Below are 125847 nucleotides of genomic sequence, written 5' to 3'. Positions count from 1 at the left end.
TTCACCAAAACCTAATCCCCTTTCACTTATTTTTCATCAATTTTTTTAAAGTTAAGACAAATGAGTTTTCTTTGTTTTTAAGACTTAATAAAAATGAGATAAGTTTTCAGTCATTTAATATTAGGCCTAAATAAGTTATCTTGCTACTACACTAATTAGGAAAAAAAATATGTTTTCAATTCAAATTGTCAAAATATTAAAAAAAATTCCAATCTGTAAACTACAATAAAATGTTAAACTAAATTATAGTATACATGATCACAAGTATGAAATACAAACCCGTGCTTTTTAACCGCGGATCAAAATCTAATTTATAATTAAAAAGCATCTCAGATTACAGTACATATCAAGATCTCAAAAGTTTTTATATTTTTTGAGACCCAATCAAATTTTATTCTTTTTTAAATGTATTTCTGTTGTATTGTCTGTATAACGTAATATTTTCTAGTCCGTTAAATCCCAAAATCAAAGATCCAAGATACAAATGGAAAGAAAAAGGGAAGCAACTGTTGCATTACTATATGAACTCAGATCAAGGCTCGTGGACAGTGTTTAATACAACGTTTTTTTTTGGGTAAAATGTTAAGCTTATTCAATACAACGTTGGTAGCAGTTATTGTGAGGTCGACGAGCAACATCACAGTTCCTAAAACACAAAGCCCGTTTATCAATTTTGCTCGTACCTGAAAATTATAACAATCATTTAACGTTTAGACTGTCTAACTCAGACAATAAAAACATAGAACAATCGAGATCTCATATAACAATTACAGGGTAGATAATAAGTCTTAGCGTTTACAGACCATCAAACTAAATAGCAGATATTGTAATTTTGGGTATATGGATCGTGTCAAGATCTCTAAAACAATAGGTAAAATAACTAAAACGACTAATATTATTTTAAAAAGAATTATATTACATAACAAATAATATTACTTTTTTTTTTGGTCTAAATGTCAAAATAATATTACTTCTATTTTCACCAACATTTTAGAGCATACAATATTTGTTAAAGTATATAATTTGTGATTTTTTAGATATACACATATATATATAATATTTACAAATATTATATGTATATTTTTAAAAAGCTATCAAAACAAATATGAACAAGAAAACTGGATCGGATTTCTAATCGGATAATATTTTACAGTCTACATCAAACTCAATGTTGATATGAAAGTAAATTAGTATTAGAGAAAAGGAGAGTCTGAATACTTAGAGGGTAGGCGCATTGAAGGAGACAATCACCACATGCAACACTTCTGTAGAAGAGGTCACATTGATTTTGGCACCCTGTCGTTCTTTTACACTCGTCAATAGACATTGCATTCACACCGATCACTAACAGAGCCATACTCATCATTATCTTCATGATACTCGCCATCTCTCTTTACTATATAGATTTTTGAAATTTTGATTCAATACAGTTTTGTTTTTGCAAAGAAAAGGAGACAATAGATTATTTCTTGTTTGATGTTTTCTTTGGTGTATCATTAGTGCTTATTTATATACTTATTAAAAATTATTATTTTTATTAGTCATCGTACTAAATCTATAAGGTTTGACTGTAGTATTAATTACATAATAACTAGATTTTGATCTGTCCTTAAAAGGACGAATATATTTTAAATTTTGTTTAAAAAATAATTTTTATATTTAAATATATTTCAAAAGTAAATTTGGATTATATATATGTTAAATATTATTAGTTATTTATTAAAAATGTGGGTTGTAAATAATTGGACTAACCATTTATCAATTGGACGTGACGTGGTTTTAATAAAATAAATATTATTATTTTTGTAGAATAACATATCAATTTAAAACATAATCTAAATTGAAAGTTTAGATTTCAAAAAATTCATGCTTGATTAGTTATTTCTATATAATTTCGTATTGAAACTTATAAACCATTAATAATTATATTCTTGAAAAGCTAGATTCAAATTAATTATGCTTGGTTGTAGGGAAGGAAATTAAAAAAAAAATCATCAAACGGTAATTAGGAAATTAAAAAGGTTAAGTTTAGAAGAAAATCATGTTTTATTATACGAAAATCTCAAAATTTGATTAATATATATTGGGAGATCGTCTATATATGGAAAACTTTTGAAAAATCAATTATAGTAAATGTTCAATAATCACATGATTTATTATGAATAATTAGGATTATTATATCATTAGTTTCTAATTGGTTAGTAATATTGTATTTAAATAATAATAATATTTAGAAAGACCATATTGTAATCTAGGTGTAAACCGTACTAACCGGTTTAGAGTCAAATAGTTGTAGTTTTATATTCGTTAATTTTAAAAATCAACAGAAAAAAATTAATGATTATTTTTTAATTTTTGGTATAATATTATATTAATGGTTTGACTCACTAACATTTCAGAAAAATGTCGAAGGCTATTGCCACCATAATTTGATTTAGTATATTAAACCGGGAAGATTCAATCACATTTGGATGGCTTTGAGTCTTGATAAAGTTTAATTCAAATGATTATTGTATAAGATATTAAAATCTTGATAAGAATGTACGTATATCTATAATATTATTTGAAAAGTTAATTTCCTATGTGTCATAATGGTTGATTATATGTATACCTTTAATAAATTAAAATTATTACAGTTAAATATTTTTATTGATTTTTTAATTCAGTTTCTTTTAAAAAAAATTCCAAATAACCTATATGATAAAAATGAAACATTTGTAAAATTTAAAAGCTAATTTAAAAAACGAAAAATATATGTCTATATAATATGATTTCATTAAAAAGAAAAGTTCACATAATAATAATATTTCATTTAAAAAATAACATAAAATATAATTTTAAGTAATAAAATATTCTATTTCTATCTATATTCAAATTACACTATACATGTGCATTAATATATTCTAAAGAGTTTCATGGTATATGGACATCATTCTAATTTTTTAACATTTATTTTAGTAAAACTTCATATGTTACTTCGATTAGTTGACTAATATAATATAATGGAATATCATTAATAAATATTGTAACATAATAATTATTCCCATCACCAATATAAATTCGGTTTTATTGTAAACCAAACCGGTTTATTGATTACACACTGATAACAAATCTATTTCTTTCACGTATTCACGGTAATATGATAACGAGACTACTTTTTCACGTATTGGGGGCCATCTTGGAAACGAGGATGTGGGCAAAAAATATATATATATATAAATGTTAGAGAAATGAAAGTCACAAAACTTTTTCTTTTCAACGAGTCAACAGAACTTTTTTTTTTTTTTTTGAACTTTAAGTCAACAGAACTTTTATAACTAAGAAAGTGAACAAGACATAATGTCAAGGTGATACTGGTTTGTTTAATGTTTTTCAAAGAACTGATCAATAGCTAGGTGAAACTATTTTCATTTCGTAGTGTGGAATACGTCATCCAGGATTGTCTGGTCGAGAAATATGCACTGAAAAATAAATAAATCATGCAATGGCTTTGTGATATTTGGTTGTTAGGAGTGTTCTTGCCATTTGTTTAACGCCCAAGTTAGTTTGATCATCATATGTAGTATGAAGCTCTTATATTGATTCGTTGTTTCGCCAATGTATATTAATCGTAACAAATGGATCTTCCAATTCTAATATGATACTGGTACGACTGACCGGTTCTGTTATTGAAATTTGTTCGCCAAATATCAAGAAATAAATCTACGACTCAGTGTGATGAATGAAATAAATATTATGATCTTTTATATACAGAACTTTCATTTAATTTGAGAACTTGCAAAGTGGGATTTTCTTAACGTGGCAATTGTACACTTAATGATGGATATTTTTTGACAGCCAGTCTATGTAGGCTAAGTTGCTTTGCATCTTTGATTTAGAAGCTAAACGACATCAGCTTTCTGTTTAATGGTGGGAGAATAAAAATTTGCTGAAGTTTTGTTCAATAGCATATGATTTTTTAAGGTGTATAACGACGATGTCCTAAGATTAAGTCTTGTCTTATCCTAAGAACGACAAAATATTATCAAACACAATGTCGATCTCAAAGCTATATCTTATACCCGACTTGGGTTAAGATCCTTGACCCGAAATGTGAGAGAATACGCCAAAAAGAAGGAAGCAGAAGGCCACTCTCGCAACTGTTAATTCCATTGGCATAACAGCTAATACAATATTTTTCTTTCACAAACATATTTGTGCATCTGTATCCTTCTTCTATTTTTTTCTTATTCATCTTCTACATTGATCTCCCCCAATGGTTCTAGCAGCCGAAAACCCCCACCCCCTCCGAAAATCTCAGACAAAAATAAATATATATGGAAAACTAAAACATCGATGATGATGATGATTGATTGATTGATTTACCTCTCAAAAAACAAAGTCAAGAGAAGAGGCAATTCTTTTGTTGTAGTCTTCCTGTGAAAGAAAAGATGTACTTTTTTAGGTGTGGTGGCTAAACCAAGGCCTGACGGAACCGTTCACATGTCCGCTGGAGTGACCCCCTGAACCATTAGGAAGAATCTGAGGTGGTAAACCGATTGGCGTAGGAGGAAGCTGAGGTGGTGTAGTCGGGTAAAGTGTATGACCGTGAGGGAGACCATGTGGCAAACCATTTCCTTTGCGTTGTTGAAGGGCATGGATCTGTCTAAGCCCTTCCTCATGGATCCGAGCTATTGTATCTAGTTCCTTCATCGTTAGAGACTCTAAATTGGCACCGTATAGAGGTGCATGTCTTGAAATCTCGTCTCGAAGCGAGGATTCGAGTGTGTTGATGTATTGCTGTTAAAATAAATCACGTAAGAGGAGTTTGATGAGGCTCAAAACAAAGAAGAACAAGTAAGGAAAAATAAATAAAAAAGAAATGTGTTAGTCTCTGCAAACCTGGCAAGCTTGGAGTTTGGCTTCCATTCCATCAATGTAAGCTTCACACCGAGAAATCTGATCTTCTTTCTCACGTTTCTCTTCTTGCGTTTGCCCTACTGTCTGTGTCAGTCGCCTGATTTCATCCTCAAGCGACTTGCGGAGTTCTTCACGAGTTACATTCTCTGTGGCATACCGTTTCAGCTCTTCTTCAAATCTTTTCCGGGCTGCCTCTGTTACCTTTAGCTTCTCCGTTAGAGCAGTTTTCTCTTTCCCTACCTTCTGTTTTTTTTTTTCACAAAGAAAATGACATCTTGTTAAGTGAACAATACAATCTGGAGTCTTGGACAAATATAAAGCAAGAAGGCTCATCTTATTACAAGTCCGTACCTTAAGTTCATCATGCTTTCGGGTTTTAAGCAAAGAAAGTTGCGTCTCTGCCTCATGAAGGCGATTCAGAAGGCTTTTCTTATCAGACGAGAGCTTAGCTATCTCATCTTCACGTTCTGACCGAACCCACTCCAGTTGACTCTCCACATCCCGAAACTGTTCTACCAGATCCTTCTTTTCCCGAGCAAACCGGTCTGTCTCGGCTTTCATTTCAGACTGCCATATAATAGAGTGACAATAAGATGTATATTCACACTCTTGCGGCACAAAAAAATGAACGTAATCACAAATACCTTAAGACGGGTGTTTGCAGCCTCAGATTCACTTAATTTTTGTGTGATGGCAGATTTCTCTTTTGCCAGAATTTGAATCTCTGTCTTCTTTTCTTCCTTCAACCTGACAAGCTCTTCCTTGTTTGCGCGCAGTTGGTGCCACAGAGCCGCCCTGTCAATATTTGCATGTTCCACAACCTTTTTCAGCATGGCCAAAACGGGTCTCGCAACCTCTTGTTCCTGAAAAATCAGAATAGCAAGAACCTCCAACTCTAGGTCTAACTCATTGCTACCACTCGCACGGCTGGTGAATCTATCTACAAGTCTTGACAATATTTGAACTCTAAAGGGCTGATCAGGAAACCATTTGAATAATATTGTGTAAAGCATTTTAACAAATCCCCTCACTTGAGGATCTCCAGAATGAGCTAATGTCTCCGCAAGATTAAGGATTGCCCTGAACTCAATCCCTTCAGCGGCGAGTTCATCACTGGCTTCTCCCTCCAATACAGGATCCCCACTTGTCGCACTCAGATTTGGGCCCTGAACACGTCGTTTTTCAAGAACCATACCAACAGACTGAGCAACAATGGCTCCACGAGCAACAGCTCTTTCGAATGTTTGAGATGCCTCCAAAGCTAAGCACGATATGGACAACATTTCCAGCAGAATGTAGACATCACAAAATTGTCTGTTTGCATAGAATTCATGCTCATCCATCAAATCCGCCATTTCGGAGGTAGTTTCATTTTCACCAATCAGAAAAGGCCCGCAGGGTAATGTCACAAAACTGCCACCTAGACTGTCGTCACAGTTGATGTCCTTAAGTATTATTTCGGCAATTTCAGCCCAACTGTGTACAGTCTTACTCAAATATTCAAGGACGCAAGCAGACACATCAGCACCCAGAACTTTAAGCCGCTCACGGACGGACCTTACCTGCATAATATTTAGTTTAGAAACATAGAATTGCAACAGAGTACAAAAACCGAGACACAGAAGGCTTACGGCTTCAGGTAGGTGTTGGCACTGGGAGGCAGTTTTAAATATGAAATGAATGGCGGCCACAAGACTTTCCCCATTTGAGTTACTCAGAAGCTCAAATGACTGAAGTAGAATGTGCTCCCACACTTCACTATCACAATCTAACTGGCTAAGAGCATTGAATACCTGTGCCACAGAAAAACATCAGTTGTTTCAAAAAGCATTGTATAATCTTTAGTTTATAAAATAAACTGACACTTTTTCAGGCACTCTATGCCCCAAACTCACAAGAAAAGACTTGAACAAAGGAAGAAAAGGCTAAGAGATCACTTACTGGTTCACGCAATGCTGGTTCAGCTTCAGGCGTTTGAAGCCGTTCAATAAGTGCATAGGCAGCTAGTGGGTGCTCCGAATGCTCAACCAGCTTAGGAATCAAACTAACTAAATCAGGTTGCAAATGTTTGGGCGCTCTGTTTAAAACAAGAGCAATCTTTTGAGCTGAGTGAGGTCGTCGTCTAGGCTCAGGGCAACCTTGTGGAACAGCCGAATCAAGGGTTTTCAGTGAGTTAACAATTAGTCCCAATAGCTCCTCAGATTGTTCTGGCCACTTTGTCTGAAGACCAAAATTTTACCCATTGTCAGAAAAACAAAGTTGCAAAAATAAAAGCTGCTAAATAGGTTTCAACAGTCTGATAACCCCCACCTTTGACTGGACTGGAGCATCAGAAGACTGCCTAGCATATGTTTCAGGGGGAGAAACAGGCTCTATTGCAAGGGCTTTCTCAAGCATATCAATCCCATTCATCCCAGAGCTTTGCACAGCTGAGGTACTGAGGGTAGTAGCATCTGCATCAGATTTAAATCTCTCGTCAACAAGATATTGTGAAGGTTCTGCTGCTCCATTTTCCCTTGTTGACTCCAAAGAAGATGACACCACGCAGCTATCTGTCTTTGCATCCATTAAAGAAGGCTCCGGATGAGAGCCTTCCTCCTCAGAAGGTTGGCAACACTCGACCATGATATCTAGAAGTAAATCAATAATTGCTTGCTGTAGAACTTTAACACCCATCAGCAAATTCATCAGGCTGGGTGAAGATTCATCATTCTTTGTTAGCTTGCTTCTATCATTACAAGATATTTTCGTGGGAAGAAGTAACCGCTTTACTTTAGTAGGGTCGTCAAGATAAACACGCAAACCAGTAAGAAATCCAGCAATTGCACCCGCATCCATTAGCAGCTTCTCTCGAAGTGTAACCTGGGGCTGTGAAGGATTCTCACCAAACGTGAGATGGAATCCAGCTTGGGAAAGAAAATCTTGGAAGGTATCTTCCTCGTCTCCACTTATGCCCTCACTCTCCTCAGAATCAATAATTTCATCAGGATCGGTGGTTAATGCATCTTGGTCATCATCTGAAGCCAAGACCTGGCAAAACATAAAATGCGTAATGCAAGATTGAATGGTCTCCAAGTCTGCATTGAAGAAGGAAAAACTACATGCTGCAGAAGATAAATATACAACAAAGAACAACTATTATGTTGTTTAAGGAATAAATGGGGCACAAACTAACCTCTAAGTCTGAAAACTCAAACCACGGACAGCAATCCAATATATCACACACAAAAACAACAGTGTCACGCACAAGAAACCCTGCATCAGCCTCCAACATGTCAGACACCTTCATGAACTGTAGGACGGAGTTATTCCATGTCTTGGTACATATTGATGACTCCTTCCATACACTTTTGGCCGGATTCTTTTGGTTTAGAATACCCATCTTGTACTTAACCCAGAAGTTATTGTCCACATCTGTACCCGCAGATTGATCACTCTCTAAATATATGCATATGGTGTCAAAGGACTCATATACACCTGTATTATACAAGTCATAGATGAAGCAAATGAAGTTTCATAAACATCAATAATCAAACATAGGCGATGATGCGGAAAAAAAAACACTCACCAATTCGGAGTTCACATCCACCAGCCTGAAAGAACTTGCTAAAAATCTTTCGTGTTTCCATTATTTCCTTGAATGCCAGGAAATTCTCAACTTTCCACGTAAAAGAACTTCTTTTCACGCTGCTATCAATCTGTGAAGCTGAATTAGCTGATTCTGCCTCCACATAGTCTTTTGTAACAGATGTCTCTTTCAAGATAAGAACCTCAGCGGAGAACACAACGGTATCCTGAACAAGAAATCCAGAGTCTTGATCAAACAAACTAGTAAGTGTCACAAACTCGCGCCAACCCCAATCTTTTGCAGCTTTCGAGTAGCGATTCTGAGATTCCTTTGTCACCGACTTCTCCTCCAATCTCTGGTTCACAACTGATAGTCTGTGGCTTACAAAACAGCTCCAATCAGTAGAACTTCTTGAATCTGTCACTTCGAGAAATACTGAAAGATGACATGGTGGCTGGGACTGCCCTGAGGCCATTAAGAGTAAGACAATCAGTTCAGACATTGAACTCTGAAATGTAGCAACCAGACAGCTCAAAACAAAGAAAAAACATACGCTTTTTTAAGCCGGGGCAAATGATTTCATGTCTACTCTATAAAACAAAATATCATAAAAACGTTGTGAATCTAGTCCACTTACATACCTCGGGGATAAACAATAAGTCGACAATCCCGGTTCCCAATTTGAAACCTTCTACTTTTAATGCAAAGACCTGTTATCTTCCTCTTCTTGAGAAGATCCTTCAACCTCGTGAAATTCTCAATTCTCCAAGTGAATCTTCCCATATGCGCATCTGATTTCCTAGCTCCATTCCCGTTATTTCTCCCCACGACCAACCCTCCATTCTTAGTAAAGCTACTGAACTCTTTGATAACATGAAACGAGGTACTAAACACAGCCGTGTCATCCAGCAAAAAACCTGACTCCGGGTTCACAAACTCAGACATCTTCATGTAATCGTTCCATCCCAAGCTGGTGTTATCACCGTTCTTATTATCAGCAGCAAACCTCCCATACGAATCCCTATGCATGTGAGCGCACCCAGGCTTCTGATTCAAAGCCGACATCCTAAACAAACACCAACAGCTCCTATCCGAAACCATGGTCTTATCCGTCTCTTTACTCTCCAAACACATCGAAATGTACTCCTGCGAGTTAACCACGCTCTGGTACACACTAATCCTCAAGTTACACTCCCCAGCCGGGAACACAGGGCTCATAATCTTCTGCGTCTTGATCATCTCCTTAAACAAGCTAAAATTATTTACTCTCCAAGTGAACTTCCCACTCAACACATCCGGCATTGGCCCAGCAGGCTCCTTGAACAACGACGACCCCGAATCGTTCCCGCCACTATCGCGGCTAAAACTGACAGACTCATTGAGAATCAAGATATCAGCAGTGATAAGCAAGGACTCGTTATTAAACAAAAACCCCATCTTCGGATCCAACACACTCGAGCTAAGCGTGAAATCGCACCACCCGTGCGATTTCTTCTTGCTCGAGAACCTATGCCACGAGTCCTTATGGATCGTGAGGGACTCGTCCACGTGGTTGACGATTGAGAGGCGGTAGCTGGCGAAACAGTCCCAGCGAGACGACGACGTTCCGCGGGGGTCCATGATCTGGAGGTAGATGCTGATGTAGCCAGGGAGGGCCTGGGAGTCGCCTCTAGGGTAAACGAGGAGGCGGCAATCGTAGCCTCCCACGTCGAAGTACTTGCTCCACAGTGCCTTGGCTTTGACACGTGTGAAGTGCTCCACCGTCCATCGGCACACGGCGGTGTACTCTCCTCGCCGATCGATGGCCACGATCTCCTGCGCGCCTCCGCTCCCGTCTCGGGACGATCCGACCGGGTGGTCTTCAGCCGGGGAAATCGAGGACGAGCAGAGGGGCTTCTCCGATGAGGAGGATGGCGGGTGGGATAGGTCGATGGGTGATGAAGACGATGAGACTGCATCAGATGAGCTCTGCTTCATCATTTCTATGGAGGTTTTTTTCTTTCTTCTCTCTCTCTCTCTTTCTCTGTTTTATTTTTTTTTTTGCTATCTAGGTTGTTCAATTTTGTTTTTTTTTTTTTGGGTTGCTAGAGAGAAAGGGCAAAGACAGGAGTTATCGTGCGCTTTAGATGGTAACATGCGCGTCCTCGACTTCTCTCCCCTCTCCCATGGCTTTTTGCTTCATTTTCTTTACACCAATTTTTTTTATTATTGCTTTTGTTTTTCCTCTTTTTTTAATATTTTTTTGTTTGTAAATCTATGTAAGTATATATTTTCTATAAATGAAAAAATCATATGATTAATTACAAAATAAAAGAATTCTTCTACTAGTTGTAAAATGATATAATTTTAAATAATGTTTAGTAGAAAGCACCTACATATATATATTAATGAGACTAAGAGGGTCTTATTGAATCAAAAATTTGAGATGATTTCATTTTTTTCAAATCTCCTTTTATTGTATCTAACATTTAGATTAGTCATTTGTTAATGTCGTTGTAATTCGAAAGTGTGAGATGTGATATTCATCGTAAATAGAAAATACGGAGTTTTGTAAATTTATGACGATTTTACAAAAAAACAATTATGTATATACATGGACCATTTTTGGGTATTCAAATTAGGTTCTTTCAGGTAATGAATTTTTGGGTATTTAAATTAGGTTCTACTCAAGTATTACAAACTTTTTTGGTGGGATACAATTCAGATCCTTCCAAATTCGAGTGGGTTCGATTCTTATGTGTAGAAACCTACAACTGAACAAAAACTTATATATTAAAAAATTTCATTAAATAATTTATAAAAAATAATATGTGCGAGCAAATGGATCTAGCTTATCTTATTGAAGTACAAAACATAACTAACTATATTTTCAACAGATTTATTAAATATTTTATTTCCTTATTTCCACTCATCTTAACTATTTTATTAATTGACACCATTTATTATAGAAGTATAAAACAAATACTTATCATAAATCTTTAACATTCTTTTTCCCACTTCTTAATTAATTTATTAATTTTATTTACCATAATGATGTCATTTATTTTACATATTAATCATAATAATTTCACATGTTTGGATAAATTTTCTCCATCGGTAGTCAGAATTCAAGAAACTTTTATTAGTTTACATAATCAGTTAGGTATGCAAGTATCCGATCGGGCAGATTGATTCTTTTGGATATCAAGTTTTTGGGTTTTGAAATTAGTCTTTGTTCGGATATTAAATTTTTGAGTGGTGTTTGAGTCGGATCATTCCAAGTCCGGGTGGGGTTAGTTCTCATGTGTCGAAACATAAAAATGAATAAAACCTTATGTATTTAGAAATATCATTAAACAATTTATCTCACATGAAAACAAGGTGGGAAAAACAAGAGCATGGAGATGAGTATTTTCACGGTGATGGTGATAAGCACCGCACATCAAAAAGGTTAATGAAATAAACAAATGGTCAGGGCCCAATGTCAAAATATAGGGAGAAGGTAAAAACATCTTAGAAAAATAATGTTCAAAAATGTCAGAAAATAAAATACAATTTTGACGCAAAAACCGTTAATTTTAGAATCAACAAATGTTTAAATGCAATAATCAGAGCATGATTGTCTATAGTTTTTGTTTTTGTTTTTTTTTGTTTTTCAAAACCATTTTTTGCCAATCAAGTTTTAGCTTTTAGCTTTTAATTTTGTAAAACTTAGGGAAACTAGTTTTTCAAAAATTTCAATCAATTTGTGAAGAAAAAACAAAAACTAACTTTTATAGGTTTTCAATATAAAAAACTAATGTTGTTTATTTTGTATAAATTATTATATTTTAAATAACTTATAACTAAATAAATAATATTTTTATAAAGATAAAGTTTCCATATAGTTTTTATCATTTAAACATTAATATAAATTAATTTATATAGTTTTTATCATTTAAATATTTGTATATAATGTTATTTTATAAAATCAAAATTCACACAGATAACCTTGATATTAGAAAAAGAAATATTATTTATTTAAAAACATAATTTTAAACAAAACAAAAGTATATTTTCAAAGTAACAGAAGTATTTTTTATATACCTATTTTTCTGTGATGATTACATAAAATAATTAAGTAACGTAAATTATTGATATATGTTTAATTGATTAAAATAGTTTATAATTAGTATTGAAATGTTCTATTTATTTTTCATATATTTAGTTGACTATTTTATCTTTCATTGCAGAAAAAAATATCTATAAATTATATTTTACTTATATAATATGATTTCTAAAATACAATCACAATATTTTTACTGCTTATTTTAAGAGAATAAAAACTAAAAATAAACATCTTTTGATCAAATAATTACAACATATTTAAAATAATATAACACTATGTACTTTAACGAGGTATATATGTTATATTTTATCATTATTAAGATTATTTAGTTTCTTAAAACTACATTTTGTTTAAATTTTGTTTTAATTTTTGTGGAACTTAATATAACCATAATCAAAATACCAAAATATATCTGAATTCTCTGATTATTTAAAATAAATTTCAGCTTACAATTCAGTAAATCTAAGGCATAATTAATTATTATAAATATTGATATGTGTTCATTAGCTTCCAAAAATCTATTAGTTATTTATGTTGTAATTTCCTATTGATCATCGTTTATTTTCTAATATTTCTTTAACAATCATTTTATAATTTGATAAATATTATGAAAATAAAAGCACATTTAAACGATAAATAAAACTAATTTGATCTAACTTAAATATAATAAAAATAATTATACTTCAGTTTAAATTTGAAAAATTATATGTAACTCAATATACTCAAAACATGAGTGACTCACCTAATCCAAATTATATATATAAAGTCATAAATTTAACTGTAATAAGATTATATAATTTTATAATAACAATAATTTATTTTTAAATATGAATTATAGGATAACTCAAAACATATTAACAAATGGAAAAAAATATTAACCAACTGTTATAATTTAGTTCTTTTGTAAAAATTTATATATATGCATGAGACTGCAAAATATGTATAAGTACAATATATCTTAAGTTATATATAATATTCTTAAAATATATTTATATATCTATGACAACAAGAAACCAAAATACAAATAAAAAAATAAAAAAAATTAATATATTTAGAATAAAAATATTATAGTTGAATTTACAGAGATATATGCAGTCCAATATATCCAAATGATAATTAAATCAACTTTAAAAACAACAAAATCAACTAAATATAACATATCTAAAATCATACGTCTAATTAAATTAATATAATATTATTAATATAAATTATGCATAAAATTAGAAACTAATAAAATTAAAAGTAAATAGCAATCAACTTTCATAATATATTTACTTTATAAATATTTATGGAAAATCGCCTAGTGATATAATAATGGGAATGTAAAATCTATAGAAAATCAACCGTCACTAACCAAGAACGGTTACAATTACGAAAGGAATTTTTTCGGCAAGTATAACGAGCAATTAAAGAGAATTTATTCTCAAACTTCTCAAACACGCCTTACTAGTAATCCCTATATAAACAGATTTATTTCACGACTAAACTCCATACCTGAAACAGTCATGGAAGAATCACACAGATCAGACTCGATTTCTAAAAGACAGCGTCTTGATTCTTCCATAGCCGGAGATATCACAAACCCTAAAGGCGAGGGCTCTTCTAAGATCGTCCAGTTTGCTGGCAATGTCGTCTACAGGTTGTACTTCAAAGGTTTGGTGAGTGACGAGGTGGTGGCTGAGAGTGGAGAAAGGACCGTGACGGCTGGATTCGGAGTTGCGATTTGCGACGTGGCGGATAACTTGTTGTATGAGATGAAGGAATCACTGAGTGACGGCGACGTTAAGCGCAGAGGAGTGGAGATTAGGGCACTGGTTCATGGCTTAAGTGAAGCCTTCAACATGGGGATCAGACATGTCAGGATTCATTGCGATGATTATCCCATTTTTCAATTCGTAAGTTGTTTATATTCTTTTGTTATAGTTTTGATTAGTTTTATTCTTATTTATTCGACATGTTACATCCAGTCTCTAGGACATTTGAAATACATTAGAAGAGTTTTGTGATATGGTCTCTTGTTCGGTTTGATGCGAATAGATCTGATTTTCAATGTAGATAAATGGTGGAGATAAGCCTACGCAGAACAAAATGCGTCAGCTAGTGAACGAAGTTTGTCGCCTGAAAGAAAAAATGGACTCTTGTGAACCTCTTATGGTTGCACGGAACGATGTCAAGTTCGCTTTTAAGCTGGCTAGGGAGGCCATAGTTTCTCACAGCAAGGCAGCACAGGGAGAAACATGTGCCATCTGTCTTGAAGACACAAATGTTGACCGGATGATGTTCTTGACTGACGAATGCCGTCACCGTCATTGCTTTTCTTGTGTGAAACAGTACGTGGAAGTGAAGCTGCTTAGCGGAGTCGTGCCCACGTGCCTTGGTGAAGGATGCAAGTTAGAGCTCACCCTTGAAAGCTGCAGCAAGATTTTGACGCCTAGGGTGATTGAGATGTGGAAAAGAAAGATGAAAGAGGATTTGATCCCAGCTGATGAGAGAATCTATTGCCCATATCCAAACTGTGCAATGTTGATGTCCAAATCTGATCTTTCGAGCCATGCTGACCAATCGAAAGTTCAAGAATGTGTCAAATGCCGTGGACACTTTTGTATTGATTGCAAAGTACCATCGCATACCGATATGTCGTGTGATGATTACAAGAAACTACACCCTGACCCTTTAGTTGATGACATGAAGCTAAAGTCTCTGGCAAACGACAATAGCTGGCGTCAATGTGTCAAGTGTAGGCACATGATTGAACTTTCTCATGGTTGCAACCACATGACTTGCAGGTATATATATATATATATATATATATATATATTCATATTAAGTGCCATTTTAAAAACTTGAATTTTATTTACCAAAAATGTAGTTTTTTTCAACCTCAATGAATTTTTTTTAACAATGTTCCACAACAGATTTTACTTCCATATAAAAAAATCATATTATATAATGGCATTGTGCTTTGTGAGTTTGTGTAGATGTGGATATGAGTTTTGCTACAAATGTGGGGTAGAGTGGGAGAAGAACCAAAACTCATGCCCTTCGGGTTGTCTACTCACTGGCCATCGTGATTATGATGATGAAGATGATGATGATGATGATGATGATGATGACTCAGAACATACTTGTGAAGAGGATATGTGTGAATGCTATTATGATGATGATGGTGTTCGTTGGCGCGACTGGGAAGACTTTGTGGATCATCAACCTCGTGTGTAAGTTTCTGCTCTTTTCTAGGTCCTTTCATTCATTAATCCACTAAATTTGGTTCTTGCAGCTATGACCTGTCGCCGCTTCCTCCGGGTATGGATGTGGCGCCGCAGGGGTATGAAGATTTTCACAATGAAGTAGGCAATGATGATGAATATGATGATTACAACAATTACGGTGGCTTAACGGAATCTGACGATGACGGGGGGTTTGAGGACTTCTACAGGGAGTATTATTCGCTTTAATCTATCTTTTTTTATCAAAAGAGAGATTAGAGTTGTTTTGGAATACTTTTCCATATTTTCTTTGTTTCTTCCTCCGTTATGTTTAAATAACAATGAAAATTTTACTTGATAAATTAAAGACAGTATTTAAGTAACATTCTGCAAAAAGAGAGAAGCTTGCTCTTGGGTTGTTTATTTCTTTTTTATATTTAAGAAAATATTTTTATTGAAATTTCTAGTTTACAATTATCTTTCATATGTTTATTTATTGTTAGTTTTTTTATTAGTTAACTATTAAAAAAACTCGTACAATGGTGTAAACAAGTTACCTTTTTACTTCATAAATAAGTAAACCATTTTAAGTCTTTAGTAACAAGCCAATTTGATAGTTTAATAAAGTAATTAAATAATTCTAAAGTTCAAAATGTAAATGAATATCAATTTGAAAGATATGTTGTGATTTATCGAAAAATTATCTAGTATAGCTTGGATTTGTTCGGTTGTTTCCTAATAATCCAGATAGTTTAAAATATTTAGATTTAAAAAAGGGAATTTGCACTAGATGGTAAAATTTCTACACGATATTAGGTAGATGGTAAAGCGACCGTAGCATTTGTGGTAGGGGTGGGCATTTTACCCGATACCCGAACCCGTACCCGAACCCGACCGAAAAAACCCAAACCGAAACCGAACCGAAGTAGCAAAATACCCGAATGGGTATTGAATTAGGAGAGATTGGATATCCGAACCCGAACGGGTAATACCCGAACCCGAATGGATATCCGAAGATAACCGAACATATGTATACTTAGGTCTATATTCCTAGTTTACTTCTTTAATTTTATTCAAAATATTTATTTTTATTATGCACATACTTCAAAATTAGATAATTTACATATAATTGGAAAAAAGGTGAATTTTTACTCACTTAAAATGTATGTCAAGATTTTTATTTCATGCATTAACAAAAGTTACATCCAAAATTTAAAAATAATAATCAATTTATTATCTTTTATTTGAAAAATGTTATCTTCAAATTTATCAATCATTCAGTTATTAGAAAATAAAAGATAGTTAAGTGAAATTTATATTTTTTAAATACAAAAAAACTTGAGAAATGAAAAATTTAATATTTTTTTTCAAAATCTAAATATCCGAAAACCCGACCCGAAATACCCGAATCCGAACTAAAAATACCCGAACCCGACCCGAAATAAAGAAATACCCGAATGGATATTACACTCCTATACCGAAATACCCGAAAATCCGAAATACCCGATCCGAACCCGAACGGGTACCCGAACGCCCACCCCTAATTTGTGGTAATACCAATACTATCTCTGATTTGGTAAGGAAATCATAGCAAAAAGACCTATCAATTAGCTGACGTCACAGCAGGTCGAGAAGGTAGAACACGCAAAATGATAATTATGCAAAGAACACAAAGTGTTCAATATCTCTTTTGTTTAAAAGTGTAAAAACTCCTAGAATTTTTCCTTTTAACTTTGGATTTCCAACATATGTGGTTTTTGAAACAAAATCTCAAATCTCAGGTGTTATTAATCTTTGCAAAATCTGTTTTCTCCAATTATCGTTTTTATACGTTTCTGCAAAATATGTTATCTCTTACAACCGTCGGTTGACCACAAAAACCGGCAGTAATACCCTAAAAAACCAGTTATTTTGAATCTCATACAAAACAATTTTTTTTTGCACCTCCCACACAGATCTTGATTCGAAAACTTTAGCTTATAATCATGGAGATAGAGAAAGACGATACGGTGGTTGAGTAACGAGTCGAGTCAGATACCGACGATGCTCTAGCGCCAAGCTCCGCCAATCCTTCGCAAGCTCGCCGTGACTCCTCACCATCTCCTCCATCCTTTTTTTTTCACCACCATTTCCAGCGACTCGGATCACTACCATCACCACCATCTCCTCCATCCTTTTTTTTTCTCCTCCATCCTTTTTTTTTCACCACCATCACTACCATCACTACCACCATCTCCTCCATCCCTCCTCCTCCGCCGTCGTCATATACCGACGACGCTCCGGCGCCAAGCTCCGTCTATCCTTCGCAAGCTCGCCGTGGCTCCTCACCATCTCCTCCATCCCTTTTTTTTCACCACCATCTGCAACAAAATCTTCTCAACTCTTTTTTAAAAATATCTTATCACATCCGAAAATATCTTCTCCTCTTCTAAAATATTTTATCCTCATCAAAATATCTTCTTCTCTTATCTTCACTTGACATCTCGAAAATAACCGGTTTTAAAAGCATGTTTACCTTCTCAATAGCCAAAAAAAACCTGATACAACGTCAAAATCTCAGGTTTTATTATTGTCTGCAAAATCTGTTTTCTCTTGGTATCGTTCTTATTCTTGTCTGCAAAATCTGTTTTCTCTTAGAATCGAAATGGTTGCTTCAAGAATTGTCGATTATCCAAAATATATAGTGGAAGAAACCAATGTCGATTTACCTCAGATGGTGTTTGCGGAGGGTGAGGATGATCGCAAATGTTTTGGAAAATCTCAGCCATTATTCATACGAAAAGCAAAACACAGTATATGTTACACGTCAGATGTGATTACTTGAAACAGGCGGTTGTACACAAAAAGTGTCAATAATGCAAAGAATCAGGACTTTCTTTCTCTTTTGTGCAAAAAATCAATCTCTTTCTCCCACTATTTTACAAAACGATCGCTCACCACACTTCATAGATGAGTCGGTGAGACTCCGAACGAGACAAACCTCATCCTCAGAGAATAATATGACCGATGATGTATCGTCGGGTGAAGATGGGACTGATGACCCTCTTACCTCTGACTCAAAGACCGAGTCAAACTGGAGTTCTGACTCCTCCACAACCTCGACGGGACTGTAGGCGGTCATACGAGTCTTGTCCGATTCTCTTCTGAGAACGGGACTGGCGAGATGGAGATGATCAAGGTTGGCAAATCTCAACCATTACTCATCTCCGCCCGGATCACCTAACGAAGTCCCTGTAAGTCGACAAAAATAGTACTCACGCAATTATACTCGTAGCCGGTTTTTATACCTTGTATGCGGTTTTTATGTATATACTCGAATCTGGTTTCTATACCTTGTATCCGGTTTTTATGTATAGTCAACTATGGTTTATGTACCTTGTACCCGGTTTATGATGTTTACATATTTGAACTTCCAGGTTTAGGACGCCCATGTGATTGAAGAAACTTCCAGGTTTTTTAACTAACAATTCTATTTATAATTAATGACATTGATTGTTCGGCTAATTGTTCTTATTGGTCGGATTGTAGATATAATACAGGAAAAATTATCTTCGGGGAATAGGGAGTGTAAGGGATAAGGATTTAGTTTGTTACATTGTGGTTTGGGTTGATTGTTTTAGGAAGGGTTTAGGGTTTAGTGTTGAACACGGGGTTTGGATTGACTATTTGACAATGGGTTTAGGGTTTAGTGTTGACCACGGAGTTTGGGTTGATTGTTTGAGGAAATGTTTAGGGTATAGTGTTGAACACGGAGTTTGGGTTGATTATTTGACAATGGGTTTAGGGTATAGTGTTGACCATGGAATTTGGGTTGATTGTTTGAGGAAAGGTTTAGGGTATAGTGTTGAACACTGGGTTTGGATTGATTAATTTAAAATGGGTTTAGGGTACAATGATGACCACAGGGTTTTGGTTGATTATTTGTTCATGGGTTTAGGGTATAGTATTGAATACGAGGTTTGGGTTGATTATTTGACAATGGGTTTAGGGTATAGTGTTGAATACGGGGTTAGGGTTGATAAATTTACAATGTGTTAAGGGTATAGTGTTGAACACAGGGGTTAGGGTTCTTTATTAGAAAATGTATATAGGGTATAGTGTTGATTGTAAACCCATTGTAAAACCCATTAATTACGACTACACCTAAACCCTATGTTCAACTCTATACCCAAAACCCATTGTAAAACAATGAACCCAAACGCTATGTATACGAATAATTAACCGGTATATTTATATTCTCAATTCCGGTGTCCAACTAATGTTAGCCAGTTAACAATTTCGATGGTCTGTAATTATTAGATTAATCGGTTAATAATTTGGCCCAGAAATTGAACAAAATCTACGAAACTCCTTGTCATAAATATCTTATCCCACCCGAAAATATTTTCTCTTCTTCAAACATTTTGTATGCTCATCAAAATATCTTCTTCTCTCTCTTCATTTCACATCACGAAAATAACCGGTTTTCAATCCGTGTTGACTTTCTCAATAACCTGTTAAATCGTCAAAACTGCCGGTTGCAGGTTACTCAAATTTTCCATTTCACGTGATTTCTCAAGGACAGAATCGTGAAGCCGTACGTTAAGTTACATGGTTCCCCAATTAATAAAAAATTTGCACACTTCTGCAATTACCATCCAAAATTTTGATATTGAGCTAAATAGCCCTTTAAAAAAAAGTCTGGAACGTCGTTGATTATCGATCTCAACACTTTAGTATTCAATCGAAGGAATGAAAGTAATACTTTCTGCTTCTACAAAATTAACTCAAAGTATATTTTTAGTTTTAGCTTCTTCTTTTTTGAAACACAATGTCTTAACTACATTTTAAAAAGGTAGACATAATTCACACAAAAAAAAACATAATTCTCCACACAGAAAAATAACATATCAATTAGGCAAATAACAATTTACCTTCCGACAGGCATACAGCTGACAGCTTCTGACAGTTCCGATAATAATAAAAGAAATCGCATATATCTCCAGATCAAAGTCTCCATTATACCCACGTCATCACGCACTCCAATTCCCGTCTTAAATTCATATCTTTCTCTTCCTCTTCAGACACCACCACCTTTGTCGACACCCTTCGTCGAATCTCACACCGCCAAATTTCGTCTTCTAAATCTTCTTCCTCCTCTTCTTTTACAGATCTAAAGCTCCCGTGAACCAAAATAGTCAAATATCCAAACAATCCGACACCGTTTCCGACGTCTGACACACGAAGAATCTTCCTCCGTAGATCTAGCGAAGAAAAAAATCTCCCAACGGTATTTTCCAGAAATAGCTTTTAGAAAATAAAACTCGATACAAAGCAAAAAGAAAAAAAAAAACAATTTCATTTATTCAAATGTTTTTTCCCGTTAAATTCAAATATGTGAAGAAAGAAAAAAAACTTAACCGAATTTGAATGCAAATATAGGAGATGGCGCCGAGTATTCGAAAAGCCATCGGAGCGGTCAAGGACCAGACGAGCATCGGGATCGCGAAAGTATCGAGCAACACGGCACCAGACCTCGAAGTAGCCATCGTGAAAGCCACGAGCCACGACGACGACCGTCCCGCGAGCGAGAAGCACATCCGCCAGATCCTAAACCTGACATCCCTCTCCCGCGGCTACGTCCTCGCCTGCGTCGCCTCCGTCTCTCGGCGTCTGGGCAAAACGCGCGACTGGGTCGTCGCTCTCAAGGCCCTCACGCTCCTCCACCGCCTCCTCAGCGAAGGAGACCCTCTTTTTCAAGAAGAGATTCTCCACCACTCGACGAGACGGCGAGGAGGTGCGAGGATGCTCAACATGTCTGGTTTCCGCGACGAGGCGCATTCCAGCTCGTGGGATCACTCGGCTTTCGTCAGGACTTATGCTTGTTACTTGGACCAGAAGCTTGAGCTGGCTTTGTTCGAGAGGAAGAGTAATAGTAGTAGCCATCATAGCAATGGTAGAGGAAGAAAAGACGACTTTGACTTTCGATCTCCGCCTCAGAGATCTTATGATTATGAAAACGGTGGTGTGTCTAGGAGAACTAGGTCTTACGGAGATGTCACTGAGATGAGAGGAGGAGGAAGAGCTGCTACTCCGTTGCCTGAAATGACGCAGGAGAGGATTTTCGGGAAGATGGGACATTTACAGAGGCTGCTGGATCGGTTCTTGAACCTGAGACCTACTGGTTTAGCTAAGAACAGTAGGATGGTGTTGATCGCCTTGTACCCAGTCGTGAGGGAGAGTTTTAAGCTTTACGCCGATATCTGCGAGGTTCTAGCTGTTTTGCTCGATAAGTTTTTCGATATGGAGTATACGGATTGTGTCAAGGCCTTTGATGCTTACGCGAGTGCGGCCAAACAGATCGATGAGCTCATCGCGTTTTATGATTGGTGTAAGGAGACTGGCGTGGGGAGATCTTCGGAGTATCCGGAAGTTCAGAGGATTACGAGTAAGTTGTTGGAGACGTTGGAAGAGTTTGTGAGAGATAGAGCAAAGAGAGGGAAGAGTCCTGAGAGGAAAGAGATTGAACCTCCTCCTCCTCCTCCTCCGCCGGTAGCTCAAGAAGAGGAGCCTAATATGAATGAGATCAAAGCGCTTCCTCCTCCTGAGAATTACACTCCTCCTCCTCCACCTGAGGCTGAGCCGGAAAACCCGCAATACACTGAGGATTTGGTTGATCTAAGGGAAGATGAAGTCACTGGTGATGATGACCAAGGGAACAAGTTCGCGCTTGCTCTCTTCGCCGGTCCACCGGGAAGTAAAGCTTTCCCTTCGGATGGAGTGACTTCAGCTTGGCAGAATCCTGCGGCTGAGCCAGGGAAAGCTGATTGGGAACTGGCACTGGTGGAAACAGCTAGCAACTTAGAGAAACAGACAGCGGCTTTAGGTGGTGGGTTTGATTCGTTGCTACTCAACGGAATGTACGATCAGGGAGTGGTTAGACAACACGTGAGCACTTCTCAGTTAACTGGTGGAAGTGCGAGCAGCGTGGCTTTACCTTTACCGGGTAAAACCAACACTCAAGTACTGGCCTTACCTGCACCGGATGGAACCGTGGAGAAAGTGAATCAAGACCCGTTCGCGGCTTCACTGACCATTCCACCTCCTTCTTACGTGCAAATGGCGGAGATGGAGAAGAAGCAGTATCTGTTGAGTCAAGAGCAGCAGCTATGGCAGCAATACCAGCGTGAAGGGATGAGAGGTCAAGCTAGTTTGGCGAAGATGAACACCGGTCAGGTTCCAGGTGGAATGCCTTATGGAATGCAACCTGTTCACGGAATGGGACCGCCACCAACGGGGTATTACTACAACAATCTTTACTGATGGTTCATTCTTTTTTTTTGTTTGTTATTTTACTCTCTCAGTGTCATATATGGTAGATTGACTCGTCTTTCACCTTCGATCTCGTGTGTTTTTTTTTATTGCATTCAAACGATGCAATCTCTGTGTTTTGCTCGAGTTTGAATTTATAGTTGCATTGTACACTTTATTAATAATCTTGATTCCATCTTGTATTTTTTTTTCAACTGATTCCATCTTGTATTAAACATTTTGATATCTTATTTGATGTTTTTCACTTGTTAAAGAAACATTTATGTTGGTTTGAGAGTTACAGTTTGACTTGCAAAACAATATAGGACTTGTTTGTGTCTTGGGTTGTGTGTTGTCCTAACTGTTTTGAAGTCTGAGGCCATTGGTTCAAATATTGTAATTATTAGGTGAAATAGATTTGTTGGTTTCTTATGAATTACGAGAGGCATATGGAAGTCTCTGTTAGACCAAAAAGTAGGTGACCCAATGAGTTTATTATATATTGACAGCTAGGATGTGACCCTTTTGCATAAACGATCAGTCGTTTAAATTATGGCTAAAGCTAAGCTGGATCTCTTCATGCCCAACTCACGTCAGGGTGTCTCATTTTTATATAACCAGGTCACTTTCTGGATAAACGAATATCACCGCCCGACAATCATGTGATACGTACTATATAATATGCTTGGTTAATTTGGGGAAGGATTGGGCTCCTTCAGTTGTCCATCTTGTTTATGAACACCAGAATTTGATTGCGATAAAAAATTTAGTTTACAAGACAATATTATTTTCCTCCTTTCATCAAGGTATGTTATAGAAAATATAATTGCCAAAATAACATCATTTTATTTTATGCTGACCAAAATTAAAATTATGCAGAGTCGGGCATGATATATTTAGGCCCTGAAGTAAAAAAAGTTTTTTGGTCCACTATTTTACAAAAACCATGAAAATATTAAAAACTAAACTTTTGAAATTTGAACCTCCTCAGGTGTTCTGTATTATTTCTTCACCACTAAAGCTATAGAATCAGGTACCCCAAACAATATTTAGTGTTGGTCTGCCCTGAAACACATGCGTCATCAGCTTCTATTGAGGGTCGGTCCTAATTCGTTAATTTTGATTCGATTTGTTATTTGTTTTGATTCGAAAAATTTAGATATTCATAAGTCTTCGAAACAAAACAAAGATTAAAAATTAATATTCGTTAAAAAATAAACAAATCACAACTATTAAAAAATTATAGTCGGATATCCGATCCGCTCTGTTTTTTATATAAATATATGAATGTATGTACAATTAAATATAGAAGTTTAAATGAATAATTTTATATAACTATGATTTAAACATATAAATTTATTAGTTTTATTTATAAAATTACTCCTAACTCAACAAATCAACTACACCACATATCACCAATCAAAGTCTTTACGTTTCTCGCACGTGGATTTATGTGAAATAAGGCAGTTGGAACTTTTTTTTTTTGATAACCGTGAGGATCTCAGGCTTCGTCCAGACTAATCCCACGAGGCCGACGACAATCCACGTATTCTTGCGATTTAATGCTAGCCCCAGTAGCCACCGCATGTGGAACCTATGACGCTTTTTCTTTGGCGCTTACCACTAAACCAGCATGTAGTGGTTAGGCAGTTGGAACTTGGAAGTAAGAATTGCCAAAAATGAGTAATACCCCATGCATGGAGAGCCAGTCACGCATCACTAACCAGAATATGAAGGTCTGGCGTGGAACTGATTGTCCAAACGATACCAGCTTAAGCCTTGTTCATGAATTTGCTCCCATGTATTTTTGATGAGAAGTCATTATAGTCATCCAGTCCATGCTTTAACAAGATAACATCATTACGTGGATCTTTATTTGGCACGGTAGAATAGACAATCATTTCCAGCATCCCTCGTAGGTGAGATCCGCTGCATCTTCAGCAAATGGACTGGTATCCCATCTAAGAAAGACCCTTTCTTCTATCCTATACTGGAGGCCATACAACTAACATGTAAATCCATTATCAGGTAATACGAACAAAAAGCAACCTAACCAGAAGTTAGGTGAAGGAAGGGTCTCAAATAGCTTTAACACTTCCTGCTAATGAGTAATAGGGACTCTTAGTCAAGTAGTAAATCCCCTGGCGAGAGCGGTTAAAATCGGAACTAAACTACACTTTGTTTTGCTTTTCATCCCAAAATCCTTTCTCTGTTCTACCTTCCATTACTCAAAACAAGACAAAAAAGTAGAAACCATGTTTGGATTCTAATACCAACACCAAAGACAACTGGAAACTTCTTATTGTTTTTTTCCCCCAACACATTGGCTGCTTAAGCTGAGAATTATAACGAACCATATGCACAAAATACTCTCTCTAATCTAACAATCCTAACAATTTCTACACTAAACAAATCTCTAGTCACCAATCAACATAATATGATGCAAATCAATCTGAAGTTTCTCATGAAGAAGAGAAACATCAACCACATCCCCTTTCTCTTCTTTCGCCGCCAACTCCGCCACCGGAATCGCCGCAAGAAACCTCTTTATATACTCTCTGCAACACTCTTTACCTTTACAAACCAATTTCTCCTCCTCCGAGGATGACGCTCCCCCCTCTTTCTCATACATCAAACTCGAATCATCAAACTTTAGAATATACGCCTGCTTGCACCCTTCGAACAGTCTCTCCCCTAACGAATCAATCACACAGTACCCATCTAAACCTGCCTTCACCACAAAGAAATGATCGTTCCAGCTCACGACATAAACCCTAGATTCCCCGATCTCCGACGCAACCGCCACCTCTTTCTCCACCTCGTCCCAGATCTGATCAAACGACATTAAACCCCCCAACGAAGCGAACCTCTCCGGGCTGAAAAACCCGGTAAACGATTTATCCGTGCAAACCCTAACCGGCCTCAGTTCCGCGGACACGATCGTCTCCAGATCGAAATGTCTGTCCGGGAACAGCGTCAGGTAAGACTCTTCGTCGGAGAGGGATTGCCACAAGGAAGATCCTTGCGTGATCAGGGAGTCGAACTCTGTTCCCGAAGGACTGATCAGCCGAGGATTCGCCTGGAACCAATGAGCCACCACCACCGCGACCGCCGCGCAAGCCGCTTCTCCGCCGGCTTGTTCGCTTCTCTGATCGATCGACGCCGTGTAGACCTCCGATCTCAGCTTCGATTTTCCGTCGCGGCTCGCGAGATCCTTCGCCACCCATTTGTTCGGCTCGATGGATAGTTCCGTCGCCGGCTTCTCTGACTCCGTCGACGTCACCGGCGGTATCTTTGTTGTGCTTTCCTCCTCTCTCTGCAAGAAATAAACCGGTTCCGGTTAGGATTTAAAATCGGATTAGGTTTTGGAAGTTTGCTGAACCGGGATGGTTACCGGTTCTCTTCTCCAGGTCATGGAAAAGCTTAACCGTCGTCTCTTCCACCAGTTAAACCCGGCTTTATGACCCGGTTCGGACTGGTTCTCCGGGCTTGAATTCGACGCCGTTCCTAAAATTGGGCTGACTGCGCCGGAATTTGAAGCGGTGGCCGGTGAGGAAGAAGAATCGAAATCCATGCCGCCGCCGCGACGACTTGGCATATTTGTCGTGATCGCTGAGTCAACCGTTACCGGACCGAGTTGTGTAAAGTCGTCTGGTTCGGTTCTTACTTCGGAAAAAGTCACGTTGACCTGATTTAAAGAAACACCCGCGTGTCTTTAATTAATTAAGGATTAAGATTACCTTTACTAATTTATTTCTTCTTTTGAATAAAAAGGAATTGACTAATTAAATGTAAGCTTTCCCTGGTGTTTCCGAGATTATATCCAATGAGAACAGAGAACAAAGAACAGTTCAAACTGGTAATGGCTTTTTAATTAGTTTTTTTTTTTTGTCATCGGCTTTTTAATTAGTTTTAAAATGTGATTAAGATTTTAAATTGACCAGCTTACCACAAGGGTTGCTTCCTTCCAAAGTAAACCCTTTGACCTAATCGGAAGCGTTCTCTCCACCGTTGATTCGAGTTTCGAAGCCAACTCCGCCAAATCCAACGACGCTTTTCCGACAATAGCCTTTTTGTTTTTTGCATCTGTAGTCTCCCCCTAATAACCAAGATAGTAGACCATGTTTCGGCCAGGAAAATAAATTACGGTCATGAAAAAAAAAACTAATTGAATGAAAACGTTCATTAGATTGATTATTAATTATGCTCAAAGATAATTAAGAAAACTCACGTAAAAGACAGTGAAGGAAAGGTTCCACGGGCCAACAATGCAACAAACCCGTTCGAACTCCTCCTCCCATTCCACATGGCTTGCGCCCAAAGCAATCGGTTTAGAGGTCGTGTGGTTGACGGGTCGGTTTGACCGATAGAAAGGGACGAGCCCCAATCCGAAACCAGAGACCGGTCCTTTCCATTTCAACTCCACCATCGCAGAAACATTCTTTGCTGCCGTTTCGCCTCCGAGAACAACCGGTAAACCGTGGAGCCTCATCTGCTTCACCGATACGTGAAGCTTTCTCACTTTCTTGGCCATTGATGATGATTTGAGAATTTGTTCCTCTTCTTTGCAGGTTTTCTCTTTATTTGGGGTTCTCCTTTTGTTGTTTTTAGTTTTTTTTTAATCGAATCTCTCCTTTTTGTTTCTTTTAGGTATTGATAATGTGTGAAGCAGGCGATATTTCTTCTTTTATATACGGAATTTTGTATATGTGTATGTAGAGGCGTATGTATTCTAAAAATAAGCTATATGAAACGTAGAGAATATTGAAAAGGTATCAAAGACAGCAAAGAGAGAAATCCTCCATGAAAAAAGAAAATAAAAATAAAAAATAAGGGCGTAGAAAAGCGACTCGGTCGTATCTATGCGGCAAACGGAGCAAACCCGCGTTTTGAAGAAATGAGAACGAAGGAACAACAAACATCACGTGTGACTCATATCTTGCTTTCGTGGGATAAAGCTGACGTGGGTTTATTTAATTGGATTGATGACTTACGTACCTTAGTTTAGTTCAATACAACAGAAACTCGGTCTCTTTCAATACAAACTTTTGGAAGAGCACTTAGATTCGGACTGGTCCATCTTATTCCTTTTATCATTTATAACTTTTCTTCGAATTGTTGAATGAAATTGTTAATCGTTTAACTTAAATATTCAGAACCATAAATTTCCACCTAACTAATTAACTTTAGTATTTTGTTGGTGTTCGATTTAATTGAAAAATACACGATTTACTACTTATGCAGTTCTCTTTATGAGTAAGTCTATATGGACCGAGGTCATTGAAATATCCAGTCCAACAATCTTTTAAAAGCATATTGAAAATGGATATTCAAATTGAAACCAATCATACTGAGAGTTAATCCTAAGAGGTACAAGGCCCAATTAATAGCAAAAGGATATACAGTACTCGAGTTTGAAGGAGTTGACTAGATTTTGACCCGCACACCCGTGCGGGTGTATATTTCAGAAATATATTGCTATTTATTTTTCATGTCAATATCAAAGCTGGATAAAAAATTCAAATATGAAAAATCGAATCGATCATGATCCAAAAAAGTAATACCAAACCCTAACCAAAATTGATTAAATATCTAAACTATCAAAATTTTAATATTTAGACAACCGAAACCATAACCAATTCGAACCAAAGTATTTTTGATATTTGTTTTGTATCTGAAATAGATTTATATATATTATATATATATATATATATTAATTATTTTTAGTTTTAATGTATATAAAAAATATCCAGAATATATATGATACTTTTAGGTTGGTTTACATACTTGAAAATATATATAAAATAGTCAAATATAAATATCTAATATAGTGGAAGTACACTCAAAACAGCAAAAATATTTAAAATAATTTTTGATTTTTGATCCAAAATTTAAACTAAACCAATTTATATGTTAAGTTTAGGTATTCTGACATATGTTATTCAAATTTATATACAATATATTATTTTATTTAATTTAAAAAAATAATTTAAATGGGTTATCTGAACCCGAACTGAATCCGCAAAGATCCGAATGTAATTCAAACTGAAATTTAAAAATATATGAATGAGACTGATATTTTTGATCCCAGAAATCCAAAACCCAAACATATCTGAAACGAACCCGAATGGATATCTGAACGCACAGTCCTAGTGATAATTCGAACTGAAATTTAAAAATATATGAACGGGGTTGAAATCTTTGACCCCGGAAATCCAAAACTCAAACAGATTTGAAACGAACAGAATGGATACCTGAACGCCCAGCCCTAGTCACTATTATGTATCCTATATATGTCATCATATAATTAATTGTATTAGTCTATCATATAAATAATCATATAATTAATAGTTAATTATATGTATCATCTTATAAATAATCATATATATATTATATTTTTCAAGTTTAATGTCAAATATAAAAACTATAATTTAAGTTAGTATATGAAATTAATCTTTTTGTTGTATTTTTTTTATATATATTGAAAACATTTTTTAATAATGGTTATTGATTGTTTTGATTGTTTTTAATTTATAAAATCATTATAAATTTCTAAACCATTGGTAATTACTGTGTTTTATAAATGATTAAGTGGATCGTTATTGATGACAATTTTGAATCTATATATCAACCCAAATGTTAATCTATTTGTGCAAGTATTATATTGTATATATAAAATATTCTGTAATGTAAATGATATTATTAAAATTAAAAATACACTAACATTTGACAGGTGTTTTTTTAATGTCATGTGTATAATGTGTATAATATATAAGATATAAAACTACAATGCACAGGATATTAAACGTACATTTTAAGTTTTTGGTAAGTGATGTCAGAAAAAAAAAGTTTGGTAAGTAAATCATCCAGCCAAATCTGGCCAAATCCGGTTAGATAATAATAGTAATTTAGATTAATTATTTGTTTTAAATGCAGTGGCAGTCCTTTGTAATATTTGAGCAACTTTAAGGGGACATAGTTAAGTGTACTTCAGTCTTAATAGTTTAGACTAGATTTTGACCCGCACATCCGTGCGGGTGTATATTTCAGAAATATATTACTATTTATTTTTCATGTCAATATCAAAGCTGGATAAAAAATTCAAATCTAAAGAATCGAACCGATCACGATCCAAAAAAGTAATACCAAACTCTAACCAAAATTGATTAAATATCTAAACTATCAAAATTTTAATATTTAGACAACCGAAACCATAACCAATACGAACCAAAGTATCTTGGATATTTGTTTTCTATCCGAAAAAAATTTATATACTTATATATATTAATTATTTTTAGTTTTAATGTATATAAAAAATATTCAGAATATATATGATAGTTTTAGGTTGGTTTAAATACTTGAAAATATATAAAAATAGTCAAATATAAATATCTAACATAGTGGAAGTACATTCAAAACAGCAAAAATATTTAAAATAATTTTTGATTTTTGATCCAAAATTTAAACTAAATCAATTTATATGTTAAGTTTAGGTATTCTGACATATGTTATTCAAATTTATATACAATATATTATTTTATTTATAGAATTTAAGAAATTCAAAATATATAGTGAATTTAAAAAAATAATTTAAATGGGTTATCTAAACCCGAACTGAATCCGCAAAGATCTGAATGTAATTCAAACTGAAATTTAAAAATATATGAATGGGACTGAAATTTTTGATCCGAGAAATCCAAAACCCAAACAGATCTGAAACGAACCCAAATGGATATCTGAACGCCCAGTCCTAGTGATAATTCGAACTGAAATTTAGAAATATATGAACGGGGTTGAAATCTTTGACCCCGGAAATCCGAAACTCAAACAGATTTGAAACGAACGGAATGGATACCTGAACGCCCAGCCCTAGTCACTATTATGTATCCTATATATGTCATCATATAATTAATTGTATTGGTCCATCATATAAATAATCATATAATTAATAGTATTTTATATGTATCATCTTATAAATAATCATATATATTATATTCTTCAAGTTTAATGTCAAATATAAAAACTATAATTTAAGTTAGTATATGAAATTAATCTTTTTGTTGTATTTTTCTTATATATATTGAAAACATTTTTTTAATAATGGTTATTGATTGTTTTGATTGTTTTTAATTTATAAAATCATTATAAATTTCTAAACCATTGGTAATTACTGTGTTTTATAAATGATTAAGTGGATCCTTATTGATGACAATTTTGAATCTATATATCAACCCAAATGTTAATCTATTTGTGCAAGTATTACATTGTATATATAAAATATTATGTAATGTAAATGCTATTATTAAAATTAAAAATACAAATGCGGTGACTCACTAACATTTGACAGGTGTTTTTTTAATGTCATGTGTATAATATATAAGATATAAAACTACAATGCACAGGATATTAAATGTACATTTTAAGTTTTTGGTAAGTGATGTCAGAAAAAAAAAAGTTTGGTAAGTAAATCATCCAGCTAAATCTGGCCAAATCATGTTAGATAATAATAGTAATTTAGATTAATTATTTGTTTTAAATGCAGTGGCAGTCTTTTGTAATATTTGAGCAACTTTAAGGGGACATAGTTAAGTGTACTTCAGCCTTAATAGTTTAGATTATCAAAAATAATTTCACACGTGATAAAGCATATCTCAAAAAAAATTCACAGAAGATTCTAAGAAATTCAATATGGCAGAATCAAAGAAGTCAAATAGGCCAATTGGAGCTCACTTAAAATTGTGTGATGTTGAAGGCGATTATGAACTGTTAGACACATACACAGTTTCAAACACAAGTCCTATTGGAAGCATCATGTACGCGGCTCTCAATGAATTAGTTTGGAAAGTAGATTTATGAGTAGTCTTGGAGAACTGCATTGGGAAGCTATGCAGTGGTTGATGACATACATCAAAGGAACAGCTCAGTTGTGTATTACATACACCAAGGGTAAAGACTTCTTCTTAGTTCAAGGATTATGTGATTCCTAATGTCATTTCCGTAAATGTTATGACAATTATGGACGACCCAAACACTCTGGAGTTTCAAAATGAACATATAATATTTGCCTCAGGCCTGTCTATAGCCCTCGAAGCAGAGATTTGGCTTTATTTTAATTCTGGTAGTACCATGACGTCCAGTGAAGTGGCTACGGCACTGGTCCCAAGAGCCTCTTGGTCGCCCCTGCTGCGGGTTTCCTGAAGTATAGCATTGGTGTTGCTTGGCTTGGCCTGAATGGTAATAGTGGTGCGGAGTAGATTTTATGGGATTCAGAGGGTTTATAATTTTACATAGTTGCCGGACCTTTATGGGTATGAAAACGTGTTGGAAAGCTGAGCTCTTTGTTTGTTCTTGACCGTTGAGAGTATGAGCTCTACTCATCAGCAGAACATAATTTTTGAGTCCCACTATTTGCTTGCAAGAGAAGTTCTGTTATCCCCTGATAGTTTCACTGAGTTCAGGAATACATCGGCTTCAATTTTGCATCTTGTATCATCTCTTCAAACTTGGCAAATGACTCATTTCTCAAAGTCTTGGAACGGGTCCACTGTGATATAGCTGATAGGATTAGGGACCAGAGGTATATAGGTCTTACGTTGCAAGAGGTGATCCATGCTACTTGGGTTTACTCCTGGAACATGAGGCAGCAGCCTGCCATTGTTGATCTTTGTGGAGATGCTGGCTTCAAGGGTGTGCTATAACTTGTGTCTCGTGCTAGTTCTCTGGGCACCTATTTAATTTTGACTTATTCTTGGATTCATCCCTAGGTAAATCTTTTAGGTTCATCGACCATAGGATTTTTTTTTATATTTAATATTTTTTTTAAAAAGGAAAAAAAAATCTTGTTTAAATTATAGGGCCCTAAATTATATTATATTTTTAAAATAAATAGTTAAAATAAATAAAAACAGTTGTAGTTGCAAATTTTTTTTTTAGTTTTTAAAACTATGATTCATTCAAGGATTTAGAGTTTATCCAAAAATTCCGGATTTATCCAAGAATTTAAGGTTTAAATAGTTGATTTTCTTCATCATTTACGTAGTTTAAAATTCAAGTTAATTTCAAGCAGGGACAGCCTGATTTAATTGTAAACTATTACTGCGAACTCAATCGCGTGCTGGACATCGCTAGCTTTGATGATTAACGGGATTGAACCGACAGGGTGGATAGGGGTTCTGCCAATGCTTCGATGTATTTTATCACTTGGGAATGTTTTTGTCAAGATGTCTGCTGAGTGTCATTCCTAAAGCAACAACATGTTGTAATCCCTTCTCACAAATTTGCCTCAAAAGGTGAATACATAACCACTTCCTCTGTCTAAGCATGATCATAATTGGAATAGTTTTCACTCTGACTCAAAACCTCTGGTGCAATTTAAGCTATGAAATCTCATGAATATCTCAGTACTCAGTTGACAGCTTCTCAATGCTCTATTACAGCGTATGAGCCTGAGTACTACACTAATAAAGTGAGCTAGAGATCAAGTGGTGATTCAATTTTTACATACATCTAAAACCGCCCCTGGGTACTACTTTTGTAGCTACCTTAACGTACATAAGAAGTAAAAACCGCCAGTATGTTTCATAAGACCATAAAATCAAATATTGAATATCGTTAGTAAAATGAACATTAAAGTAAATATCGTAAAGAAAACATGTCTCGTTGGATGAATGAAGGTGTAAAAGAAAGACAAATAGATCATTTGGCGTTTCCAAATTTGCTAACTCTTTTTTAATCCTCCAAAGAAAATTTCCCAGGTTGAGTGAACTTCTTTTCGAGTTGCTCCACTTTGTTGAATCTAAAACCTCTGATTCTTATTTCCTCTGGAACCGATGTGTCCTTGTAGTCTACAGTTTCCATGGTCCAACCATTGTTCTTGATCGAGCCTCCAAGTTTTACCTGTTTCTCGTCATGATGAATAATAAGTCACTTTATATGATACTATATAACCCAAGAGATAAGAATGGACTTTCCATACCTCTGCATCATCAATGGAGTCTACAATAAGAGCACCATCCAGGGAGAGATTTTCAACCAACACATTACGACCCTTAATAGCCATTGTGGATCTCTGAGAGATCTCGCAGTTCCCACTGACTTTCGTTTTGATATCAGAAAAGATCATTCCCCATTTGGGTTTCCATGTGATACGAGACCATACTTCAACTTCTTGGCCGTTCAAGACCTGCTTCACAGGCTCTTCCACTTTGACACCAGCCTTGGGAATTAGTAAAACCAAAAAAAGAAAGATGCTTTAGCGCACTATAAACAATCATGGAGAAGACTACTTAAGAAATTTTTGGCTCAGACTAAAAGTCTTTAGAGGCATATGTAAAAAAAAAAAAAAACTTAAATTACCTTTTGAAGAATACGGCTGTTAGCACGATAAATGGCCATTTCTCCAGAAGTTGCACTGTGGTATGGGTTTCCTTTTGGTACCTTCATTCATATTTGACAGAGAAAATGAGTTTAACAAGTTGATTAATCTCAAGAAAGTTTAAGAAAATGAGCTTCATTAATTAGTATATAACCTTAGCAGCATCCTCGGGGTTATTCTTAACGGGTGCATAAGCAAGCCATATATCCATCACCTACAAGAGGAAGCATTGTCAGAACAAGCAGTTAATAACTTAAAGTACTATTTTTTTACTCTACAGATAGCAGTTACCGTGAATCCAACACGTGCTGTTGGTGGCAATGTCTTTGGATAGTCTTGCATCATACACTCTAGACGAGTTGAAGATTTAAATGATGTCTTGGTGCTATCCTTGTATCTGTTATACAAACCCACAAAATAGATGTTCAAAGTATAGAATCGAAAGTTTCTGCTAATAATAAAAACAATGATACAGAAGAATCAAGGGGAGGTAGAAAGAAGAGTTACTTTGGATTAACAAACTCCTTAATGGCCCCTCCAGTTTTCTGCAACTCTTCTTTGTATGGACCAAGTTCAAGAATCAACTGCGTATTAAAAAAAATCATACACAAAACATCAAGAGACTTTAAAATCTTCCTTAATCAGAGATAAACTATATACTCATCAAGTACCAAGGCAACCCACTTGATTAATATTTCCAGGGAAAGGGGAATAGCCTGTCTCAGAATTAACATCCCCGTCAGGGAAACCAGATGCTCTAAGTAGAGGATCAAGTTGATTATACTCCACGTTGATCACCATAGATCTGCCTAGAAATCATTTGAAAAATCAATACTCTCAGCTATTAGAAAAGAAAATGTATGGACTGATTCTTTTTTAATATTTCAGTATAATGTTACCATCAGCATGGGTAAGTTTAGTAATTCCTCCAATAGCTTCTTTCGCCTTGCGGGGAACAGCCAGAGAGTTAACATGATATTGTTTAGTAGCACTCACACCCAGAGAAGCTGGAATTGCCTGTACCAAGGAATTTATAATATTTCCAATCAGAATTATATGAATAGTTAACAATTACAGCACAGGAGTTAGCTAGATGCTACTAACATTGAAGAGAAGTCCATTTGTATCTTGGAAAAACAAAACCCATTTAAGACCAGCATCGAGCCTGAAATTGCAACAAATAAAACAGAGTAAAATTTGTAGGTAGCAAAGTTATTGCTTATAGATATTAGAGGAAATATTTGATAGAAGAAATACCATTTATCAAGAAGACCACTGGTATAGAGAAGCGAATGTACATCGCCATGACCATGAGGCTTTGTCTATGAACAGACAACAAACTCGAGAGTTAACTTGATAAATATTCTGGTAGATTAGGAAAACATCAACAAGACATGCACAATGTACCTGGATCTTGTATTTGTTGTTGGAGTCTAACGCAAGTCTAGCATCATTGTCATCAAGACATGCAACTTTTTCCTACACAAAAAAAAAGAAGAAGCAGTTGTGCACTATTTTTCAAGACATTTTACACTTTGAAAAAAAAACTCTTTTCAGGGATATTAGTCGCTGATCATTTTACCTGTTTTAAGAGATGTACTTGTGTAGGTTTCATCCCAAAGTAAGAGTTTAACTCTAACAGATCTTGTGTGCGTGAATGTGTATCATCAGAGGTCATGATAATGAAAGGAATATCTGTCTGACTTCCATCTGCGAGATGTACAATTACGATTAGAGATGAGAGATGTGAAAAAGGTACTCATTTATGTTGAATGTAAAATGCCAAATATCATATACAAGGAAAATTGGATATGCATAACATGCTAATATTGTGTCAAAAAAAAAGTTACAAACATACCAGAAGCGACCTTGTGGCTAGCTTCTTGAAGAGCCAATATTGATTCAATGTAGTGCTGCAAAAAGCATGTCCCAGTAGTTGTCTCCCTTGGAAGTGCAACCTGAAGAAATGGATTCATAATAATTGGATCAAGTATGTCTAGAGGTATATCTCAAAGCGTCAAGTAAACCCAGGTTTCACAATTTTTATGCCGCTTTACGATATTGATGGAAAGCATGCCATATAACACTAAGAGCTCAAAAGGATGGAATTATTGAACAGGAAGTTGTATTACTTGAGTGAACAAGTTGTTAAAAGCAACAGTCTTATATATGTCCTGTCAATGAGTAAGTGAATTTAAGTCAATGAATTTACCTTGATTCCATTGTAACCAAGACGCTCACCAAGCCCACCAGCAACAAGAACAAAAGTAGCTTTCCTAGCTTCGACGACACCTCTTTTCTCCATTTCAATGAAACTATCATCACCAAAAGTAAGGTTTTCGCCTGAAGGAACCTGCAAGACCCCTTTTTGTCAAAAACACACACAAGAATAACCCATTCTATATTCAAAATAAAAAAGAAAAAGATGTGATTACTTACAGAAGGAGAGAAACCATCGTATGGGTTCTTCCCTAGCTTTGAATCAGCCAGAAGCTCTTTAGCAGTCTTAATGTATGCTGCTAACCCCCCTGGATAGCTTGAATTTAAGCGAGCAATCTAAAAAATACAATTATTTCAAGAATATTAATTGAATTCATTCCGAAATTTAATTAAAAAGAATATATTTTTTGGATGAAATAATTAACAAAGGTTAGGAAGAACAGAAACAAAAACCTGATCAAAGAATGCTAGCTTCTCTTTGTCACAGACGCCTGGTTCAGACCAGTGCAGGAATAGATGACTCTGACCATTCTCTAATAGGATCTTGGCCAATTCGATCTGAAAAACAAAACCATTAAGAATCACAAATGAAAATAAACAAGTCCCAGCACATATCAACACAAACCTGATCAGGAGACAAGATTCCGATGTTACTCTGGAGAGCAGGAGCAGTCGAGAAGATATCTGAGACGCTGGAAGCCATGATGAGAAGACAGGAACGAAGGAGGCTATTCTGTCATTTGTTAATTAATTAAAAGATTATTAATACTCTGTTACAAAGGTCAAACATGATGTGAAGAAGTCAAAATTTGATCTGGTAGGTTATATAACTATATATATGAATCAATGCTTTTGCTAAACATAATTAAAAAATCTATTCAAATATAACAACAATAATATTTCTCGATTGTGACAGCAGAGAATATACTTTTTATCGGTTCGTTTCTCCTATTATTAGCTCTTAAACCCGAACTGGGCGCAGACAAGAAGACATGTCTCCTTCTCGATAGTTACTCATTGGTGTTAGTTCTAAAAGAGAAATTCATGATAATTAACTTTGAGATCAAGGCACACTCAGATCCATACTAGGAAGAAATTCCATTTAAGATGAAAAACTCACCCAATCAAAGCGACGACAATTCTACACAAAATCTCTATTCATAATTCACCAACTAAGCCTAATCTAATTAACGATCTAAGAAGAGAATTTTGAGAATTTTGAGATTCAGCAGATCCAGAACTCACCGAGAAAGGTACGAGGATTGAGATGAGGAAACAAATGTTCTAACAACCGAACATGGAGGAGATCGCGAAGAAAGAATAAGAAAAACACGAGGCCGTAACTTTTTAACCTGCCTTAAATATTTTTTCTTTTTCACAATATTGTTTTTTTCCCCTCTCCACTAACTTTCTGGTTAATGTTTTCTTACTTTTTTTTTTGTCAATTTGTTAATGTTTTCTTACTAGAAATTCTTATTTATCTATTTTTAACATTGTTTATCTATCTTTAACCTTTTATTTCTAACCTTTACTTCAATTTTAAATTTTTTATTTAATTTTTAAATCATTCATTTTTTATATTTAACTTTATTTTTTCTTAGTTTTTGAAGTCGGATTAGTATATATACGCTATAAAGATTTTATGATATAAAACCATGAAAACCAAAATTTTACCATTCAATTTCTTATATTTTCAAAAAATTTAAATTTTTGTTCTCAGAAAAAAAGAAAAATTAATGTTAGGATTTGAATCTACAACATCAAAGAGGAATCTAATTTCTTTATTTAATCAGGAAAAATATAGTGAGCTTCTTCACTTACCGGTCTAAACGACGAAAAAACATTCGAATGTTGAAAGCAATAAATCATCCAGCGAATCGATGAGTTCCTTCAAAGAGGGAGAAGGCAAACATCATGCTTTTAGAGTAATTTTGTACTGATCATTAGTATTCACCCATTTTATTTAGCCCGGTAATCCGGCTCTAAACACCACTTTCGAAAGAAAGAAAGAAAAAAACTTTTTTCTTCACCTTTTTTAAACCAATTTTCAATACTTAAGGGTATAGTTAACTACAGAGGAGTTTATCTCTCTTTCTGTTTCTATTTAATGTATTTTCACTTTTGTAAACCAAATTAAATAGATAAATTATTAAAAAAACATAATACTAAAACAATAATAAAATTGTTATAATACGTAAATTCAAAATAGAAATTTAATAAAAATATCATAAGTTACAATTTGAATATTTATTGCAAAAAAGCATACTATACTTTATTCATCATTATTTGTTAAAATAAAAAAAATCGTGGATATAAATATTGTTAGGTATTGTTTAACCTAAGAGAAATCCTTCCTGGATAAAGTTCGACACTGAAATTCGGTCTCCAAATGGCTAATTTTTACATTCTGAATTTAGTGTCAGATTATTTTTGGGTTGAAAAGAAAAATTCTAGATAAATGTTTTTTTTTCAATATATCTCCAGATTAGTAGAATTTAGCCTAAATCTCACCAATGATTTCTTATGTAAGCAAGCTTTAGTGAAATCCGTCTTTTAGCGTGAGGTCTTAGTGACACGTATATTTTTAGACATGTGGTCTTGTAATAATCTGATTTGAATGGGGCATAGCCGGATCTAGCAAAAGGATTTTCAATATACTACATTGGGTACTTCATTCCATGCTTTAGTCGATGGATCATGACCCCTGGATAAAGGCCCCGCCCCTCAAAATCAAAGAGTCCTTTTTGGCGGGTATTGCCACGCGGCTTAATTACGACCACTCCCTCGGAAATAAGAGGCAATAATAGAACGCACTGTATAGAGTACTCCCCCGCTTTTCTCGGGTTTCCAAAGGCCCGTCACTCCTTACTCGACAGCTCAAAGCTGACCAGAGTCCTCGTTTACCCTACGTGCACTATTTAGCTCTACCTCCTCAGATCACGCTTTTATTTGTCTATTTTTTATTGGCTGATTCCCAGGTAACTGACTTCGGCCAATCCTTACTCGACAGCTCCGTCCTTTGGTGAGCACCGAAGCTAGCTCTCTTGAATTTCCCCGGAAAGACGGAACCTTTCCAGCTCACTCTGTCAGTCCACTAAGACGCGTATAGAGTAAATGAGCACCGAAGCTAGCTCTCTTGATTCGAAATTGTCTTTCATTCCAAGTCATAACTTGTATCCATGCGCTTCATATTCGCATGGAGTTCGCTCCCAGAAATATAGCTACCCCTACCTCCTCACGTCAATCCCACGAGCCTCTTATCCATTCTTATTCGATCACAGCGAGGGAGCAAGTCAAAATAGAAAAACTCACATTCATTGGGTTTAGGGATAAAAAAAGTCGTGGATATAAATATTGTTAGGTATTGTTTAACCTAAGAGAAATCCTTCCTGGATAAAGTTCGACACTGAAACTCGGCCTCCAAATGGCTAATTTTTACATTCTGAATTTAGTGTCAGATTATTTTTGGGTTGAAAAGAAAAATTTTAGATAAATGTTTTTTTTTTCAATATATCTCCAGATTAGTAGAATTTAGCCTAAATCTCACCAATGATTTCTTATGTAAGCAAGCTTTAGTGAAATCCGTCTTTTAGCGTGAGGTCTTAGTGACACGTATATTTTTAGACATGTGGTCTTGTAATAATCTGATTTGAATGGGGCATAGCCGGATCTAGCAAAAGGATTTTCAATATACTACATTGGGTACTTCATTCCATGCTTTAGTCGATGGATCATGACCCAAACCAAACGATAAGTCGCAAGAGTTTACAAATGTGCATAGATATTCCGTCATAAGTTTGAGCCGGGCCTGGCTAAAACTCCTACTTATTTGTCCAATAAGGTATCATACATTTTGTGTCCTTAAATAAATTTTATCATTTTAATTATTTAACTTTACAGTTGCCTGGTATGCCATAGATAATCAGACGTGATGCACACAATGGCCGACAGCTTTAGAAAGTACAATATTTGAATCTCAGAAATGTAATTAATTATCTGCTCTACGAGTCAAAATGCACGCAGTGTGGCAGTGACCGACAGTTTTAGAAGAATGTAATTGTCTACGCTGCAAGGAAAATAAATTTCACTTGATCGACAGTTTAAAAGAGCAATTCCGCAAATCATAATTTCATGACCAATTATCAAATGCTTAAAATCAAAAAGCGAGCAAAAGACTAGATTCGTTTCAAAAGTCAACAAACTCTGTCTCGGCCCGAAGTATAAGTTCATCAAACGGTACGACGACTATCACAGCACCAAATGCAACGTAAGAGGAACGCAGCGAAACTGACCCAACGCGTGAGAATCACGATATTTCTCTAAACGTTGACTTATTGTTTCATCGTTACTCTCCCCCTATATTTACTTCGCATTTCAAGGTTACAAGTTTCCATTTAATTAGTCTTAATAATAGCTTTAGGGATTGGTAATCACTTTAAAGAAATCAGGCAACGTACAGTTAAAGGAGTTTATAACTCCTTTCATCCATTATTATGTTTGGCAATGTTGGAAACTGATTAGATAAAAATACAGTCCAGCAATGTTTGAGGAAATCGAAGTACATCATCAATAATTGACAAATTTTATGCAGAATCGCATACTGAGCTGCTGGTTTAAAGCCAAGGTGTAATAATAGTTACTTCTTCCAAAAGATTACTCCCTCTTTTCATAATAAGTGTTACTCTGAGTTCATTTTCTTGTTACACAAAGAATGTCACTTTACAATTCCAATGTAAATTATATTAACTTTCAGCTGAAAATTAATTGCAAACTGCATTGATTTTATAAATAATTTTATTTATCTAAAATACTATTGGTCAAAAAGGTATAATTAATTACAACTTACATATATTTCAACAACTTTCTTAATCTATGTGAAAAATGTCACAACGACATCTAATACTCCCTCCGTTTCAATTTATTTGTCGTTCTAGATTTCGGCACACAGATTAATAAAACATTTAATTTTATATATTTACTAGATAAAAACATCATTACCAATACACATAATTAGATTTCAACCAATAGAAAATATATTAGATTAAAAAGTCAATAAATTTTGCATTGAAATCATAAAACGACACTTATTTTGAAACAAAAATTTTGCTCCAAAACGACATATAATTTGAAACGGAGAGAGTATAAAAGCTCGAGAATAAATCAATTTTTATTAACTGGAGAAAAAGACAAAAGTAACTTTCGATATTAGTGTATATCTGTATATGTTTGAAATTTCGAAAAAGAATTACAAAACGATATTTTGATTGGAAGACTAAAATTTAAATTTCTTTACTGTCTTCCAGCTGTTGTCGGTTATTGTGAACATTTATTTTTTTAAAAATTTCATAATTTCATTTGTCTGCGATCTCAATTATATAAACAATAGTGACAAAGTAAAATATGAAAAATCTGTAAAAATAGTTAAAATGTTATTGTCCTATATATAAATTTAACTAAATTAGTAAATATAGAAGGAATTCAGGTTCCTTTCTGTGAGCTTTCCGCAACATTTTTTTAAAAAATCAGTAAACAAATAGACCATTTCGTAACTTGTGTAACAAAACGTAAATGGCTAAAAAGAGCTTTAAAACAAGACATATTATCACATTATTAATTGCATAATTATATACTTAGACTAAGTCAAGGAAAATATAAAAATTTATATAAAGTACGGGTCCCACCATAAGCCAATCGTCAAATAGCCAAGCTCCTTATCGCCACGTAGCAGCATAACACAGTCACGTAAGCCCTTCCTCTACATTACACGACCCGAACTCAATTAAGTCTCTCTCTTCTACCTTTGTAAAACACAAGAGAGAGATAGAGAGTCATAGAGAGGAGACTTATCTATCTATCTTGCGCATCTCTCTGCTTATCCTGCGCACCACCATGGGGAAAGGTCACGCACTGAGCGACGGAGTGATAAAGAAGATCCTCCTCTCCTACACGTACGTGGCAATCTGGATCTTCCTCAGCTTCACGGTCATCGTCTACAACAAGTACATCCTCGACAAGAAGCTCTACAACTGGCCTTACCCAATCACACTCACCATGATCCACATGGCCTTCTGCTCCTCCTTAGCCATCATCCTCATCAAAGTCTTCAAGATCGTCGAGCCCGTCTCCATGTCCCGCGACACTTACCTCAGATCCGTCGTCCCCATCGGAGCCCTCTACTCGCTCTCCCTCTGGCTCTCCAACTCCGCCTACATCTACCTCTCCGTCTCCTTCATCCAGATGCTCAAGGCCCTCATGCCCGTCGCCGTCTACTCCATCGGCGTCTTGCTCAAGAAAGAGTCCTTCAAGTCTCGCACCATGACCAACATGCTCTCCATCTCCTTCGGCGTCGCCATCGCCGCCTACGGAGAAGCCAAGTTCGATGTCTGGGGCGTCGTTCTCCAGCTCGGCGCGGTTGCGTTCGAGGCCACCAGGTTGGTTCTGATCCAGATCTTGCTTACTTCCAAAGGAATCAATCTTAACCCCATCACTTCTCTTTACTACGTTGCTCCTTGCTGTCTTGTTTTCCTCTCTGTTCCTTGGATCTTCGTTGAGTTCCCGGTTCTTAAAGAGACGTCGAGCTTCCATTTCGATTTCGTTATCTTCGGAACGAACTCGGTTTGCGCGTTTGCGTTGAACCTTGCTGTTTTCCTCCTCGTTGGGAAGACCTCTGCTCTGACTATGAATGTGGCTGGTGTGGTTAAGGACTGGCTCTTGATCGCCTTCTCGTGGTCGGTGATCAAGGACACGGTCACGCCGTTGAATCTTTTCGGGTACGGGCTTGCGTTTTTGGGCGTTGGGTATTACAACCATTGCAAGCTGCAGGCGTTGAAGGCGAAAGATGCGACGCAGAAGAAGGTTCAGGCTAGTGGTGATGAAGAAGCTGGGAAGCTTTTGGAAGAGAGGGAGAGCGAAGTTGTTGCTGGGAAACGTAACGAGAGTCAAGATTGAGATTTCAAGAATGCAGTTTTATGGGAATAAGATTATGATCACTGTCTTTCTACGTTTAAGTGTTATGGCTAATTATATTTTTACATAGTGATTTTGAAACTTCATTGCATCTTCTTTTTTGAGTTTGTCTTTGTTTTCTTTTTTACTTCCTCTCTCTCTCATTCGAAATCCTTATCTGTCTGTATGAGTAAACTATTGTTGTTGTAGTAATAACTTCTTTTATATTTCCTTCTTACTCTAGTGAAACCATTCTTTGTTGAAAGACAGAAGATGGTCATATCATTATAGGCTATGTCGGATCATTTGGAAGCAAGATCCATAAATTATCCACACCGACAGAAAGGTTCTTTAAACCTCTCCAAATGTGAATTTTTCACCTCAACAAGTTCATCTTTTAAGTCGGTGTGATACATACCAAATTGAAAACATTCTAACAGGGAACATTTGGGAACTTCAAGACTGGCTTGGGATAAAGCTGGTTCTGGTTCCAGAATAAGATTCCTAAGCATGCATTGGTTTGTCGCTTTGCAATAGCCTGGCTTCCTGACTCTAGGCAGATCTTTTTTTCTATAGGAGAAGTGTTGTTTATTTTTTTTTTAAACTTTTTCGGTTGATTGTGCTTTTTGGTCATCCATCAATCAACAACACCAACCTCATTATGTAGAGATAGGTTTCTTGTTGTTTAACCTGTGTCTCCCTTGTGTAGATTCATAGTCTATAAAAGGACCTATCGTAAAAGATAGAAACACAGTTCCATGAAGTCTCTTAACAACTTTTTCAGACTGCACCAAACATTAGATAATATGTCACCATCCTCACGGACCGGACCCACACATCCGGTATGGTCTTTGACCATGTAAAAAATGTACACTAATCTCTCTTTAAACAAAACCAAAAATTCTCTCTTTAAACAAAATCTCTGCGGACACTAGTAAACCAAATCATCAATTCTACAAACGGTCTACATCTCGCCACGTCGACACCTATTAATTATAAAAATCCTCCGTTTCCCGGACCGGAACAGTATCTAAACGGGCGTGATCGGACACTACCTTCTGAATCAGACCAAATTATGCGAAAGGTGTCGCAGATCTCTGCTGCTGTACGTCTAGGGCTGTCTACAAGACGAAGCAGCAGGAACACCAATGGCTTCCACTTGGTTGCTCCTCGTTCCTATTGCACTCCTCCTCCTCCAAATCCAACACCATCAGGTACACTCTGTCTTTCTCATTCCCTCAAATTATATTTCCATAAATATTTTTTTTCTTTGGTCTTATTGTTGGAATTGGGCTTTCTGATCACAGGTCCATTGACGAGTTACAGTAAGTTAGTGGAAGAAGGGAGGCTACAACATGATCCATACCAAGAGAGAGTCGTTTCTGCATTCCAAAACTTGTTCGGCAGATTGGAACATTTCGAGAAAGAAATGGAATATTTTCATGTAAAAGTTTCCTTTATTTATTAATATTTGGTTTTTTTCAAATTGTTATGTGTGTTATTCAATTTTTGTTTTTGTTTTTTGTCTACTTCCAGGTGAGATTAGAAGAGTGGGAGAAGAAGAGAGAAGAAGAGAGACGAAGACTAATGGTGGAAGAAGCTGAGAAGAAGGAAGAAGATGGTATGTGGGCTTCTATGAATAAACAAGGCCAAAAGCTTTTAGGAAGATGGGTCTTAGGGTGAGGAGGAGGTTTATATATATATATATATATATATATATATATATATTTTTTTTTTTGTCAATTAGTTTGAAAAGATTGTTTCTTTATCTATTTTGGTGATGTTTTAGGCGAAGACAGATGAGTGTAGAACCTGGAGTTGGTAAATGGGTTTCTTACCTTAACCGAGAGAGGAAACTGGATTCCATCGTCGGTTCTCGCCCTGCAATACCTTCTGCTCCTAAAGGATTATATATCTATGGAAATGTAGGATGTGGTATGTTTAATTAATTGGATGCTCTCTTGTTGTTTCCTTCTCTGTCGTGTATAGCTAGCTTAGTTGAGAGGACCAACGGTTTGGTGTGTGTTTCATGTAGGCAAGACTATGTTGATGGATATGTTTTATAGCGCCACTGATGGGATGATCAGACATCGACAGCGGTTTCATTTTCACGAGGTGAGTGAGTGAGAGAGTCTTTTTAAGATGTTTTTTGTTTTGTTTTCAATGTAACTGATTTTGTTTTCTTCTGTACGTAGGCTATGCTGAAGATAAATGAGCAAATGCACAAGTATTGGAAGGAGAATGGTGAAGAGAAGTCCTCTCAGTATAGCGTTTCGAGCTGGATTATGAATCTTCCTGTTGATGAGAGAGTTAAAGAATGGCTAGCTGGGGAAGTTTTATAAGCAGCAACTCACGATGAAACACATTCTTCCAGCTGTCGCTGATAAGTTTCTCGTTGATCAGCAGTCTATTAAAAAAGGAGCCAGCATCCTCTGCTTTGATGAGATTCAGGTAAACAACTAACTGTTCACAAAGAAAATTATCAAAGCCCAATTCTGTTTTCTCTAGATGAGACTTTGTTTGGACTCTAATGAAGTTGCAAATAGTGTAACTTGGACTTACTTGCATCATCTTCTGTTTACAGACAGTTGATGTGTTTGCTATTGTGGCCTTATCTGGAATTATGAGCAGACTGTTGAGTACTGGAACTGTTCTTGTGGCTACTAGTAACAGAGCGCCAAGGGAGTTAAATCAGGTTTCTTATTCTTTTTAAGGCTCTCTTCTTGTCTGTTTACTCGGTAGTCACTAACTTTTATTGCTAATTTTGGTTTGGTTTGGTACAGGACGGAATGCAGAAGGAGATATTTGATAAGTTCATCTCTAAATTGGAGAAACATTGTGAGATAATCTCAATTGGAAGCGAAGTAGATTACAGAAGAGTTGCAGCACAAAACTCGGTTGAACATGTGTGAATCGATTCACCAGTTTCTTTAACATCTTTTATTGTTTAGGGTTCGTTGATTCTGTTTTAATGAAATTTGTTAAATATTCATAGGTTCATTACTTATGGCCTTTGAGTAATGCTGTTATGGAAGAGTTTGAGAAAATGTGGCGTCAGGTCACTGACCAGTGCGGCGGAGAAATAACTTCCGCGACTCTACCAGTGATGTTTGAAGGTAACTCTAGATGGCAATAGTTTTCTTTTGTTACTGATCAGATTATATAATAATGTTTTTATATGTTTGTGTGTGTAACATCAGAACAGTGGAGGTTCCTGAAAGCTGTAAAGGAGTGGCAAGATTCACATTTGAGTATCTATGTGGTCGACCAGTAGGTGCAGCAGATTATATAGCAGTGGCTAAAAACTATCATACAATTTTTATCTCTGAGATTCCAGCAATGAGCATGGAGATACGAGACAAGGTAAAAAAATATTAAAATAACACAAAATCGAAGATTTATGGTGGCTTTTTGGGAGATTCTGTAGATTCTTTTCTCTGATGGTTTTTTTTTTGTGTTGATGTTGACAGGCACGTAGGTTTATAACACTTGTGGATGAGTTATACAACCACCATTGTTGTCTTGTCTCATGCGCAGAGACACCTATTGATGAGTTGTTTCAAGGAACTGCAGAGGGTACCCTCTTCGATCTTGAAAGGTAAATAAAGATTACAGTGAAAGGGGGGGGGGGGTTAACTTATTGATGTATGTGATTATCACATTCATTTTTATTATAAATTTTGCAGCTTCCAGTTTGAGACGGAGACAGAGGATTCTAGGTTAAGGCGAGATGTTCTTGCAGAAGGTAGCATAAGTGCTGCTGGTTCGCCTTCTTCCATCGTGAAAATGCTTTCTGGCGAAGAGGAAATGTTTGCCTTTGCTCGAGCTGTAAGTATAGTTTCTCATGTTTCTCTTCATACAAATGAACAAATGGTTTAAAGTATTTTTGGTTGATTACATTTGAAACGGTGCAGGCGTCGCGGTTGATTGAGATGCAGACTCCATTGTACCTCGAAGGAGTTCGTTTCTTGCATCCTTATTTCCATCAACCAGAGTAAACTAAAAAAAAAAAGAAAATAACAAATGAATAAATGGTAAATACATATTTTACTCCATTAATTTATTTTAGCATAAGTGACCAACTAAATGGTTGGTCTTTTGCCTTTAATATTAAAACAATTCATCATGAATAAAATTCTTCTTTTGCTAAAGCATTGTGAGTAACTTAGCTATGCGACTGACAAGGATATGTCGATATAGGAATGTCTTACGTTCTTCTTATCGATTGGATGCAAAAACCTTGATATTATATGACTCTCTGTCTCCCCCAACCTCACAACCTCTCCGGATCCCTGGTCCTTCTCAGTCCATGCAACGCGTCCGATACCAATACAAAATATCTGCAAAACATAGATAGGAGTTCCAACTTTGACTGAACCACTAGATTTGACCCTCGTTTTAAAGCGCAGGATTTTCTACTTTGTAAGAATCTAATGAAAAACATATCAAATACATTCTTATATATGTCAAAAATAAGTAATCCACATAGGAGTCACTTAATTTAAAAATTGAACATATTACACCAATTTAGTTATAAGATCTAATACGATTTTTCGATCTAGATATGTGAATCAGTGAATATGTGTTATTTTGTTATTTTATGTATAATTATTGTTAGTAGACAAAAAGAAATAACTAGTGATATCAATTTATATCTATAAAGTAATTTTTATATTAAGTTATTTAACTAGATTTATTAATTGATATAATAATTTATTATGTTCATTGTTTTATATATTATAACGCTTTCTAAAAAAATAGATATGTAAATTATAATATTTAAATAATTTCAAAATTATTACTAAAATATATTCTAAATTTATATTAATCTATCAGATAATATCAATCTTATTTTAAGAACAGTATTTATATTTTTTAATTAAAATAACTAAAAATAATTAAAAAAATTAAAATTCATCGACCAATCAAATTATAAAATTTTTGTAAGAGTTCACATATTATAGACACGTAAGCAAAAATCATTAAAGTGACTTCTTAATTAATATATAGTAGGATATGTTTTTTTATTAAATTAACCATTAATTAATTACTAATGTTCTTCATTGTTTCTTTTTATAATAATCACGAAATTGCATAATGTGGTTTAAGTATATATGATAATTAATGATTTTAAATAATAAAAATTTAATATAAATTAGTCTATTTTCTATCATTTCTTAAAATTATAACTTATTAAAATAAATTAAACAATCACATAAACTATATAATAAAAATTTAGATTTTTCTGTATGTTATGTTTTGAATTTTTAAAAACGACTATAAATAACTAAAGTTGTTAAAAATCTCACATTGAAATTTTTGTGATTCATGGTTCAAAATTTATATTATAACAAGTTACAAGTGATTACAAAATTATATAAGTAGGAAGACTTATTTAATATATATATACAAAATATATATATATATATTTAATATTGTTTAAAAATAAATTATATACCATATAAAAATAAATAATTATTTTAATTTCGAAATTTGCTTTGATTTTTTCGAGAAACTTTTTGAACAAATATTGACAACTTAATATTTAAATTTTAAACTTTGCATTGAATGTTTTTAAAATTATAAATTACTAAAACTATTAGACATCCCACAAAAAATTTGTTCTCAGTGATTTTAAATTCTTGTGTTATAAAAATACAAATGATAAAAAGTAGAAAAAGTGTTTGTTAAAATTAATAAATTTATTTATGTGTTTACACCAAATTAAGTATATACGAACAGTTACTGAATTTTTAATTATTCAATATATATTTATTATTTCATAATATGTAAAACATATAATACGTAACAGTAATTTGTATACAATACTCATTCCGCACAAGGTGTAGATTTTAACCTAGTACAGTGTATTAGTCATTCTATAACTTGTGTGTTTCTTACCTAATCCAATATCTAGTTAATATGTGGAACTAATACATTTAATATCCACTAAGCTAGCTGTCCATTTATATTATTATAATATGATCCAATTAGTAATTTCTTTTTTTTTGAAGAAACCAATTAATAATTTCTTTAGAGAATATAAAGGTTAGTCTAATGCTTGTCTAAAGTAATTATCAGGCTGATACGTAAGCAATTAAGATATATAAAATCTCAACAATTTAGCATATTTAAAATATAACTAATACAAAATAAAAGATTATATCTTTCAAATGATCTTCATGAAAAATGTTATTTTCCTTTAGATGTTCGAGCATTAAAACGTCTGCGGTACTGCAACCACCTTTCGTTGTGTTTCACATTATGCACCAGTTTTATGATTAACACACGTGACATTTAAATGAACCTATCAACGAAACCATTGGAAAAGTATTTGGTGGCATTTGATGTGACACACGAAAATCACACAGTCTGAGTGGACTAATTTCTTAATGGAAAACAATTAGGGTCTAACTGGTAACCATCTCGGGAATATTAGGAATAAATAGGAAATGAATGGATGGGAATAAAATTATGGGAATAGTGAGGAATGGTTATTCCATATCAAATTTAGTGAGGAACAAATTTGTTATTTAATTCTCTACAATAAAAGAAATGAGAAGGAATGAAAATGAATGACTATTCCTTGTGAATGGTAAAATTTGTTAGGAACATTAAGGAATGTACTATTCCTCTTTATTCCTTGGTCACCAGTTAGACCCTTAGTGAATTTTTTTTCCCTCTAATTTTATTAAAGAAAATGGGCCAAGCCCAACAACATACAACAGGTTGAAGCCCACAACGTAAACCCGGCCAACAAACCCAAACACGCCCAAAGGCCCAATGACCCACGGCCCAAACACAGGAAATCCTAAAAACTAAAAGATGCTGCCGCCGCATGCATCTCACCATCGGGATCCTGACCACACCGCCAGACCTCACCGGAGACCGGTCGCTCCACCAATTCCTCACCGCAAACGCCTTGACTCCAGTGTTTCCTACATAGAAGAGAATCCATCGCTTTTGCGAGGTCTCCTTCTTCACTAATCTTTGCTAACACCGAAAACACCAAAAAAAGGAGATCGCGTGAGAAATAACTTCAATCACCGTCGGAGGTCTTCATGACTCTCCCGACTACCAAACCAACACTCACACCATAGATCCTTGCTCTCTGCGCCTCTCACCCCGTCGGAACCAAACCGTTGGCGGCTAAAGCGCAGATCAAGTTATCGAAATAAAACCTAAAAAAGGAAAATAAACCAGATCCGCCGTCAACCGAAAGGAATGGTGACGCGGTAACTTTAAGCCGACCGTCCTCCTTTGTAGAAACAGAAGCGACGGCGGAGACTAGAGCCGACCGGCCACCGAGAGAAAGATGCACCGACGGAAGCAAAAGGATACAACCAGAATAAACTCTCAACAAAACTCAATAAATTCCGGCCGACGACATGCCTGAGAAAGCTCATCGTCATCAGCCAGAACACATTCCCGATCTACTTTCTCTCTCCTCTCTAACTTCTCTCTTACTGCACCGCAATTGTTCCTCGGTTCAAACAATTAGTGAATTAACCTTCTTTTTCTTTATATAAAAGTTTTTAAAGGGTCTTCTTCTTTATATAAAAGTTGAATAAATATCATTTTCGATAGTTTTCAAGAATACCGCTTACCGGATGACATCATTATTGTTTGAGCAGCTTAGAGGTTTATACATTTTAATATAGCACCAAATTTAAAATAGTATATATAACATTTTTATCATACATTAAAGTTTTGGTCCATGAAAAAACTATATATACTATATTTGTGCCGACGGACGAATCATATTTTAAAAATCTTAATGAAATAATTGACAATTCAAAACTAAAATAAAATTACTCAATATAAACTATAAAATTATTTTATTTAGAAATTTCATAATAAACAATTATTTAATAAATTTAAATTATAAAATATATATGCTAACATTTATATAAAATCAATATTTATTTATAAATATGTAAAAAAAAACACATGAAATCTAAACTAGAACGCTTCAATACCACTAAATAGTAGTTTTACTCTTTTTAGTTATTCAGGTAAATATAATAATACACATTTAGCAATATGATCTTTCGGATACCCGTTCAAGTATGGATCGTTTTTAAGGTATTAGATATTTTGAATTTTGAAATTAGGCTCCTTCCGAATACTATAAATTATTTTGATGACTTTTGAGTCGGATTTTCTTGGTCCGAGTGGATTCAATTAAAATATCCAAATAAATAATCTATCTAAAATTTCAAATATTTTTACCAAAAATAACAATATTATCCGATTAGGTTCGGATATTTTGTATCCAAACTAAAATAAATTAAAAATTATCAAATAACCAAAAGTATTCATATTATCTATTTTGGTTCGGATTCATGTATAAGAACCTAAATTATTCAAATAGTTAATATACATTTAGTTATACAGTGACACATCTAAAATATATAATATTAATTATGAAAAACAAATATCGATAAAATATAACATATTAAACCAAAATAAGAACATAAACATTGTAGTACAATTTTAAAAAGCAGAAACAAATCTGCTTTTTTCAAGAAAGTTTGGTTATCTCCCCTAAGAAGTGGTAACCACTCAAAAACAATTGAAACATTGAGCTAATGAATCTAAAATAATTTGCAACCATTTCATTACATCAACACTATTTGAAACATACCTTTTGGGATGTAAAAGAACATACCTTTGACCGATCTTGACGAATTTCGCATCTTAGCTTATAAAAAAAACAAATAAATTATGGATAAATAGGACCGAAAATAAACAAAACGAACCTAAAAACGAATATCACAGAAATAATATATAAAAAAAAAACTTACAAGTTACACCGCAGCCTCCGCCACCAACCACTCTCACCCATTCAAAAGGCCAAAAAAAACATCACCACCTGCAAAAGCAGCAGCAGTAAAACCCTAAAGGGACTCAACTCAACCAAAGAGACAACCCAAACGGGAAAATGGTCATTTAAATCATGAACTTTTTAATTTGGTCGAAAAAAGGCATGAACTTTCTCATGAACCATTTAAAGCATATACTTATTTTGATTAACCATTTAAGGCATCAACTAAGTTCGACAAAGCCAATTTGAATACGTCGTTAATTCCATTAACAGAGCTATTAGACAGGGGTTAATTGCCGTTATTACCTCTGTTAAACACCAAACGATGTCGTTTTAAAATTAGAAAACCCCCAAATCCATATATCTCCAAATCGAAATCCCTAAATCCCTAATTCCCAGAAAGTTCAAAACATACTTTCTTTACAATTTCGTCTCAATTTTCTGATGAGTTCATCTTCAGAGATAAATCATGGGGGAGAAATTCGTGGATTCCCAGTGAAGTGTGAGTGTGGTTTACGCGTAAAGCCTTACCTATCGAAGACACAAGAGAATCCAGGAAGACCTTTCTACCGTTGCATAACCAAAAAAGATGTAAGCTAGTTAGATGTTTACGTTATTTAAACAGCCTCTGAGATGTTCTTTATGTTAGTTTGATATTAACATCTAATTTGATCATGAATTAGGGACATTTATTCAAGTGGGTTGAGGATGCTGTGTGTGAAGAGGTTGAAGATGCTATTCCAAAAATCGAAATCATTGGCAGGAAGCTTACTAATACCATAACTGAGGTAGATGAGTTAAAGACTTTGATTAAAGATTTGAAAGAAGGTGTAGCAAGGAGCGAGATGGAAATAAAGAAGTGGAAAGCGTTGATGATGTTGTGCTTTGTGTGTGTTTGCTTTGTGGTCATTTGCATTGCTTTCTTAATGTTTGGTAAAGCTATGAAAAGCAAGTCTGCATTTACTTCTATGTAGCTTTGATGTTTCTTCTATGTATGTCATGTATGTCGACATTGTTGTTGTCTTTGAGTTTGCATTTGACATTGTTGTTGTGTTTCAGTGCACTAGGTATGGTAATGAGACATTCATGTTTGTTTCATGATTTTCTTGTTGCTAGAATGAGTATTCTGAAAATGAAAACCATATAAGCTAAACATCGATCAGTTAAACATGATAGATCCAAAATAAAACATCAACAAAGCATGATCCACAGCCAAAAGAACTTCAGTTTAAAACAACATTAAGAAAAACAGCATAGCAGGTTCACCCGATCTGACACAGGTATGCTCATTGATATAAACTTTCACTTGCATCTTATGCTTTCTCTTCTCATAAGAACAATAAATCCTCCAGCCACAAGGAACATCAGTATCTGAACACTTAGCACCAATCCTCATTGCTTGCGACCTGTAAAGCTTTATATCATATCTGGTTTTTAAAGAATACCTCAGAACAGCAAGCTTGAAGTCTTCTGCAGAGTTATATGTTTTTCCCAAAGCAAGTAGTTCGTCCGGATCTTCATGGTCTCTACGAATTTGCGCTTCCTCATCTTCATCGTCATCAGAAGACAAAGGATCGGGAATCCTCTCATCGTCCCAGATATCATCTCCACTGTCAGCATCACTTCCATCTCCTTCATCTCTCGCAGCTTCTTCATCCATGTTTTCTTCATCAGCTTCCTCTTCGAGGTGTTCCTCTTCCTCATTATGTGTTTGATCATCTTCATTCTCTTCATCAGCACCATCTTCAAGACCATTAAAATCATCATCGCCAAACACAGCACAATCGTCTTCACTTACATCATCTTCTTCCCCACGATTCTCTTCTCTACAAGCCTCTGCTCGGGCCTTAGCTTCACGAAGCCTAGCTTCACGAGCCCTTTCGTCAGTCGTCTCTACTTCACAAGCCTCTACTCGAGCCTTAGCTTCACGAGCCCTTTCGTCAGTCGCCTCTACTTCACAAGCCTCATCCACTTCACGAGTCCTTTCTTCACGATTCTCTACTTCGCTCGCCTCTAGTACACGAGCCCTTGCTTCACGAGCCTGTGCTTTTGCTTCACGAGCCATGCACGATTCTCTGCTTCACGAGTCTCTTCCTCACGAGCTCTTTCTTCGCGAGCAGCTGCTCTGGCCTCACGAGCTTCTGCTTCACTTCCGCCTTTCGAAGATTCATCATTCTTCCCCTGTCCTCGTCGATAAGGTATCTTTTCTCTTGGAATTCCCTTCTTTCTTATCATTTTGAAGAGAACGTGTCTGATCAATTGAGCTTTCTGAGAATTAGGGGTTTAGGGATTTCGATTTGGGGATATATGGATTTGGGGGTTTTCTAATTTTAAAACGACATCGTTTGGTGTTTAACAGAGGTAATAACGGCAATTAACCCCGTCTAATAGCTATGTTAATGGAATTAACGACGTATTCAAATTGGCTTTGTCGAACTTAGTTGATGCCTTAAATGGCTAATCAAAATAAGTATATGCTTTAAATGGTCCATAAGAAAGTTCATGCCTTTTTTCGACCAAATTAAAAAGTTCATGATTTAAATGACCATTTTCCCCAACCCAAACTCCAAAATCTCATCTTTTCTTATTACTAACGAAGATGTCGAGGTCTTGAGAGAGATCTTTCACACTGTCATCACCACCTAAAACCTCGAGAAAGCTTGAAGCTTTTTTTAATCAATGGGCAAGACTGGAATCAACTTGTTCGACGACACGAGAAACGGGTTCTTCTCAGTTTCCACCGATTCGGGATCCGATTGGAGCCTCCTACAGAACCCGAATTACCGCCCAGTTGGCGGTGGGTTGTTATTCGCGAGTGTTAATCAGTTAGGAGCTGGGTTCGGGTCAGGACTCGGGTCTGGATCTATTCCGAATCCTCCAGACAGAGACGGCAATAGCTTCACTGCTCAGCTCAATGATCTATGCACAAAGTACTTGCCTTTCAAGGAAGCGGAGGTTGAAGAAGAAGAAGAAGTGAAGAAGAAGAAGAAAGGAGGTTTCAAACTGAAGCTTAAGATCTCGAACCCTTCTTTGCGGCGGCTGTTCAGCGGAGCCGTGGCCGGAGCGGTTTCGAGGACGGCTGTTGCTCCTTTGGAGACCATTAGGACACATCTGATGGTCGGAAGCGGCGGCGAGTCCACCACCGAAGTGTTCCGTGATATCATGAAGCACGAAGGGTGGAAAGGTCTCTTCAGGGGTAATTTGGTCAATGTCATTCGAGTAGCACCTGCTCGTGCCGTTGAGGTACCAAATGATTTTTTATGTTATGGTTTGTTGTAGGAAGCTTTTAGATTATTATCTGGTGAAAACTGGTTTTGGCATGAAGCACTTAATTTGTTATGTATGTAATCATTTTAACTTTGTGAGTCAAAATCTGTGCAGCTTTTTGTGTTCGAGACAGTTAACAAAAAGCTGACACCCAAGCTCGGAGAGGATTCGAAGATTCCCATCCCAGCTTCATTGCTCGCGGGTGCTTGTGCTGGTGTCAGCCAAACCCTCTTGACATACCCTCTCGAGCTAGTCAAGACCCGTCTTACTATTCAGGTATTGCTCTATAAAATATTGGAGGGATTTAGAGATTGGTGGTCACTGATGTGTGTGTTGGAAACCTTTTTTTTTTTGTTTGCAGAGAGGTGTGTACAAGGGAATATTGGATGCGTTTGTAAAGATAATAAGGGAGGAAGGACCGACAGAACTCTACAGGGGTCTCGCCCCGAGTCTTATAGGAGTGGTTCCATACGCAGCGACAAACTACTTCGCCTATGATTCCTTGAGAAAGGCGTACCGTAAGATGGTGAAGAAAGAGAGCATCGGAAACGTGGAGACTCTTTTGATTGGTTCTTTAGCTGGTGCTCTATCGAGTACGGCGACTTTCCCCTTGGAGGTTGCCCGGAAGCATATGCAGGTGGGAGCAGTTGGAGGGAGGGCGGTTTATAAGAACATGTTGCATGCGTTGGTCTGTATACTGGAGCAAGAAGGTCTTGCAGGTTGGTACAGAGGGCTTGGGCCGAGTTGCTTGAAGTTGGTTCCTGCAGCTGGAATATCTTTCATGTGTTACGAGGCGTGCAAGAAGATACTCGTTGAGAACAGTAACGAGGATGCCTGAGAGCTCTGTTTTGTTACAACTCACATGGGTACTTGTGGGTTTGATCATCAGACTAACACTGATGGACCTGGCGAACCAAATCAGGTCATGGCTGATGTGTACCTGTTGAGACTCACAATTTAGGAGATTTCAGTTTGAAATTTTGGGCTGGCACATTATTGATTCTTGCGGAACTACTAAACATCCAAAAGATTCTTTTTTTGTTTTTGTTTTTGGTTTTTGTATTGTGTTCTTGATCAGACATAGCCTTGCTTTATTTTTTACTTGCTCAAATAAAGTTGGAAATGCAATCTGTATTGATTTACAACCTTTTTGATAGAAGAATCTAATCTCTTCATAACAAAGCCTCCCTTCTCTTTCCAGTAACATGTTGGAGGTCAAACAGAGCTTCCATTAACAAAAACTGAACTTTATTTACATCAAATGTGTTTAAACAACCAAACACAAACCACATCATGTGTTTAAAAGTGAAGTGACCACACTGTACTGTTCAGCGTAGTGGAAACTTTAGCGCCCATACATCGCAGTCTGTGTCATATGATTCACAGACTCCAACGAGACGGTACTCTCCTGATCTTGAACGTGCACTGCAAACACTGGTTGTTTTGGCCTCGGAAGCTCTGTCGTGGTTGTGATCATAGACACTACTTGTGCAATGTTTGGTCTGTCAACAGCTTGCTGTTGGATGCAGAGTAGACCAATCTGAACACATCTCGCCACTTCATCTAGAGAACACGAGCTGGCAATAGCCTCATCCAACAGATCCACTCCACCAGTCTCAAGCCAAGTTTCCCATGCCTATTTAAGAAATTGTTTGCATCATATCATAAATATTGTGATTTGAAACACTAGGAGGATAGTTAAAAAGTTTCTTTACATATTCAAGAAGAGTTTTGCCTTGGCCACCACAGTTAAAGCTTGAAATCCTCATCCCACTTATGATTTCTAACTGCAGAACTCCGAAGGCATATATGTCAGACTTCTCCGAGAACATCCCTGTCCATGCATACTCAGGAGACATGTATCCTCTGTGTCCATATTCCATGCAGTTTGGTAAGTTAGACATAATTAATACATTTGAAATATGTCACTGAGATATATACTTACATCGTTCCAACAACCCTACGTGTACTGTCTTGATGTTGAGTTCCTTGAAACTTCCGAGCCAATCCGAAATCTGATATTTTTGGGTCCATATTTTCGTCCAAGAGAATGTTGCTGACCTTCATATCTCGGTGTATGACCTTGAGGCATGAGTCACGATGGAGATAGAGAAGCCCACGGGCAACACCTTGAATGATGTTGAACCTCTTCGGCCAATCAATCTGAAGCTTTAGAGTCATATCTAGCCAATACGATAAAAGCGTATTAAATGAGAAAGGAAAAGGAATATGATGTTAAGAGGCAAATGCAGGACAAGGGGAGCATACCAAAGATAAAAGAGTCGAGGCTTTTGTTCACCATAAACTCATAAATTAGTAGCTTTTCTTCTCCATCAATGCAGCATCCCAAAAGCCGAACCAAGTTTCTGTGTTGTAGTTTTGAGATGAGTTTTATTTCATTCATGAACTCTTCTGTTCCTTGTCCAGAGCTGCTAGAAAGCCGTTTAACAGCTATTTCCTTCTTTTCTTCCGTAATTCCCTAGAAGCAAAGTTGCAGATATATAACAGTCGATATGAGACGAGCAAACATATCACAATTTATCTCATTACCTTATAAACTGGACCAAATCCACCTTGACCGAGTTTGTTTGAGACATTAAAGTTGTTGGTAGCAGCTCGTATGGTATTCATGTCAAAGAAAGTTAGACCAGAGATTTCTTGTTGTTCGAAACCATTTTTCCATGAATCTTTGTGAATTGTTGAAGAACACAATAATGAACAAGTCATTCCTCCTTATGTTGGTTACATAACAAAAATGCACAAGAAAAGAATTGAGAGTTACCCTTTTGTTTGGCTCTGTATCTCCAGTACATATATGAGGCAAACACCAATACCACAAAAATGGAAAGGCAGGTACTACCAGCAATAATCTTGGTTGTCCTTCTTTCAACTGAAAAGGTTTACCATAAAACAAAACTGCATTAAAGTAAGAAACCACACTGCAATGGAAATGAACGCTAAGCTAAAGTGTAAAAAAGCTTTTTAGCCTTACCCAGTTCTGAATTTGCAAGACGAATTGAGAGAGAGACTCCTCCAGTGGAATATCTAACTGTGTCTATTAGCTCCTGGTACCAAAGCAAGCATCCAATTCCAGTAATATACGCAAAAGCAGTGCAAGAGCAGTTTTCGAGACAACCCTGTTGGCATTTATCTTCATCCACAAAGCTTGCATATTCGTAGAAAGCCGGAGGCTTTACATTTTTCAGAGTATAGAAGGCGTCTAGGCCTTTTCCATGTCTCTTTGTAGATGAGTTCGCTTCCTTGCATGATAATTCTGTATGCCGCACACATCCAGAAGTCATGTTTCCGCTTTTCCACTCTTCCTTGAACTTTGGTACAAACCCTTTCATGCATATACACTTTGGAGCTGACTTCACACACAACGCATAAGGTCCACACGTACCATACAGATCACATGAATTCTCTGGAGTCACAAAGTCAATAACCCACCCTGTCCCATTGTAATGAGAAGTCTTTAGATATCCTTCTGATGTTATGATAACTCGTGTAAGCCCAGAGTTTCTCTGTAAATAAGAGAAGGACCCTGTTCCACTTCCTATATCCTGGAAAAGGCTAAATGGACTTGCGTAGGATCCATCCATCTTTGGTATGCCAGTGAACACGGTCTTAGCCCATGGACCGCTTCTCTTATAAACTCTTGTGCCTTTCATAGTAACGATCTGTGCTGGAACTTGTGAAGTCAACTGAACTACAAAATCACCAGGAGATGGATCAGTGTCACTTTTCCAAGAAGTCAACACTCGCTTCTCCTTAGTGGCAATGTTATACGTTAGGGATGAGAGAGGTAGCATAGTGTCACCAAGATTCTCGAAACTTTGCCATAAAGGACTTCCTGAAACATCATCAACGATGACAAGATTGCCGGTATCTCTGAGCTCTGCATGACACTTGTTAGATGTGGAAGCTTCTTTGGTTGACCAAACAACGTTGTTTCTGCTGTCAAGCAAGATAAGGCTCCCATTTACGCTCATAGTGAGGTTTGCCACAGGGTTTGTGATAGGCTTTTCTCTGTTAGCCACCCACACAACAACTCGTGGTGTAATTTTCTTGAACCAAATACCGATATACTGATTCTGAGAGTTGTTAGGACTGAAGAATCCTAGCTCATAAGTTCCGCCAGGGGAACTCAGAGTTTGTCCGAATGACAAAGGATTTTCTCTAGATATAGCTGCATAGCCACAGTTTAAGATTAGACTTAACCAGAGAAAGCAAGAAAAGAGAACAATACCCATGTCTCTCCAGTGTACCCCCATGCGTCCAACAAAAGAGTCAACCAGAGAAGATTGCTTCAGATCTGAATTTATGACCAAAGCACTGAGAACAATAGACTCTTGTAGATTTATGGTACAATATTATATACTCATATGATTTTTGTATTGTTTTGTTTTATTTCAACGCCTCGTTTTCTTTGAATAGGCATTACAATAGACCCAACTGTTGACTTATATGTCTCACTCTAGATGAGAGAGACAATGCAACCTTGTCCTTTAGTGTGTTTCTCATATATCTGATGATGCATAATAATTAAAATTGTAATAGTTTATTCTAATTATAAACTCCATACTGCATCAGCCTTGTCCATGTCCAACAGATGCCTCTGTCTGATACTACCTAACTTATCTCAATGATTTAATTTTTGTATTTCTGTATAATCTAACATAAAGAAATCTTGGACCAATTCCACGACAAACACTATTCAGATTTCACATGTAATGGGCAGGCCATGAAAGAATAAAACAGAGCAGCATAAGTGAATAAATTACCTGGACACTTCCAAAAAACTTTGCTCAGATCTAGGGCGAGGATATCTTATTTTATAATACAATACAAACTTTAGCTCTGTATGAAGGCTTCTACTTCAGACTACTCTTGTACTTCCACAGATGTGTTTTATCTCACCAGTAATCTCCGCACGAACAGGCACCGTTCTTGAAATGGTGAAACCGTTGCATGTCCCGTACAATAATTTCTCGTCCGGTCACAAGAGAAATGTACTTAGTAGCATTGTGACAGTCAGCACAAACCCGAAGGTTCTTTCTAACGTGAATAGTTGTACCAGCTGTTGTATTCAGGAGTCCAAAAGATATAGCCAGCTTCTCGCTGTGGCTACTTAGCAACTGCTCCTTGATATCATCTTCAACGCCGAGAATTAAATTTGTGTCAGGAACATAACCAGCATCTTTGATTTTGCACATGAGCTTCTCAAGAAAAGCATAAATCTTCTTGGAACTGGGATGGTCAGTGCTTCCGGAAAAGAAGCTATGCACCTGGTTCTTTATGTTTACCATACTGCAGCCAGGAGTTTTGCGCAGACCCTGTCTCAACATTGAAACTCTCACTTGTCCTACTTTCTCCCACATTGAAGCTGAGCGGTATATGTTTGCAAGCAGCACATGATACCCACCATCATCCGGGTTCAACTCAAACAATCTCTCTGCTGCTTTCTCAGCGAAATTCACGTTTTTGTGAATCTGACAAGCACCTAACATGGCACCATATACATTAACAGCTGGCTTAACAGGCATCTGCATAATAAAGTCCCATGCTTGATTCAACCGTCCAGCTCGACCTAGAAGATCGACCATGGCTCCATAGTGGTCCATCGACGGTTCTATGCTGTAGCTTTCCTTCATCATATTGAAGCACTTGACTCCCGCCTCCACCAAACCTGAGTGGCTGCAAGCAGAGATAACGGAAAGAAATGTCACACCATTTGGTTTGATGTTCCCTTTTCGCATTTCTTCAAACAACTCCAGAGCGGCTTTCCCAATACCATGCGTCCCGTATCCATCTATCATCGCGTTCCATGTTGTCACATGACGCTCGCTCATCATGTCAAAAATCTTTCTTGCAGTCATAATAGCTCCACATTTAGCATACATGTCGACAAGAGCCGTTGCGACAAACACGTTCTTGTCCAGACAATTTCGCATTACCACCCCATGTATCCACTTGGCCTGATGTGTAACTGACAACTCTGCAAGAGCAGTTATCACACTCACATAAGTAAACGTATCCGGTTTCACTGTCCAAGCCCGCATCTGGCTGAAATAATTCAATGCTTCGATAGGACGACCATTCTGTGCAAATCCTAATATCATTGCATTCCAGGAAACAAGTGTTCTTGTCGGCAATTTCCCAAACAAAGAAGCTGCTCTTTCAACGTCCTTGCACTTGCAGTACATGGAGATCAAAGAGTTCACTACAGAAACATTTCTATCAAGATCCAACTCCACGGATAACTTATGGATGAATCTTCCTTTCTCAAGGTCCCCTAGGTCAGCATAAGCATGCAAAGCACCCATGATGGATACATCAGTAGGTTTCACTCCTCCATCCAACATCTTCTGAAAAATCACCATTGCCTCTTTAGGATTCTCATCCTGCACATACGCATCAATCATCGAATTCCATGAAACAACATTCCTTTCTAACATACCATCAAAAATCCTCCGAGCAGTGTTCAGAGATCCACATTTCGCGTACATGTCAACCAAAGCAGTGGAGATATTGACAAGAGAATCAAACCCAGCACGAACAGCATACCCATGAATCTCCTTCCCGATACTAATCAACCCCAAAGCAGAGACAGCAGGCAAAACAGAAACAACGGTGATAAAACTAGGCTTCAGATTCTCCTCGCACATTAGAGTAACCATCTCCAACGCCATCCTCGCTAACCCGTTCTGCGAATACCCAGAAACCATAGTGTTCCAAGAAACCAAATCTCTCTCCGGCATTCTATCGAACACCTTGCGAGCTTCGTGCACCTGCCTGCACTTGGCGTACATATTCTCAAGCCCAGTCATGGCGAATAAATCCAACGAGAACCCATTCTTCACCAGCAACCCATGAATCTCCTTCCCCATCCCGAGCTCCGCCTCGTCTCCACAGGCTTTCAAGAGATAAGTGAAGTTATACACAACAGGCTCAACACCCTCACACCTCATCCTCACAAAAAAGCTCACGGCTTTATCCAAGTCCGGAACTTTGGCGTACCCTTTAAGCATTGTGTGGTACAGAACATCGAGCTTATCATCGACGTGTTCGAAGACACGAGCAGCCTCCACGACACTGCCGTGGCGACAAAACAAGCTGACGAGTTTCGTCTGGAAGAGATGCTCCTGAGAGAGACCGTTCTTGAAGACGAGAGGCAGGACGCGTCGGAGGTCTTCGAGAGAGGAGCATCTCTCGAGGAGAAGAGCCGCCGGGTGCTCGTAGACTTTAGTCGGGATGTAAGTTCTCTGGGAAAGAAAGTGGTGATGGTGAGAGGACGAGAGTGGCGGGTTTTGTTGGATTCGAGTCATGGTGGAGACGTGTGGCACCGATTGTGAGCTCATGCCTTCAAAATTCTGCAAAATCAATTCTCAATTTACAGTACTACACAGGAGGGTAGATGTTATCATCAAAGCACACCACAATATATTTAAACTACTAGGTGAATTTTCTGTTATAGTAAGAGAAATGATTCTAGACGGTCTCAAACCAAGTTTATCTTCCAAATATAGAACCTAATACTGTACTCAATTGAACATAAATGTTACCTACAATCTTAATTTAAACTAAATTATTAAATAATAAAACAAAAAGCATTTTCAAAAAATTTCGTTAGCTTTCGGCGATCGTCGCCGACAGTAGCGCCGCGACCGTCTCCGTTCGGCCATCCGTTGTCTATGTATGTGCCTCTGCATTGTCTTTGATTTGTCGTCGTCTGCGCTTCTGCATCGTCCTCGATCTGTCGTCGTCTCTGCGTCTCATTATCTCGTATCTCCTATCTAATCAAGGTATCATCGTTTCCTTTTCATGTCGGAAGAATCTCTAGTCTTAGTTCAATGCAAGTATATGTGAGATCTCAACAATAATAAGAATGTGCTCTCTTATTAACCTTAAGGAAAATCTCCTTCTCAAAACCTTAAGCTATCTCACGTCAATCTCTAAAACCTCTCAAAGTGTTGTAACACGTCTACAACTCCTTTTATACATAAGATTTAGATAACTCCTAATCTTATAGATAAGATCTATTCTTATTAGATAACTCCCAATAAAAACTCTTATAGATAACTCTCAATATTCAAACATATCTTGATTTAAGATAGCTTGTTCTTCAAGCTTACGCCAACAATCTCCCCTTTAAGCTTGAACCCATTTCTTGACTTCAAATCTTCCACACCAATCATGCTCCTCATCTCCTTAAACCGGATCCTTGCAAGTGCTTTTGTTAGAATGTCTGCCCTTTGATGACTTCCTGCGACGTGATCAACTTCGATCAAGTTGTTATCCACACACTCTCTTATGAAATGGTACCTCCGGTGAATGTGTTTGGATCGACCATGGAAAACAGGATTTCTCGTGAGTGCTATGGCTGACTTGTTATCGATGTAGATCATCACCTTCTCACTTGGTTTCCCGATTATCTCACTAAGAAGATCTTGTAGCCAAATTGCTTGCTTGGCTGCCTCTGTCCCTGCCATGAACTCGGCTTCACAAGAAGACAGAGCTATTGTCTCTTGCTTCTGTGAACACCAAGTAATGGGTGAGCCTCCAAAGTAGAAAACATGTCCAGTAGTGCTTCTCCCATCGTCTTCATCAACGTTGTGGCTTGCATCACTGTAACCAATAAGTTTAGTATCGGTTCCTCTTCTGAAAGTAAGACCATTTGAGCGTGTGCCTTGTAAGTAGCGAAGGATCTGTTTCAAGGCTGCAGCATGCGAGGTTCTTGGCTCTGCCATATACCGGCTCATTACTCCAACTGAATACGAGAGATCGGGTCGAGTGTGTAGTAGGTATCTGAGACACCCTATGTTCCTTCTATACTCTTTCTCATCAACTCGGTGCTCCTCACAACCTTTGCTCAGTTTAAGACTCGGGTCCATTGGTATGTGGACAATGTTGCAGTCTTCCATCTTAGACTCCTCCATTATCTTCTCAGCATATCTTTCTTGTTTCAGAGTGATCCCACCTTCATGTTGGTTTACCTCAATACCCAAGTAGTACGTGAGCTTCCCCAAGTCACTCATCTCAAATCGTGCAGACATCTCCCCTTTAAACCCTGCAATCAACTCCATGCTTGATCCTGTCACGAGAAGATCATCGACATACACAGCCACTAGTAGGAGATGTTCTTTCTCCTCTCGTCGATACAACGCAGGTTCCTTAGAGCACCTCGCAAACTTCAGCTCACTAAGCACTGAGTTTAACTTCTCATTCCATGCTCTAGGAGCTTGACGTAGTCCATAGAGTGCCTTTCTTAACTTGTATACCTTGCTCTCTTGTCCTTTAACCTCAAATCCCTCAGGCTGTATGTAGCACATACACCTCTTCCTTTAGGTCGCCGTGGAGGAATGCTGTTTTCACATCAAGGTGATGCACTTCCCAGCTGTTTGAAGCTGCCAACGCCAATATGAATCGAACGGTCTCAATGCGTGCAACCGGTGCGAATACTTCATCGAAGTCAATTCCGTGGCGCTGGATGTATCCCTTTGCTACCAGCCTTGCCTTGTACTTGTTGATACTGCCATCTGAGTTGCGTTTCACCTTGAATATCCACTTAAGCCCAATTGCTTTAGCTCCAGCCGGAAGATCAGTTAAGTCCCATGTCTTGTTCTTGATTATAGAGCTTATCTCATCTTCACACGCATCTCTCCATACTTTCTTCTCCTTTGCTTCATCAAAGTTCCAAGGCTCATCATTAAGACTCATCAGCAACCATTCTCCTTCTTCCTCTGCAAGAAGAACGTAGTCATCCAAGTAGCTTGGTCTTCTAGTTTCTCTCTGTGATCTTCTCAGGCAGTCACTAGAGGCGTCGTGATCATCATCTGAAACCTCAATGGGATCGTCTGCATTCTTTTCCACCACTGTTTCATCGTTCTGAATGACTGTCTCGTCAGTCACGTTACTCTTCTCACCTTCATTTATCCCATGATTTCCATACTCGCTAAACTCGATGCGAAGTATTCCTGTATCACTTTCTTCTTTCTCACTCTTCTTCCAGTCCCAACTTCTGCTTTCCTCAAATATCACATCCCTGCTAACTACCACTTTTCTACTCGCCGGCTCAAGTAGTCTATAGGCTTTTGATCCAGGTTCCGTTCCTAGATGGACGAGCATCTGTGACCGATCATCTAGCTTCCTTAGTTGATGTCTATCGATCTTAGCATGACAGACACATCCAAATACTCTGATGTGGCCTAGAGAAGGCTTCCTTCCTTTGTAAGCTTCGTAAGGAGTTTGATCAAAGAGCACTCGTGTAGCTACTCTGTTTATGATATATGTGGCGTGTCTTACTGCTTCTCCCCACAAGTAATTAGGAACCTCCATAAGCTTTAAGACACTTCTTGTCATTCCAAGCAAAGTTCTGTTTCGCCGTTCTACGACGCCATTTTGCTGTGGCGAGTACGGAGCTGTGAGCTGTCTTATGATTCCATTTGATTCACAATAGCTCAGGAAGGCGTTTGAAGTGAACTCTCCTCCCCTGTCTGATCTAAACATTCCAATAGTTGCTCCTTTCTCCTTCTCAACGATTGCTTTAAATAGTTTGAACTTCTCGAATGTCTCTCCTTTCTCACTCAGAAGTATCGACCACATATACCGCGAGTAGTCATCGATGAGCACAAGTATGTACCTCTTCTTTGATGGTGTGATAGGTGAGATTGGGCCGCAAAGGTCACCATGAATCAGCTCAAGTACTTTCTTTGCTCTGAACGTCGTTGCTTGAGGAAATGGATGCCTCGCTTGCTTTCCAAGTAAGCAACTTGAACAGATGTCCTTGTCAACCGTAATCTTTGGTATCCCCATGACGAGCTCCTTGCTGATCATTCTTCTCATAGACTCTCTGCCCATGTGTCCCAGTCTAGCATGCCACCTTGCTGATTCACTTATTGTTTCCAGCTTCAAACATCTCTCTTCGACTATATTGATAGTTACTTTATACAGTCGATTCATGGACCTCTTGGCTTTAGCTATCAGTTTCCCATCTTTATCTCTCAGCGTAAGAAACTCACCTTTCATCCTTACATCACAACCAGCCTCCGTAGCCTGACCAAGACTGATTATGTTGCTTCTCAAATCTGGGATATAATAGACCTCTGCTAGGAGCTTCTTTTCTCCATCGTTACTACAGAACAGAATCGATCCCTTTCCTTTGATATCAACTCGTGAGTCATCACCAAACCTCACCTTTCCTGTGATACTTTCATCAATCTTCTTGAAGTACTTTAGATTTCCGGTCATGTGATTACTTGCCCCGTTATCTAGGTACCACACGTTGTCTGAGGCTGTTTCAAGCTCCTTTGGGTTGACATTCTTCTCGTTTAGGTAGACTACCTCATGCATCATCAACTCCTCTGCTTCCTGCGTGCTCTCATCTTTGGTCTCAGTGGCCTCTTGTAACTTTAAAAGTCGGTCAGGGCATGTAGAAGCATAGTGTCCTGTTTTATCACAGCGAAAACACACGATTTTTGAGATGTCTTGAGACCGCTCATTGTATCTTCCTCTTCCTCTTCCATGGTTATAGTAGCGACCGCCACGACCACGACCTCTCTGGTAATTAGGAAACTCGCGAGCTGACGAGTTTGAGGTAGGTTGTGCTTCGCTATTTGCATACATGAGCTTACTCTGTGTCTCCTGTGTTTCTTCTTCTTCCTTCACCCTCTCCTCAAATGCCTTCATCCGACCCACAATATCCTCAAACGTAGTTGTCTTAAGGTCAAGTACTTGCTCCAACGATGCGACCATGTGAATGAACTTCTTTCTTGGAAGGCTCGTCAGAAACTTCTTTACGAGTTTAGCTTCACCGATGTTTTCCCCAAGTGAGGCTGACTTCGATGAGAGCTCAGTCATCTTTCCAGCAAATTCATCTACAGTGTCGCTTTCCTTCATCTTCAATCTCTCAAAATCGCTTTGCAGCGTCTGTAACCTTGCTTCACGAACTCGTTCTGCCCCCACATAGCGGGACTGTATTGAATCCCACACCTTCTTTGCACTGTTCAACTCGCCTAGTTGTAGCACTAGTGTCTCAGGCACGAACTGAAAGATCAAGGCTATAGCCAGATCATTCTTGTCTACAGCATCTGTTTCTTTCTCCGCTGCTTCCCAGACCTTGTTCACCTTCAGCAACAGTTTGATACGTATCGCCCAGAATGTATAGTTAACCTTCGTAAGCATGGGACAGCTTATTGTAGGTCCTCTTCCTTCCACTGGCTTTGCAACAACTATATCGCCCATGATGTTAGTCCGATCGTTCCTACAAGCTCTGATACCAAATCTAGTCTTAGTTCAATGCAAGTATATGTGAGATCTCAACAATAATAAGAATGTGCTCTCTTATTAACCTTAAGGAAAATCTCCTTCTCAAAACCTTAAGCTATCTCACGTCAATCTCTAAAACCTCTCAAAGTGTTGTAACACGTCTACAACTCCTTTTATACATAAGATTTAGATAACTCCTAATCTTATAGATAAGATCTATTCTTATTAGATAACTCCCAATAAAAACTCTTATAGATAACTCTCAATATTCAAACATATCTTGATTTAAGATAGCTTGTTCTTCAAGCTTACGCCAACAGAATCAGCCAAGTGTGTTTCAATAAGAGTGATTATGTTGTTTTGAATTGTGTTCAATTACTTTCGTTAGACAGATATATAGTCAATCACTAGCAATGTTCGCTAAGATTTACTTTGGATGCAAAAGAAGCAAATTAGTCTATGAACAACAAGATAAGATACATGAAAAGTGATCATTGTTAAGTTTTTGATTTGTAAGTTTCTGGTTGTTGATGAATCAACTGGTGTAACCATACTTGCTTGCCCACTTGTTCCATTATTACTAAAGTTTGGAGTTGTCTCCTTACTTACATTGAGAATCGGGCTTTTAAGTTTTAGTTTGTGACAATTTGTTTGTATTTTACCTCAGTTACCTAATTATTAATATCTGATACATTGACATTAGTGAACTTTATTATCTGATTGTTTGAAGCTTTTCGATTGATATGTAATGATGTTATTAGCTTCTGTTGAAAATCAATTTAATCTGAAATAGTATCTTATTTGTTATGTTCTTTGATTGAAATAGTTGTATTTTCTAGTTGTTTTGAAACTTAGGATTTGGATTGTCGTCGTCTTCACTTTCTACACTTACAAATTTGCTTAAATGTCTCTGTGGTTGGTCTTTTTGAGATTTGCTTGTGATATTTAATAAATTTTCGAACTATGGTTGAAGTTTTTTGTGTCTTTGGACAATGGAGCTCAAAATAATCTCTTCAGTGGGAGTTTAATGTTGATACGAATAGTAATGCATCTTTTATTTACATAGAAGAAAATCTTCAGTATGAAGATTTAATGAAGATGGTACTGAAAATTTTAGTATTAAAAAGGGAAAACCAAGTTTGAGTTATGAGATTTTGTTGGACTTGAAAAGTATTGTTGAAGGTTTTCTTCCAGTATCTGTGGGAAATACTCGGCACCTCAGAAGTTTCACCGGTAAGATTGGAGCACTTGATGGAACCTCTCGATTGTGTGTTAAGGTTTGTGTGAGTGAGAAAGCAGAGCACCCGACAAAAGAACAGAGCATATTGAAACACTACTATATATTTAAACTACGAATGTGACTTTTCTGTTATCAATGCACAAATATAGTAAAAGTTTATAAAATAATTAAATTATAATTAGTGTGTTAGTTTCCATTTATTGAATAGTTTTAAATCATTAGGTATGAAAAGTAAATATAATATTATGATTAAAAAAATTATATTGTTATTCAAAAAAATTAATGTGTTATTTTCCATATGTAACTATTTAGATTGATATATTAGATTATAAAATTTTCAACTAAATCACATATTTAAATATTTATAAATAAGTAGAAAATAAAAACTAAGTGTTGATTCAATTAGTTTCACTAATCAATATAATCAGTGATATTTTACAAAGTCATACACATATTTAAATATTGATAAACAATTAAATAATAATTATTGATTATTTTTTGTTTACATTGATTTATAAAATTTAAGATGATTTATAATTTATATATATGAAAATTAAATAGAATTTTTAATTATATTGTTAACTTAATTTGACATATAATTATATTGTTAACTTAATTTGACATGTAATTTTAGCCTTTTAGATATAAGAATTGAGACTAATTTGATTGTTGACTTTAAAATATATTAATTGCAACAATTCAACTAAATTGAAATTTTTGTTTTTCTTGGTTATTCATCTTACATTTGTAAGTATTTGAAAAAATTCAATGCAACCTGAAATATTTTGTCTAAAACTAATATTGGGATAAGAAAAATGAAGAAATTAAAATATTGATTCTCCCAATTTAAAATGAAAGCATTAGTAACTTTTATTTGAAAAGAAAATCGTCAATATTTGTAATCCGTAAATATATTATACTTTAAAATCATATAATATACATATAATTACGAAGAAAATGATTTAATACTCACTTAAAATGCATGTCAATTTTTTGTTTCATGTATTAACAAAAATTATATCTAAATTCTAAAAACAGTAGTCAAATTAATGTCTATTTATTTTTGAAATATTACCTCCAAATCTATTAATTATTCAATTTATTAGAAAATAAAAAATCAGTTAATCGAAAGCTAAATTTTTAAATACAAAAGATTTAATTTCTTTTTCTTTCAAAACTAAATATCTAAACCCAACTCAAAATAACCGAGCCCAGACTAAAAATACTCGATTATACCATACACCGAAATATTCGAAAATCTAAAATACCCGATCCAAACCTCAACGAGTATCCGAACGTACACCCTAACTGAAGGATACCCAGCTGAAACAGGGCGTTATGAAGCCATATGCAAATTGCCTTGTTTCAGAATTAGAGAAACCAATTGCATCCCTCCATAACACTTACTTCTCTTGATCTTCACGATAGAAGATCGGAACCTCGATATCGAAAGTTTCAAATATCTTCTTCTCCCATTACAAGCTCATCCAGTGGGGAATCTGAAGTTGGTACCAAGTGTCATTCCTCAATAGAGTTGACATAGGTGAAAAGTATGGTGTAATTTTTGATTCACTCAGGAAGTTTCAAACGATATGCACAGTGGCGATGTAGCTAATGTGTGTTGCCAACAAATTTATAATAGTTTGTTAGTTGTTTGTTACTTTATTTTATTCGCATTAATTTTTCGTCATAAGAAACTCCAATCGGATTAGATCTTTATGAGAAAAAAAAATTCATACAATTGTTCAGTGATGAAATGTTGAATGAATTATTTTTGTTTCTATGGAATCTGCAAGCACATAATCTGCACAGAGAGCAAAATAAACTCTAGAACATAATCTTTTTATTTTTAACTCTAAAACATAATCGAGGCTGATAGTTTTATGTTTGTATGAATCCACTAGGCACTTGCTTAACGGCTGCTACTGCTTGACGACGTGTTCTTTATTATCTGAAATACACACAAACACCATACATCAACCTTTGAAGTTTGATCTTACATCTGCTTAAATATAATTTTTTTGTTCAAGAAAAATACATTTTCCTATTCTACAATTTTTATTTCGCTAACCTATATGATAGTTCGATGAATTTAGGTTAAATGTTTGGTAAAGAAAAGACATACATGTCTAAGCATGTGATTCTCTTTCTGCAAAGTGGAAAGTCTCTCTTCAAGCTCAGTGTTCTTCGCCTCCAAATCATTCACTTTCTTCTCCAATTCGTTCACGTAAACTTTCTTCCTCTCCCTCGCTCTCTGTGCAGACACTCTGTTCCTAAGCAACCTTTTCAATTCCCCATAATACCCTTCACGTCACCTGCTCTATACTAAAACCTGTATGGACTTTTTCGTTAAAACAACCAATATTTTTCAAAGAACTTACCTCTTCAGCCTACTGCTCTCTCTCTCCGCGGGTTCTTTCCCTCTGCGTCGTCTCTGACCTTGTCCTAAGAGTTTAACACCTTCTGATCCCGTCAACGACTGCTCTCCCGCATCTAGATCATGTATTTCTCCAATCTCGTTATCGCTGTCTGAATAACAAAACAAATGAGTCATTACACTAACTAATAAACAAAGAAAAAATTCCAGTCAAGAAAACTACAAAAATCCACCAAAACATTGTCGAAAGACAAAAAATCTACTGATCATGTGTCTTAACGAACACATTGGACATGTATAGATACAAGAAAATAATTACAATAAACCTTGTTTGACATGTAGGCGAAGAACAGAGTCAGAAAATCTCTCGGTAGTCATCAAATCCGTTGCTTGAATCCTGCATACACGCTTTCACATTGAGTAGGCAAGTGTCTATAAATATATGTAATAGTCATTCACCTAGACACTAAGAAGAAGAATAAGTGGGAGTTTATGAAGAGATAGTTGTTTCTTGGATCGGTGCGTGAAGTTGCAGACAGATGTAAGAATTGATGAGCATCGTCCGATATGTTCCGATCGGGCGGCTAAGACAAGCTAAACGTTGAGGGAGTCAGAGCCATTGGTTGGGACGAGGTGGATGAGAGATGGCCGCTCCTTGAGAACTGAATCACTGATCCTACGGTTGAAAACTGAGCTAATGGACCAAGATCTGAAATAGAATATTCATATCGACCGCCGCATTCTACTTTGATGTGATGTATCTTCCATTTCATTGTGTGCTGCTGCGGTTTTGAGACCTTATTACTGCGTTGATTCAGATAAAATGAATGTAGTGCAGATAAAATGCAGTACAATTAATATGACATTCACTATTTTAAATGCAAAACAAATAGAAATAATAAAAAACATTATAAAGATGCAGATGATAAATTAGAGGCTAGGACCACTGAATATAATTTTTTTTTTCATCTTTTTAGTTTCTTATAATTAGTTTATTTAGTTTCTAAATCAAACAAAGATTCTCTCAAAACTATAGTTTAATATTTTATTCCATTCTATTTTAATGTAAAATTATATTTGGCTGATTTCTTTTAATGATATACTCCCTCTGTTTTTTAAAGATAGATGTTTTAGAAAAATAAATTGTTTCACAAAGATGTATTTTTTATGTTTCCTATACAAAAATTGCAAATTTCAATAAAATTGATTGAATTTATTGAAAGACTATTGGTTAAAATGCATTGGAATTTGATAATTTCTAAAAATGATGTATAGTTAATGTGTTTTCTTAATATGTGTGAAAACACCAAAACATACATCTTTAAAAAACAGAAGGAGTATAGAATATATATATTTTTATACATCATTTACCATCTAAAATACATTTAAAATTTTATATATAGAATTTAAATATTCAAAATAAATTTTATCTCATTTCATTCTTTTAGTTTAAACGTTTCTATATAGAAAAACACTAATATATTATTTTTGGAAACTCATCCAAAAAATTGTCAAATGTTTTCCAACTTTATAATATACAATTTAGGTTTAAATAAATTTATGTGTTTGATTATAACATATGATTCTCCTCAGCTTAGTGGCTAAACCAATTTTCTTGCATCTCATTAATTCTTGACCGAAGGCCTTGGATCATCCCAAACACCTTCTCTCGCGTTCATACACCGGACGTCGATATCGCCATCATGTTCTTCAACTGTGTAATCTCCCCAAAGTCCACGTTCTTGAGTGGCCTGACTTTTAGGGTCAAAATTAAATCACATATAATCTTAAAGACTGCGGTCAAAGGCTCATGCTATAAAAATTAACTAGATTTTGATCCGCGCTTTGAAAGCGCGGATTTTTCTTAAACTATAAATAATTTAATATGAATTAGTATTTGTTAATTGTTGTACATTATTGTAAATATTAAAGCATATAATTTTTTACAATTATATAAATTATAAATTATTTTATTTTAAATTTCACATGTATATCTTTTATGTAAATCTTTAGGTTTGTGCATTTTATTTGGATCCAAAACACGAACCGAAACCAAAAATATAGATTCGGTTCGGATCCACTAAAATACTTATTGGTTATTTTAAGACCCGTAAATTTTGGGTCTGGTTCGGATCATACGTGAGACCCATCAGATACCCAAAGTACTCATCTTTTTACAAAAGTTAGAATATTATCCCTTATATATTAATTGAGGAACATTACAACATTTGAATGTATTCACATGTAATCACCACGATGATTTTCGGAATTCTAAGAAAAATATGTTGGTCCATCTAAATATATATTATTCTTTTTATAAAATTAATTATCAAATTGATTAATAATGCATAAAAAATATTCTCCGTTCTTTTCTTAAACAGAAGCTACAGAATTATTTAATATGAGTAACATATATATATATGACAATTAATAATTTTGAATAATAAATATTTGATAATAATTTTGCATTTTCCATCTTTTTGTTTAATTTGTGATGTTAAAAATTAAACAATCACATTAAATATATAATAAAAATATAGTTTTTTTCTTGTATGTTATATTTTGAATTTTTAAAACAACTATAAATTATTAAAACTGTTAAAATCCTTTTTTTGTTCACAAACTGTTAAAAACTGTTAAAAATATTACAATGAAAATTTTGTTGGTTTACTTTTTTTGTTATAAAAAAATACAAATGATCATAAAATCATATGAATATGAAGTATCATAGTGTAGATATTCAGATTATATATTTTTTTTATTTTTTTCAGTAAACAATATATTATTATACGATTTACTATTGAGATGGTCACAAATGATATATATCAGAGGTCCTGGCCATGAATTTTATGCCATAGACAAATATTATATTACATTGATTTTCTTTCTATATTCATTTTTGTAAATATTTGTAATATTAAACATATATTATAGTGTATTGTGCACACATAATTTTAAATCGAGCATGTATGCAAATATTTTAAAAACAATTATCTTTAAATTCAATACGATTAGGGAAATATATGGTAGCAACACGAACGTTATACTATGTTATAAATATGTTTACTGTACAATTAATAATATGTTAAGTTTTAGACTTATTGGTTCGTCAATAGGCACGTATAATATGTTAAGCATCACTTTTATAATTAGGCATGTAAATATTAATCCTCTTTTATGGGTCCAGTAATAAAAACTAATGCCAGCTAAATATAAGGTAGTATATTTAGTTAGAGAAATATTAGGTAAGACCAAAAATATTGTTAGTTAAATGAAAGGGTCCAAAACAACTTGTATAAGTCGACTTTTCAAGACTGTTTCCCTTTTAATAATATAGATTTCATTTTCATTCTTTTAAATAAAATTATTGATAAAAGACCAATAAACTCCCAACTTTACCACTCATTTTTAAATTAATTTACTTCTTTCTGATTCATCATTTTTTTTTGAAAAATGAGTTTTTTTTTGTTCTTCTCCTTATACGGTTTAAAATTTTAGGGTTCTGAAATATTTTTCTATTTCAATTTTTTCCTCTTTTTCGAGTTATTCATCGATTTTATCCTCTTTTTCTATAGATTTTGCTATTTTATGTGTATTTTTCGGTTTTGGATGGCTATGAAAAAATGTAAAAATTGAGAAGAGGACTTAATTGATTTGTACAGTTACAAGGCAAAATTGTTTAATCACAAAAATTAAAATTAGAAAATATTATAACATGACAAGGCAAAATTGGGTTTTCATATTTTTATTAAGAGCTTAAGAGTATGTAAATTAACGAAAAAGTATAGTATATTCATTTTGAACATTTTAAATTATGTAATATTTTCACCGGATACTTTACTATATTTGGAACAGTATACAAAGAATAAAAAAATATTTTTTAGTTTCTCTTTTCACTTATACCCCATATAAACAATACAAAAGTAGAAAGGCTATCACATAGATTGTATTCTTATTTTAATGTTTTATACGTGAACTGTATATTATTGTTTTGAATTACAAATTTAAATATTTAATTATTTTGAGGAAAATCAATATTTAATTATATCTATATTTTACATAATTTTAATTATTGTGCACCCATATACAAGAAAATAACTCTTGTTTATTAAAATGTACATTTTAGTTATCTGGATGTAAATTATTAATAAAAACATTTTATAAAATATTAGAAATATATATTATTCAAATTCTCTTTGGTCAAGAGTTAATTTTAAAAAGTTGGTTCGACAGATTAATTACAACAAAAACTAATGAAAATTTGAATAAAGTTTCATAATTTTAACATGTCTAGCAGTCTTCGTTTTGATCAGAAATCCAGTTCCTAAAAAAAATCTGAAATTTAAAAGTTAATACAAATCAAGCTAAATTGAATGACCTTAGTGTCCACCTTGGAACATTGCCTGTGTTTTTGTAATGACAATGTATATGAAGATAGAGCCAAGTAACAAATCTGTATTTTCTATTCCTATAAAACAAAGTTCGATTTATTTATATTTGGTCAACATATTAGCCTAATTTTCAACCTCTCTTTTCAAGTAACAAATCTGTATTTTCCTTTTGAATAAATTAAATATTTTACCATCATAAATAGATGTTTTTCCTTTTCTTCTATCCCAACTTTGAGATTATAAAATAAAACAAACATCCCATGTAAATGAAATCACGACTGTAAAAAGATACAAAAAGAACGAGACTTGAAATAGCGAAGAAGAGAAGAGACCCTTCACTTCCCTCGCAACCCAATTCTCTATTGGGATCGCTTTTGTCTAATTCCGTTTCCATCTTGATCTGTGTAAGTTTCCTTCTCATTGCTTCTGTGTTGTATACTCTGTTTAAAACTCCGATCCTTATGTGGTGAAAGAACATGCATTCGGTAATCTGGTACATTTTGAAGGTGTTGTAGGGGTGATACTATGTTTTAGGATTACAGGCGGGCATAACTAGGGTTTAGTATGTCTTTTGATGAGGACATAACTGCTGACTTCATGTCCAAAATCTTCATTAAATTTTCGGCAGTTTAAATGATTTGAGTATGAAGGGTTATGTTTCCCTTTTTTTTATTTAAATATGGTTCTTTAATGCAGCATGTTTTATGAATCAATAAAGGTGTTAATGGAATTGAATATGCGCATTTGCAGTATTGCATTTCTCCAGATTAGATTGTTTTTTTAAGGTTTTTACATATTTCTCTTACCCTAACTTTCCTCTTTGTTTTTGTATCAGTCTCATTATTTTCAATAAAAGAAAATGAACTATAACAAGGAAGAGGCGGATAGGGCGAGAGAGGCTGCAATAAACAAGTTTTTAGCAAATGATTTTGCTGGTGCTAGGAGGTTGGCCTTGAAAGCGCAGTCCTTGAATCCTCGAATCGTCGGAATCACGCAAATGGTGGCTACTTTCGCTATGCATTTAGCCGCGCAGCATACCGTAAACGGGGAGATGGACTACTACGGTGTGCTCGGCGTAAAACCTGGGGCCAACGAAGACACAGTGAAGGCACGTTACAAGAAGTTGGCCGCAATTATTCATCCCGACAAGAACAACTCGATCGGAGCTGGGGAAGCCTTTAAGTTTGTTTCTGAGGCATGTGATGCCTTGTCCGAAAAGGCTAGGCGAGCTGAAAGCGAAAAAGACTCGAAGAGGAACTCCGGGTCGCGTGAAGGAGGAGGGTCTTCATCGTCGTCAAACAATGGAGTTCAAAAAGCTGCTGCTAAAGGAAAGGCTCCAAAGAGAGGTGTGAAGCGAGCAAGTGATGCATATGCCTCCGCTTCTTCTTCTTCTGCTCCTCCTCCTCCTCCTCCTCCTCCTCCTCCTCCTCCTGCTTCCTGTTCCTGTTCCTGCTCCTCCTGCTCCTGCTCCTACTACTTGTGATGGAACGTTTTGGACTATATGCAGCAATTGCAGGATACAGTTTGAGCATCATCGTGTTTACTTAAACCAGAAACTCATGTGTAACCACTGTCGTAAGCCGTTTACAGCTGTGGAAACAGCTCCTCCACACCCAGGCTTAATCCGCACCTTTCACGATCATCAGCTCGACTCTATTCCTCATTTAACCGACGGAAGAAAGAAGAGTAGAGACAATAATAATGTTGATCCCCTTGAGTCGGGTGGTGGTGCTGTGTACACTGGAACCATAACCGCTGCTCATGGTTCCCAGGCTATCCCTAGAGAGTCGCCCACCAAAAGGGCGGCTGCTGCTGCTTCAGCTTCAGCTTCTCCATCCACAAACCCTCCTCCAAAAAGAAGAAAGGTTGTGGAAGCTGGTTCCAACGTAGGAAGCTCTTCTTCTGCTCCTCCTCCCGCTCTCACGTCAAGCGTGAGAGAATTTTCTAAGGAGGAGCTGAAGAATGTACTGTTGAAGAAAGCTAAGCCGACAATCGTCACAAATCTGCGCGACCTAATGACCGTCGCTCCTGAAACTGAACATGTCAACATGGCCAATAATGCAGGTTCCTCCTCACAAGACAAAAGTGGCGCCATTGAATCATTCCGCGTGGGTCCCTTGACGATAAAGGTTCCTCATCCAGACTTTTCTGACTTCAACAAGAACCGAACTGAAAAGTCATTTAGTGACGACCAAATATGGGCTTGTTACCCATCTTCAGAGGGGATGATGCCTCGAGTCTATTTCAGGATTGACAAGGTCCTCTCCGTTGATCCATTCAAAGTGTGCATCACTATGCTCAATACTTCGGACCCGCTTGGTTTAGGTGTTCGAAGAACTTGTGGAGTTTTCACAGCTGGGAGTACTCAAATCTGCAAGTCACCTTACATTTTCTCACACAAAGTGGAGGCGGCCAAAGGCGATCACGGAGAGTTTCTGATATACCCAAGAACAGGTGAGGTATGGGCTCTATATAAGAACTGGTCCCATGACTCTGAAGGAGAGTATGATGTAGTGGAAGTGGTTGAAGGATATACAGAGGAGTATGGTGTTACAGTGGTTCCTTTGATGAAAGTTGCTGGTTTCACTTCTGTGTTTCGCCATTATTTGAATCCCCAAGATTTCAGAAGCTTCTCAAAGGATGAGTTATCAAGATTCTCTCATCAGATACCATCTCGTTTGCTCCCAGGCCCTGATGAACTCAGAGGTTGCCAAGAGCTAGACCCAGCAGCAACACCATCACAGTTTCTTAAGGTGATTGATGGATGACTTATAGGCGATATAACCGTGTTAGTTACTTCTTCATTTATACATTTCTTCTCCAACTTTTTTTTTTTTTTTGGAATTGTTTCTTTTTACTTGAACCAATTAGATTAGGGTGATTGTATTAACTCGATTCTTGTTGGTTCGATTAAAATGTAGCAAACTGAATAAATCTTTTGTTGTTTTTCTAGTTTAACCTGATTGTGTCTTTCTATATCGTTCAACTAAAATATATGTAGATGCATAGGGTACATAACTTGCCTAAATGTTTTATCAGAAATACTTGCCTAAAATTATATCATTGGCTCTGACAGGCATTTGCATTTTCCTAAAGCATCTCAAATTCTCTATATAAAATAATATAAATGTAAAAAGTGGAACAAAAGAAGAGAGAGAGAGAAAAATGAGTCTTCTGAGAGTCTCTAAGAACATGATTATTGTGGGGTTATTAAAATGTAATTCTTAGTGTAATATAAGAACCGTCTCTTAATTTTAATTAAATAAAAATTAAGACCGTTTTTATATTACGCTAAGAATATCGTCCTAAAAATCCATGAATAATCATGGCCTAAAGAGAGTTTCTCCACTTATCACTATTTAGTGTGATTAATTCCATTGTTAAGTACATTAACTAAATCTATTGTTGAGAGACTCAAAGAGGTTTCTCCCCACTAATGATGGCCTAAGAAGTTTATATTATAGGGCTCAACAAGATCTATAGTCTTAGAGCACTCTTAATCCATGAATATACATTTAAACCAAATGGATTTGTTATAGGGTACTTAGAGCACTCTTAATGGGGTTATTGCTCATAGGTTCTGAAATCTCATATATGTATATGTATATATTATATAACTGGTATGTAATTACGGAGTTCTAAGATTTACGGTATTTTGGGTTGAGTTTTCCTTAAAGTTTAAAAATCTGCAATTACATACACTTGTATAATATATGCATATACATATATGAGTTTTTAGAACCCGTGAGCTAGAACCCTCTGTTGGGGGTGCTAAACATTCTCATTGTATCCAATTAGGGATTTAAACTGCGAAAACTAAACATTCTCATTGTATCCAAGTCTCTTCTTCTCCAGGCCAGCTCAGCTTAGAAGCCAGATGGATCATCTAATTGTACAAATGAAACTCAGACTAGTGAAACTACAACAAGAAGTCTAACGCTTTCTTCACCTGTACTTGCTCTCTGATATTTACAAAAACAATTTTTGGCATCAGAAAATGATTGTTTATGCAAAGTATAAGATATGATATGATCAGACTTGCTCAGCAATACTGATGTTGATACAAACTGGGAAAGAGCAATTTTGCAAGACATAAAGTTGAATCCATATCTTGCTATGTCAGATAACGTAGAGCACCTTAACGCATGATAATGTGATCAAACAATTATTTGAGCTAAAAAGGGAAAAAAAAGGAAAACAATTATTTGAGCTGGGAAAATACTTTCAAACCTGACCAAAGAAAAAAAAGTATATAAATAACAAGAAGACAGAAGTAAAAGCCTTGCCCTTGCGTACTTGCCAAACTTCTTGATTACGAAAAGTCATAGAAAATTCAGTGATAACATGACTAAGTATATTTTTTTTGCTTTCATTGAGACTTTGGCATATAGTTCGAGACATGTCGTGGATTTGACTAGATTTCGGCATATATAGTTTGTTTTATAGATGCTAAACATGAACCACAAAAGAATCACTAATGGTATGTTTTCATTACTCTGAAAAAGGAATCCGAACCCTTACATTACGGGTCTGACTGGTGACCAAGGAATGAAGAGGAATAATGCATTTCTTAATATTCCTAACAAATTTTACCATTCATTAGGAATAGTCATTCCTTTTCATTCCTTATCATTCCTTTTATTGTAGAGAATTAAAGAACAAATTTATTCCTCACTAAATTTGATATGGAATAAACGTTCCTCATCATTCCCATAATTTTATTCCCATCAATTCTTTTCCTTTTTGTTCCTACTATTCCCGAGACGGTCACCAGTTAGACCCTACATGTCTAGCAACAAAAGTAGTTTTCAGTTACGAAAACAAAAAAACGTTAGTAAGATAAAAAAGACTCTAATCCAAAATCAGTTTCAACATTCTCCTCGAGCAGAATTTCACGGCAGAGAGGGCAAGAATCATGACTCTGTAACCACTCGCCGATACATGTAGAATGAAACCGATGCGAACAGTATGGCAAATCGAACGTCTCATCGTTCTTGTACAAACCCTCCAAACAGATGGCACATGTAGGCTCTTCTTCTTCCTTTTGGGTCTCTTCTTCTTCTTCTTCTTCCCTAAGAGAGACCACCTGTTGGGTCTTAACGACATAAACAGACATGACGTAAGGTTGAAGAAACCCAACGTATTGAACCGCTTCGGCTGCTATTTTTTCTGCGATACGACGTGACAAGGTACGATCATGGAGACGAGAGTCGATGAGCCTAAACAGATGTCTCGGACTTAACTGGTGGCTAACGAGATTCAGGTTTATTTGACGGGAGGGAAAATGACACGGCGGGTCCAGTCCAGTGCAGACGAGGGTTCCATCGGTATCGTCAATGGCGAATCGCTGGAATCTTTGATAGAAACTGATGCAAACTCTGTTTTTGCGTGAGGGCTGGTGGGTAAAGGTTTGATCAAAGGACGTAAACGCAGTGATATCCATCTTCAAATCAAAGGCAGAGAGAATAGAGTGAACGTGTGAAGAAATAAGTGAGTCTTGTTATTGTTATATAGGTTTTTCCAATTGCTTAAGTTTCCTTTTTTGTGGTTGTTTATTTCCTTTTTCTTAGAATTCAAACGTTGTTTCCTTTTTTTTCTTACTTCCTTTTCTCTTTGAACAAGTTAATGTTGGAGTCTTAATATTTTGGGTGATTGTGTCAATTAACCTAGCAAAATTGGTATTATTAGGTCGGTTCACTTTGGTTCGAGTTAAATAAAAATTCCCAAACCGAACTACTTCTTGTTTTCCTCTTTTTTTTTTATTTTTATCTTTTTAAAACCAATTTTGAATAACTGTTTTTGTAATAATATAATCAAATCAACTTTTTATCTTTAAATTACAGAAACATATTTTAAAACATCAGCTTTAATGCTATACTAGTTAATGGTGTTTTAGCATGCTTTAGTTAGATAGAAAAAATATTAGATAATGATGTCATATTATACTACAAAAATACACAAATGTAATTTATCATATATTATTGAATAGAATTTATAGAATGTAATTTAACTACCTAAAATCATGTGTTCAACAAGAAAAGTAATTTATAGCTTATAACAAATCTCAAAAGTACAAATTCGTGCAAGTGAGAACAACTGAAACATTAGGGAAAACTATGTGAAAAACTCGCCACTTTCTCTTCCAAATCTGAAGAACGGCCATCAATTTTCTCAAGATGATTATGGACTTTCATGGAGAGATTCGATGACTTCATGGTTCTTTGTTTGGTTCTTATCTCTAGGATCTCAATTTTAGCACATTTCTATAAACAGATATCTTTTCCAGCAGTAATTGCACAATAAGATGTTTGTGATTTCACTCTCCACAAGGACAGGAGCGATATAAGTGTGAACTTATGCAGGTGCACATTCGTTATCTTCTTGGTTCAAAAGAAGCTTCTCTTCCTGCTCCAACCTTTGCAGCCATTTCAGCCCGAGATCACATCCTGCTCTTGCAGCGACTTGGAACTGCTCTTTGGCCAACTCTACCGGGTTCATATCCATGTTTTCTCTGGATCTCTTGGACGGCGGAACTCCAACCGTGTTCATTCTTGTTAGAGATTCCGGGACTTGCACACCTGTAAAGTTGTTGACATCTTTAACCAAGTAAACTCGAAAAGCAAGCAACCAAACGATATCTATTGTGTTCCTAAGATGTAGAAAGAAAGCCATGAACAATAATCGTCAAAGGCTGATGTTAAAGAAGCAAGGAGAGGGTCGGATATTACAAACCTCTAAGTAAAAGAGATCCATACGCTATAGCAGCACCGGCATGTCCCTGAAACATATGCGAGCTCAAAACTACGGAAACTACAACAAGAAGCAGTAGTAATGAAGTGGAGAGCAGAAACATAAAACAAAAAAGAAGCTTCTTTACCTTCTCTGAAGCCCTGTGGAAACACCATACAGCGGAATCCATATCTTGCTTCACACAGTCTCCTGTCAGATACACTATCCCTAAAAGGTACAGGGCACCTGGATGCAGCTGCAAAATTACCAACTCTTAAAACGTGAGATTTTTTTTTTCCTGAAAATTTTAGAAGCTGGACTATATACTGAGTCATACCTGATCAACAGCATTCTCTATATAATGAAACGCTTGCTGGTCTGACTGGACATGATCATTCTGCGAGATAGATTATGATTAGTATGAAATGCTGGTTTAGGATGAGTGGCAGAAAAAACGATTCCTACACATTTCTCAGCTAAAGAGAAAGCTCTGAAGTGTCTCCATATAAGGTTTATCAGTAATAAACTGAAAGAGTTGGGAAGCTTTTACCTCGACTCTTAAACGACAACCAAGCTCATACTGAGCATCTGCATTACCCATGTCAGCTGCCTCGACAAGCAAAGCAGCTCCACTACGACAAACCAAAAGCCAAAAAAAAAAAGCATTTCCGTAAATGACATAGTTCTTCCATGAAGTCGTCGCAAAGCAATTGATTTTTTAACTTACATAGCTTTACAAGCACCAGGAACATGATACTTCAAATGCAGCTTAGAAAGCCAAAATCTAGCATGAGTGTTGAGATTATCAGCCTCAAGAGCAAGCTCAAAGTTCTCTTTAGCTCCCTGAAACACACCACAAAGACAACAAAACAATTTTAAGGATTTCGTTAGAAAAGAGAAGAAACTTGAAGAAAGAGTAGTAAGTAAAGTAAAGTACCCTGAGGAGAGGGATAAGGCGTCGATCATTGAGTTCACAGTAGTCAATGACTCTATCCACTTCCTTAATCGCGCTCCATCCTTTGGCTACGTACTCCATCGCCTTCTTGTTCCTGCTGTGTATTCCTCTCTGTACCCCCCAAACCCCAATAAAACGTTGAATCACGGAACCGACACGACGGCCAAAAAAAAATGTCATTTCGTATAGAAATCCAGAAAGAAAGAAAGATGATTTTTACTCGTTGATCGAATCCGTGAATACGACGACCTAACTTCGGTTCCGCGGCGGCGCCGGAAACTTGCCGGAGAATCAGGCGACGGAGCATGATTTACTACCCAACGGTGATTCAATTAGGAAGAAGCAGATTCCAATTCCTCCTCGCTCCTACTATACACGAGAGTCCATTGTTAGGCCCATAGGCCCAATTAAGGCCCAAATAGTCCATCTCCGAGAGTATCTTTGTACGTTTCGAGCTCGTAGCCGCCCAGAGAATTAAGGAGTATCATATCACCCCCGACAACTTCCGTCGGTCTCGTCTGAGATACCGTTGGTCTCTCCTCTGCTCTTTGTAAATGTATAGGAAGCTATCTTTGTTTCACAGAGCAATTTATGCTCGCAGTGAATGTCGTCCCTCTGCCTCCAAAACACTCCTGAGGCATCTCACCACGGCTGTCGAAAGGTCAGTTAATTTTTCAAACCCTAACGAATATCAAGTCCATGATTCGTCCGGCGACATAAACCCTAGATCAGGTTTTAACAACGGAAACGAAGTTAGTGAAATTCGGACACAGAGTCAGAGCTGGGGTTCTTCTTATTCTCAAGGAAACTTCAGTTCCAACAGCGCTTGGAACAGTAATCCAATTTATCCGACAAACTCTGGTCACAGAAATGGTTGGCATTCAGGTAACAACGAGATCGAAGAAAGGCTTGGAGAGTTTGATTCACGTTGCGAACAGTATTTTCTCAAAATGGCTCTGGAATCTATGGAATCGTTGGAGAGTATGGGTCATGTCTTAGACTTAGCTAGGCTCTTACGTTTAGCTCATCTATGCGGAGACGAACATCCTTCTCTAGAACCCAACGCTTTGCGAGAAGCCAAGGTCTCTCTTCACGGGAAGATCAGAGCTTCGGTGTACCGTTCGGATGCAAACCACCTGAGGTATTACACCGACCTTGTGATGGAGGAGTTCGACGCGTTCTGCAGACAAGGAAACGTCAAAAGAGCTATGCATACGATGGAAACGTTGGCTAGTTTGAGTCACGTTGTGGATTTAGATAGGCTTTTACGATTAGCTAAGCTCTGCGGGGAAGTAGAGGCTTCCCAAGAAGCCAAGTTTCTTCACGGGAAGATTAGCTCCTTAGGTTTCGGTTTAGACGCGAGCTCATATCACGTGTTGATCGAAATGTACTCCAGCTGTGGGCTGATGAATGAAGCCTCGAGTGTTTTCGAGGAGATCCCTGAGAAGGATCTCGAGACTTGGTGCGTTATGATCAGATCTTTGGCGAAGAATGGTCTAGGAGAAGACGCTATTGATATGTTCACTCGTTTCAAAACCCAAGGATACAAACCGGACGGTCGGCTGTTCAGAGGAGTGTTCTACGCTTGCGGGTTGCTAGGCGATGTTGATGAAGGGTTGTTGCATTTTGTGTCTATGTCCAGAGACTACGGCATCGTCCCTACCGTGGAGGACTATGTAAGCGTCGTTGAGATGCTGGCCTTACCAGGGTTATTAGACGAGGCTTTGGCATTTGTTGAGAGGATGCCCTTGGAGCCAAATGTTGATGTGTGGGAAACGTTGATGAACCTTTCTCGAGTGCACGGGGATGTAGAGCTTGGAGATCGGTGTGCTGAGATTGTCGAGGAGTTGGATCCTACGAGATTGAACCAACAGTCGAGGGACGGTTATCTTCCGGTTAAGGCATCGGATGTTGAGAAAGCGATCCTGAAGAAAAGATCAGGGATTCATGGTCTTGCTCGAATCGCAACTAGTAGATCGCATGAATATAGAGCAGGGGATACCAATCTGCCTGAGAACGATGAGCTTTTACAGCTGCTGAGAAACTTAAGGACGCATATGCTGGAGAGGGGGTATGTCTGCCAAACTAAACTTTCTTTGCACGATGTAGACGAAGAGAGCAAAGAGAATGCACTTCTTGCTCATAGCGAGAGAATAGCTTTTGCTCGTGCTCTTCTCAACACTGCGCCTCGTCATCAGTTCACGATCATGAAAAACCTTCGTGTGTGTATTGATTGTCATAACGCCTTCAAGATTATGGCGGATATAGTCGGTAGGACAGTGATCATGCGAGATGCAAAGAGATTCCACCATCTCAAAGATGGAACATGCAGCTGCAATGACTATTGGTGATTTAACGAATAGCCTTGAGGTTTGTTCTATGGTGTGTCTGTCTGCGTTGAAAAGCTTTTTCGCTCTCTTCTTTTTTCTTTATCAAATTCTTTAAAACACATTTCCATAATGTCTTGCATCATAAGCAGCAACGTTCTATCATTACTGTTGTCATAGATCAATCTCAGTTTCTGTTTGTGTTCAGGTTATATGATCAGCAATGTCTGGATAATATTATCGACATGTTTCTGGCTTTTCGTGTTGTCACTTAGCCATTTAAAAAATGTAAGAGAGATATATTCTTGGTTATGTTAATTCTTGGAATGATGTTTAGCTGTCATATTTAGACAGTCCAACTTTGTCTTGTCTTGTTCTTATGATGCAAAGCACATTTATGTTGCAAGTTTGTAATAGAAATTACAACTCCCTTTTTGGGACAACCTACTAAAAATTTTAATAGAAGTAAATAGTTTTTGTTAAGTTTATAAAATCTCCTATTTTTTATTACTTAATTTTTTAATTGTAAAAAAAATGTAATTTGTTTTTATTAAAAATAGATCATTTGTCTACACATTGTCACATTCTGGCTTCTCATATATGTCCACACCGTCGCATTGTCACATCTTTACTTTTCAGTCAAAATATACTTAGAGGTTTGATATGCGAATGTTTTTAATTTGAAGACTAAAAGTATTAGTGAAAATAGTGAAGGAAAATGGTGAAAATGTTTATAAATGATGAATAATAAAAGTGTTATTAGATTTGCAACCCAATAATTTACGATGATGCTTGACATATTCTAACATATTAGTTCATGTTGTCATATAATTCAATATAGTTTATGTAGTTTTTACTACATTATTGTTTTTAAGATGTGTAACCATTTGGTTGCTTTGTGACTTGTGTGGTTGATTTTCCCATATGTAAAACCATTTACGCTCTTTAGAATTTTATTAAAAATAAAATTATAAATAAAACAAAAATATATAAATTTGATAACCCACTCATGAGGCCAAGTTTCTTCTGTAAATTCCACAGTACCATGAAACCCTAATCCCCAAAATATTACGGCGATCGAACCTGCTTCAGGCTTGTCAGAGGTACATACTCCTATGCAATTTCATTCTTATCAGTACTTCTTTTCACACCCTTGATCACCACGGAAACTTTCTTCAAATCGAAATCCGTAGCTGGTTTATTGATTTAACGTTTTCTTCAATCTGTAATCATCTGGTTTGATCCGTTCTCTTACAGATTTACTGTGATTAATTGCTAATTTGTGTCTGTTTTTCTTACCTTGATATTATATTGAGAAGGTTCCTGTCCGTCATGCAGATCAGTTGCTTTTGTTAGTGAACTTTCATGAGATTCAGAAAAGGAGGTAGAGTTGAGGTTTTGAGCCTCAAAGAGACACCTTATGGTGGGTGGAGAGCAGCCGAGATTCTCTCTCGGAATGGTCATACGTACATTGTTAGATACAATGCCTTGGAGGAGAGAGTTGCAAGGAAGAGCATCAGGCCGTGTCCTCCGCAAATCGATGTAGACAGATGGAAAGCCGGTGAACTTGTTGAGGTTCTTGATAACGTTTCTTGGAAGACCGCCACGGTCCTCGAGGAGTTGTCTGGAAGAAGATACTATGTGGTTCGGTTGCTTGGTGCTGCAGCTATGGAACTAACCGTTCATAAAGTTAATCTCAGGGCTCGACAATGTTGGCAAGATGAAACATGGGTTGTGATTGGAAAGGTAAGTTTTTTTTTTTTTTTTAACTTTATAATGGTATAAGTGCTAATGGAGTTATAATGGCTAACAGGTATCTTGTTCTGTGAAGTCCTCGACGGTGACTGGATCAGATGTAAACCAGAATCTAAAGAAGCCACACGAGAGGAGTGTTGCTTCTTTAAGAGGGTTGAAGAGACCTTCACCCTGTGATTGGTGTGAGTCTGCTGAATCGTTCACTGGAAGTCCTAAGAAGAAGATGCGATCAATGCAGGAAGCTTCTGTTGACAATGGTTTCCGTCAAATGGTCAGGGTAAGACCAAAAAGGTCTAGTGAATGTGCTGTTGTTCGTACAGGAAGCTCAGTCTATAATGGTTGTTGTGAATCTGATGCATTCTCGGTTGGTAGTTGTAGCCCTATTAGATATGATGAGAGTGATGATACCTCAACTTCTTCTAGTCAAGACTCCGACTCTTGCAGCAGTAGAGAACAAGCTAGTGGTGGGAAAGTGAGGAGGAGGTCATGTAGGGCTGAACTAAACACATACCGTAGTACACTGGGGAAGTTATTTGCGTCGGGGCCTTTGGATTGGAATCAGGAAGCATCACTAACCGATCTCCGACTTTCTCTAAATATATCAACTGATGAGCATTTGATGGAGATAAGAAATCTAAAGTCAACACATAGTAAATTTTGTTAGTATCATCAATCAGGATTGGTTCTTTCTTTTTTTACTTTTTGATCTCTTAACAGTCTTATCTTCAGGTGTTGGCAATACTTCCCTGCAATGTGGAATCAAGTGTTACATATTGTTGTTTTTACAAGAGGTGTTCTTATAGTGATTGTATAGGGCAACAGAATGGAAGAGAAGTATGTATGGAATCTCCAATCCTTTATTATGATGTCTTTCTTCTAACAGATTACTTTTTGTTGTAAGCTCTGGATAATAAAGTTTTTAGAAAAAGTTACAGTACTAAGTGCATTTGTACATAAATTATTTCTTCATTGAGAACATGTTTCGGTGTGTCGAATACTTTTGACAGAAAATGTGTTGCTTAGGTGTGAATTCTCTTATGATTTCTCTTCTACTGACCAAAGAGTCCATTCTTGTATTGTGGAAATTCTCTGCAATTTATTCAACAGCTGCTCGCAAAAGACTTTATTCTTCTAGAGTCTTCCCTTCTCACTCAGTTTCTTCTTTAATCAGAGGTTGGTCTACAAGCAGCCAAAAGTTTAGAAACCGATAAAGAATGCTCCAAGGCCTCTCGTTCCAGTCTGACCCTCTCAACCCGCAATGGTTAAAAATAGAACACGATGATGATAACAATACATACTCTCAGCTAAAACTTCAATGGTTCAAGACAACGATACATTGAGGCTTGATACAAGAAACTAGTCGTGAGGTAAGGCAGGATTTGACCAGTAAAGATACTAAGAATCTTGGACCAACAACTCATCAATAGATGAACATGTCTTCTTGTAAGAATTCCCAAATGATTTGGTTTTTGAGTGTTATTACCGATTGTGTTTAAGTGTTAGTAATCAAAATGACGATCACATAAATTGATTTTTATATAATATCCTACAACCGTGCTGTCAGGATTCCACAGCACAAGGTGTCGTCTCCCTTGGCTACTGAACCACAAACAACCAAGAACGACAAGCCTACGTGTTTGAAGCTTGAACAAAGATAACACCCTAAATACGATAAAACAGAGGACCATGAAACAGAGTATAACCCGACAAGAAATAGAACTTAAAAGAAGCATACAAAATACGGATCACACATGAGACTTTCATAAAACAGAGCCTCTTCTGGCCGAGTCGGTAACTTGGAATCCACTAGATTTAGCATAATGTTCTACAATGCAAGACAATAAGTATCACCACACTTATGACCTTCACTGGCACTTGATTTTTTTTTTGGGAGTCTAAATCAAATTTTATCACATCGACTCAACGCTTGTCTTCTTACCCTTGTTTGGTTGATATATGAAACATATATATATGTTGGACGGGAAGGAGCTCAAGATCTACAATGAAAAATAAACTACCGAAGAAGAAAGGCAAGAAGACTGGTAGTGCTTATTTGGATTCATACTTTCTTCTTTCCTTTATATCAACGTTTTGTTTTCAGTCTTATCTTTTTGGTGCAAAGGGCGTTAATCTCAACAACGTATTTAGTTTGTTGATGTTTTCAGTTCATCAATATTAGATACTATAAAACTATACAAAGACTTATCTGTAAAAAAAATGTTTCTATCTTATTTATGAAATATATGAAGTGAAAGAGAAAAAAAGGAAAATTAAACTTTGTTTGATTTGGTCAGAATTATTTTCATTTTGTCTCTGAAGAGACTTAGCCAAATAAATGTTACCGTCTAGGAGGCATCACAAGGAGTGCGACCAAGACCAGTTCAACTAGTAGAAATTGTGTAGCTGATGTCATTACCAAAGTCAGAAGATAGGAAACTTCCCTAGGGTCAACTCTTAGCTTCTTTGTTAGTTTAGTTAGTTAGTATCCCCAAACATTCTGAGAAAATTAGGGTGGGGATGGCAGGAGCTATACAATTTATGAGCTTATGGATGTTAGCTTCAGTCCATGCGATCTCTACGGTGTTATCAGCTCAAGATGGTAACCAGTTTGTGCATTACGACTTCAGGAAAGCAGATCTATACGTTGACGGAATGGCAACTACCAAAGACGGCAGACTAAAACTCACCAACAGCTCAAAGAGAGCCACCGGACACGCCTTTCACCGAACACCGATAGCTTTCCTAAACTTTTCCTTTTCTTTCTCCACCGAGTTCGTCTTTGCAATAGTTCCGGAAGAGCGTACCAGCTACGGTCAAGGAATGGCTTTCGTCGTCTCTCCCAGCATCGTAGACCTAAGGTACGGAGCCGCCACGTCTTACCTAGGGATATTCAATAGGACGAACGATAACAAAACCGAGAATCATATACTCGCCGTGGAGCTCGACACTAATGCGAGCTCCGAAGCCTCAGAAGAAAGTGATAACCATGTAGGGATAGACATCAACAGCATAGTATCGGTCGAATCTAAGGATGCTAGTTACTTGGACGATACGGTAGGGCTGAACAGTAGCCTGGTGCTTGCTAGCAAACAGAGAATTCGTGTATGGATAGAGTATGATGGAGAGAATAGGTTGCTCAATGTGACTCTTGCTCCCCTGGAGACCCAAAAGCCGAGTTTGCCTCTTTTGTCGAGATCTATAGACCTTTCCAAGATCTTCAAGGAGCAAATGTTTTTCGGTTTCTCCGGGAGTACGGGTACAATCAGAAGCCATCAATATATTCTTGGATGGTCATTGGCGATAGGCGGAAAAGCAGCGCAGAGTCTTGACGTTGCTCAAGTGATGGATCTCCCTAAACCACCACCTAATCACTTGCCGCTTATACTTGCGCATCAGTAGTTGCTTTCTTGATAATAGCAGGCGTGATAGCTTACCTTTACCAACAGAACAGGTACGCAGAGGTGTTTGAGCAATGGGAGTTACAATACAGCCCCCAGAGATTCTCCTTTAGAACTCTCCACAAAGCAACCAAAGGTTTCAAGGAGAGTAGAGTGCTTGGAGCGGGAGGTTTCGGCAAGGTTTACAGAGGAGAGCTTCTAGACGGCACTCGGATCGCGGTTAAGAGAGTCTCCCATGGTGCAGAACAAGGGATGCAAGAGTACGTCGCGGAGATTGCTACTATGGGAAGACTAGCACACAGGAACTTGGTGCAACTACGTGGCTACTGCAGAAGGAAAGGCGAGTTGCTTTTGGTCTACGAGTACATGGTCAACGGAAGTCTCGCTGATCGCTTGTTCGACGGCAACAGTCTCGGCTGGTCTGAAAGAGTTCATATCGTAAAAGGAGTATCCTCTTGCCTTCATTATCTACACGAAGGTTGGGGAAAAGTTGTGTTGCATAGAGATATAAAAGCTAGCAACATTCTCTTGGACGAAGATTTAAATGGGAAGCTCGGAGACTTCGGGCTTGCTATATTCCATGATCGTGGTTCTACTTTTGAAGCCACGCGTGTGGTGGGAACCATCGGTTACATGGCTCCGGAGGTTACCGCAATGGGCGTGGCTAATGAGTTTACTGATGTCTATGCCTTTGGAGTACTCATGCTTGAGGTGGTCTGCGGGAGGAGGCCGGTAGAGCCAGAAAGGTCTCCCGGGCAGAAGATTTTGGTTGAATGGGTTGCCGGTTGCGGGAGAAAGGGTGCTTTACTAGATAGCGTTGACGCTAAACTAGCGGGAAACTTTGAGGTCGAAGAAGCCATGCTGCTTTTGAAGCTAGGCATGATCTGTTCACAGAATGATCCAGAAAAGAGACCTACTATGAAAGATATAACAGAGTATCTTGAACGAAAGAAACCTATCCCATACATTGCGTTTGATACAGCTCAGTTTGGTATACCCACTTTACCCATAATAAGCGATGAAACAGTATCAGTACAAGGACCTGCTCTGTCGTTTGCTAGTTTCTTATATGATACCATTACAGTGTTATTTAGAGGTCGTTGAAACCCCTCCATCATGTGTTGGTTAAACATACAAGAAAACATGTTCTTATGTGAATAATTGTGTTTATGAATTATGATAGTGTTAAGTGTGCAAATAAATAGTGAAGAAAGGATGACTATGTCTACTATCTTCTCAAATGTATGGAAATTTATAGTATGTATATATATGAATTGTGTATCATTGCAAAGGTGAAAGACAAGCTTTCAAGAGAAATTGTCTTATCTAAATGGTTGTATATATTCAAGATGATGTCTCTTATAGTAGTGAAGCTGAATCTTTTCATGAAGAAATTGGCTGCAGAATTGGAATTAGTTTAAATTTTCAGGTATGCATATTTTTTCTAACCCTAACACAAAATTGATAACAATTTACATGTGCACCATGATCATTAAAACACAAAGATTAACCAAATTTTATATGGAAAAACGAATTTTTAATTTTAAAATAAATCCCAGACAACATATACAAATAGTCAAATAGAATCATAAAACTATAATAAACTGGTGTGTTACTTTTTATGTTTTTATAGAAAATTAAAACATCAAACAAAATCCATATTTTAGTAGATTATAAATATTATAAAATTAACTCTAAATCTACTATTATTGAAAAACACCCTTTTATAGAAATTTGTTAATTTTGAAATTTGTTAAGTTGATTGGAATCTGCCAGTTTTGAGGCGAGAAAGAGATAAAAGGAGCGAAAATAACAATTCCCAGCTCAGGCCCAAAAGAAAGAAAAGAAAAGAAAGAAGGTAACAAAAGATATATAAAAGAGTAAAATTAGAAACCGGAGAAATAGGAGGAGATCAAGAAACCCTTTTTGAATCTCTTCTCGCATGCAACAAACCCCAAAATCACAAATCTAAATGGCCGATAAGAAGAAGAAGGTGTGGTTTTGGGGAGATAATGACGGCGGAGGAGGAACTGGGAAGGAGGCTGAAGATGACATGGCTGGCCATCTGTCTCGAGACGAGACAATGAGCCAATACAGCCATAGCAAAGGCCTTCTTCCTTCTCTCGGAGCCACCGGTCGTTCTTCCCGCGACGTTAATCTCCGTCGCTTTATCATAGCTCCTTTCGATCCTCGCTACAGGTTCATCTTCTCCTCTTTTACGTTTCCATTTCTTCTTTGTTTTTATCTGTCTGTCTGGAGAAGAGACGAAACAATGAATGCATGTACATTCGTCACGTTGTTATGACACGTGATTGTTAAGACACAAGCATTGCTTAGGTTTTGTATCTTTATTGTACGTACTTTTGTCATAAATCTCTATTTAAAATCTAAAATTTGAATTTATTATTATGTATATCCGGTTGAAAGTTCTGCATGTGCCTTGAAATTTGTGTACTTTCAGCTAAGGCGTTTTAATTTACATTTATTATTGTTATCACTCACGTGGCTGCATACGTAATATTGTTTTATGACAGAACATGGGAGACGTTTTTGGTGTTTTTGGTGCTCTACACAGCCTGGGCGTCGCCTTTTGAATTCGGTTTCTTGCAAAGGCCAAGGGCACCTCTGAGCATCCTCGACAACGTCGTCAACGGATTCTTTGCCATCGATATAATCCTGACATTCTTCGTTGCCTTTCTAGACAAGGCAACGTACCTCCTCATCGATGATCCAAAGAGAATCGCTTGGAGATACGTGTCCACTTGGTTTGCTTTCGACGTCATATCCACGTTCCCTTACGAGAGCTTCGCTAGCTTGCTTCACGGGAGTATCCAAGGGTATGGAATTTTCAGCATGCTGCGTCTGTGGCGTCTTCGGAGAGTCAGCAACTGTTTCGCCAGGTTGGAGAAAGATAGGAGGTATAGCTACTTCTGGGTTCGATCCACCAAGCTTCTCCTCTGTACTCTTTTTGTGATTCATTGCGGTGCTTGCTTCCTCTATTCCATTGCTTCCCATTATCCTGACCCTTCCAAGACGTTCATGGCGTTAACCGACGAAAACTGGAAACAGTCTCCTCTATCTGTGCAGTATATCACGGCCATGTACTGGTCCATTACTACTTTCTCAACAACCGGTTATGGTGATATACATGGTGTTAATTCAAACGAGATGACTTTCATTCTTTTCTACATGGTCTTTAACCTTGGATTGTCAGCTTATATTATTGGTAACATGACCAACTTGGTGGTTCACGTCACCAGTCGCACTAGAAAATTTGTAAGTACAATAAAAATAAAATAAAATATGGTCTATATATTACTGGTCTCTGTGGAGTTCTCATCATGAGTCTTGTTGTATTCTAGAGAGATACCATCCAAGCCGCGTCGGGGTTTGGTCAGAGAAACAATCTACCAGTGCGGTTGCAAGATCAGATGGTAGCTCATTTGTGTTTGAGGTACAGAACCGATTCAGAAGGCTTACAGCAGCAAGAGATCATCGATTCACTCCCCAAAGCTATACGCTCCAGCATATCGCATTATCTGTTTTATGAAGTTGTTGACAACATTTATTTGTTCCATGGAATATCCAACGATCTTCTTTTCCAGTTGGTATATGTTCCATATCTCGCAGGAATTGAGTTATCTATTATTAACTGTTATTCATAGGTTGAGAAAGGTTAGCGTTATCTTGTAGGTCACGGAAATGAAAGCAGAGTATTTTCCTCCAAAAGAAGATGTGATTTTGCAGAACGAAGCACCAACAGACTTTTACATATTGGTGACTGGGGCTGTTGTAAGTATTTCTCATATATCAGTTGTCTTGTTTTTGAAACATTTATATATATATATATATATATATGCATATCCACTTCTTGTACTATTCCTTACACATTCCTCTAATGCGCAGGAAATAATTGCACGTGTAAATGGAGTAGAGCAGGCAAGTTCTAATAGAGACATTACACCATTTATTTATGTCTTTCTAAATCTATGACATATTTTGCCAAAATGGTTGTTGTGAGTTCTCTTTACAGGTAGTTAATGAAGCACAGGGAGGAAATGTTTTTGGCGAAGTTGGGGTGCTTTGTTACAGACCGCAGCTGTTTACAGTTCGTACCAAGCGATTGACTCAGTTGCTTCGTCTGAACCGTACGACACTCTTGAATCTTGTTCAGGCAAACGTAGGAGATGGAGCAATTATCATGAATAATCTTCTTCAGGTGTGAATGAATAATCATATATCATCTTCTTATTCTTTAATCTTCTTTTTTTATTTTATTTTTTTCCATGAGCCTTATATGTTTCTTTGTTGATGCAGCATTTAAAAGAGTCGGAAGATCCAGTGATGAAAGGCATTTTGGCTGATACAGAACACATGTTGGCTCAAGGAAAAATGGATTTACCTCTCAGTTTGTGTTTTGCTGCAGCCAGAGGAGACGATTTACTGCTGCATCAGTTACTAAGGCGAGGCTCAAACCCTAGTGAAATGGACAAGGATGGGCGAACTGCCCTGGTAAATCAGAAAAAATAAAATATTCATCTGTTTCTATACCATCACATCCTCCTTTTAGTTCTTACTCTCTGTCTCTCTCTCTCTCTCTCTGTACATCTCAGCATATAGCAGCATCAAGAGGAAGCCATTACTGTGTCGTTTTACTCCTGGAACATGGAGCAGATCCTAACATTAGAGGTAAGTTAACCAGGATTTAATCTTTTTGCATGTGTTTTATTAGTGGTGACGTGTACATTTTTTTTTTTTTGGCAGATTCAGAAGGCAATGTGCCCTTGTGGGAAGCAATCATAGGGGGGCATGGCGGGATTGCAAAGCTCCTTGCGGAAAACGGGGCAAAGCTAAGCCTAGACTCAGTGAGCTACTACTCGTGCTTAGCCGTGGAAAAGCACAGCTTGGAAGCACTCAAAGACATCATCAGATACGGCGGTGACATCACGCTCCCTGACGGAAACGGAACCACGGCCTTACACAGAGCAGTCTCAGAAGGACACGTGGAGATTGTGAAGTTCTTGTTAGACGAAGGTGCCGATTTGGACATGCCAGATTCTTACGGTTGGACGCCACGAGGTCTTGCCGAGCATCAAGGGCACGAAGACATCAAAACGTTGTTTCATAACCACAGGCCGGTGGAGAAGAAACCGGTGTGTACCCCTGGAAGACCTGAGTTTCCTGTTACGGGAAAACCGTTGGTGAAGCATAGCAGTGAGCCTACACTGCCACATTCAGGAGAAGTAGTACCTCTTGTCCAAGAGGGAGGCCAGCTTGTGGTTTCTCAGAGACGGAAACTCAGTAACTTCAGAAACTCTCTCTTTGGATTCATTTCGGCTGCAAATACTGGTAAAACCACCCTCTATTTTTTTTTATCTCTACCACTGTATGCTTTCTCGTCAAGTAACCATATTTCTGAAATATTCAACATCCATTTTGGTTCTTAAGAATAGTCTAAACCGTTTCGTTCAAAAAAAAAAGGATAGTCTAAACCGTGAAGGTTGGCCTTCTTTAGTTTTTCCTATATTGACAAAGACTATTACATATTGTTTTGTTATTTTGAGGAAACTCAAAACTGCGTGTTTGTACAGGTGATGATGGAGGAGAAACTACAAGAAGCTCAGTAGGAGGAGGTGCATTTTATCCTCCTAGAGTCACGATTAGGTCGCTGGAAAACGGTGAAACTGGTGGCAAAGTGGTAATATTACCGAGTTCTATGGAAGAACTATTGAAAGTGGGTGAACAAAAGATGGGTTTCGTCCCAACCAAAGTACTTACGAGGGAAGGAGCAGAAATCGACGACATCAGTCTTGTAAGAGATGGTGATTGTCTCATTCTTGCAAGAGATCCTTGATGCACATGCAACTAATTCTCTTTTTTAACTAAAAAGACTGATTTTGTCAAGCTGAGTGTAATTTATAGTATTGATATGATGGAAATATGAGTGCATAACCCAACCAACTCTTTATTCGTTTGGGATTTTGAATTTGTTGCTCTGTATATATTTAATTGTTGCCTACTAACTCTGTTTCATAATATAATAAAAAACTAGGTGATAATCCACACCTTGTGCGGGGTGAAATACTTAAAATAATGATGTATTTGTAATTTAAAAACAATTATATTTTTGGAATTTTATTTTTTTTCTACGAATAAGTATATGTTTCAAATTTAATAAAGCATTAAACGAAATATTAAATTAATGGTTTTTGTTGTTTTTTATTTTAGTGATTTGATGGTGGTTGTTGTTTAAAAATTGAGTTTGGTTTTTGTTTACTTCATCGTAACTGATTTTACGTTTATAGAATCTAATATAATTTTATATTTAATGTTATTCAGCCTAATTTATAAATTCTTAAAATCTATGTTAAGCCCAAAACAAATATTGCCTGAACTAAAAACATAATCTTATCTTTCAGAGCTTCAATAGAAAGGATCAGAATCTTTCTATGTTGGCGAAAAAAAAGGAATAGGTTATGTAACCATTTTTTTCAAACTATTATGTAACATTATATATACAAATATGCAAAATTTTCAGAAATTCCTCCTGTTTCATCTTCCTTTTACAATCTTTCTTTCCATAAAATAATCACATTTTTCATTTTTAATACATTACATGACCAAAAATCAAATATTTTTAATACACATGTAGTTTAATTTTTATTTATTACCATATTCAAATTTGATGATATATATAGTAAAATATTTAGTGGTCTATTTAATATAACTTTTTAATATTCCTAGTAATGTATGTCCAATTAAAAATATAACCGAGGAGCGCTCTCAGCTTGACATATAAGCATCCTATTTAATGTTATCATTTTATTAAACACTTTTTAGCTTATTTATATTACCACTATAAATATCAAATGATCTCTACAATAGGTAAATAGCCATACTCTCTCCCTCGGTCACTTTTTCTCATCCACCACCTCTGATCCCTAAATGAATTTACGCCACTTGTTAATGTGTGAATAACTATACTTAATTAAACTGTACATCATCCATATCCATTGGTACGAATTGTGCGTATACCATGTTTCTCAAGTGAAGAAATCTCGCTCATAAAAGACGTAAATGTAATTAATATTATCCAGAATTTGAGACTATGTTATAATATTTTTGGTCAAAAGTATGTGACATATTTTATAAACATTCTTTGTAAAATAAATGTAAGATATAAACATTCAACTATAACAACCTGTTGAATCATTAAAAAAGCAAAATCTTGGAGCATCCTTGTTTCAGAGTATTTATGCTTGATTTTATTGCCCATTACCATCCAAAAGCGTGGAGCGTCCTTGTTTCAGAAAATAATCAAACTGCGAAACCAAATTCTTTGACAGATATATGGATTTATTTCCCTGAAAAAAGTAACAAAAGCTTCATATAACTTATGCTCTAAAGGTTTAGCTTTATACAATTTACAGGCTAACAACAACTTACTTTTGCATATATACAGACAATTTCAATCGTCTCGCTCCACCAAAAGCGGGAGTACTGCTTCCAAAATCTTTTGACTTCCACTTCTATCTACTTCAATATAGACTTGCACGATTTCAAGTCGGAGATAAAATTTAGAGAACTCATTTTCTTTGCTAGTTATCACAGTTTTGAAATTCGTTGGTTGTAATAACGTAGCAATAAGTTTAGTATTATATATATAGTCATAATACATAGGGTTTCAGCGCGGAAAATTTGGTTGAAGGAATATTGCATCGCCAAAAATCAGTGCTTATAAAGATTCCTAACTATTCGATTCCAATTTAAAAATTTGAAAAATATTTTATGCAAGGATCAGAAAATTTAGGAAACAATATTAAATATGATATTGACCAAAGACTTGCATAGATTGAATGATATATAAAAATAATTATTTGTCAATTATTTATGTTGATTTCTTAATTAAAAGTTTTGGAGCTTAAATTAAGGGATTCCATTACATTTAATATAATCTTTCTTTTCAAAGATCTATAAAATCAGTCAATGTACTATAACTTTTAATTCAAGGTTTTACATTAAATGAATCGTCGTCACCTAAATATGTGCTTTCAAACCATATACCAGATACTATATGTTATTGTATTACTTGTGACATGGTTTTCTTTTATTTAATTAAACAAAAAATTAAGCTACCTAGAGTGTGCGTCTATATTATAATGGTTTGTTTGTTTGTAAAAAAAAAGACAAACCATATGAAACAAAAGAAAGACAAACAATATGAAACTTGAAATAAAAATACGTTTTGTATTGTTAAACATTAAATAAAAGAAATCTCACTTTTAATTACATTTCAATTTGTATTTATGATTCAACGTCTACAATCAATGCCCTAATACCATAAAATATGCTTGGATACATAATCAATGGATGATTATCATATAAATCATGTGGGTTGTTCAGCAATTAAATTGCTCTCTTAATCCTGGTTGTTTTAGGAAAACACATAAAGCATATCAATTAATATACTTCACGGTTTGCGAGAGGTAATATTCGTGTATCAGTTTCAGTAAATACATCTAGCAAATCAGTGCCCTATTTATCGGGTTTGACACATAAATTAAACTTAGTCTACATGTGTAATAATTGAATCAAAATAGTTTATTATATGTTTTTCATCAAAATTCAATATCTCTCGATATATGTAACATCATATAATCTGATGTATGCATAGCAAAAACTATGTATTACAAATCAAATAGTCAACATTGCACATTATAATATGAACTTGATTCTTATCAAATAAATTAACATCAGGTGTATTGACAAAGATAAAACCTGGATCATCTTTTCAATATTATACATCGGAAAATCCAACCGGGATTGTTTTTAAAAAAAAAAATATTTTTATATAAACTGAAGTGAGCGGCCGTGTATTAATATATTTAGTTGTATATTATAATTATAGATATGTAATATAAAAATATGTAAATATTACGTAATGTCTGAAGTTATAAACATATAAAATATGTGTTTTCATGGTTATGATCATCTGAAAACACATATAAATATAATGTAACGTTAGAAAATGTATTTGTCACATTAACAAAAATTGTATGTGAACAATATAGACCCCAAAAATATTTTTCATATGTACAATATAATAGAAAGCTACCAAATCTCAGTTATTAAATTGATGAGTAAACATGAATGATACACTTTCTATATGTGGTGGGATTGAATATAGAAACTAAAAAAATGGGCAAACATGAATCGTGTGATAATTCATCAATATTGATCACATTAATATTGTAATGACCAATGGCATATGTTGTAATAATTCTAGTTAATAAAGGGATTTTTTAAAAAGTGTGTGAAAATGATTGTGAGGCTGTCACCTAAGAAATGACACTCATGTAAATCACACATGAAGTGAAGGTTAGTTTCTTTGAATGCTCCTAAAATAATATATAGGGGATGATTGCCGAGTATGTACTACCACAAGTAAAATTTTAATTAATATGATTAGCAACTAATATTAGTTATTATTAGAAATTAATATTATTTTCGTTTTGATTTATATAATGAGACAAAACAATTCTTTTATATTTTATTTTATTTAAGCATGATTAAGGTGCTACACCAATTAATAAAACAAAAGTAACTTAATATACTAATTATTTGATAAATTATAAAACTAAGTATATGTAATTACATATACAAAGAAACAAAATTATTAATTTTACAATTTACCTCAACTTAAAAACATAATATTAATTTTACAATTTACCTCAACTTAAAAACATAATATTTAAAACACAAAATATTTTATATTCTAATTTCTTCAAAATTTCAAAATGTTACAAATAAAATCAATATATTATTACTTGAGAAAATAAAATACGAAATATTAGCTAATGTTTAAACTATTTGATTATATGATATATCATATTACATTTAATGTTTATATGATTACAGTTTTTACTGGTTATTTCATCACATGCAGAATATTTGATCAAGTACTAGACATAGTTTATGTTATAAATTATTAAAACAATACCAATTTAAAATATTAAAGATTTTTAAAATTTTAAAATGCATAAAATAAATTAAAACTAACGGGAGTGAGACTGCATAATTAGATTTTACTTTTTATCTATATAAAATTATTTTAATTATATATAATTATTTCAAACAAATAATTTTAGAAAATACACTAGTTATGTGCATAAGTTATGATTTCATTAAATATTTTTCCAATCAAATTTAATCCCCCATCTTCTTTGTAATTTACGAGAAATGCCTTTTTAATCATTGTAAGATTTTCATTAAAAGTAAAAGGGATTACTTATAAATTATGTTATTTAAATCACTTCATAACTATCACTATAATACTTTAAGTAAATATTGATTCATTTAATTTAAAAATGAAAATAAAGAGTTTATAATATCTGACATATAATTGGTAAATTAAAAAAAAACTGTCATGAGTTAACTTATTAAACTATATAATAAATTTATTTAAAAAATACTGACCAACTATATATTATCTAAAAATGACTACATAAATAATATTTTTGAGAATATAGTATTTTGGCAGTTTCAAAGACCTGGTCAAAATCTAATGAATAGTATTACTAGAACTTTTATGAATGTTAAGTAAAGCTATAGTGTATTTCTCCAAATACATTGTTTTCGGTCTGAAGAAAACTTTCCTTAAAAAATATCACTGAATATGAAAGTGAAAAGTAATGGAAACAATTCCACTAATTCAGATGAAAAAATATTTTTAATCAAATTTAAAATAATAAAGAAATAGAAATATCCTATTCCACCCATGATAAAACTTCCGATGTGAAACACTTTGTGTCTAATACGCCCCCTCGAGATAATGGCTGGCTCTTTGAGCGTCAATCTCGAAATTTATGGGCATGGATCGATGGGCCAGCTTTGGGCACGGATCGATGTGGATCGGGTTGGATTTTGATACCATGATAAGTTTCTTGGGCTTTCACTTAAAACCAATTGGCAATAAGAGGAGTGGTCCATCCACCTTATATCCCCGTCGAGATGATGGCTCTTTGAGCGTCAATCTCGGAATGTTCGGACAAAGATCGATGGGCCAACTTTGGGCCAGATCGATGTGGATCGGATTGGACTGCGTGGATCGGGCTCTGATACCATGTTAAGCTAGATGGGCTTCACACTTAAAACCAATTGGTGATAAGTGGATTGATCCATCTATCTTATATACTAGTGAATATTAGTTCTAACTTCCGATGTGGGACACTTTGTGTCTAATATAATGAACCCATAATGAATGATATAGTTATCAATCAAAAAGAGCCAATTAGATTCTATGTGAAATGCCCTAATCGTGAGAATTACAGAATAAGTGAAAGATAGTTGACCGATAGATATGATGACGAAAAAGAATACAAATTATGAAGTATGAAGAAAACAAATCCCACCAAGCAAAGATATTATTGTATGCCGCCTTATGTTATAACTTACTCAAATTGTAACAATTCAATAACAAAACCGCCACAAACCCAAACCCAAAACTATAAATTATAGCCAAAAGACAAAAACAAAACAGAGAAAATTAAATCATTCGTCACCATCCTCCCAATTAGCACCCCAAGTCATCCAAGTAGCTCTGCAAATCTTTTAAACCCTCCGCTGAGAAGCTCCGTTGAACCCTCAACCTCGGTGCAACCAAGTTGGGTGGCGGCTGTGGCTGAAGGCACACAACCACCGCCGTCACATTATCCCCACTCTTCCTCTTCAAAGCTTCTTCAACCAACTCTTTACTACACATGACCGGGTCATTGTGCTCTTGCAGTCTCCTCCTAGCGAAATCAACAGCGTTCTGGCTCATGAACACATCCCAAACCCCGTCGCAGCCCATTATGAGGAACTCGTCCTCTTGCGTTAGTTTAGTCGTCATGAGCTCAGGATCCGCAATGAGAGGTCCGCCGTTAGAACCGTCTTTCTTCCTCTTCATGCCTTCCATATGAAAATCCCCGATGGCACGAGCCACGTTAAGTTGCCCGTTCAGATAGCCATCGTATATGTATCCACCCGACGCTTCGATGCGTCTTCTCTCTTTACAGCTCATGGGTTTGTGGTCCTTTGACATTTCAATGGCTTTTCCCTGACGAGACAAGACTGCTCTACAATCTCCAGCGTTTGCCACAACCAACGACCTGTGTAACACAATTTCCAAAGTTGAGATTCAAAGACATTGCTAGCTAAGACCATAATTAACCCGGGGTTCTTAGGGTGGAGTTCTTAGTAGCGGAAGTTAAGAAAATTTTTCTTAACTTTTAAGTAAAAAAAGTTAAGAACCGGTTCTTAAAGTCCTAGCTAAGAACCGGTTTCTTAGCTTCCGCCTTAAGAAGCCCGGGTTAATCATGCTCTAAGTCTACATATGTGCAAAAAGATAATGAGAGCTGGAATGAGCATAACCTTCCAGTAAGAAGAGCAGCCAAAGCAGTAGTTCCCGAAGAGAGGCTACCATCCAATGCACAAGCCTCTGAGAAGGCAGTGTCTGTTCGAAGGAAAGCTGAAGAAATCACCTTATTGATGTCACTAGGAAACTCTCGATCCTCAACGATGTACCTTGGTATACGTTGACACGCGAATTCAGCAGCATGCTTCCCACCGTGTCCATCGAACACCCCGTAAAAGGCAGTCGTCGGTCCATCCTCAGGATCCTCGAGACCAAAACTATCCATGAGATTATCGAGGCATAGGTAAGCATCCTCCATGCTGGACCTGGACCCGATATCAGACCAAGCTCCGGAACGCATGGCGGGAACAAACTCAATCTTGTCTAGAGCGAACTCGTTCTCAACTGATAAAGCTGACACCTTTGTCTTCACCTACCAACAAATTTAGCAGTCAGAGAAAAAAAAAAACAAAGCCTTTTACTTTAGGTAATAACAAAAAAAACTAAACATTTTAATGTCGCATTTAAGACAAAACATAAAGTTGGAAGAAAGGTATAATTATCTTACGAGAGATGGGTGTCGAACCAGCGACTTGGGGGCCGAAAAGCGGTCGCCGTCGAAGGTCTGCTGCTGCCTGTATAAGGCGGCGGCGGCGGCGGAGGAAGAGGAGGAAGAAGAGAAGGAGAGAGGATTAGGCGGTAAACCGCCGTAACTCGAACTCCCATTCTCCGGATCAGAGATTCCTTTAGTTTCTTCCATTGTACAACATCATTGCAATCCAATTAAAAGCTAACTTGTGTGGCTAGCTTAGCTTCCTCTTATAATAATCGAATCTGACTAAAAGGAGAAAATGCAGGTAGATTGAAAACAGATTCGTAATCAATTGGTTTCAGATACTGTTGCAAAATCACGGGAGGGTTCTAGAAAATTTAGGGTTTCGTGGCAGAAATTAGAACACGAATTCGAGAGAGAGAGAGAGAGAAACTGTTCGCCGGCGGCGTAGGCGAGATATACGAGCCCGACTGTTATTTAAGAATGAAACGTAATACGACTGCGTATTAACTTTGTCGAGAATTTTGTTTTGTTTTTTTTTTCTCTTTTTCTTTTGACCGTTATTTAAAATAAAAATTAAAAAGAAGAATCAGTCTAGTGCTGTAGTTGTTTTTGAAAATAATATTCGAATATTTCGCTATTAGGAACTTTTTTGTGTTTATTTTTTTTTCTTTATTGAAAACGATGGTTTATCTTTTTCATTAATTAAATGGACCGACAATAGACTTGTTGACGTGGGAGCATGTGACGACACATGCTAATTGGCTTTCATTGTCAAAATCTATATTTTTTCACAACGCGTGATACGTGTACGTGTATTTTCTTATATCGTATTTTATTTTAGAGGTAGCAAAGATTTTCACGACTTTGCTTTATTTGTGTGTGTATGAACCAAGCTTTTCCAATACTTTTGGGTTCAGCCGTTCACACCATTCTTTTGATCTTTTCTACTGTTAATTATTATTTTCCCGACAAGATTTATCAAACTGTAATCATAAATTATTTTTACACAATATTAAAGAGCCAAAAATTATAAAACACAAGTTATTATTACACAAACATGGCCTTTATTGAAAACAATAAAAACAACTCAGATTCATGTATTAATAATATGTAAACATGAGTTCATTTGATTGTTTCAAAAAAAAAAAAGAGTTCGTTAGATATTTAGATTGCACTTTGGAATGAGACATACATCCTGTATAGGTCTCCTCTCAGTTAATCCATGTTAAGAACATACATGAATTTAATTTACATCTGCTCCATTTATTAGGATCCTATTAACCGTTGATCCCCTCCCTTTTTTTATGTTTTCCAATTACATTATGTTATTTTTAATAAGGTACATTACCAAAAATACTTAAAAGTGTTTTAGACTGACTGGTCCTGTTTTGAGTGTAACACAGTTCTAATAGGCTCTCAAACATGGTCATCATAAAAAATTAGCTGATGATCCCCGTGAGAGGATTCTCCATGAGTAATAATAAAGCAACCATCAAACCATACATAAGAAGATAATTTGAAAACAGAACTAAAATCATCACCCCTAAAAAGGTCTGAGATTAAAAGGGACACAAGTTTACAGAAAATAAACGAAATCTTCAAGTTTTTGTCTTTAGACTGTTCATCATAATAAGACTAGAAAAAAAAAGGATTCAATGTGCGTTTTGAAGTCTTCAAAAGATTTATTAAAGCAGAGAAGACCCATATGAACAAAATACGGCCAAATACATGCCCATATGATCGTATGGTCCATCAAAGATCAAAATGGTGGTCTTACCGCACAGGCTGTTGGTTATAGTGGTTCTTCTCCTTCTTCTTTGCAGCCGCCAGCTTTGCACGTCTAGCAGCTGCCTCCTGCGCGGCTGTTTTGGCTCCGGCGTCCACCTCTTTGCTTGATTTCTTCTTCTTCATGGATGCAATCTTTTTTAGCCTTTCTTTGACATCAATTGCAGAATCTTCCTCAGCCGGTTCAGACCCAGCAGCTTCACCTACAGCCTCTGTGTTGGCTTGTTGTTCTTGAGATTCTTTTACCTCCTTCTGTCTATCCTTCTTTTTCTTCTTCTTTGATGCCTTTGACTCCCCACCTGCTGCGTTCTCTTTGATCTCTCCTTCTCCATTGGTCTCTTCTTTCTTTTCTTCTTTAGCCTCTGTAAATGAACAATCAATCACAAGGTATTTATATTAGTATAAAGCTAAAAAAACATCAAAACAGCAATGAGTTGTATTGGATGTGCCAGAATTGAAAAGAAAAGGGGGTACCTTTAGAGGCATCTTGGCCATTATCCTCCTTGGGGGCAACTCCAAAATCAGCCAACAAAGCCTCAAGCTCAGCAAGTTCCTTCTTTTTCCTCTCTTTCTTGGAAAGTTGCCTTTCTGCCTCTTTAGGAGGCGCAGGAACTTCAGGTGCTTTCTTCACCTCAGGCTCTGGCTCCGGATGAACTTGTACCTCTGTTTCATGCTCCTGCTCTTCATCCACATCATCATCACCTTCCTCAAGAATATCTTCCTCACTTTCACTTTCCTGACAATCAATACCACATAATCCAATCAGAAACCATCAAAATCATACATGTAACCTGGACAGACAACACTAAAACCAAACTGAACAAATTGAAAAAAAAAAAAACTCAAATATATATAATAGACATGCCTATGCAAGCAAACACTACTACAACATGGTTAATACATTTGTAATAAACAACCAATCAAGACAATAGAGAGAATCCAATAGATAAATAAGACACAAGAACAGAGAAATATAATATTAGGTTTGAGTAACTGACCTCAACATGAGTGTCTTTAGGCTCGGAAGTGGCCCAACCAGAGGAGGGAGGAGCGGTGGTAGCGTAATAGTCATCATCTTCATCGTCATCGTCGATATCAGCCCAAGACTTCACTTTCAAAGGCGTAGGGGCCCAGAAAACCTGTGGCTCAGGCTCCTTCTGTAGCTTTGTGCTCTTAGAGGAGGACCCTTCTTTGCTCTTACCACTGTTCTTCTTCTTCTTCTTGCGAGTGTCCAAAGCTGCAAACAAATTGGTGCTCTGGATCGTAATCGACCCGTCGTCTCTCCTGTTTCCACCTCCTCCAGCCATCTTATCTTCTTCCCCAAACTTGTTTTCGATTCAGACAAAAAAAACAACAGCAAAATAACAAACAAGCTTCTTCGGACAAGTCTACACGGATAAACAAATGGACAAAGAGATCTAAACACGAAAGAATAAAAAACAAGGGACAGTTTCAAATATATATATCGAGACGAGATAGTAATTAGGGTTTTTTTGGGTTCTTTTCTAATTAAGATGAGGAAATCTGGGTGAAGCAGCCGTATAGGCTAGGGCTGAATCGAGATAAAGCGAGAGAACACATGTTATAAAGCTTGTGTCCCTGAATTTATGTGGATTTATATGTATATTTACCCTTTCGGTACCCAATTATTCGTGGTTATTTCTTTTTTGCCTCAAGAGTCTTTTAAAGTTTGTATGGTTTTTTCTTAACATTTATTTTATCTATTACAAATAAGCAATATTTAGAGTAATTTTGTTTATACATTTATTGACAAAAATAAAAATTAGAAATCGTTGAATTTCTAGATTTTCATTAAATTTGATCATTACAAATTAATTTAATTAATTTAAAATAATGAATTTAGCATATGTATTTTCATATTGTAATTTTCTAAAAATATATTTATTTATTTCTGTTTTAATTTTTAAAAATATAGTTTATTTTGTTTTATTTTTAAAAATCAATACATTTTGTAAATAATATTAAAATATGATTATAAATTAATTTTTAATTAATTTTAATTTCTTAAAATAATAATAAAAATCTAATAATATTTTAATATATTACATTAGTATAAATAAATTAATAAATTTAAATTTAAATATAATTGAATAAGTTAATATGTTTTTAATAGATTCATTATGCACATAAAACAACAAACATTCTGTTGAAAACAACAACAACAACAAACATTCTATACATAAAACATCTCACAATTATGTTTTCAAAAAAAAAATTGATTTCTTTATCTTATGTGGTTAATATGATTGTTATCAAAATTTTATTATTTATAATCATTTTTAAAAATCGGTGAAGGAATTTTAATCCTTGACATAGATCAGCTCTTTTGAGCTCTCAAATGGGCTAGTAGATAGATAGCCTAAAAAAATTGCATAAAGACCTCGTTTTTGGTGTACTCAGGTGAGTTTGTTTGGCCAAAACCGTATGAGTGGACCAAATAACATGAACAATGAAACTGCAACACCTACAAGTGAATGTCAAATTTTGGTTGTAGTGTTAGTCTTAGTAAAGAAAAGGGAAAGCATGACTTTTCTTGTACGCAATGATCAAAGAGCCATCTTTTGAAAAACTGGTTGTTCCAGAGCTATCTGGTCCATCTCTCACAATTTTTTTTTCTTTCTATTATCACAAACGTTGGTAAACTTTACAATAAAAAAAGAAAAAAAATCAAACTAATGTAGTTACTACATGGAGTAGCACGATGCAGTTCAACGAAGTTTTGAACTTTTTATTTATTAAACACATCACATTTTAAATCGCATAGAAGAAGAAGAAGATGGAAGACCTTCAAGGATGTTGATCTACTTGAAGAGGAAGGTCGGTAGGCTTGACCCTCCCGTAGTTCCTCATCCACAGAACTACATACAAAACAATCCCAGCCACAAATCCTATCGCGGCATTTGAGCCTAAAGACACAGCTGTACAAACAAGCATCACAAATGCATCTCCCTTTGTGTTCATATCCCTTGCAGCCATTGCAAGCTCTATACCAGCAAACAGCAGCAAAGCTCCAAGCACACCAACCGGAAACTTCTCCAATATACCCACCAACGAACTTCCTAAAACCAATCCTAACACCAATTTAGCTACTCCCAACAGTGCCACGCACCCACCACTCCTCCCACCGAACTTGTACTGCCCGGCTAACCCGCCGGCTCCATGGCAAGTAGGCATCGCCCCAAACCAACATCCAACCATATTCATCAACCCGACAGTCATCGAAACCGAAGCAGCCGAAAACTTCTTCTCGGGGAATAAGTCATAAGAAAGCTTACATACAGCCACAACAGAGTTCAGAACAGAGAGAGGTAACTGCGGAACCGTCCCTTTCAAAAACCCGTTTTTCCATGCTTTCTTGTCCATTCTCACTAACTTAATCTTCTCCGGTCCAAACTTGATACCATGCACAATACTTGGCTTCCTTATAAAAGCCAAAACAACACCCAACAAGAAAATCAACAGAGCAGATGGTACATTAGATATAACCTTCCTTATAATCGAAACCCTTCTTCTTCTTCTTGAACCATTTCTCTCTTCCTCCTCCTCATCCTCTTCTTGTTCCCCATCTCCATTCACCAGAATTATGAAGAGAACACAAACCAAAGCCAAGACCAAACCATCAAGCCCTAACCATGGCCTGTCACCAACACTTTTGGACATCGAAAAGTTTTGCTCCTTCTTTATATACTTAACCGCAGACATAGCGAAAGCTAAGCCCTGTGACAGCTGAATCCCTCTAGCAACCGACAAAGGAACGACGTTGAACACAAACTGCATCAAACCGGAGACCCCTAACACGAACAAGATCCCTCCGGTGCATATTCCGGCGGCCATGATCTCCGGTATGCCGAACTTCTCCGCGGTGGATGAAATCGCCACGGCGGCGATGGACTTCATCGGCTGTACAGGCATCGGTACGCCGTAAACCGCTCCGGTCACGGCGTTGTAAATTCCGGTGAATATCAGCGTTGTGCCTAAATCCAAATCCTTGGCCAGAGTTAAAGCGAGGACGATTGGTATGTACGTGCCGAGATCACCCATTGCACCGTTTACTTCGGCCAGCTTTGACCGGAATACGAGGTTGGTTTTCAGTCTGTGGAATATTCCGGTTAACGGGGAGCGCGTTGGGGTTTCGGGCTGACTAGTCTGAGACTGAGACTCCATTGTTGTTGTTTCTGCTGAGGAATGCAACAGTTTGAGTTTTGTGTAACTGTGCAACTCTTTTTATGCTATCTAAAATCTAAGCGTTGACTATTATCCTGCAAACAAATGCATTTATATAATTATTTAATTATTATGCCAATTAAATCAAAAGCTTGACATGACAACATTAGATTCGTATTGTCTGTGTCAAACATTAACGCTCCGATTGACATATGCGTCTTTGGTAGGGCTGGAAAAGCGAACTAAGAGTTTGTTATATAGTTCATCAACAGTTTTCCGAACAAAATGCGGTAATATTGAATAAACTGAAATAATGTTTGATTGGTAAAGAATATTTTACGGTACAAAAGATATTTGATTGATAAAACATATATTTAAGAAAGGCGGATAAGTTTACCAGAAAATAATAATTATAAAATAATTTAATTATATTTTAGAAGAAAATATTAACTATATATATATATATAATATTAACTATATATATAATATATATACATATATGTTCTGTATATATATATTTTAATAAAATTGATTAGACTAAAATTTATTATTTATATTATCATTTGTAAAATATTGTTTGCATTAAAGCTTTTAGTAGAGTGGTTATTGAGAAAAAGACAAAAATAAAACTAAACCAAGTTTTTATCACAAAATAGCATCATAAAAAAAATGACCAAAATAAGTTTTATTAAAGGGTAAATATGCATTTATAACCTTTGGATTAATTTTTAAAAATAAAAAATAAAAATTAAAATTTTCAAAACAAAAAGATGTTATTTTGGCCATTTTATTTTTTGATTGCTATTTTGTGACAAAAACTTAAAAAGTGATATTTTGGTCATTTGCTCCTGGTTATTCGTTGTTACGCTTTATTAATAATAAGATTTACCTATTGAATTAGATATATTGATTATAAATTAATATAATAAAAATTAATCAAAATAAAAGAGAAAGTTTTGAAAATATATTCAGATAAGATAATATTTTGAAAATACACCGTCTTTTTTTTTGAAAAATATAGTTACTAACAAGTGAAATGACTAAATTATTAAGTTCAAAAAAGAAATGACTAAATTATATAACTTTAATGTTTGTACATGGCTAATATCTAATTAATAATATTATTTAATACAGAAAACTAAGCGTTTAACAACTAATCTTTTTAAAACGTTTTTCAAATAGTATTTTTAATATCTAAAACAAACTCTTCAGCTTATCATCCAAGTCAACCACATCATTGTTATCCAAAAATAATATTTTCACTTATAAAAATAAATTCTTTTAACAAATGTAATTTTCAAAATTAAAAACATAAATAGGGTATTTTCAAATGATCCCAAAATAAAATGTTTTATTATTTATGAAAAAGTGTAGTTTTCAATGAACAAATAGATAAATGTATTTTAAAATTTTTAAAACATAAATAGGGTATCTTTTAAATTATCCCAAATAAATGTTTAAAAAATAAAAATTAGGGAAATTTGGGAAAAAACCTTCATATAAGATTTTATTTTGAAAACTACACCATTATATAATATTTTGGAAAACTACACTTAATTATACGTAAAATTACAAAACTACCCAACTGAATCTTTATAATTATTTTAGCATCTAATTTTTTTTTAAAACACAAATAAATTTAGGATCATATATATCATATTTTTAAACTCGTTCAGTGGCAAACAAAGCACCCATCAGAACCACCGACACCAAACCCTTCTCTTCAATCGGTGACAGGTGACGAGCCCCAATCCCAATGACTGTCAAGCGGCTTCCGACAATCTCTCTTACGTCCTCTAATAGGGAGATTCACCATAGAAGCGGCGAGCCCCCAGGGTAGCGGAGCTGTCCTAAAGATCAACACACCATAGAGCAACCCGATACGCAAAAAGAGGTGGAGAAGTACCTCTCCAAAGTTACGACACTTCTTATGGAGATCCCTCTCTGGCACCTTGGCTGTAAAGGAAAGACTACGCTCACACTGCATAAATGTGGAGGCGTCCTGTGACGCTTGTGGTCATCACTCGTACCCAGTCGTACGTTGCGCTTCATGGTTCGTCCTGGCTCTCCTCAATCTTGAGTGCTGATGCTTTAGGACACCTCTAGGGCCTCATTTTTCTTCTCCTTTTACCTCTTTGTTTTATCTCTGTTACATTCTGGTCTTGAGAGTTTTCCTTTTGTCTTTTCTTATTTTGAAGTCACATCTTGGCTTCCTTTGTAGTACACTCTGCAAGTTTTATCAATTTCACACAATAATGCTAGGGAAGAGTTTTCCTTTTGTCTTTTCTTATTTTGAAGTCACATCTTGGCTTCCTTTGTGAATCTAAAGAACGGAAGAACTCTTGTAGTTGCAAATTATTTCAACATACTCTTTCACTGTTCTTAAAAAGGTGTTTGATTCAATCCATTCATCATTTTATTAAAGATGCTAAGAATCAACAAGATGAACAGTTTTTTTTATCTTTAAACGTTAACACAAACCCAGATAATAATAATATTTTAAAATTTTAATATTAGTTATATACTTTCTGGACTAATTAGTTAAGAAAAATTAACTGATAAATAAAACCAGGACAAAAATGTCTTATTACATGTAATAAAGTGTAATTTTCAAAAAAAAAAAAATAAGTGTATTTTTCAAATTTTAATTCACAAATAGGGTATTTTTCAAATTATCCCTAAAAATTAACTCTTATCTATATAGTGCTGTTATCCAAAAATAATATTTTCAATTATAAAAAATTTAAAAATTTTAAAATGAATAATTTAATTTTAATTAAAGTAAAAGAGTAGAAATTGTTTAATACAAAAATAATATTCAGTGATTTCAGAAAAAAATATTAGATTTATTTATTTTTACTGACTAGTGAATTTAGTGTCATCTAGCATATATATTTGATAATTTTATTTTGTTATATACACATAATTTGATGTTTTATTAAATTTTTTGAGGATCATAAATTATCATGATGGTTTTTGAATTGGGCAAATCTTTTAAATAGCTCTTTTTAAATTGTTGTTTCACCAACAAGATTCACAAAAGAAGGAAATGATCAAAGGAACTTTCATTAAGTGGTTAGAATTAATTTTAAAAAAATCTGAAGATATGTAGAAAATAGCTTAAAATAGGTAAATATTAATTTGTATTTCGATTTTAATAGAATAGATATTTCAGCTCTTGAATAGTTCTAGAATATAAGAATGTTTATTTATTAATTATAATGTTTTGAAGAATCATATTAGTAGTAATTTATAGGAGGGTCCATTATATTAAGAGATGATTTAAGAATATATCTCTTATCTAGGTGTCTCTACACAAAGACGTCTTTCTACACAAAGACGTATCGTGGAGGCATTTACTATTCAACCTGGAAGATTAATGTAACGTTTTTCGTTAGCGATTGATGTTGTTCCATAATTGGATCGATTGATAAGATACTTGGAGGAAAGCTCAAAAATGAGTACAAGGAAGAATATTGGTAAACCCACTATCTTATGAGACGAGAGGACAATAGATGTCGATGATTTTGGACCATTGAGTTTGGGACTTAGGGAACACTTCACTTCTCACTATATGATTCCCTTTCATTTTGTAGTTTTTTTGTCTGACATACTTGTTTACAATACACAGGAAATGCTATCTTAGAAACTAGGCTTTATGAATACGATATGTTTTAACAAACAAACATAACTTTTTATCTATAAATTTATGGTCTTACCTTTAAATTTATTGTCTTAATTAATCGAGCTATGAAGAAAACGGAGTGGTTACATAATCCCTCTCTTTACAAGGCTTTATTCAGTTACGATCTTTATTAGTAGTCTTCAACTTCGGTATCCAAACCGAAGAAGAAACTGAAAACCCATTACACAAACACACACAGAAAACGAAGACCGCCTAATCCATCCGTGGCTGCTGCAGCTGATAATAGATGCGCATAAACACAGCTCTTTGTAGACGGATGAACCAGACTAGTAGTGCCAAAATGTTACCTAACATTGGCATGACACTATTCAAATACATTATATAATTTAAGTCTTTTTTGGGTAGTTAATACACGATGGTCGGTTCTATAAAAGCTCGTCCCATGACCACCGTCTTATATTAGCTGCTTCTTTGTTCAGAAGAGCTTCTTTAAAGATCCGTGCATAACTATGCAAGAATCTTCCAGATCCTCCTCATCATCTATTGCCATCTCCTCTGAACGACACTCAGCGCTGCAAAACGCTTTCTCTCCTCTGCAACTCAACACCAGAACACAAACATCATCTAGTGCATCTAAAAAATTCCATTACACTATCTTGTTGTAATTAGAGAGTATTGGAAACGGAACACGCACCTGTACATATATATGTCTTCCCCAACTACAAGTTTCTTGTTGCAGAAGTTACATACGCTGAGGAAGTAATCCAACTCTGACTCGATACTCTTCTCTTTGTTATCCTCATTCTTGTGACACTCTAAAACTTGGTCACCGTAAATATGAGTGGTTTTAGGATTAGGACCATGTGTAATGATACAAGTGTAGTCCTCTGACATCTCCATCTCATCCTCAGACGAAAATGCATTGTCTGAGCCGAACTTGGAATGAGACAGAACTCGGGTCTTTGTCGGACAATCATCCGCAGAAAACGAGCCGATCTCGAAGATAACACCAGATCTTTCCTTCTCGATCTCCAAGGACTTGGTTTCTGGGAACAACTTGGGATGTTTGTTCTTAATCTCAGAGGACTTGATCCTCAAGGCTGGTCCAAACAGGACATCTGGTGATGTAACCCGATCATCACCGAGAGAATCCACAATGCTTAACCCAACTTTAGCAGGGCCACAAGAACAGTTAAGATGGGCAGTGAGTGATGATCTAGGAGATCTGAGGAAGAACGGGTCGGCCATTGTCATGCTTCAGACCAATCAAGAGACTCAGAGCGAGTGGGTTAGTGATCGCTTTGTTGTTGTTGTTGATCTGTCCGACCAGATCAGTTTGCCGATCAACAGACTGAGACATTGTTTGATCTTTGTGACGAAACGTTGCTCTTGTTTTCTCCATTTGCGGTTAATCTGTTTTATAAATCAAAACCTTAATTAGAGACCTAATATAGCGTTTCGTATTCATACCGATAAGTCCAAAAAAAAAAAAACTGCAGTATCTACAAGGAATCTAAGAATGATAATTTATAAGAATATGCCAAAATATTATTTTGAGGAACTGAAGCTTCAAATCTGCGGAGAAATATTTGCAACGGTCAAAACAATATGATAATTTATATTTATTTTGTAAGCCTATAAATAAACCTTTAAACAAAATATTGAAGTCAATTATCGGATTATTAAGCAAAAAGAAAATCGAAGAAAAAAGCCATGCAAACATATATATAACTTATTCAAAAAAAAACATTATATAGAGACAGAAGAAAAAAAAGAATTTTCTGATTCCAAGCAGATACATAAAGAAACTACAATTTAGCTTCTGATAAATTGAAAATTTAATTTTGGAGATGGGTTTCTCACATGGATCTTGTAATCTTTCAATCTATATCGATACTTTTGGGGGAATAAAATTAAAACGAAACATTACTTAGAAACAGCAGCTAGAACAACGAGACTTAAGAAATAAATTTTGGACAAGAAGTTAGGTAAATTAAAATAGACGGACCCTAGAGGATCCTGGATTCGGCACTCAGGAGCAGGAAGGATCCTAAAGCGCTGAGAGAATCTGAGTTCTTGAGGTGAAGAGTTCTTTTCTCTCTACTCAAGTTCTTGATGAAAGAGAAATAATGAGCTTTTCGAAATACTTGGCTCTCTTTTCACTCTTCTCTATACCATTTTTTGCCATTTCTTCTCGTCTCTTTTTAACATTTGTTTTTATGTCAGAGGTGTCGGTTTCATACGCTCATCTTTCAAAAAGAACAAAGAAAATTACACAATTTACCACTCCTTTACGGCTTTTTCCACCAAAGATGAATATATTAACTACTCCCATTAAGTTAGGTGAGAAGAGTTTGTCACAATTGGGCCTCTTTAACCGCATTGGATAATTTAAAAATGGGGAACAAAGTTACACTAGAAACTACTTTCGATATGCACAGCCTATTTGCCTGGGCTATAATATATTTCAGACTTTCTTATCTAGCCCGGATGTCTCAAACTTGTTCAAAACTAAAATATAGGTTTTTTTATATTTTTTGGGGTAAAATTGTTTCTTTATATTTTTAAAAAATTATTTAATTTAAACCTATTTTATTTATAAGATTATTGTACAAATATATTTTAATAACTATAGATATTTAGATATGTTTTTTACCAAAACATATCCAATATTCGACCAAAAGAAAATCTCCAATATAACTATTTAAAATTTTGACAAGTACAGTCACAAAATTAATTAATAATAATCTAACATTTCGTGGTACACAAAAAAGAGATCTTTTTTTTTTTTTGGAACTCCCACAAAAAAGAGATCAAAATAACTTAATTTGCAATGAATCCTGAAAAAGTTCTAGAATCAGATGAGATGACAATTTTCTTTTATTCCATACAGTTAATTAATTCATTTTCAATTGCATTATGGTTCAAGGACTAGGTAATGTCAACAATCTCCAAGCCACAGCCAAACTTTGCGGATAAGGGTGGGAACACTTCCCATTTGTTACTTAGACATGCCTCCATACTATTCGGATCAGGGTCTATTCGGGTCAGTTTTTTCGGGTCCGGATCTATTTGAATATAAAAAAATTGGATCCAACAGGTATTTATAAACTTTCGGGTCGGTTCCAGTTCGGATGTTTTCGGGTCAGGTCGGGTCTTAAAATGCCCAAACCTACCGTCAGACATAGATCCGATATGATGATTTAGAGGTGATGCAGTCAATGACGGATATAATTGCCGGCTGTAAAATCGTCTATAATATTCTCAGATCTGTAATAGCATAATTATTCAGAGTTAAAAAAAATGATTACATCATTACAATGTGGAAGTTTGGATAAAGTCGTTGATTACTTTCTCCTCCGGTTTTAACCGTCCAATAAAATTCGGGTTTTTAACTTAAACCCAAACCGAGAGAGGTGGGCCGGGTAATCGACCAGATCACTTAACCAAGTTTTCAGAACGCAAGGAGGGAGGGAGGGAGAGAAAGAGATGGAGAACGAGGAGAGGATTCTAGAGAGAGAGAGGCTTCAGATGGAGCAGATTCGGGAGCTCGACTTCGAGGAGCTGCAAGTTGAGGAAGTCGATGATTTTCTAGATTCCGACGACGACGACGAAGACGATGATGATCTCGCCGCATTTCGCGCCATCTCCCACGCTCGTCTCTCGTGAGCAAATCTCTCTCTCTTTATCGTCGTCACCTGTTTGTTTAACGTATTCTCTAAAAAATGGATGGCGGTTGTTGTTTTTGGCAGTGATAATATAGATGGTGATGATGATGTTCATATTTTCAACCCAGATGTCGCCTCTTTACATACCTATCTTGGCGGTATGAGTTTGGAATGGTTGATGTTTTTTTTGTTATACATGTCACATCTGTTTTTATATATATAAATTGTTTAACAGAGGTTGAGGAGACTCCAAACAGAAGTGCTTTTGTGGATGGAGGCACTGTTTTGAAGATCCCTCTTTTCTATCTCGAAGGTGTTCTTCTCTTGTTCAATTAATAATATTGCATCACTTTGTGTTTGTTGTTATTGTGAGTGAAGAAAGAGACATTATTGACACTGCCTTCTTTGCTAGGAGTGGTTCTATTTCCGGAGTCCACGCTTCCCCTTAGGATTGCCCAGTCCAGTTTCTTGGCTGCTATTCACAGAGTTTTGAACCAACCTAACGCTCCTTCTACCATTGGTGTTGTACGTCAACTACTTCAAATTCTTTCTTTTTCCTCTCTTTTCTTTAATTAATACAGTATGTTCTCTACTAAATAGTAATTTACATGTCTTCAGATTCGTGTTTACAGAGAAGGTAATCAGTTCAAGTATGCCACTGTTGGGACAACCGCAGAGGTAAACTTTCTTTCTAATGATTTGTTAGATGAAGCAATTCCTTTCAGTTTCTGTTTTCATAACCTTTATTGCTTGGTTTCAACTACAACTGGAATCCTTGTTGGTCGATTGAATTCTTACCTAAAAACTTTTTGACTTTGAAATTCTTTGTGCAATGTGTCTGGAACTATGGTTTAGATAGGGCTGTTATAATAGCGAGTTGGGGAAATGGTATCACGGTTGTTTTATATTTTATCTTTGCGACTAGTTTCAATCTTCTTCTTGTTGCTATGGCACTTACATAATTCTCGGTGATAAATTACAGATACGACAATACCGTCGACTTAGTGATGGCTCCTTCAATGTTATTACTCGTGGACAGCAGCGGTTTCTTTTAAAGCGTCGCTGGACTGATGTTGAAGGATTCGTAAGGACATTCTCTCGTGTATATACATTGGGGAGTACATCTTTGTTTATTGTCAAATAAGGTTTTTTCTTATGGGTAAACTTTTCGGTGCAGCCTTGCGGAGAGGTTCATATTGTTGAGGAAGATGTACCCTTGAGAACTCCCAGGGATGCTTTTGGGAAGCTGGTACCAATAAGCAACTTGAGAGCTCCCAGTCACTCGAGTACAATGCCTTTATCTGCATCTTTTAGAGACACGGACGAAATGTCAGTAGCAAATTCTGAAGAGAGTTTTGAAAGTGCGCTGTCTCCGTCAGAAAAAAGGCTTCATTATTCAGCAGTTGACTCAATAATGGATGACTGGACAAGTAGTGATGATGACCAAGTAGTCAGTACATCTAATATCCAGTCTAGTGGGTCTAACCCATTCAGCTCTACGTCCGTTGGATCCTTAGCTTCTCGCCAAGACGAGCAATCTGCTGATGGCAAAACTCCTGTTTCGAAAGGGAAATGTCAAAAGCAAAATAGGCTTACGAGTTTCCGGAAAAATACTGATCTAAACCGGTTCCGTATGGCCCCAAGAGCATTTTGGCCATTCTGGGTGTACCGGATGTACGACTCATATTATCTTGCTCAACGAGCAGCTGGTTAGTTAGTTCCTTATTTGTTGTGATCCTTGTAGGTCAGATATTAAGTAAGAGTCTATCTAATGTTAAGATAATATGCAGATATGTGGAAGCAGATAGTTGGGGTTCCAAACATGGAGGCAATAGTGAATAAGCCAGATATTTTATCCTTTTTCATTGCTAGTAAAATTCCTGTCTCTGAGTCAATTAGACAAGAGCTCTTGGAGATTGACGGAGTCTCTTACAGATTGCAGAGAGAAATAGAATTGCTTGAGAGTTTTGATCGTGTTCGATGTAAACACTGTCAGGTAAAAATATGTGTCATCATATATTTCTGTTTCCTCTCCGTTGTGCATTTTGTTTACTGATACCTTTATTACACGTTTTGATGCAGAGAGTCATAGCAAGAAGAAGTGACATGTTGGTTATGTCTAGTGATGGTCCTCTAGGTGCCTACGTAAACCCACATGGCTATGTGCATGAGATAATGACGTTTTACAAAGCAAATGACATAGCGATTCGCGGTAGAGCTGTTAAAGAAGACAGCTGGTTTCCTGGGTAAGAAGCTTTTCATAAATGTTTTTCGTTATCATTTTTATATCATAGCCATACTTACTTCCTTCACTATACTTGTCCCTTGTTTATGTACCTCAATACCTATTAAAAAATCTTTTATCACTATTATTCGTCCTTAAGAGAGGCGTAGGCTGATTTGTTTAGAGAGTCTCCAAAATCTATGATAATTCAAGTCTGTTTAACATTGTTGTATGTCTCTTAAATTGGCAACAGGTATGCATGGACGATCGCAAATTGTGCAACGTGTGAAACCCAGCTGGGTTGGCTTTTCACAGCAACAAGCAAGAAGTTGAAGCCATCGTCTTTCTGGGCAGTTCGTAGCTCACAGGTCGCAGATGACATGCGCTGAAAAGATAGTATTACAACAGGTCTCACTCACGGATCAATTCCCGCCGAGTGAAATACATAAAATAAAAGGGGTTTCTTTCTACCTTAAACTTCTCCAACCGGCATCTTTAGTATCCTTTATGCTTATGAAATATCACAAAATAGTTTGTGAAAGCAGAAGCGGACTAGAGTCTGAAGTAGTAACAACAGCTTGTGAGGTTGATGTCTTTTTTCATCAATACATTATATATACACATGAAAACAAGATGTGTCTGTGAAGAAACCTACTTAGGCTATGAGTATAATGATATTGTTAGGATTAATCCTTCGTTTTCATCACGTTGCTTTACAAATAGCGTTCTAGGTTTGTTAAAAAAGCGTCACTGTTTAAAAACAAAGGGCATGCAAGGAACATAACAAAAACCAGAGAAGACGAAACTTTGAAGGCAGGTATAATAAAATACTAGAAACATCTATTATTCCTTTCTCCATCAAATAGTTTCCATCTTCAATTTAATGCAAGATACAATCAAACCACGGATCTCCCTTCAACTAAGATTAAAAAAAAACATTATTTTGAAGATAGATTGATAAGACTGAGCTATCCTTTTTTATCTAAGAAGTTTTAAACATCTTCCTCCAAAGAGTAGTGAAGTACATCTTCAGTGAAGTACATCTTCCATTCATCCTTGCTAAAATATTCTCCTAAGCCCATAAGCATCACTGTTGTTCATTCTCACTGAGCGCGGATGTATGGTAGAAAAGCTAAATTGACTTGCATTCGTAAACAAAACAAAAACTAGAACAGCCTCATGAAACAGTTCGACCGTAACAAATAGACGAAATGTAAAGATTCTTGCCCCATTTTTCCTGCAGAAAGAAAAGACAAGTTAAATCCAATGAAGTTTGTAAAAAAGCCAAAAAACAAAAAAGATAGATAAGACAGCAAAGCAAACCTTGACATGATTACTAGGAAAAGCAGAAGTTCTAAGAGTCTCCTGTGTCTCATCACTAGGCTTCCTTCTTGGCACACTAAGAACAAAGGCAGACTGATCACAAGTTCCAGCAATTGATGTAATTCTGTAGCCATTTTCCCATCGACGATGTATACCTTCACTGGGGTATAGAAAATCTAGTTCTACAACCTGCATCACAAAAAAAACTCTCCCCATAAATTTTCAAAGTCACAAAATCGAAAAACAAAAAGTAAAAACAACACAAGACCTGGTCTGAAAAAGCAGCTCCACGAGACATAACAATCCCCCATTTGCTTCCAGCAGTTGCCATTGATGTGACATAAAATCCTTCCCTCCACTTTTTATTTATCCACTTGAAGGGAAAAGAATCGCTCACTTTGTAGGATTGCTGTAGATACGGGGTCCCTGTATACAAAAAGAGGATGAAATCTGTTAAAGAACAGAGATAAGAAAATCGCAAAAAGCAACTGTTACGCTTTGCATTTGAAAGGAATGAAAAAAAAAAAAAACATTACCCTTCGACATAACCACAAATGAGCTTCCATTGTTTGCTCCAGCTACTGCTGTGATGTAGTAATTTTTTTCCCATTGTTCCATAATCCATTCCTACCACAAAAGTTGGAGAATGGTAAAAAAGTGACAGTAACCGTTGGAGAAATTTTGGAATAATGAATGAAACCAAACCTTGTGGAGAAAGCTTGGTGATAGCTGGTAAACTTGGGCCGAACAGCTAGTTCCTGCATCCATGATTACAGCCCAGAGATTCGAGCAAGAAGCCACACTGCTGATAAATAGACCATCGTCATTTCCCTTTTCGATGTGCTGTGGGAGCCTTATATCAGCAACATTATAGTGATATCTGCAACCAAGATTAAAGAAAAAAAAACACACACACAAGTCAGATGGATGGTTCATCTATGTACCATTTCCAAGAATAAATTCCAAGATTGGCACACCTTTGCTTCATTGGTCTGTGAGCACTGTAAATGCTGATCCATTGTGTTGCTGGCATTCCCAATCTGACCTTCTTTGTTGGTTGTTCGTCCTCCTCATCCATTGTCAACCTCCCTCTCTTTTGACCCACTTGATGTACCAGCTTCACACCACACCAAAAAAAAAAACAAGCTTAGGCATTTTAGATAGGATCTTAACAGCAGAACATGTCATAATCACTCACCTTCTGTGCACCCTCAGTATTTATAGGCCTAATGTCTGGGTTTGGTCCGACTATTCCATCGAAAAGGGAGATATACTTAGCATAGTCAGGCTCCTCATCAAACTTCAAATTGACCACATACTCAACAAATTCACGGAAAGGTTGGGGGCAAAAGCAGCAAAGAGTTTCTGGGGAAGTAGCCATCTTCTTCTTGCAAACAAGGAAGCCTTTGTTCTCTCCCTAAGGAAAAAAAAATACAAATTAACAGAAGCCAAGGAGAAAAAAAAATACAAAGAAAAGAACTAATGAAGAGTCCCAACCTGGTACCCTTGCCATGGAAGCCTGCCTCGAAGAAGGAAAACAAGAGTGTAAGCAAGAGATTCCAGGTCATCCCTCCGACTACACGTTCTGCCAAGATGAGCGTGTACGCTTGCATAACGTACCGTTCCTCTGAGATTGCAAAAAAAGCCAACACATTATTAAAATAAGTAAAACAGAAGACTAAATATTAATCTCACACGCATTTGCAACTAACCTAAACACATCAGGACGCTGATCATATTCAACATGTAGTCCAGTAGCATTATCGCGCCATCTGATTGCTGCAAATATCAACGGATTGGATAAGCAACAAAAAAAGACAAGCAAAGCACGCTCATATCTATAATCTATATCGCCATAAAAAAAATATTACCTAAGCCGAGGTCGACAAGGAAAAGTTTCTTCTCTTCAGGAGTTCCAGGAGGCCCAAGCAGAAAATTCTCCGGCTTAACATCTCCATGCACATATCTGCCGGTGAAAAAAAAAAGGAGCATTGATTAAAAGAAAGAGAGTTGCAGAAGCAGTAACACAGTCAAGCAATAATCATTAAAAATTACCCCCTAGAATGCATCTTTTCCAAAATGGATATGGCCTCAATCGCGATGCATGCAACCATCTCTGTTGACATCCTGTAAGTTTATAGAATCAGTAAAAAATTGTAGGTTTCAACAATTGGTTTATTCCACAAAATAAAGTAAAGCAAGACAGAAGGCTCACGCTTGACTGGTGCTGTTCCAAACATCCCACAAGCTAGGCCCTAGTATATCCATAACCTGTATAAAAGATTTAAAACTGTAATTAGTCACACACACCCCCAAGTAGATATCAAGTATGAACCTAAACTAAAGTCAAACATACCATTATGTAAAAATCGCCTTGACGACCTTTAAAATGAACTCGTGGCACACCATGACTGCCACCAAGTGCACTGGACAACAAACAGATGAAAAAAAGCATCATTAATCCCAAAAACCACCACTAAGCAAAAAGAATCCTAAGAAAACATAGAGAGAGAGAGAGCTCACTTGTAAACTTGCCACTCATGGGGTGGCCCATGGTTACATCCTTTGCTGCTTCTATGCTCAAACTTCAAAGCCACCTGCAGAAGAAGAAGAAGACACATCAAACCGAAATACAAAAATCGAGAGAGGAAGCTTGGAAACACACACAAAAAGAGCATCAATACCTCCATAGCTCCGGGGCCAAATCTAGCATTAACAGTGGACGGGGGGCCCATCTTCCGACCAACATAAACTTGTCCAAAACCACCTTTGCCTAGCTTCCTATCTAATTTGTACATTGGGGAACCACCAACCTGAACCTGAAACAGACAGAGTCAATTCCAAAATTTATCTTTATCAGACACAATGCATTAAGGGACAATAATAGACCAAAATTAAAAATTGAGTTCAAATCGAAGATAAAGTAAAAACCTTTTCAGGAAGAGGAGGAGCGTTTCCGTCTTCATCAGGCAAAGGTGGTTGACCACCACTGTTGAATTCACCCATCTTCTTCAAAGATCGCTTCCGCAACTCTCTTCTGCCTGCCGCCACAAACTCAATTGACTTTTGTTTTTAGGTTTTTTTTTCTCACGATCTATGCGTGCTCACGCGTCCGTGGTAAGGTCTAAGTCAGTGAAAGCATGGATGGATGGATGGATGGATGGATGGATGGATCTTTGTTCTCAAGATAACGAAGACACAGAGAGAGCGAGCGATGGGGGAAATTTTTAGGGATTTTTCTTTTTTTTTTACTGACTAGGCGAGCGATTCGAAGGGAAGCAGCTGACCCCTTTTGTGCTTTCCTTTAGCCTAAGGAATGTTTACTTATTTCCTCTCTCTTTTTTTTTTTCTTTTTTTTTTACACATTTTATTACCAAATAACTAAATTAGAATAAAACAATTCACAGAATAAAATCCATTATAGAAAGATCTAGCAATTCTATTTAAAAAAATTATCAAATTCATTTGGCGACAAGGCATGTAAACAATTTTGAAAGAAAGAAATCTCGTTTGTAGCTTAGAAATTTCTTTTAATTTCGTTGAAAAGTTTAGCCATGTTTGCGGATTCTTAATCATAATGACTTAGTCTTTGCAATATGTTTCAAAGTTTTGATATTGAAAGTGTTGTAGCATATTTTTCATCACCCACAAAAATGCTTCTGATTCTGAATGGAAAATTGTCTATGCCTTTGAATAATTTGTCTTTCCTAACATTTTAAAGATACCAATATCTAAAGATAATACTCTTTATCCAGCGCCAAGTTCTTAAAACAGTTTTTTCACCAAAAAAGATAGTCCGTGTTCGAATAGACACTAGAAACCGGAAATATATTTTAAGCCGAAGGAGTTACCGAAATTCCCAAGCTTCTAATACTGACGGACATTCGAAAATAACATAGTTTCATCAGGGTTTTAACACCTTAGACACTAATTATCACATCACATATACATGTGAGATTCTTTTGTAACTGCTATATATCATGTGATCAGCTACCATATATGATGATGCATTTTCTAAGGAACACTAATTTTCCAAAAAAAAAAATGAATCTTGGTAATACTAGGTTCTGAAACAGCCTTATTCTAAGGATGTCAAAATGAGTTAACTCGTTCAACTCAGTTCAACTCATAGTGAGTTCGGATCTTTCATGAATTAGCTAGCTCATCTCATTTATTATATGAGTTTCAATATGTAAACTCGAACTCAGATCATCTATGAGTTAAATATGTTAACTCGCGATCAAATATAAAAAAATAAAATTATAAAATAACTAAAAACTAAAATATAAAATAACTTTTTAATAACATAATTTAAATTTTAATTATTAAAAATCCAAAATGTTAATATTAAATACAGAATAAAATAAACATTTAATAGTATATTAAATTAAAGCTAAATCAGTGATCCAAAAATCTATTCCATTTAAGAGTCGTAGTGAGACAACTCATGAGCTATAACTCATTTTGATACCCTTACCTTATTCATATGCTTAAAAAATGTTTCCTAACAGCCCAATATACTTATTTAACAGTATACTGACCACCCTTGGTAAAGCTCCAACAGCCCAATATACTTATTTAATAGTATACTAACCACCCTTGGTAAAGCTCCAACAATAACATCTCGATGTGTTGTTTTGATCATATCCAAACTCCGAATTAAGAGATGTCATCAGCTACAAAAAAAATTCTCCAACATTTCAACATCTCATTCCTTCGAATCAGTTTTAATGAAATCACTAAAGGGCATTCTAAGATCCACCACTGGGACATTTGACTTAGCCGACCTTGCAGGTGTAGTCGAATTCCATGATCCTCCCATGCTCTGACATTGTAACCTGAACGAGTTTTCTGTCTAATTCCTAATATCAATTTCCGGAGTCTCGCAGCTGAGAGACTTGTCTATACATATGAGGGATTATATGTAGAAATCTCTCACAAATG

The 125847-nt window shown here is 36.1% G+C and overlaps 25 protein-coding genes and 1 pseudogene across 33 annotated transcripts; 12 read left to right on the top strand and 14 right to left on the bottom strand.

Moving 5' to 3' along the window:
- Positions 1-532: 532 nt before the first annotated feature.
- LOC108811265 (uncharacterized) lies at positions 533-1504 on the bottom strand. Its single transcript, XM_018583310.2, has 2 exons — positions 1219-1504; positions 533-683 (listed from the first exon to the last, which is right to left on the bottom strand). The coding sequence occupies exons 1-2, from the start codon at positions 1385-1387 to the stop codon at positions 589-591; spliced, it is 264 nt and encodes an 87-aa protein (XP_018438812.1). The 5' UTR covers positions 1388-1504; the 3' UTR covers positions 533-588.
- A 2620-nt stretch (positions 1505-4124) lies between these two features.
- LOC108812105 (uncharacterized) lies at positions 4125-10552 on the bottom strand. 2 transcript variants are annotated; one of them, XM_018584269.2, is made up of 10 exons: positions 9109-10552; positions 8468-8932; positions 8075-8376; positions 7210-7929; positions 6841-7119; positions 6531-6692; positions 5544-6461; positions 5251-5466; positions 4882-5139; positions 4125-4779 (listed from the first exon to the last, which is right to left on the bottom strand). In XM_018584269.2, the coding sequence occupies exons 1-10, from the start codon at positions 10445-10447 to the stop codon at positions 4441-4443; spliced, it is 4998 nt and encodes a 1665-aa protein (XP_018439771.1). In that variant the 5' UTR covers positions 10448-10552; the 3' UTR covers positions 4125-4440. The 2 variants fall into 2 exon arrangements, with proteins under 2 accessions (XP_018439771.1, XP_018439769.1); XM_018584267.2 differs by having other exon boundaries at positions 4882-5142; positions 9109-10551.
- A 3390-nt stretch (positions 10553-13942) lies between these two features.
- LOC108808552 (E3 ubiquitin-protein ligase RSL1) lies at positions 13943-16151 on the top strand. Its single transcript, XM_018580677.2, has 4 exons — positions 13943-14449; positions 14610-15340; positions 15533-15769; positions 15832-16151. Exons 1-4 carry the CDS (start codon positions 14060-14062, stop codon positions 16007-16009), a joined length of 1536 nt encoding a protein of 511 aa, XP_018436179.1. The 5' UTR covers positions 13943-14059; the 3' UTR covers positions 16010-16151.
- Positions 16152-20720: 4569 nt separating this feature from the next.
- LOC108807359 (putative clathrin assembly protein At2g25430) lies at positions 20721-23875 on the top strand. 2 transcript variants are annotated; one of them, XM_056987476.1, is made up of 3 exons: positions 20721-21029; positions 21182-23037; positions 23672-23875. In XM_056987476.1, the coding sequence occupies exons 2-3, from the start codon at positions 21185-21187 to the stop codon at positions 23685-23687; spliced, it is 1869 nt and encodes a 622-aa protein (XP_056843456.1). In that variant the 5' UTR covers positions 20721-21029; positions 21182-21184; the 3' UTR covers positions 23688-23875. The 2 variants fall into 2 exon arrangements, with proteins under 2 accessions (XP_056843456.1, XP_018435139.1); XM_018579637.2 differs by lacking the exon at positions 23672-23875 and having other exon boundaries at positions 20722-21029; positions 21182-23255.
- Positions 23876-25332: 1457 nt separating this feature from the next.
- On the bottom strand, positions 25333-27827 carry LOC108809305 (uncharacterized). The gene is made up of 4 exons (XM_018581453.2): positions 27282-27827; positions 27000-27149; positions 26445-26738; positions 25333-26366 (listed from the first exon to the last, which is right to left on the bottom strand). The coding sequence occupies exons 1-4, from the start codon at positions 27582-27584 to the stop codon at positions 25467-25469; spliced, it is 1647 nt and encodes a 548-aa protein (XP_018436955.1). The 5' UTR covers positions 27585-27827; the 3' UTR covers positions 25333-25466.
- A 5779-nt stretch (positions 27828-33606) lies between these two features.
- LOC108805857 (UDP-sugar pyrophosphorylase) lies at positions 33607-38035 on the bottom strand. The gene is made up of 18 exons (XM_018577828.2): positions 37890-38035; positions 37270-37377; positions 37098-37202; positions 36864-36980; positions 36637-36777; positions 36283-36382; positions 36007-36134; positions 35832-35903; positions 35682-35746; positions 35529-35589; positions 35324-35441; positions 35109-35233; positions 34932-35008; positions 34716-34821; positions 34579-34638; positions 34406-34486; positions 34026-34265; positions 33607-33946 (listed from the first exon to the last, which is right to left on the bottom strand). The coding sequence occupies exons 2-18, from the start codon at positions 37345-37347 to the stop codon at positions 33779-33781; spliced, it is 1842 nt and encodes a 613-aa protein (XP_018433330.1). The 5' UTR covers positions 37348-37377; positions 37890-38035; the 3' UTR covers positions 33607-33778.
- A 4391-nt stretch (positions 38036-42426) lies between these two features.
- LOC108813631 (probable sugar phosphate/phosphate translocator At2g25520) lies at positions 42427-43820 on the top strand. The gene has a single exon (XM_018586245.2). The coding sequence runs from the start codon at positions 42534-42536 to the stop codon at positions 43590-43592; it is 1059 nt and encodes a 352-aa protein (XP_018441747.1). The 5' UTR covers positions 42427-42533; the 3' UTR covers positions 43593-43820.
- A 693-nt stretch (positions 43821-44513) lies between these two features.
- LOC108807332 (uncharacterized) lies at positions 44514-47740 on the top strand. The gene is given in 14 exon segments (XM_056989028.1): positions 44514-44803; positions 44897-45033; positions 45126-45268; positions 45379-45524; positions 45625-45704; positions 45785-45921; positions 45923-46040; positions 46174-46284; positions 46373-46495; positions 46585-46703; positions 46787-46952; positions 47060-47187; positions 47276-47417; positions 47504-47740. Coding segments are annotated over 14 exon segments (1773 nt in total). The 5' UTR covers positions 44514-44664; the 3' UTR covers positions 47588-47740.
- A 5120-nt stretch (positions 47741-52860) lies between these two features.
- LOC130495831 (uncharacterized protein At1g43920, Chloroplastic-like) lies at positions 52861-53512 on the top strand. The gene is made up of 2 exons (XM_056987369.1): positions 52861-53007; positions 53100-53512. The coding sequence occupies exons 1-2, from the start codon at positions 52861-52863 to the stop codon at positions 53388-53390; spliced, it is 438 nt and encodes a 145-aa protein (XP_056843349.1). The 3' UTR covers positions 53391-53512.
- Positions 53513-54977: 1465 nt separating this feature from the next.
- Positions 54978-56830, top strand: LOC108812259 (adenine nucleotide transporter BT1, chloroplastic/mitochondrial). The gene is made up of 3 exons (XM_018584463.2): positions 54978-55659; positions 55798-55959; positions 56045-56830. The coding sequence occupies exons 1-3, from the start codon at positions 55096-55098 to the stop codon at positions 56519-56521; spliced, it is 1203 nt and encodes a 400-aa protein (XP_018439965.1). The 5' UTR covers positions 54978-55095; the 3' UTR covers positions 56522-56830.
- A 61-nt stretch (positions 56831-56891) lies between these two features.
- LOC108812258 (G-type lectin S-receptor-like serine/threonine-protein kinase At1g11280) lies at positions 56892-60605 on the bottom strand. The gene is made up of 8 exons (XM_018584462.2): positions 60468-60605; positions 58676-59998; positions 58466-58573; positions 58234-58370; positions 57952-58162; positions 57629-57866; positions 57399-57549; positions 56892-57319 (listed from the first exon to the last, which is right to left on the bottom strand). Exons 2-8 carry the CDS (start codon positions 59955-59957, stop codon positions 57029-57031), a joined length of 2418 nt encoding a protein of 805 aa, XP_018439964.1. The 5' UTR covers positions 59958-59998; positions 60468-60605; the 3' UTR covers positions 56892-57028.
- Positions 60590-63503, bottom strand: LOC108812257 (pentatricopeptide repeat-containing protein At1g11290, chloroplastic). Its single transcript, XM_018584461.2, has one exon. The coding sequence runs from the start codon at positions 63042-63044 to the stop codon at positions 60600-60602; it is 2445 nt and encodes an 814-aa protein (XP_018439963.1). The 5' UTR covers positions 63045-63503; the 3' UTR covers positions 60590-60599.
- A 7377-nt stretch (positions 63504-70880) lies between these two features.
- Positions 70881-72352, bottom strand: LOC108811485 (transcription factor HY5). Its single transcript, XM_018583532.2, has 4 exons — positions 71894-72352; positions 71572-71719; positions 71316-71472; positions 70881-71141 (listed from the first exon to the last, which is right to left on the bottom strand). The coding sequence occupies exons 1-4, from the start codon at positions 71943-71945 to the stop codon at positions 71103-71105; spliced, it is 396 nt and encodes a 131-aa protein (XP_018439034.1). The 5' UTR covers positions 71946-72352; the 3' UTR covers positions 70881-71102.
- Positions 72353-76212: 3860 nt separating this feature from the next.
- On the top strand, positions 76213-78795 carry LOC108808553 (uncharacterized). Its single transcript, XM_056988450.1, has 3 exons — positions 76213-76362; positions 76794-77352; positions 77423-78795. The coding sequence occupies exons 2-3, from the start codon at positions 76818-76820 to the stop codon at positions 78724-78726; spliced, it is 1839 nt and encodes a 612-aa protein (XP_056844430.1). The 5' UTR covers positions 76213-76362; positions 76794-76817; the 3' UTR covers positions 78727-78795.
- Positions 78796-80643: 1848 nt separating this feature from the next.
- Positions 80644-81530, bottom strand: LOC108808554 (NEP1-interacting protein-like 1). Its single transcript, XM_018580680.2, has one exon. The coding sequence runs from the start codon at positions 81399-81401 to the stop codon at positions 80790-80792; it is 612 nt and encodes a 203-aa protein (XP_018436182.1). The 5' UTR covers positions 81402-81530; the 3' UTR covers positions 80644-80789.
- Positions 81531-81985: 455 nt separating this feature from the next.
- On the bottom strand, positions 81986-84015 carry LOC108809039 (uncharacterized). Its single transcript, XM_018581162.2, has 8 exons — positions 83863-84015; positions 83625-83753; positions 83415-83530; positions 83238-83319; positions 83025-83084; positions 82836-82943; positions 82691-82736; positions 81986-82536 (listed from the first exon to the last, which is right to left on the bottom strand). Exons 1-8 carry the CDS (start codon positions 83947-83949, stop codon positions 82313-82315), a joined length of 852 nt encoding a protein of 283 aa, XP_018436664.1. The 5' UTR covers positions 83950-84015; the 3' UTR covers positions 81986-82312.
- An 88-nt stretch (positions 84016-84103) lies between these two features.
- On the top strand, positions 84104-86328 carry LOC108805888 (pentatricopeptide repeat-containing protein At2g25580). Its single transcript, XM_018577876.2, has one exon. The coding sequence runs from the start codon at positions 84197-84199 to the stop codon at positions 85991-85993; it is 1797 nt and encodes a 598-aa protein (XP_018433378.1). The 5' UTR covers positions 84104-84196; the 3' UTR covers positions 85994-86328.
- Positions 86329-86917: 589 nt separating this feature from the next.
- Positions 86918-88661, top strand: LOC108806824 (uncharacterized). 6 transcript variants are annotated; one of them, XM_056987294.1, is made up of 4 exons: positions 86918-87072; positions 87308-87715; positions 87783-88383; positions 88489-88661. In XM_056987294.1, the coding sequence occupies exons 2-4, from the start codon at positions 87335-87337 to the stop codon at positions 88536-88538; spliced, it is 1032 nt and encodes a 343-aa protein (XP_056843274.1). In that variant the 5' UTR covers positions 86918-87072; positions 87308-87334; the 3' UTR covers positions 88539-88661. The 6 variants fall into 6 exon arrangements, with proteins under 6 accessions (XP_056843274.1, XP_018434523.1, XP_018434526.1 ...); XM_018579021.2 differs by having other exon boundaries at positions 88454-88661; XM_018579024.2 differs by lacking the exon at positions 88489-88661 and having other exon boundaries at positions 87783-88001; positions 88103-88246.
- A 445-nt stretch (positions 88662-89106) lies between these two features.
- Positions 89107-92513, top strand: LOC108810524 (putative L-type lectin-domain containing receptor kinase II.2; annotated as a pseudogene).
- Positions 92514-92935: 422 nt separating this feature from the next.
- LOC108810409 (potassium channel AKT6) lies at positions 92936-97189 on the top strand. The gene is made up of 10 exons (XM_018582524.2): positions 92936-93321; positions 93657-94398; positions 94485-94730; positions 94816-94914; positions 95029-95061; positions 95156-95341; positions 95440-95634; positions 95736-95811; positions 95887-96471; positions 96714-97189. Exons 1-10 carry the CDS (start codon positions 93095-93097, stop codon positions 96974-96976), a joined length of 2652 nt encoding a protein of 883 aa, XP_018438026.1. The 5' UTR covers positions 92936-93094; the 3' UTR covers positions 96977-97189.
- Positions 97190-102463: 5274 nt separating this feature from the next.
- On the bottom strand, positions 102464-104562 carry LOC108813765 (probable protein phosphatase 2C 22). 2 transcript variants are annotated; one of them, XM_018586413.2, is made up of 3 exons: positions 104085-104562; positions 103534-103943; positions 102464-103271 (listed from the first exon to the last, which is right to left on the bottom strand). In XM_018586413.2, exons 1-3 carry the CDS (start codon positions 104274-104276, stop codon positions 102695-102697), a joined length of 1179 nt encoding a protein of 392 aa, XP_018441915.1. In that variant the 5' UTR covers positions 104277-104562; the 3' UTR covers positions 102464-102694. The 2 variants fall into 2 exon arrangements, with proteins under 2 accessions (XP_018441915.1, XP_018441914.1); XM_018586412.2 differs by having other exon boundaries at positions 103534-103949; positions 104085-104561.
- Positions 104563-105572: 1010 nt separating this feature from the next.
- LOC108813372 (protein PXR1) lies at positions 105573-107442 on the bottom strand. Its single transcript, XM_018585910.2, has 3 exons — positions 106856-107442; positions 106332-106593; positions 105573-106219 (listed from the first exon to the last, which is right to left on the bottom strand). The coding sequence occupies exons 1-3, from the start codon at positions 107162-107164 to the stop codon at positions 105846-105848; spliced, it is 945 nt and encodes a 314-aa protein (XP_018441412.1). The 5' UTR covers positions 107165-107442; the 3' UTR covers positions 105573-105845.
- Positions 107443-108476: 1034 nt separating this feature from the next.
- On the bottom strand, positions 108477-110305 carry LOC108809601 (molybdate transporter 1-like). Its single transcript, XM_018581745.2, has one exon. It carries the CDS (start codon positions 110040-110042, stop codon positions 108666-108668), a length of 1377 nt encoding a protein of 458 aa, XP_018437247.1. The 5' UTR covers positions 110043-110305; the 3' UTR covers positions 108477-108665.
- A 3452-nt stretch (positions 110306-113757) lies between these two features.
- On the bottom strand, positions 113758-115930 carry LOC108806723 (FCS-Like Zinc finger 11). Its single transcript, XM_018578907.2, is given in 4 exon segments — positions 113758-114281; positions 114383-114940; positions 114942-115101; positions 115697-115930. Coding segments are annotated over 3 exon segments (825 nt in total). The 5' UTR covers positions 115091-115101; positions 115697-115930; the 3' UTR covers positions 113758-114163.
- Positions 115931-117107: 1177 nt separating this feature from the next.
- LOC108806516 (uncharacterized) lies at positions 117108-120283 on the top strand. Its single transcript, XM_018578658.2, has 10 exons — positions 117108-117353; positions 117441-117514; positions 117592-117669; positions 117769-117881; positions 117975-118034; positions 118339-118440; positions 118534-119065; positions 119147-119352; positions 119439-119602; positions 119834-120283. Exons 1-10 carry the CDS (start codon positions 117178-117180, stop codon positions 119967-119969), a joined length of 1641 nt encoding a protein of 546 aa, XP_018434160.1. The 5' UTR covers positions 117108-117177; the 3' UTR covers positions 119970-120283.
- A 117-nt stretch (positions 120284-120400) lies between these two features.
- On the bottom strand, positions 120401-124199 carry LOC108813772 (casein kinase 1-like protein HD16). Its single transcript, XM_018586425.2, has 16 exons — positions 123835-124199; positions 123588-123722; positions 123427-123500; positions 123260-123329; positions 123119-123174; positions 122959-123030; positions 122775-122869; positions 122616-122682; positions 122401-122530; positions 122102-122320; positions 121881-122020; positions 121609-121783; positions 121440-121530; positions 121172-121329; positions 120904-121092; positions 120401-120817 (listed from the first exon to the last, which is right to left on the bottom strand). The coding sequence occupies exons 1-16, from the start codon at positions 123907-123909 to the stop codon at positions 120758-120760; spliced, it is 1806 nt and encodes a 601-aa protein (XP_018441927.1). The 5' UTR covers positions 123910-124199; the 3' UTR covers positions 120401-120757.
- Positions 124200-125847: the final 1648 nt, after the last annotated feature.

This window comes from Raphanus sativus, chromosome 6 (genome assembly GCF_000801105.2).
Source record: "Raphanus sativus cultivar WK10039 chromosome 6, ASM80110v3, whole genome shotgun sequence".
In the NCBI taxonomy this organism is placed as follows: Eukaryota; Viridiplantae; Streptophyta; class Magnoliopsida; order Brassicales; family Brassicaceae; genus Raphanus; species Raphanus sativus.
Note: the sequence above shows the minus strand (reverse complement) of the source record. Positions and strands in the feature narration are given on the sequence as shown.

What these genes read in the sequence shown, in the direction of transcription:
- LOC108808553 (XM_056988450.1), top strand. Translation starts at nt 76,818, where the DNA reads ATGAACTATAACAAGGAAGAGGCGGATAGGGCGAGAGAGGCTGCAATA. An exon ending in CTCCGCTTCTTCTTCTTCTG is followed by an intron (nt 77,353 to 77,422) that starts CTCCTCCTCCTC and finishes CTCCTCCTGCTC; the next exon opens with CTGCTCCTACTACTTGTGAT.
- LOC108809039 (XM_018581162.2), bottom strand. Translation starts at nt 83,949, where the DNA reads ATGCTCCGTCGCCTGATTCTCCGGCAAGTTTCCGGCGCCGCCGCGGAA. An exon ending in GTTGTCGTTTAAGAGTCGAG is followed by an intron (nt 83,085 to 83,237) that starts GTAAAAGCTTCC and finishes TCTATCTCGCAG; the next exon opens with AATGATCATGTCCAGTCAGA. An exon ending in TAGAGAATGCTGTTGATCAG is followed by an intron (nt 82,944 to 83,024) that starts GTATGACTCAGT and finishes GTAATTTTGCAG; the next exon opens with CTGCATCCAGGTGCCCTGTA.
- LOC108813631 (XM_018586245.2), top strand. Translation starts at nt 42,534, where the DNA reads ATGGGGAAAGGTCACGCACTGAGCGACGGAGTGATAAAGAAGATCCTC.
- LOC108810409 (XM_018582524.2), top strand. Translation starts at nt 93,095, where the DNA reads ATGGCCGATAAGAAGAAGAAGGTGTGGTTTTGGGGAGATAATGACGGC. An exon ending in AGGATGGGCGAACTGCCCTG is followed by an intron (nt 95,635 to 95,735) that starts GTAAATCAGAAA and finishes TGTACATCTCAG; the next exon opens with CATATAGCAGCATCAAGAGG. An exon ending in AGCAGATCCTAACATTAGAG is followed by an intron (nt 95,812 to 95,886) that starts GTAAGTTAACCA and finishes TTTTTTTGGCAG; the next exon opens with ATTCAGAAGGCAATGTGCCC.
- LOC108809305 (XM_018581453.2), bottom strand. Translation starts at nt 27,584, where the DNA reads ATGGCCAAGAAAGTGAGAAAGCTTCACGTATCGGTGAAGCAGATGAGG. An exon ending in TTTCCTTCACTGTCTTTTAC is followed by an intron (nt 27,150 to 27,281) that starts GTGAGTTTTCTT and finishes CTTGGTTATTAG; the next exon opens with GGGGAGACTACAGATGCAAA. An exon ending in GGAAGGAAGCAACCCTTGTG is followed by an intron (nt 26,739 to 26,999) that starts GTAAGCTGGTCA and finishes TCTTTAAATCAG; the next exon opens with GTCAACGTGACTTTTTCCGA.
- LOC108805888 (XM_018577876.2), top strand. Translation starts at nt 84,197, where the DNA reads ATGTATAGGAAGCTATCTTTGTTTCACAGAGCAATTTATGCTCGCAGT.
- LOC108811485 (XM_018583532.2), bottom strand. Translation starts at nt 71,945, where the DNA reads ATGACTACCGAGAGATTTTCTGACTCTGTTCTTCGCCTACATGTCAAA. An exon ending in TCGCCTACATGTCAAACAAG is followed by an intron (nt 71,720 to 71,893) that starts GTTTATTGTAAT and finishes TTTGTTATTCAG; the next exon opens with ACAGCGATAACGAGATTGGA. An exon ending in AGAATCACATGCTTAGACAT is followed by an intron (nt 71,142 to 71,315) that starts GTATGTCTTTTC and finishes TGTGTATTTCAG; the next exon opens with ATAATAAAGAACACGTCGTC.
- LOC108812105 (XM_018584267.2), bottom strand. Translation starts at nt 10,447, where the DNA reads ATGATGAAGCAGAGCTCATCTGATGCAGTCTCATCGTCTTCATCACCC. An exon ending in CTGCAAACACCCGTCTTAAG is followed by an intron (nt 5,467 to 5,543) that starts GTATTTGTGATT and finishes ATTATATGGCAG; the next exon opens with TCTGAAATGAAAGCCGAGAC. An exon ending in GAAAGCATGATGAACTTAAG is followed by an intron (nt 5,143 to 5,250) that starts GTACGGACTTGT and finishes AAAAAAAAACAG; the next exon opens with AAGGTAGGGAAAGAGAAAAC.
- LOC108811265 (XM_018583310.2), bottom strand. Translation starts at nt 1,387, where the DNA reads ATGGCGAGTATCATGAAGATAATGATGAGTATGGCTCTGTTAGTGATC. An exon ending in TCAATGCGCCTACCCTCTAA is followed by an intron (nt 684 to 1,218) that starts GTATTCAGACTC and finishes TATAATTTTCAG; the next exon opens with GTACGAGCAAAATTGATAAA.
- LOC108809601 (XM_018581745.2), bottom strand. Translation starts at nt 110,042, where the DNA reads ATGGAGTCTCAGTCTCAGACTAGTCAGCCCGAAACCCCAACGCGCTCC.
- LOC108812258 (XM_018584462.2), bottom strand. Translation starts at nt 59,957, where the DNA reads ATGGGGGTACACTGGAGAGACATGGGTATTGTTCTCTTTTCTTGCTTT. An exon ending in ATACAGAGCCAAACAAAAGG is followed by an intron (nt 58,371 to 58,465) that starts GTAACTCTCAAT and finishes CAATTCACAAAG; the next exon opens with ATTCATGGAAAAATGGTTTC. An exon ending in CGTAGGGTTGTTGGAACGAT is followed by an intron (nt 57,550 to 57,628) that starts GTAAGTATATAT and finishes ATATGGACACAG; the next exon opens with AGGATACATGTCTCCTGAGT.
- LOC108805857 (XM_018577828.2), bottom strand. Translation starts at nt 37,347, where the DNA reads ATGGCTTCCAGCGTCTCAGATATCTTCTCGACTGCTCCTGCTCTCCAG. An exon ending in TAGCCACAAGGTCGCTTCTG is followed by an intron (nt 36,135 to 36,282) that starts GTATGTTTGTAA and finishes TACATCTCGCAG; the next exon opens with ATGGAAGTCAGACAGATATT. An exon ending in ACTCCATTGATGATGCAGAG is followed by an intron (nt 33,947 to 34,025) that starts GTATGGAAAGTC and finishes GACGAGAAACAG; the next exon opens with GTAAAACTTGGAGGCTCGAT.
- LOC108808554 (XM_018580680.2), bottom strand. Translation starts at nt 81,401, where the DNA reads ATGGATATCACTGCGTTTACGTCCTTTGATCAAACCTTTACCCACCAG.
- LOC108813372 (XM_018585910.2), bottom strand. Translation starts at nt 107,164, where the DNA reads ATGGCTGGAGGAGGTGGAAACAGGAGAGACGACGGGTCGATTACGATC. An exon ending in CTAAAGACACTCATGTTGAG is followed by an intron (nt 106,594 to 106,855) that starts GTCAGTTACTCA and finishes ATTGATTGTCAG; the next exon opens with GAAAGTGAAAGTGAGGAAGA. An exon ending in TGGCCAAGATGCCTCTAAAG is followed by an intron (nt 106,220 to 106,331) that starts GTACCCCCTTTT and finishes GTTCATTTACAG; the next exon opens with AGGCTAAAGAAGAAAAGAAA.
- LOC108812259 (XM_018584463.2), top strand. Translation starts at nt 55,096, where the DNA reads ATGGGCAAGACTGGAATCAACTTGTTCGACGACACGAGAAACGGGTTC. An exon ending in CACCTGCTCGTGCCGTTGAG is followed by an intron (nt 55,660 to 55,797) that starts GTACCAAATGAT and finishes AAATCTGTGCAG; the next exon opens with CTTTTTGTGTTCGAGACAGT. An exon ending in AGACCCGTCTTACTATTCAG is followed by an intron (nt 55,960 to 56,044) that starts GTATTGCTCTAT and finishes TTTTGTTTGCAG; the next exon opens with AGAGGTGTGTACAAGGGAAT.
- LOC130495831 (XM_056987369.1), top strand. Translation starts at nt 52,861, where the DNA reads ATGAGTTCATCTTCAGAGATAAATCATGGGGGAGAAATTCGTGGATTC. An exon ending in GTTGCATAACCAAAAAAGAT is followed by an intron (nt 53,008 to 53,099) that starts GTAAGCTAGTTA and finishes ATCATGAATTAG; the next exon opens with GGACATTTATTCAAGTGGGT.
- LOC108806824 (XM_018579021.2), top strand. Translation starts at nt 87,335, where the DNA reads ATGAGATTCAGAAAAGGAGGTAGAGTTGAGGTTTTGAGCCTCAAAGAG. An exon ending in CATGGGTTGTGATTGGAAAG is followed by an intron (nt 87,716 to 87,782) that starts GTAAGTTTTTTT and finishes AATGGCTAACAG; the next exon opens with GTATCTTGTTCTGTGAAGTC. An exon ending in GTCAACACATAGTAAATTTT is followed by an intron (nt 88,384 to 88,453) that starts GTTAGTATCATC and finishes TCTTATCTTCAG; the next exon opens with GTGTTGGCAATACTTCCCTG.
- LOC108807359 (XM_018579637.2), top strand. Translation starts at nt 21,185, where the DNA reads ATGGCGCCGAGTATTCGAAAAGCCATCGGAGCGGTCAAGGACCAGACG.
- LOC108812257 (XM_018584461.2), bottom strand. Translation starts at nt 63,044, where the DNA reads ATGAGCTCACAATCGGTGCCACACGTCTCCACCATGACTCGAATCCAA.
- LOC108813765 (XM_018586412.2), bottom strand. Translation starts at nt 104,276, where the DNA reads ATGGAAGAAACTAAAGGAATCTCTGATCCGGAGAATGGGAGTTCGAGT. An exon ending in TGGTTCGACACCCATCTCTC is followed by an intron (nt 103,950 to 104,084) that starts GTAAGATAATTA and finishes ATTTGTTGGTAG; the next exon opens with GTGAAGACAAAGGTGTCAGC. An exon ending in GCTGCTCTTCTTACTGGAAG is followed by an intron (nt 103,272 to 103,533) that starts GTTATGCTCATT and finishes TGTGTTACACAG; the next exon opens with GTCGTTGGTTGTGGCAAACG.
- LOC108813772 (XM_018586425.2), bottom strand. Translation starts at nt 123,909, where the DNA reads ATGGGTGAATTCAACAGTGGTGGTCAACCACCTTTGCCTGATGAAGAC. An exon ending in GAAAAGATGCATTCTAGGGG is followed by an intron (nt 122,870 to 122,958) that starts GTAATTTTTAAT and finishes TTTCACCGGCAG; the next exon opens with ATATGTGCATGGAGATGTTA. An exon ending in TTCCTAGTAATCATGTCAAG is followed by an intron (nt 120,818 to 120,903) that starts GTTTGCTTTGCT and finishes TTCTTTCTGCAG; the next exon opens with GAAAAATGGGGCAAGAATCT.
- LOC108808552 (XM_018580677.2), top strand. Translation starts at nt 14,060, where the DNA reads ATGGAAGAATCACACAGATCAGACTCGATTTCTAAAAGACAGCGTCTT. An exon ending in TGCAACCACATGACTTGCAG is followed by an intron (nt 15,341 to 15,532) that starts GTATATATATAT and finishes GAGTTTGTGTAG; the next exon opens with ATGTGGATATGAGTTTTGCT. An exon ending in GTGGATCATCAACCTCGTGT is followed by an intron (nt 15,770 to 15,831) that starts GTAAGTTTCTGC and finishes TGGTTCTTGCAG; the next exon opens with CTATGACCTGTCGCCGCTTC.
- LOC108806516 (XM_018578658.2), top strand. Translation starts at nt 117,178, where the DNA reads ATGGAGAACGAGGAGAGGATTCTAGAGAGAGAGAGGCTTCAGATGGAG. An exon ending in TTTACATACCTATCTTGGCG is followed by an intron (nt 117,515 to 117,591) that starts GTATGAGTTTGG and finishes ATTGTTTAACAG; the next exon opens with AGGTTGAGGAGACTCCAAAC. An exon ending in GGACTGATGTTGAAGGATTC is followed by an intron (nt 118,441 to 118,533) that starts GTAAGGACATTC and finishes TTTTCGGTGCAG; the next exon opens with CCTTGCGGAGAGGTTCATAT.